Source organism: Salvelinus namaycush, unplaced genomic scaffold (assembly GCF_016432855.1).
Source record: "Salvelinus namaycush isolate Seneca unplaced genomic scaffold, SaNama_1.0 Scaffold77, whole genome shotgun sequence".
NCBI lineage: Eukaryota > Metazoa > Chordata > Actinopteri > Salmoniformes > Salmonidae > Salvelinus > Salvelinus namaycush.
The window spans coordinates 271,016-415,194 of NW_024061497.1; the positions used below are offsets into that span (position 1 = coordinate 271,016).

General features: G+C 42.1%; 1 protein-coding gene across 1 annotated transcript; it reads right to left on the reverse strand.

The window, feature by feature from the left end:
* Positions 1–51,466: 51,466 nt before the first annotated feature.
* On the reverse strand, positions 51,467–101,706 carry LOC120042763. The gene is made up of 9 exons (XM_038987565.1): positions 101,395–101,706; positions 100,531–100,797; positions 100,157–100,414; positions 58,346–58,591; positions 54,403–54,657; positions 53,410–53,748; positions 53,042–53,311; positions 52,754–52,837; positions 51,467–52,614 (listed from the first exon to the last, which is right to left on the reverse strand). The coding sequence occupies exons 3-9, from the start codon at positions 100,399–100,401 to the stop codon at positions 52,548–52,550; spliced, it is 1,506 nt and encodes a 501-aa protein (XP_038843493.1). The 5' UTR covers positions 100,402–100,414; positions 100,531–100,797; positions 101,395–101,706; the 3' UTR covers positions 51,467–52,547.
* Between the last annotated feature and the right edge of the window lie 42,473 nt (positions 101,707–144,179).

The following is a 144,179-nucleotide window of genomic DNA, read 5'->3' on the forward strand; positions in this document are numbered from 1 at the left end:
CATCCGAATAAACTGTCTTACTATATACCGATCCACCCTGTCCAGCGTCTTAACTTGGTCTCATTTCTCAAGTAACGAATCATCAACAATTCACAAGATGTTTATCTTTCATTTGCTGTATTGGACTTGTGATTTCATGAAATTATATTATATGATATCCCTGTGGCGCTAGGCTAGCCCATGCTAGTCAGCTTTTTTGGTGAGGAGGATCCCGGATCCGGGAGGGAGAAGCGGTAGAGGTTTTAACAAACTGGAGACTAACCACCAATGGAGACCATTTTTCTTGCACAAGGATTTAATGAAAACAAAACAAAAATGATAAATGTTGGTTGTGTATTTCTTGAACTGCTGTATTGTCCAATTGGAATTAATATTATACTAGTTTTATATAGTATACTATTATATTAAATGATATGAATATATTAACATTATATAATTAATATATTAATATTATACTAGTTTTATATAGTATACTATTATATTAAATTATATGAATATACTAACATTACATAATTAATATAATACATTACTGTGTTATATTAACATTATACTTTTTATTTAATGTTATAATATTATGCTAATATACTAATTTATACTAATTACTCATCCAGGTTGAGGATAGTGCATCTACAGTGGACAGATGTAGATTGATTATTTTAAGAGGCCGAAATCAGGGGAACTAGATATGTTTTTTAGTTTCCACCCCCAACAAATCTGGCAGTGGCTTCTGATTAAATGTAATTTTCACAGAACCGCTTGTTGCAATTTCGATGAGGCTCTCTTGTTCAGATATCGGTAAGTTGACTGGAGGCAGGGAATGAAAGAGAAAATGAACCAGTTGTTTGTGTCGTCCGTTTCGGGAAAGTACCTGTGTAATTGCGCACTCAGGTGCTTCGCTATATCACATTTGAAATCGTCAGTAAACTTGAGTTCATTTGCACACAAAAAATCATACAATGATGGAAAGACCTGTGTGTTGTCCTTGTTAATGCAGTCAGAGAAGAGCTCCAACTTCTTAATCATAGCCTCAATTTTGTCTCGAACATTGAATATAGTTGCCGAGAGCCCCTGTAATCCTAGATTCAGATCATTCAGGCGAGAAAAAACATCACCCAGATAGACCAGTCGTGTGAGAAACTCGTCATCATACAAGTGGTCAGACAAGTAAAAATGATGGTCAGTAAAGAAAACTTTAAGCTCGTCTCTCAATAAAAAAAAACGTGTCGATACTTTGCCTCTCGATTACCAGCGCACTTACAGTATGTATGTTGTAAAAGCATTACATGGTCGCTGCCCATATCATTTTATAATTGTCACACACTGATCTGTTTCACCTGTCCTTTTACTTGTCTCCACCCCCTCCAGGTGTCGCCCATCTTCCCCATTATCCCCTGGGTATTTATACCCGTGTTTTCTGTCTGTCTGTGCCAGTTCGTCTTGTTTGTTCAAGCCAACCAGCTCCTGGTTTTCCCCAGTCTCTCTTTTTCTCCTCCTCCTGGTTTTTGACTCTTGCCTGTCCTGACCCTGTACCCACCCGCCTGACCACTCTGCCTGACCCTGAGCCTGCCTGCCGTCCTGTACCGTTGCCCCACCTCTGGATTATCAATCAATCAAGTTTATTTTATATAGCCCTTCGTACATCAGCTAATATCTCGAAGTGCTGTACAGAGACCCAGCCTAAAACCCCAAACAGCTAGAATGCAGGTGTAGAAGCACGGTGGCTAGGAAAAACTCCCTAGAAAGGCCAAAACCTAGGAAGAAACCTAGAGAGGAACCAGGCTATGAGGGGTGGCCAGTCCTCTTCTGGCTGTGCCGGGTGGAGATTATAACAGAACATGGCCAAGATGTTCAAAAATGTTCATAAGTGACAAGCATGGTCAAATAATAATCATGAATAATTGTCAGTTGGCTTTTCATAGCCGATCATTAAGAGTTGAAAAACAACAGGTCTGGGACAGGTGGCGGTTCCATAACCGCAGGCAGAACAGCTGAAAACGGAACAGAAGCAAGGCCAGGCGGACTGGGGACAGCAAGGAGCCACCACGCCCGGCAGTCCCGACGTATGGTCCCAGGGCTCAGGTCCTCCGAGAGAAAGAAAGAGAGAAGGAGAAAATTAGAGAGAGCCAAGATTTTCAAAATGTTCATAAGTGACAAGCATGGTCAAATAATAATCATGAATAATTGTCAGTTGGCTTTTCATAGCCGATCATTAAGAGTTGAAAACAGCAGGTCTGGGACAGGTAGGGGTTCCGTAACCGCAGGCAGAACAGTTGAAACTGGAATAGCAGCAAGGCCAGGCGGACTGGGGTCAGCAGGGAGTCGTCATGCCCGGTAGTCCTGACGTATGGTCCTAGGGCTCAGGTTCTCAGAGAGAGAGAAAGAAAGAGAGAACGAGAGAATTAGAGAAAGCATACTTAAATTCACACAAGACACTGGATAAGACAGGAGAAGTACTCCAGGTATAACCAACTGACCCTAGCCCCCCGACACAAACTACTGCAGCATAAATACTGGAGGCTGAGACAGGAGCGGTCAGGAGACACTGTGGCCCCATCCGAAGATACCCCCGGACAGGGCCAAATAGGAAGGATATAACCCCACCCACTTTGCCAAAGCACAGCCCCCGCACCACTGGAGGGATATCTTCAACCACCAACTTATAATCCTGAGACAAGGCCGAGTATAGCCAACAAAGATCTCCACCACAGCACAAACCAAGGGGGGGCGCCAACCCAGACAGGAAGATCACGTCAGTAACTCAACCCACTCAAGTGACGCACCCCTCCCAGGGACGACATGAAAGAGCACCAGTAAGCCAGTGACTCAGCCCCTGTAATAGGGTTAGAGGCAGAGAATCCCAGTGGAGAGAGGGGAACCGGCCAGGCAGAGACAGCAAGGGCGGTTCGTTGCTCCAGAGCCTTTCCGTTCACCTTCACACTCCTGGGCCAGACTACACTCAATCATATGACCTACTGAAGGGATAAGTCTTCAGTAAAGACTTAAAGGTTGAGACCGAGTCTGCGTCTCTCACATGGGTAGGCAGACTGTTCCATAAAAATGGAGATCTATAGGAGAAAGCCCTGCCTCCCGCTGTTTGCTTAGAAATTCTAGGGACAATTAGGAGGCCTGCGTCTTGTGACCGTAGCGTACGTATTGGTATGTACGGCAGGACCAACTCGGAAAGATAGGTAGGAGCAAGCCCATGTAACGCTTTATAGGTTAACAGTAAAACCTTGAAATCAGCCCTTGCCTTAACAGGAAGCCAGTGTAGGGAAGCTAGCACTGGAGTAATATGATCAAATTTCTTGGTTCTAGTCAGGATTCTAGCAGCCGTATTTAGCACTAACTGAAGTTTATTTAGTGCTTTATCCGGGTAGCCGGAAAGTAGAGCATTGCAGTAGTCTAACCTAGAAGTAACAAATGCATGGATTAATTTTTCTGCATCATTTTTGGACAGAAATGTTCTGATTTTTGCAATGTTACGTAGATGGAAAAAAGCTGTCCTTGAAACAGTCTTGATATGTTCGTCAAAAGAGAGATCAGGGTCAAGAGTAACGCCGAGGTCCTTCACAGTTTTATTTGAGACGACTTTACAACCATCAAGATGAATTGTCAGATTTAACAGAAGATCTCTTTGTTTCTTGGGACCTAGAACAAGCATCTCTGTTTTGTCCGAGTTTAAAAGTAGAAAGTTTTCAGCCATCCACTTCCTTATGTCTGAAACACAGGCTTCTAGCGAGGGCAATTTTGGGGCTTCACCATGTTTCATTGAAATGTACAGCTGTGTGTCATCCGCATAGCAGTGAAAGTTAACATTATGTTTTCGAATAACATCCCCAAGAGGTAAAATATATAGTGAAAACAATAGTGGTCCTAAAACGGAACCTTGAGGAACACCGAAATGCACAGTTGATTTGTCAGAGGACAAACCATTCACAGAGACAAATTGATATCTTTCCGACAGGTAAGATCTAAACCAGGCCAGAACTGGTCCGTGTAGACCAATTTGGGTTTCCAGTCTCTCCAAAAGAATGTGGTGATCGATGGTGTCAAAGGCAGCACTAAGGTCTAGAAGCACGAGGACAGATGCAGAGCCTCGGTCTGACGCCATTAAAAGGTCATTTACCACCTTCACAAGTGCAGTCTCAGTGCTATGATGGGGTCTAAAACCAGACTGAAGCATTTCGTATACATTGTTTGTCTTCAGAAAGGCAGTGAGTTGCTGCGCAACAGCTTTTTCTAACATTTTTGAGAGGAATGGAAGATTCGATATAGGCCGATAGTTTTTTATATTTTCCGGGTCAAGGTTTGGCTTTTTCAAGAGAGGCTTTATCACGGCCACTTTTAGTGAGTTTGGTACACATCCGGTGGATAGAGAGCTGTTTATTATGTTCAACATAGGAGGGCCAAGCACAGGAAGCAGCTCTTTCAGCAGTTTAGTAGGAATAGGATCCAGTATGCAGCTTGAAGGTTTAGAGGCCATGATTATTTTCATCATTGTGTCAAGAGATATAGTACTAAAACACTTAAGTGTCTCTCCCGATCCCAGGCCCTGGCGGAGCTGTGCAGATCCAGGACAGCTAAGCCCTGGAGGAATACGCAGATTCAAAGAGGAGTCCGTAATTTGCTTTCTAATGGTCATGATCTTTTCCTCAAAGAAGTTCATGAATTTATTACTGCTGAAGTGAAAGCCATCCTCTCTTGGGGAATGCTGCTTTTTAGTTAGCTTTGCAACAGTATCAAAAAGAAATTTGGGATTGTTCTTATTTTCCTCGATTAAGTTGGAAAAGTAGGATGATCGAGCAGCAGTGAGGGCTCTTCGGTACTGCACGGTACTGTCTTTCCAAGCTAGTCGGAAGACTTCCAGTTTGGTGTGGCGCCATTTCCGTTCCAATTTCCTGGAAGCTTGCTTCAAAGCTCGGGTATTTTCTGTATACCAGGGAGCTAGTTTCTTATGACAAATGTTTTTCGTTTTTAGGGGTGCAACTGCATCTAGGGTATTGCGCAAGGTTAAATTGAGTTCCTCAGTTAAGTGGTTAACTGATTTTTGTCCTCCGACGTCCTTGGGTAGGCAGAAGGAGTCTGGAAGGGCATCAAGGAATTTTTGTGTTGTCTGAGAATTTATAGCACGACTTTTGATGCTCCTTGGTTGGGGTCTGAGCAGATTATTTGTTGCGATTGCAAACGTAATAAAATGGTGGTCCGATAGTCCAGGATTATGTGGGAAAACATTAAGATCTACAACATTTATTCCATGGGACAAAACTAGGTCCAGAGTATGACTGTGGCAGTGAGTAGGTCCAGAGACATGTTGGACAAAACCCACTGAGTCGATGATGGCTCCGAAAGACTTTTGGAGTGGGTCTGTGGACTTCTCCATATGAATATTAAAATCACCAAAAATTAGAATATGATCTGCTATGACTACAAGGTCTGATAGGAATTCAGGGAACTCAGAGAGGAACGCTGTATATGGCCCAGGAGGCCTGTAAACAGTAGCTATAAAAAGTGATTGAGTAGGCTGCATAGATTACATGACTAGAAGCTCAAAAGACGAAAACGTCATTTTTTTTTTTGTAAATTGAAATTTGCTATCATAAATGTTAGCAACACCTCCGCCTTTATCCACCCCCTGCCTGCCTTGACCTGTCGTTTGCCTGCCCCTGTTGTACAATAAACATTGTTACTTCAACACAGTCTGCACTTGGGTCTTACCTTGATTCCTGATATTAATGCAAAAAATACACAAGAGTTCAGGGGCCTTGCTTTAACAAAGTTAACTATTTTCACTCTAGAGTCCAAAACATCTTTCAATCTGTCAAGCATTCCTTTGGCAGCAAGAGCCTCTGAGTGGATGCTGCAGTGTACCCAAGTGTATTCGGGAGCAACTGCTTGCACACGCGTTACCACTCCACTATGTCTCCCTGTTCTGGCTTTTGCGCCATCAGTACAGATACCAACACATCTTGACCACCAAAGTCCATTTGATGTCACAAAGCTGTCCAGTACTTTTAAAATATCTTCTCCTGTTGTTCCCCCCCCCTCCTGTTGACCCCCCCCCCCCCCCTCCCCATGAACATAACAGACATATACCAGGAGCTGTGTCAGGCCCGCCATGTCTGTTGACTCATCCAGCTGTAATGCATAGAATTCACTGGCTTGTACGCGAAGCAGTAATCGTTTCAAGACATCTCCTGCCATGTCACTGATGCATCGTGAAACAGTGTTGTTTGATGAAGGCATTGTCTGTATATGTTTTTGGGCATTTTCCCCCAGCGTTGTCCCAGACATATCCGCGGTAGCAGGAAGAATTAAGTCCTCCACAATAGTATGGGGCTTGCCTGTCCTAGCCACTCGGTAGCTCACCACATAAGACGCTTCTAGCCCCTTCTTATTAATGGTATCTGATGCTTTATACCTGTCTTACTACTCGAAAGTCTGCGTAATTCTCGCTCAAAAAACTCCTGTGGCTTATTTTTTTAATTGGCATGTTTCGTTTCTAAATGTCTGCGCAACAAGGTTTCATCAAGTTGTGAGATAGACACTTCCTGTTGACACAGACAGAAGAGTTTAGACACTTCCTTCTGACACAGACAGAAGAGTTAGACACTATATAGAAAAAAACACGGTTGAAAATTTCGGAAAGAATATACGACTCTTGTTCGACCAAGATTTTATTTTACTTTTGCACATATAAACACACTGAGGAAAGGCATTACTCCCAATATACACTACCGTTCAAAAGTTTGGGGTCACTTAGAAATGTACTTGTTTTCCATGAAAACATACATGAAATGAGTTGCAAAATGAATAGGAAATATAGTCAAGATGTTGACAAGGTTATAAAAAATGATTTTCAACTGAAATAATAATTGTGTCCTTCAAACTTTGCTTTTGTCAAATAATCCTCCATTTGCAGCAATTACAGCCATGCAGACCTTTGGCATTCTAGCTGTCAATTTGTTGAGGTAACTGAAGAGATTTCACCCCATGATTCCTGAAGCACCTCCTACAAGTTGGATTGGCTTGAGGGTTACTTCTTACGTACCATACCGTCAAGCTGCTCCCACAACAGCTCAATAGGGTTGAGATCCGGTGACTGTGCTGGCCACTCCATTATAGACAGAATACCAGGTGACTTCTTCTTCCCTAAATAGTTATTGCATGGTTTGGAGCTGTGCTTTTGGTCATTGTTCTGTTGTAGGAGGAAATTGGCTCCAATTCAGCACCGTCCACAGGGTATGGCATGGCGTTGCAAAATGGATTGATAGCCTTCCTTTTTCAAGATCCCTTTAACCCTGTACAAATCTCCCCTTTACCACCACCAAAGCACCCCCAGACCATCACATCGCCTCCACCATGCTTGACAGATGGCATCAAGCACTCCTTCAGCTTCTTTTCATTTTTTCTGCATCTCATGAATGTTCTTCTTTATGATCCGAACACTTTTTTCCAATCTTCCTCTGTCCAGTGTCTGTGTTCTTTTGCCCATCTTAATATTTTCTTTTTATTGGCCAGTCTGAGATATGGCTTTTTCTTTGCAACTCTGCCTAGAAGGCCAGCATCCCGGAGTCGCCTCTTCACTGTTGACGTTGAGACTGGTGTTTTGCGGGTACTATTTAATGAAGCTGCCAGTTGAGGTCTTGTGAGGCGTCTGTTTCTCAAAGTAGACACTCTAATGTGCTTGTCCTCTTGCTAAGTTGTGCACCGGGGCCTCCCACTCCTCTTTCTATTCTGGTTAGAACCAGTTTGTGCTGTTCTGATAAGGGAGTAGTATACAGCGTTGTACAAGATCTTCAGTTTCTCGGCAATTTCTCATTTCTCATAACAAGAATAGACTGACGAGTGTCAGAAGAAAGTTCTTTGTTTCTAGAAAGTAACAGTTATTGTGATTGGATGTTAAGGCTACCTGTATTTTTTCTTTTTACCTTTATTTAACTAGGCAAGTCAGTTAGGAAAACAAATTCTTATTTACAATGAGAGCCTACCCCGGCCAAACTCGGACAACGCTGGGCCAATTGTGCGCCGCCCTATGGCGGATACAATCACTGCCGGATGTGATGCAGCCTGGATTCGAACCAGGGCCTGCAGTGTCGCCTCTTGCACTGAGATGCAGTGCCTTAGACAGCTGCGGCACTCGGGAGCCCAATTTGACATTGTGTTATTTTGCTGAACACTAGATGCTTTCATTTTATTTTGGCAGTGAAACGAGGATACTCAGACAAGAAAAAAACTGAACAGAACCCAAGGAGGTTCTACCGCTCTGATTCAACCATGGGACCAGCTCAAGAGTTGTAGCTACGTAGCAGCTTTGGCAGAAGGTAAGCGGTCAGAAGCAGATCATAAGAGAATGTCAGAAAAAGTCAACAATCTAGCCTGCTAGCTAACGTTAGCATATAAGATACAACTTATTCATACACAGCTGACATAGCTAGCTGGACAGGTTGAAGACAACCATCTACCCTAATAGCTAATGTTAGCATATAAGATACAACTTATTCATACATAGCTAGCTGATCAGGTTGAAGATGGGTTGAAGACAACCATCTAGCCTGCTAGCTAACTTTAGCATATAAGATACAACTTATTCATACATAGCTGACATCGCTAGCTGGACAGGTTGAAGACAACCATCTACCCTAATAGCTAATGTTAGCATATAAGATACATCTTATTCATACATAGCTGAATAGTTAGCTGATGAGATTGAAGATGGGAAGAGCCAGACAGAGTAATATTTCCATGTGGAACCATTAGAAAATAAGCAAATTAATTGGACCAAAGCCTTTGCTGAATTTTATAAGATAAGCATTGATTATAAAAAATAAAAAAATAGTAGCGCAAAGAGTTATGGGATATTATAATCCTCTTGTCTTAACCTGTACATTCTGAACCATGGGTACACTCAAAATGGCCGCCATTCCACCCATTATGACGTCATTGACTTGAATGGAGAAGATCTTCCATTCCTTCTTGTTTCTATGGTTACCCCTATATAGGATTCTGCGCATGCGCGCATTGGCGTCCTCGGTGGCTAAAATGCGGGGCCTCGAAAATTACTGACAACATTTTGTAGGCGGGTAGGCTACTTGTTTTCGAAAATCCTGTTATTGAATATCGATAATCCGTAACTCCTTGTCCATCGGTCAGGGTTCTATCATGTGTGGATATCTGTAGACCTATAGAAACAGTCTGAACCTAACTTTTCTCCAAACCGGCACCTTGGCTGTGGTAGACAGCGCACAAGACGCGCTTCCTCGTAGCCTAATACAGCCAAGTTATAGGTGCCGGTTTGGAGACAAGTTCGGTTCAGATGGTTTCTATAAAGTATTTTCTAAAGATATCCACACACAATCCGGTCCAACGGACAAGGGATTATAGACACATATGCCTTCAGTAACAGGGTTTCCGGGAAACAAGTAGGCTACCCCCCCCTAAAGAATGTCACCTGTTATTTTCCGGGCCCCGCATTGTAGCCACCAAGTCCGCCAATGCGCTGCGTCCTATATAGGGCTATACTGCGCACAGATGAGGTATTTCTAAATTCTATTCTTCAAGAATCGTTCAATGAAATGGCCACAGTTATATTGCAGATTGTTGCCTAACGTATCGTCTTTGTCTCTCCGCCTGAGTGGAGACGAGCAGGATTCATCCTAACGTCGATCAGCGGATGACAATACAAACTGAAATTATATTATTTAGGATATAAGGAAACAAATAAAACTAGTTTGTATACGTCCTATAGACAACTAAATCTACTAGACAGATTTATGGACTGCAGATCCTTTAACAATTCGTCAGACTCTCAATTTCTCAACCTCTTTTATGAAGTTTAGTCTAGACCAGCTAAAATGTAGCAACCTTCATTTAACCGGTTATTATGATAAATTGTTTCAAAACCCTTACCTCGTGTCTCTGAAATCTGTCTCTGCTGCAGTGGCCTTGTGTGTAGCTATACCTATTTTACTTTCACTTATATTTCCGTGTATAAAAACATTATTGGGGCGGTTCAGCAAGACGCAACGTTTTTGAATGTTCAGATAGAAATACACGACGTAGGACAAACATATCTCTGACATTTAGAATAAGAAATCACGCCCGCTCTATTCTTGTCATTTCTATCGGCATCATTCGACAGCGTTTGGCTCCTGAAAGTGGTTTGTTGTAGTAACCACCAGCAGGAACGATGTCTCATACTTTCCAGGGGTGTATTCAATCGTGCAGATCGTAGCAAAACGTTTTGCAACAAAAACGAGTGTTTCTCACTGGACAAGTTCAGGTTAGTCCCTCCCTGTTTCGGACGGTTTCTGTTCGTTTGGTTCCTAATGAATACACCTCAGAGCAACGTTCAAACGTTGTCGAATGTTACAGATATAATTACCTGATATAGACCCGAACTGAGTCACTATTCTAAATGTCAGAGAGGCATGTTTGTTCATAACATCTGAACGTTCCAAAACGTTGGGTCCTGTTCAGTGAACATTCCCCAGCTAGTTTAGTCCCGGGCAATGACTATCATTTCATTCATGCATTATGAATGAAGCCGGTCGATCGGTCTATTAAAAGCTACAGGAGTTATAATCTTAATGACGTGTAAACTATGATGAGGAACTTGTCTCTGGAGTTTCCAGGCTGCTTGCTGAATGAATGAACTACAGCAGTGAGCAGTCAGTGGTCTGTTGAAGTCTGAGTCTGATGCTTTAACTTAGAAGCTTCAGCAGTTTAACATCCAGTCTGTTCTAGAAGGACCCTTCATGTACTATTATAACACGTTCTAGTATATAAAGTCTGAATGATCAGTTTTAGCTGAATACAGTCTCTCTTTACTGCAGTTAGCCTGCCCTGCACTATCAGGTTATGACATGGTTATTACACTATCAGGCTATGACGTGGTTATTACACTATCAGGTTACGACATGGTTATTACACTATCAGGCTACGACATGGTTATTACACTACCAGGTTACGACATGGTTATTACACTATCAGGTTACGACATGGTTATTACACTATCAGGCTACGACATGGTTATTACACTATCAGGTTACGACATGGTTATTACACTACCAGGTTACGACATGGTTATTACACTATCAGGTTACGACATGGTTATTACACTATCAGGCTACGACATGGTTATTACACTACCAGGTTATGACATGGTTATTACACTATCAGGCTACGACATGGTTATTACACTATCAGGTTACGACATGGTTATTACACTATCAGGCTACGACATGGTTATTACACTATCAGGCTACGACATGGTTATTACACTATCAGGCTACGACATGGTTATTACACTACCAGGTTACGACATGGTTATTACACTATCAGGCTACGACATGGTTATTACACTATCAGGTTACGACATGGTTATTACACTACCAGGTTACGACATGGTTATTACACTATCAGGTTACGACATGGTTATTACACTATCAGGCTACGACATGGTTATTACACTACCAGGTTATGACATGGTTATTACACTATCAGGCTACGACATGGTTATTACACTATCAGGTTACGACATGGTTATTACACTATCAGGCTACGACATGGTTATTACACTATCAGGCTACGACATGGTTATTACACTATCAGGTTACGACATGGTTATTACACTACCAGGCTACGAAATGGTTATTACACTATCAGGTTATGACATGGTTATTACACTATCAGGCTACGACATGGTTATTACACTATCAGGCTACGACATGGTTATTACACTATCAGGTTATGACATGGTTATTACACTATCAGGTTACGACATGGTTATTACACTACCAGGCTACGAAATGGTTATTACACTATCAGGTTATGACATGGTTATTACACTATCAGGCTACGACATGGTTATTACACTATCAGGCTACGACATGGTTATTACACTATCAGGTTATGACATGGTTATTACACTATCAGGTTACGACATGGTTATTACACTATCACGTTACGACATGGTTATTACACTATCAGGTTACGACATGGTTATTACACTATCAGGCTAAGACATGGTTATTACACTATCAGGTTACGACATGGTTATTACACTATCAGGTTACGACATGGTTATTACACTATCAGGCTACGACATGGTTATTACACTATCAGGTTATGACATGGTTATTACACTATCAGGTTATGACATGGTTATTACACTATCAGGCTACGACATGGTTATTACACTATCAGGCTACGACATGGTTATTACACTATCAGGTTACGACATGGTTATTACACTATCAGGCTACGACATGGTTATTACACTATCAGGCTACGACATGGTTATTACACTACCAGGCTACGACATGGTTATTACACTATCAGGTTACGACATGGTTATTACACTATCAGGTTACGACATGGTTATTACACTATCAGGTTATGACATGGTTATTACACTATCAGGTTATGACATGGTTATTACACTATCAGGCTAAGACATGGTTATTACACTATCAGGCTACGACATGGTTATTACACTATCAGGCTACGACATGGTTATTACACTATCAGGTTACGACATGGTTATTACACTATCAGGCTACGACATGGTTATTACACTATCAGGCTACGACATGGTTATTACACTATCAGGTTACGACATGGTTATTACACTATCAGGTTACGACATGGTTATTACACTATCAGGCTACGACATGGTTATTACACTATCAGGCTAAGACATGGTTATTACACTATCAGGTTACGACATGGTTATTACACTATCAGGCTACGAAATGGTTATTACACTATAAGGCTACGACATGGTTATTACACTATCAGGTTACGACATGGTTATAACACTATCAGGTTACGACATGGTTATTACACTATCAGGCTACGACATGGTTATTACACGATCAGGTTACGACATGGTTATTACACTATCAGGTTACGACATGGTTATTACACTATCAGACTACGACATGGTTATTACACTATCAGGCTACGACATGGTTATTACACTATCAGGTTACGACATGGTTATTACACTATCAGACTACGACATGGTTATTACTTTGGAGACTAAGAAAGTATTTGGGTGAAATATAAGAGTTGTGTCATGATTAGAGGGTCAAATGCGTGTCTCACCTCCAATGGGTGAGAGTTGTCAGCTCTGTTTTGACAGGTGTCGGGCGTGTCTCACCTCCAATGGGTGAGACTTGTCAGCTCTGTTTTGACAGGTGTCGGGCGTGTCTCACCTCCAATGGGTGAGACTTGTCAGCTCTGTTTTGACAGGTGTCGGGCGTGTCTCACCTCCAATGGGTGAGACTTGTCAGCTCTGTTTTGACAGGTGTCGGGCGTGTCTCACCTCCAATGGGTGAGACTTGTCAGCTCTGTTTTGACAGGTGTCGGGCGTGTCTCACCTCCAATGGGTGAGACTTGTCAGCTCTGTTATGACAGGTGTCGGGCGTGTCTCACCTCCAATGGGTGAGACTTGTCAGCTCTGTTATGACAGGTGTCAGGCGTGTCTCACCGCCAATGGGTGAGACTTGTCAGCTCTGTTTTGACAGGTGTCGGGCGTGTCTCACCTCCAATGGGTGAGAGTGGTCAGCCCTGTAATGACAGGTGTCGGTAACTGCGCTCATGAGGGTTTTCTATTCTAAAAATCAGTTGCCATTCAACAGTTGTAAATACTGCGGATTGTAAGTCTACCGTTAAGTAGGTCTATTGTAGACCACATTATACACAACTATATGGGCCACTATACACTACTATATGGGCCATTATACACTACTATATGTGCCATTATACACTGCTATATGGGCCATTATACACTACTATATGGGCCATTATACACTACTATATGGGCCATTATACACTACTATATGTGCCATTATACACTGCTATATGGGCCATTATACACTACTATATGTGCCATTATACACTACTATATGTGCCATTATACACTGCTATATAGGCCATTATACACTACTATATGGGCCATTATACACTGCTATATGGGCCACTATACACTACTATATGGGCCATTATACACTACTATATGGGCCAGTATTGAGGAAAACTTGTAAATAGTATTCATTTATTGAGTTAATGTTGAATAATAGAAGAGAACATTTAGCATTTGTGAGTGTGTTTAACAGTAGGTTAGAGAAATATTGAATGCATAAAAGAACGTGTCGGTTAAGATGGAACATGTCTGTGTGGGTTTGAAGAAAACAAGTTGATCTATTTCCCAGCAGATTAGGCGAGACTGAGTTCCGAGAAGAGAAGTAAACCAGGTGCTTCGACACCACAGAGGTTTCCTGTATTGAGTTGTCAGCTGCAGACATGAAGAAGAATTATAGATGTACCCTGTTAGACAAAAGGAGCTATCAAAGTAGAACATTGTGACAGAGTTAGAGAAGAGGAGGGGCATTTATAAAATGTGTTGTAAAACCAAATGTGAGGTATAAAAAGCTATGTGCATTGAATGATTTTCAGAGCTCTCTGAATAAACGCTTACAAACCGTTCGCTGGGTTTAGTGTCTATGATGGGGTTAAACTATTCTTCTTAGATAGAAACTCAGAGCCTTACAACCTCTGATTATAGTTTAGACCTGACAACCAGCTAACCAAATACACTACTATATGGGCCCTTATACACTACTATATGGGCAGTTATACACTGCTACATGGGCCATTATACACTACTATATGGGCCATTATACACTACTATATGGGCCATTATACACTACTATATGGGCCATTATACACTACTATATGGGCCATTATACACTACTATATGGGCCATTATACACTACTATATGGGCCATTATACACTAGTAGATAGGCCATTATACACTACTATATGGGCCATTATACACTACTATATGGACCAGCCAACCAAATACACTAGACCACATTATACACTACTATATGGGCCATTATACACTACTATATGGACCAGCCAAACAAATACACTAGACCACATTATACACTACTATATGGGCCATTATACACTACTATATGGACCATTATACACTACTATATGGGACATTATACACTACTATATGGGCCATTATACACCACTATATGGGCCATTATACACTGCTATATGGGCCATTATACACTGCTATATGGACCAGCCAAACAAATACACTAGCCCACATTATACAATACTATATGGGCCATTATACACTACTATATGGGCCATTATACACTACTATATGGGCCATTATACACTGCTATATGGACCAGCCAAACAAATACACTAGCCCACATTATACAATACTATATGGGCCATTATACACTGCTATATGGACCAGCCAAACAAATAAACTAGCCCACATTATACAATACTACATGGGCCATTATACACTACTATATGGGCCATTATACACTACTATATGGGCCATTATACACTGCTATATGGACCAGCCAAACAAATACACTAGCCCACATTATACAATACTATATGGGCCATTATACACTACTATATGGGCCATGATACACTACTATATGGGCCATTATACACTGCTATATGTGCCATTATACACTGCTATATGGACCAGCCAAACAAATACACTAGCCCACATTATACACTACTATATGGCCATTATACACTACTATATGGGCCATTATTCACTACTATATGGGCCATTACACACTACTATATGGGCCATTATTCACTACTATATGTGCCATTATACACTGCTATATGGGCCATTATACACTGCTATATGGGCCATTATACACTACTATATGGGCCATTATACACTACTATATGGGCCATTATACACTACTATATGGGCCATTATACACTACTATATGGGCCATTATACACTACTATATGGGCCATTATACACTACTATATGGGCCATTATACACTACTATATGGGCCATTATACACTAGTAGATAGGCCATTATACACTGCTATATGGGCCATTATACACTACTATATGGACCAGCCAATTAAATACACTAGACAACATTATACACTACTATATGGGCCATTATACACTACTATATGGACCAGCCAATTAAATACACTAGACCACATTATACACTACTATATGGGCCATTATACACTACTATATGGGCCATTATACACTACTATATGGGCCATTATACACTACTATATGGGCCATTATACACCACTATATGGGCCATTATACACTGCTATATGGGACATTATACACTGCTATATGGACCAGCCAAACAAATACACTAGCCCACATTATACAATACTATATGGGCCATTATACACTACTATATGGGCCATTATACACTGCTATATGGACCAGCCAAACAAATACACTAGCCCACATTATACAATACTATATGGGCCATTATACACTACTATATGGGCCATGATACACTACTATATGGGCCATTATACACTGCTATATGTGCCATTATACACTGCTATATGGACCAGCCAAACAAATACACTAGCCCACATTATACAATACTATATGGGCCATTATACACTACTATATGGGCCATTATACACTACTATATGGGCCATTATACACTACTATATGGGCCATTATACACTACTATATGGGCCATTATACACTGCTATATGGGCCATTATACACTGCTATATGGGCCATTATACACTACTATATGGGCCATTATACACTACTATATGGGCCATTATACACTACTATATGGGCCATTATACACTACTATATGGGCCATTATACACTACTATATGGGCCATTATACACTACTATATGGGCCATTATACACTACTATATGGGCCATTATACACTAGTAGATAGGCCATTATACACTGCTATATGGGCCATTATACACTACTATATGGACCAGCCAATTAAATACACTAGACAACATTATACACTACTATATGGGCCATTATACACTACTATATGGACCAGCCAATTAAATACACTAGACCACATTATACACTACTATATGGGCCATTATACACTACTATATGGGCCATTATACACTACTATATGGGCCATTATACACTACTATATGGGCCATTATACACCACTATATGGGCCATTATACACTGCTATATGGGACATTATACACTGCTATATGGACCAGCCAAACAAATACACTAGCCCACATTATACAATACTATATGGGCCATTATACACTACTATATGGGCCATTATACACTACTATATGGGCCATTATACACTGCTATATGGACCAGCCAAACAAATACACTAGCCCACATTATACAATACTATATGGGCCATTATACACTGCTATATGGACCAGCCAAACAAATAAACTAGCCCACATTATACAATACTATATGGGCCATTATACACTACTATATGGGCCATTATACACTACTATATGGGCCATTATACACTGCTATATGGACCAGCCAAACAAATACACTAGCCCACATTATACACTACTATATGGGCCATTATACACTACTATATGGGCCATTATACACTACTATATGGGCCATTATACACTGCTATATGGGCCATTATACACTACTATATGGACCAGCCAAACAAATACACTAGACCGCATTATACACTACTATATGGGCCATTATACACTACTATATGGGCCATTATACACTACTATATGGGCCATTATACACTACTATATGGGCCATTATACACTACTATATGGGCCATTATACACTGCTATATGGGCCATTATACACTACTATATGGGCCATTATACACTACTATATGGGCCATTATACACTACTATATGGGCCATTATACACTGCTATATGGGCCATTATACACTACTATATGTGCCATTATACACTACTATATGTGCCATTATACACTGCTATATAGGCCATTATACACTACTATATGGGCCATTATACACAGCTATATGGGCCATTATACACTACTATATGGGCCATTATACACTACTATATGGGCCAGTGTTGAGGAAAACTTGTAAATAGTATTCATTTATTGAGTTAATGTTGAATAATAGAAGAGAACATTTAGCATTTGTGAGTGTGTTTAACAGTAGGTTAGAGAAATATTGAATGCATAAAAGAACGTGTCGGTTAAGATGGAACATGTCTGTGTGTTTTTGAAGAAAACAAGTTGATCTATTTCTCAGCAGATTAGGCGAGACTGAGTTCCGAGAAGAGAAGTAAGCCAGGTGCTTCGAAACCACAGAGGTTTCCTGTATTGAGTTGTCAGCTGCAGACATGAAGCAGAATTATAGATATACCCTGTTAGACAAAATGAGCTATCAAAGTAGAACATTGTGACAGAGTTAGAGAAGAGGGGCATTTATAAAATGTGTTGTAAAACCAAATGTGAGGTATAAAAAGCTATGTGCATTGAATGATTTTCAGAGCTCTCTGAATAAACGCTTACAAACCGTTCGCTGGGTTTAGTGTCTATGATGGGGTTAAACTATTCTTCTTAGATAGAAACTCAGAGCCTTACAACCTCTGATTATAGTTTAGACCTGACAGCCAGCTAACCAAATACACTACTATATGGGCCATTATACACTACTATATGGGCCATTATACACTACTATATGGGCCATTATACACTACTATATGGGCCATTATACACTACTATATGGGCCAGCCAACCAAATACACTAGACCGCATTATACACTACTATATGGGCCATTATACACTACCATATGGGTCATTATACACTACTAGATGGGCCATTATACACTACTATATGGGCCATTATACACTACTATATGGGCCATTATACACTGCTATATGGGCCATTATACACTACTATATGGGCCATTATACACTACTATTTGGGCCATTATACACTACTATATGGGTCATTATTCACTACTATATGGGCCATTATACACTACTATATGGGCCATTATACACTACTATATGGACCATTATACACTACTATATGGGCCATTATACACTGCTATATGGGCCATTATACACTACTATATGGGCCATTATACACTACTATATGGGCCATTATACACTACTATATGGGCCATTATACACTAGTACATGGGCCATTGTACACTACTATATGGGCCATTATACACTTTTATATGGGCCATTAAACACTACTATATGGGCAATTATACACTGCTATATGGGCCATTATACACTGCTATATGGGCCATTATACACTGCTATATGGGCCATTATACACCACTATATGGGCCATTATACACTGCTATATGGGCCATTATACACTGCTATATGGGCCATGTTACACTGCTATATGGGCCATTATACACTGCTATATGGGCCATTATACACTGCTTTATGGGCCATTATACACTACTATATGGGCCATTATACACTACTATATGGGCCATTATACACTACTATATGTGCCATTATACACTGCTATATGGGCCATTATACACTACTATATGGGCCATTATACACTACTATATGGGCCATTATACACTACTATATGTGCCATTATACACTTCTATATGGGCCATTATACACTACTATATGTGCCATTATACACTACTATATGTGCCATTATACACTGCTATATAGGCCATTATACACTACTATATGGGCCATTATACACTGCTATATGGGCCACTATACACTACTATATGGGCCATTATACACTACTATATGGGCCAGTGTTGAGGAAAACTTGTAAATAGTATTCATTTATTGAGTTAATGTTGAATAATAGAAGAGAACATTTAGCATTTGTGAGTGTGTTTAACAGTAGGTTAGAGAAATATTGAATGCATAAAAGAACGTGTAGGTTAAGATGGAACATGTCTGTGTGGGTTTGAAGAAAACAAGTTGATCTATTTCTCAGCAGATTAGGCGAGACTGAGTTCCGAGAAGAGAAGTAAGCCAGGTGCTTCGAAACCACAGAGGTTTCCTGTATTGAGTTGTCAGCTGCAGACACGAAGCAGAATTATAGATATACCCTGTTAGACAAAATGAGCTATCAAAGTAGAACATTGTGACAGAGTTAGAGAAGAGGGGCATTTATAAAATGTGTTGTAAAACCAAATGTGAGGTATAAAAAGCTATGTGCATTGAATGATTTTCAGAGCTCTCTGAATAAACGCTTACAAACCGTTCGCTGGGTTTAGTGTCTATGATGGGGTTAAACTATTCTTCTTAGATAGAAACTCAGAGCCTTACAACCTCTGATTATAGTTTAGACCTGACAGCCAGCTAACCAAATACACTACTATATGGGCCATTATACACTACTATATGGGCCATTATACACTACTATATGGGCCATTATACACTACTATATGGACCATTATACACTACTATATGGGCCAGCCAACCAAATACACTAGACCGCATTATACACTACTATATGGGCCATTATACACTACTATATGGGTCATTATACACTACTATATGGCCATTATACACTACTATATGGGCCATTATACACTACTATATGGGCCATTATACACTGCTATATGGGCCATTATACACTACTATATGGGCCATTATACACTACTATATGGGCCATTATACACTACTATATGGGCCATTATACACTACTATATGGGCCATTATACACTACTATATGGGCCATTATACACTACTATATGGACCATTATACACTACTATATGGGCCATTATACACTGCTATATGGGCCATTATACACTACTATATGGGCCATTATACACTACTATATGGGCCATTATACACTACTATATTGGTCATTATACACTAGTACATGGGCCATTATACACTACTATATGGGCCATTATACACTTTTATATGGGCCATTAAACACTACTATATGGGCCATTATACACTGCTATATGGGCCATTATACACTGCTATATGGGCCATTATACACCACTATATGGGCCATTATACACTGCTATATGGGCCATTATACACTGCTATATGGGCCATGTTACACTGCTATATGGGCCATTATACACTGCTATATGGGCCATTATACACTGCTATATGGGCCATTATACACTACTATATGGGCCATTATACACTACTATATGGGCCATTATACACTACTATATGGGCCATTATACACTGCTATATGGGCCATTATACACTACTATATGGGCCATTATACACTACTATATGGGCCATTATACACTACTATATGGGCTATTATACACTACTAGATGGGCCATTATACACTGCTATATGGGCCATTATACACTGCTATATGGGCCATTATACACTACTATATGGGCCATTATACACTGCTATATGGGCCATTATACACTGCTATATGGGCCATTATACACTACTATATGGGCCATTATACACTACTATATGGGCCATTATACACTACTATATGGGCCATTATACACTGCTATATGGGCCATTATACACTACTATATGGGCCATTATACACTGCTATATGGGCCATTATACACTACTATATGGGCCATTATACACTACTATATGGGCCAGTGTTGAGGAAAACTTGTAAATAGTATTCATTTATTGAGTTAATGTTGAATAATAGAAGAGAACATTTAGCATTTGTGAGTGTGTTTAACAGTAGGTTAGAGAAATATTGAATGCATAAAATAACGTGTAGGTTAAGATGGATCATGTCTGTGTGGGTTTGAAGAAAACAAGTTGATCTATTTCTCAGCAGATTAGGCGAGACTGAGTTCCGAGAAGAGAAGTAAGCCAGGTGCTTCGAAACCACAGAGGTTTCCTGTATTGAGTTGTCAGCTGCAGACATGAAGAAGAATTATAGATATACCCTGTTAGACAGAAGGAGCTATCAAAGTAGAACATTGTGACAGAGTTAGAGAAGAGGAGGGGCATTTATAAAATGGGTTGTATAACCACATGTGAGATATAAAAAGTTATGTGCATTGTATGATTTTCAGAGCTCTCTGAATAAACGCTTACAAACCGTTCGCTGGGTTTAGTGTCTATGATGGGGTTAAACTATTCTTCTTAGATAGAAACTCAGAGCCTTACAACCTCTGATTATGGTTTAGACCTGACAGCCAGCTAACCAAATACACTACTATCTAGGCCATTATACACTGCTATATGGGCCATTATACACTGCTATATGGGCCATTACACACTACTATATGGGCCATTATTCACTACTATATGGGCCATTACACACTACTATATGGGTCATTATACACTACTGTATGGGCCATTATACACTACTATATGGACCATTATACACTACTATATGGGCCATTACACACTGCTATATGGGCCATTATACACTACTATATGGGCCATTATACACTACTATATGGCTATTATACACTACTATATGGGCCATTATTCAATACTATATGGGCCATTATACACTACTATATGGGCCATTATACACTACTATATGGGCCATTATACACTACTATATGGGCCATTATACACTACTATATGGGCCATTATACACTACTATATGGGCCATTATACACTACTATATGGGCCATTATACACTACTATATGGGTCATTATACACTACTACATGGGCCATTATACACTACTATATGGGCCATTATACACTTTTATATGGGCCATTATACACTACTATATGGGCCATTATACACTGCTACATGGGCCATTATACACTGCTATATGGGCCATTATACACTACTATATGGGCCATTATACACTGCTATATGGGCCATTATACACTGCTATATGGGCCATTATACACTACTATATGGGCCATTATACACTGCTATATGGGCCATTATACACTGCTATATGGGCCATTATACAGTGCTATATTTGCCATTATACACTACTATATGGGCCATTATACACTGCTATATGGGCCATTATACACTGCTATATGGGCCATTATACACTGCTATATGGGCCATTATACACTACTATATGGGCCATTATACACTACTATATGGGCCATTATACACTACTACATGGGCAATTTTACACTGCTATATGGGCCATTATACACTACTATATGGGCCATTATACACTACTATATGGGTCATTATACACTACTACATGGGCCATTATACACTACTATATGGGCCATTATACACTTTTATATGGGCCATTATACACTACTATATGGGCCATTATACACTGCTATATGGGCCATTATACACTACTATATGGGCCATTATACACTACTATATGGGCCATTATACACTGCTATATGGGCCATTATACACTGCTATATGGGCCATTATACACTACTATATGGGCCATTATACACTGCTATATGGGCCATTATACATTGCTATATGGGCCATTATACACTGCTATATGGGCCATTATACACTACTATATGGGCCATTATACACTGCTATATGGGCCATTATACACTGCTATATGGGCCATTATACACTGCTATATGGGCCATTATACACTACTATATGGGCCATTATACACTACTATATGGGCCATTATACACTACTACATGGGCAATTTTACACTGCTATATGGGCCATTATACACTACTATATGGGCCATTTTACACTGCTATATGGGCCATTTTACACTACTATATGGGCCATTTTACACTGCTATATGGGCCATTATACACTACTACATGGACAATTTTACACTACTATATGGGCCATTTTACACTGCTATATGGGCCATTATACACTGCTATATGGGCCATGTTACACTACTATATGGGCCATTATACACTGCTATATGGGCCATTATACATTGCTATATGGGCCATTATACACTGCTATATGGGCCATTATACACTACTATATGGGCCATTATACACTGCTATATGGGCCATTATACACTGCTATATGGGCCATTATACACTGCTATATGGGCCATTATACACTACTATATGGGCCATTATACACTACTATATGGGCCATTATACACTACTATATGGGCCATTATACACTACTATATGGGCCATTATACACTACTATATGGGCAATTTTACACTGCTATATGGGCCATTATACACTACTATATGGGCCATTTTACACTGCTATATGGGCCATTTTACACTACTATATGGGCCATTTTACACTACTATATGGGATATTATACACTACTATATGGGATATTATACACTACTATATTGGCCATTATACACTGCTATATGGGCCATTATACACTACTATATGGGCCATTATACACTACTATATGGACCAGCCAACAGAATACACTAGACCACATTATACACTACTATATGGGCCATTATACACTGCTATATGGGCCATTATACACTACTATATGGACCAGCCAAACAAATACACTAGACCGCATTATACACTACTATATGGGCCATTATACACTACTATATGGGCCAGCCAACCAAATACACTAGACCGCATTATACACTACTAGGGTGTATTCAACACCGTAGCAAAACATTGGACAAGTTTAGCTGAGTGCCTCCCTGTTTCGGTGTTGTAAATTCATAATAAATTCACATGATTTTTATGTTTAATGACTAAATTATTTTTACGTTCAAATTAATGTCAAGGCAATAACTAACAGTATTCCACCCTGTCACTGTTTAATGGAGTGAAATGTATTTGAATCATAAGACTAGAATTCTTGCATGATTGTGCATAGGAAAACAGGAAGTGTTAACAGACAACTTGTGACAGACAACTTGTGACTATTGTGAAACTGATAACAGGAAGGAGGTCTCCCCACCCAGGGAGGGGAGAAACTGTTAGGCTTGCAGTAGATTATGTAACATGTTGCAGGATATGATAAGCAATGGATGTGTAGGAGAAGACTTGTAAATAGTATTGATAGGGTTAGGAGAAGAGGAGGGGCATTGATGACCAAATGTGAGGTATATTACCAAATGTGCATTGTATGATTTTCAGAACGTTCTCTGAATAAACTTTTTACCTATTGCAGACTGGGACTTTGTCGAATTCTTCATTAACCAGGGATTTACAACCCCTGGGAATTATTCAAAGCTTAAGTGAGAGTTGAGTTCACAACATTGGGATAAAGAATTCTCGTGACAACTTGGTCCTTCGAGCCGGATCTCAATACCTGCCTCTGTCGTCCCAAGGAACTGCTGAAAACCGTGCACAGGCGGATCCAGGATCCGTAAGACAAAGACCTGACCTCTGAATTTAGGGTTTATTTCAGGCCAGTGGTGAACTGGTACACGACAGAGGTGGTGACGAGATCCAACCTACATTGAATTCTCAGCTGCAAGAATAAGGTCAGTAGTCTTTATTCATGGATTTTGGGGGTAGGATCTAAACTTGCATTAGACGTATACATTGTTATAAATCTTATGTAGGTAAGGTGATAATCACTAAAGTCCAGGAGGATTCATATTCAGTATACCTTTTTTTTATATATAGAGAAAGTTCAAAAGTAACAAAGTATCTAGATAAATATAAAACGGGGGGCTGAGTATTGAACGAAATTGGGTCTGCAATGACTCAAGGTAGTTGAGGCCATTACCAAAAGAAACTACCCCGTATCGAAATAGTCTGGGACTATTAGAGGAATATGGGAAGTAGTCTGGGACTATTCAAAATATATGGGAAATAGTCTGGGACTATTAGGGGTATATGGGAAGTAGTCTGGGAAAAGTAAAAATATATGGGAAGTAGTCTGGGACTATTAAAAAAATATATGAGAATAAGAGCACACACATAGATTGTAAGATTTAATTATAAAAACAGTAAAAGCACACACATAGATTGTGAGAATAAGTATAATAACAAGGAAAGTAATTTAATAAGATGGGTGGTAAATCCTCAAAGGAGGTCCCGGAATTAACCCGGGGATGAGAGGTATATGGAATGTATGGAACGTGTATAAAAACATTATTGGGGGCGGTTCAGCAAGACGCAACGTTTTTGAACAGATATAAAAAACACTATGTAGGACAAACATGCCTCGGATATTTAGAAGAAGGAATCACATCTATTCATGACATTTCTATCGGCAACATTCGACAGCGTTTGGCTCCTGAAAGTGGTTTGTTGTCGTAACCACCAGCAGGAACGCTGTCTCATACTTTCCATGGGTATATTCAATCGTGCAGATCGTAGCAAAACGTTTTGCAACAAAAACGAGTGTTTCTCACTGGACAAGTTCAGGTTAGTCCCTCCCTGTTTCGGACGGTTTGTGTTCGTTTGGATCCTAATGAATACACCTCAGGGCAACGTTCATTCGCCAAACGCTGTCGAATGTTACAGATAGAATTACCAGATAAAGAGCCGAACTGAATAACTATTCTAAATGTCAGAGAGGTATGTTTGTTCATAACAAAAACGTTGGTTCCTGCTCAGAGAACATGCCCCAGTCAGTTTAGTCCAGGGCAATGACTATCATTTCATTCATGCATTATGAATGAAGCCGGTCGGTCGGTCTATTAAAAGCTACAGGAGTTATAATCTTAATGACGTGTAAACTATGATGCAGAACTTCTCTCTGGAGTTTCCAGGCTGCTTGCTGAATGAATGAACTACAGCAGTGAGCAGTCAGTGGTCTGTTGCAGTCTGAATCTGATGCTATAAGCTTCAACAGTTTAACATCCAGTCTGTTCTAGAAGGACACTTCATGCACTATTATAACATGTTCTAGTTTATAAAGTCTGAATGATCAGTATTAGCTGAATACAGTCTAAATATTAAAGTGTCTTTGAACGGGGTTTGGTAGCAAGTGCCAGGATCACCGGTTTGTGTCAAGAACTGCAACGCTGCTGGGTTTTGCAAGAACTGCAACGCTGCCGGCGTCCTATACAGAGCTATACTGTGCACAGATGATGTCTTTATGAATTATATCATTCAAGAATAGTTCATAGCTACCATGTAGTCTGATAGCTACCTTATAGTCTTATAGTCCTAGTTACCATATAGTCCTAGCTACCATATAGTAGTATAGTCCTAGTTACCATATAGTCTCATACCTACCATATAGTCTTATAGTCCTAGCTACGATGTAGTCTTATAGTCCTAGCTACCCTGTAGTCGTATAGTCCTAGCTACCATATAGTCTGATAGTCCTAGCTACCATATAGTCTGATAGTCCTAGCTACCATGTAGTCTTATAGTCCTAGCTACCATATAGTCTTATGGTCCTAGCTACCGTATAGTCTTATAGTCCTAGCTACCATATAGTCTTATAGTCCTAGCTACCATATAGTCTGATAGTCCATAGTCTTATAGTCCTAGCTACCATATAGTCTTATAGTCCTAGCTACCATATAGTCTTATAGTCATAGCTACCATATAGTCTTATAGTCCTAGCTACCATATAGTCTTATAGTCCTAGCTACCATATAGTCTTATAGTCCTAGCTACCATATAGTATTATAGTCCTAGCTACCATATAGTCTTATAGTCCTAGCTACCATATAGTCTTATAGTCCTAGCTACCATATAGTCTTATAGTCCTAGCTACCATATAGTCTTATAGTCCTAGCTACCATATAGTCTTATTGTCATAGCTACCATATAGTCTTATAGTCCTAGCTACCATATAGTCTTATAGTCCTAGCTACCATATAGTCTTATAGTCCTAGCTACCATATAGTCTTATAGTCCTCTCTACCATATAGTCTTATAGTCCTAGCTACCATATAGTCTTATAGTCCTAGCTACCATATAGTCTTATAGTCCTAGCTACCATATAGTATTATAGTCCTAGTTACCATATAGTCTTATAGTCCTAGTTACCATATAGTATTATAGTCCTAGTTACCATATAGTCTCATACCTACCATATAGTCTTATAGTCCTAGCTACCATGTAGTCTTATAGTCCTAGCTACCATATAGTCTTATAGTCCTAGCTACCATATAGTCTTATAGTCATAGCTACCATATAGTCTTATAGTCCTAGCTACCATATAGTCTTATAGTCCTAGCTACCATATAGTCTTATAGTCCTAGCTACCATATAGTATTATAGTCCTAGCTACCATATAGTCTTATAGTCCTAGCTACCATATAGTCTTATAGTCCTAGCTACCATATAGTCTTATAGTCCTAGCTACCATATAGTCTTATAGTCCTAGCTACCATATAGTCTTATAGTCCTAGCTACCATATAGTCTTATAGTCCTAGCTACCATATAGTATTATAGTCATAGCTACCATATAGTCTTATAGTCCTAGCTACCATATAGTCTTATAGTCCTAGCTAACATATAGTCTTATAGTCCTAGCTAACATATAGTCTTATAGTCCTAGCTACCATCTAGTCTTATAGTCCTAGCTACCATATAGTCATATAGTCCTAGCTACCATATAGTCTTATAGTCCTAGCTACCATATAGTCTTATAGTCCTAGCTACCATATAGTCTTATAGTCCTAGCTACCATATAGTCTTATAGTCCTAGCTACCATATAGTCTTATAGTCCTAGCTACCATATAGTCTGTCTTATAGTCCTAGCTACCATATAGTCTTATAGTCCTCTCTACCATCTAGTCTTATAGTCCTAGCTACCATATAGTCATATAGTCCTAGCTGCCATATAGTCTTATAGTCCTAGCTACCATATAGTCTTATAGTCCTAGCTACCATATAGTCTTATAGTCCTAGCTACCATATAGTCTTATAGTCCTAGCTACCATATAGTCTTATAGTCCTAGCTACCATATAGTCTTATAGTCCTAGCTACCATATAGTCTTATAGTCCTAGCTACCATATGGTCTTATAGTCCTAGTTACCATATAGTCTTATAGTCCTAGTTACCATACAGTCTTCTAGTCCTAGTTACCATATAGTCTTATAGTCCTAGCTACCATATAGTCTTATAGTCCTAGCTACCATATAGTCTTATAGTCCTAGCTACCATATAGTCTTATAGTCCTAGCTACCATATAGTCTTATAGTCCTAGCCACCATATAGTCTTATAGTCCTAGCTACCATATAGTCATATAGTCCTTGCTACCATATAGTCTTATAGTCCTAGCCACCATATAGTCTTATAGTCCTTGCTACCATATAGTCTTATAGTCCTCTCTACCATGTAGTCTTATAGTCCTAGCTACCATATAGTCTTATAGTCCTAGCTACCATATAGTCTTATAGTCCTCTCTACCATATAGTCTTATAGTCCTTGCTACCATATAGTCTTATAGTCCTAGCTACCATATAGTCTTATAGTCCTAGCTACCATATAGTCTTATAGTCCTAGCTACCATATAGTCTTATAGTCCTAGCTACCATATAGTCATATAGTCCTAGCCACCATAGCCACAGGAAGAAAGGGTGCTGAGGGTGCTGCAGCGATACGCCATCCCATCTCGTTTGTACCTAGTGAGACTTTCATTTGTTTTTCAACAGGATAATGACCCAACACACTTCCAGCCTGTGTAAGGGCTATTTTTCCAAGAAGGAGAGTGATGGAGTGCTGCATCAGTCGACAAAACCCCCCGACCTCAACCCAATTGAGATGGTTTGGGATAAGTTTGACCGCAGAGTGAAGGAAAAGCAGCCAACAAGTGATCAGCATATGTGGGAACTCCTTCAAGACTTTTGGAAAAGCATTCCAGGTGAAGCTGGTTTGGAGAATGTCAAGAGTGTGCAAAGCTGTATTCAAGGCAAAGGGTGACTATTTCAAGAATCTAAAACTTTTGACCAGTATTGTGCATTTGTAAATATGAAATTTGGCCAAAAGAATAATGAAATTAATTGCATAAAATTGTTTCAACTTGTTTCTATCCTAAGTAAAGAATCTAAGGAGCACATCTCTCCATTATAGTGTAAGATCTTCATAAATGTGTTCCATTATAAAACTACTGATGTCTTGCCACAGATTCCTCACATGAACACAATCCCCAAAAAGATGCAACACTGTTTCTGGGTGGTCATTACAAAAGGTACAATTTGAAATTATGATGTTTTTTTACTTCTTCATATCGTGCTTGGCAGGATAATATTTATGAATAATTGAAGAAGAAACGTCCTTAATTGTGTTAATAAGTAGGTATGTGTGAGGCAACATCCAAACTTTTTCCCAACAGATATTATCAATAAAACCATTCCAATGTATGTAAGGAACAGATACAACATTGAAACAAGGTTCCTATTCCTCTAATGTTGTTGAATGGCCTAAAGGAAAACGAATCTTTCCGACTGATGAGTCAACAGGGTTAATCGTAGGTATGTTCTGAGGATCAGGGCTTGACATGTTCCTGGATAATAAAACAACCCCTCTGGGGGAATGGCATATAAAACTATTACACAATCTGTAGGTGTTACAGGGATCTTGTAACGTGATAAGAATTCCTTATAATGGAGTAAAATACCCTTCCATTCATTCAATCTTCTATTCATTCTTATTTCTATGTTTACCACTATAGTAGGACGCTGCGCATGCGCGCATTGGCGTCCTTGGTGGCTACAATGTGAAGCCTGGAAAATAACTGGCAGAATTATGTAGGCGGGTAGGCTACCTGTTTTTCCTAAAATCCTGTTACTGAATATCGATAATCCGTAACTCCTTGTCCGTCGGTCAGGATTCTATCATGTGTGGATATCTGTAGACCTATAGAAACAGTCTGAACCGAACGTTTCTCCAAACCGGCACCTCGGCTGTGGTAGACAGCGCGCAAGACGCGCTTCCTCGTAGCCTAATATAGGTGCCGGTTTGGAGAAAAGTTCGGTTCAGACGGTTTCTATACAGTATTTTCTAAAGATATCCACACACAATCCGGTCCGACGGACAAGGGATTAATTAAAGACACATATGCCTTCCGTAACAAGTAGTCTACCCCCCTAAAGAATTTCACCTGTTATTTTCCGTGCGCCGCATTGTAGCCACTTACTGTAGGACGCCCATGCGCAGCGTCCAATATAGGGCTGTACTGGGCACAGATGAGGTCTTCATAAATTATATTCTTCAAGAATCGTAAAATGAAATTGCCATTGAACAGTTATATTGCAGATTGTTGCCTACCTTATCGTTTAATCGTCTTTCTCTCTCCGCAGCCTGAGTGGAGAATAGCAGGGTTCATCCTCATGTTATGTGGATCACTGGATGATAGTAATACAACCTGAAAGGATATTAGGACACAAATCAAACTAGACTGTAAATGTGTTGTCATTTCCTATGGACAACTAAATCTACTAGTTGTCTGCTGCTACAGTGACCTTGTGTGTCGATATACCTATTTTACTTTCACTTATACTTCCGTGTATAAAAGTATTATTGGGGCGGTTCAGCAAGATGCAACGTTTTTGAACAGATATAAAATACACTTTGTAGGACAAACACGTCTCAGACATTTATTATAAGAAATCACGTTAGCTCTATTATTGTCATTTTAATGGCAACATTCGACTATTTTTGGCTACTGAAAATAGTTTTGTTGTAGTAGTCACCAGCAGGAACGCTGTCTCATACTTTCCAGGGGTGTATTCAATCGTGAAGATCGTAGCAAAACGTTTTGCAACAACAACGAGCGTTTCTCATTGGATAAGCTCAGGTTAGTCCCTCCCTGTTTCTGACGGTTTGTTTCCGTTTGGTTCCTGATGAATACACCTCATGGCAACGTTCAGTCACCAAACGTTGTCGAATGTTTCAGAATACCACATATAGAGCTGATTCATGCATTATGAATGAAGCCGGTCGGTCGGTCTATTAAAAGCTACAGGAGTTATAATCTTAATGACGTGTAAACTATGATGCAGAACTTGTCTCTGGAGTTTCCAGGCTGCTTGCTGAATGAATGTACTACAGCAGTGAGCAGTCAGTGGTCTGTTGCAGTCTGAGTCTGATGCTTTAACTTAGAAGCTTCAGCAGTTTAACATCCAGTATGTTCTAGAAGGACACTTCATGCACTATTATAACATGTTCTAGTATATAAAGTCTGAATGATCAGTTTTAGCTGAATACAGTCTAAATATTAAAGTGTCTTTGAACGGGGTTTGGTAGTAAGTGCCAGGATCACCGGTTTGTGTCAAGAACTGCAACGCTGCTGGGTTTTGCAAGAACTGCAACGCTGCCGGCGTCCTATACAGAGCTATACTGCGCACAGATGAGGTCTTTATGAATTATATCATTCAAGAATCGTTCATAGCTACCATGTAGTCTGATAGCTACCATATAGTATTATAGTCCTAGTTACCATATAGTCTTATAGTCCTAGCTACCATATAGTCTTATAGTCCTAGTTACCATATAGTCTTATAGTCCTAGTTACCATATAGTATTATAGTCCTAGTTACCTTATAGTATTATAGTCCTAGTAACCATATAGTCTTATTGTCATAGCTACCCTGTAGTCTTATAGTCCTAGCTACCATATAGTCTTATTGTCATAGCTACCCTGTAGTCTTATAGTCTTATAGTCCTAGCTACCATATAGTCTTATTGTCATAGCTACCCTGTAGTCTTATAGTCTTATAGTCCTAGCTACCATATTGTCTTATAGTCCTCTCTACCATATAGTCTTATTGTCATAGCTACCCTGCAGTCTTATAGTCCTAGCTACCATATAGTCTTATTGTCATAGCTACCCTGTAGTCTTATTGTCATAGCTACCCTGTAGTCTCATAGTCCTAGCTACCCTGTAGTCTTATAGTCCTAGCTACCATAGAGTCTTATTGTGATAGCTACCATATAGTCTTATAGTCCTAGCTAGCATATAGTCCTAGCTACCATATAGTCTTATAGTCCTAGCTACCATATAGTCTTATAGTCCTAGCTACCATATAGTCTTATAGTCCTAGCTACCATATAGTCTTATTGTCATAGCTACCATATAGTCTTATAGTCCTAGCTACCATATAGTCTTATAGTCCTAGCTACCATATAGTCTTATAGTCCTAGTTACCATATAGTCTTATAGTCCTAGCTACCATATAGTCTTATAGTCCTAGCTACCATATAGTCTTATTGTCATAGCTACCATATAGTCTTATTGTCCTAGCTACCATGTAGTCGTATAGTCCTAGCTACCATATAGTCTGATAGTCATAGCTACCATATAGTCTTATAGTCCTAGCTACCATATAGTCTTATAGTCCTCTCTACCATATAGTCTTATAGTCCTCTCTACCATATAGTATTATAGTCCTAGCTACCATATAGTCTTATAGTCCTAGCTACCATATAGTCTTATAGTCCTAGCTACCATATAGTCTTATAGTCCTCTCTACCATATAGTCTTATAGTCCTAGCTACCATATAGTCTTATAGTCCTAGCTACCCTGTAGTCTTATAGTCCTAGCTACCATATAGTCTTATTGTCATAGCTACCCTGTAGTCTTATAGTCCTAGCTACCATATAGTCTTATTGTCATAGCTACCCTGTAGTCTTATAGTCCTAGCTACCATATAGTCTTATAGTCCTAGCTACCATATAGTCTTATAGTCCTAGCTACCAAATAGTCTTATAGTCCTAGTTACCATATAGTCTTATAGTCATAGCTAACATATAGTCTTATAGTCATAGCTAACCTGTAGTCTTATAGTCCTAGCTACCATATAGTCTTATTGTCATAGCTACCATATAGTCTTATAGTCCTAGTTACCATATAGTCTTATAGTCCTAGCTACCCTGTAGTCTTATAGTCCTAGCTACCATCCATATAGTCTTATAGTCCTACCATATAGTCTTATAGTCCTAGCTACCATATAGTCTTATAGTCCTAGCTACCATATAGTCTTATTGTCATAGCTACCATATAGTCTTATAGTCCTAGCTACCATATAGTCTTATAGTCCTAGCTACCATATAGTCTTATTGTCATAGCTACCATATAGTCTTATAGTCATAGCTAACCTGTAGTCTTATAGTCCTAGCTACCATATAGTCTTATTGTCATAGCTACCATGTAGTCTTATAGTCCTAGCTACCATATAGTCTTATTGTCATAGCTACCCTGTAGTCTTCTAGTCCTAGCTACCATATAGTCTTATTGTCATAGCTACCCTGTAGTCTTATAGTCCTAGCTACCATATAGTCTTATTGTCATAGCTACCCTGTAGTCTTCTAGTCCTAGCTACCATATAGTCTTATTGTCATAGCTACCCTGTAGTCTTATAGTCCTAGCTACCATATAGTATTATTGTCATAGCTACCCTGTAGTCTTCTAGTCCTAGCTACCATATAGTCTTATTGTCATAGCTACCCTGTAGTCTTATAGTCCTAGCTACCATATAGTCTTATAGTCCTAGCTACCATATAGTCTTATAGTCCTCTCTACCATATAGTCTTATAGTCCTAGCTACCATATAGTCTTATAGTCCTAGCTACCATATAGTCTTATAGTCCTAGCTACCATATAGTCTTATAGTCCTCTCTACCATATAGTCTTATTGTCATAGCTACCCTGTAGTCTTATAGTCCTAGCTACCATATAGTCTTATAGTCCTCTCTACCATATAGTCTTATAGTCCTAGCTACCATATAGTCTTATAGTCCTAGCTACCATATAGTCTTATAGTCCTAGCTACCATATAGTCTTATAGTCCTAGCTACCATATAGTCTTATAGTCCTAGTTACCATATAGTCTTATAGTCCTAGTTACCATATAGTCTTATAGTCATAGCTACCATGTAGTCTGATAGCTACCATATAGTCTTATAGTCCTAGCTACCATATAGTCTTATAGTCCTAGCTACCATATAGTCTTATAGTCCTAGCTACCATATAGTCTTATAGTCCTAGCCACCATAGCCACAGGAAGAAAGGGTGCTGAGGGTGCTGCAGCGATACGCCATCCCATCTCGTTTGTACCTAGTGAGACTTTCATTTGTTTTTCAACAGGACAATGACCCAACACACTTCCAGCCTTTGTAAGGGCTATTTTTCCAAGAAGGAGAGTGATGGAGTGCTGCATCAGATGACCTGGCCTACAAAACCCCCCGACCTCAACCCAATTGAGATGGTTTGGGATAAGTTTGACCGCAGAGTGAAGAAAAAGCAGCCAACAAGTGATCAGCATATGTGGGAACTCCTTCAAGACTTTTGGAAAAGCATTCCAGGTGAAGCTGGTTTGGAGAATGTCAAGAGTGTGCAAAGCTGTATTCAAGGCAAATGGTGACTATTTCAAGAATCTAAAACTTTTGACCAGTAGTGTGCATTTGTAAATATGAAATTTGGCCAAAAGAACAATGAAATGAATTGCATAAAATTGTTTCAACTTGTTTCTATCCTAAGTAAAGAATCTAAGGAGCACATCTCTCCATTATAGTGTAAGATCTTCATAAATGTGTTCCATTATAAACCTACTGATGTCTTGCATCAGATTCCTCACATGAACACAATCCCCAAAAAGATGCAACACTGTTTCTGGGTGGTCATTACAAAAGGTACAACTTGAAATGATGGTGTTTTTTTCACTTCTTCATATAGTGGTTGGTAGGATAATATTTATGAATAATTGAAGAAGAAACGTCCTTAATTGTGTTAATAGTAGGTATGTGTGAGGCAACATCCAAACTTTTTCCCAACAGATATTATCAATAAAACCATTCCAATGTATGTAAGGAATAGATACAACATTGAAACAAGGTTCCTATTGCTCTAATGTTGTTGAATGGCCATCTAAAACTAGTACACAATCTTGAGGTGTTACAGGGATCTTGTAACGTGATAAGAATTCCTTATAATGGAGTAAAATACCCTTCCATTCATTCAATCTTCTATTCATTCTTATTTCTATGTTTACCACTATATTAGGACGCTGCGCATGCGCGCATTGGCGTCCTTGGTGGCTACAATGTGAAGCCTGGAAAATAACTGGCAGAATTATGTAGGCGGGTAGGCTACTTGTTTCCTAAAATCCTGTTACTGAAAATCGATAATCCGTAACTCCTTGTCCGTTGGTCCGGATTCAATCATATGTGGATATCTGTAGACCTATAGAAACCGTCTGAACCGAACTTTTCTCCAAACCGGCACCGTGGCTGTGGTAGACAGCGCGCAAGACGCGCTTCCTCGTAGCCTAATACAGCCGGTTAGCTATAGGTGCCGGTTTGGAGAAAAGTTCGGTTCAGACGGTTTCTAGAAAGTATTTTCTAAACACATATGCTTTCAGTAACAGGGTTTTCGGAAACAAGTAGGCTACCCCCCCTAAAGAATTCACATGTTATTTTCCAGGGTCCAATATAGGGCTATACTGGGCACAGATGAGGTCTTTATAAATTATATTCTTCAAGAATCGTAAAATGAAATAGCCATTGAACAGTTATATTGCAGATTGTTGCCTACTTTATCGTTTAATCGTCTTTCTCTCTCCGCAGCCTGAGTGGAGAATAGCAGGATTCATCCTCATGTTATGTGGATCACTGGATGATAGTAATACAACCTGAAGGGATATTAGGAAACAAATCAAACTAGACTGTAAATGTGTTGGCATCTCCTATCGACAACTAAATCTACTAGTTGTCTGCTGCTACAGTGACCTTGTGTGTCGCTATACCCATTTTACTTTCACTTATACTTCCGTGTATAAAAGTATTATTGGGGCGGTTCAGCAAGACGCAACGTTTTTGAACAGATATAAAATACACAATGTAGGACAAACACGTCTCGGACATTTATAATAAGAAATCACGTTAGGTCTATTATTGTCATTTTAATGGCAACATTCGACTATTTTTTGCTACTGAAAATAGTTGTGTTGTAGTCGTCACCAGCAGGAACGCTGTCTCATACTTTCCAGGGGTGCATTCAATAGTGCAGATCGTAGCAAAACGTTGTGCAACAAAAACAAGCGTTTCTCACTGGACAATCTCAGGTTAGTCCCTCCCTATTTCTGACGGGTTGTTTCCGTTTGGTTCCCGATGAATACACCTCAGGGCAACGTTCAGTCACCAAACGTGTCGAATGTTTCAGAATACCACATATAGAGCCGACCTGATTCATGCATTATGAATGAAGCCGGTCGGTCGGTCTATTAAAAGCTATAGAAGGTATAATGACGTGTAAACTATGATGCGGAACTTGTCTCTGGAGTTTCCAGGCTGCTTGCTGAATGAATGAACTACAGCAGTGAGCAGTCAGTGGTCTGTTGCAGTCTGAGTCTGATGCTTTAACTTAGAAGCTTCAGCAGTTTAACATCCAGTCTGTTCTAGAAGGACCCTTCATGTACTATTATAACACGTTCTAGTTTATAAAGTCTGAATGATCAGTTTTAGCTGAATACAGTCTAAATATTAAAGTGTCTTTGAACGGGGCTTGGTAGTAAGTGCCAGGATCACCGGTTTGTGTCAAGAACTGCAACGCAGTCTAGTATGAATACAGTCTCTCTTTATTGCAGTTAGCCTGCCGAACACTATCAGGTTATGACATGGTTATTACACTATTAGGCTACGACATGGTTATTACACTATCAGGTTACGACATGGTTATTACACTATCAGGCTACGACATGGTTATTACACTATCAGGTTACGACATGGTTATTACACTATCAGTCTACGACATGGTTATTACACTATCAGGTTACGACATGGTTATTACACTATCAGGTTACGACATGGTTATTACACTATCAGGTTACGACATGGTTATTACACTATCAGGTTACGACATGGTTATTACACTACCAGGCTACGACATGGTTATTACACTATCAGGTTACGACATGGTTATTACACTATCAGGTTACGACATGGTTATTACACTATCAGGTTACGACATGGTTATTACACTACCAGGCTACGACATGGTTATTACACTATCAGGTTACGACATGGTTATTACACTATCAGGTTACGACATGGTTATTACACTATCAGGTTACGACATGGTTATTACACTATCAGGCTACGACATGGTTATTACACTATCAGGTTACGACATGGTTATTACACTACCAGGCTACGACATGGTTATTACACTATCAGGTTACGACATGGTTATTACTTTGGAGACTAACAAAGTATTTTGCGTGAGATATAAGAGATGTGCCATGTCATGATTAGAGGGTCAAAAGCTCTGTTATGACAGGTGTCGGGCGTGTCTCACCGCCAATGGGTGAGAGTTGGCAGCTCCGTGAGGACAGGTGTCGGCAACTGCGCTCATGAGGGTTTTCTATTCTAAAAATCAGTTGCCATTCAACAGTTGTAAATACTGCAGATTGTAGGTCTACCGTTCATAGTTGGTCGTCCTCTCTCCCTCTCCCGCCTCAGCTGACAGCGGAGACTCGCAAGTTTCATTCCGATGTGGACCAGTGTGGCGTGAGCAGCAATAGCGGAATCGGCAGTTCGCCTTCAAAATAAAAGTCCCCATAATTTAACTGATGCAAAACGAAAAAATGCCACAATTGGACAATATAATGCTAAACAATGTTGGAATGTTGCTGTATAAATTCTAAGACAGTAATATTTGTGTAATTTCTATATAAATGTTTGTGTTGGTGTCACTGATTAGGCTGATACCCCATTTCCGTTTCCAATCCATGGGTTAGGCTGTACATATAAGAATTCCGCCAATGCAATTCTGGAGCAGGGATGAGTTGGGGAACCCTGGTGTGGGCTGTATAAAGGCTATATTCTCTAGAGAAACCCTGGCGTGGGCTGTATAAAGGCTACATTCTCTAGAGAAACCCTGGTGTGGGCTGTATAAAGGCTACATTCTCTAGAGAAACCCTGGTGTGGGCTGTATATAGGCTACATTCTCTAGAGAAACCCTGGTGTGGGCTGTATAAAGGCTACATTCTCTAGAGAAACCCTGGTGTGGGCTGTATATAGGCTACATTCTCTAGAGAAACCCTGGTGTGGGCTGTATAAAGGCTACATTCTCTAGAGAAACCCTGGTGTGGGCTGTATATAGGCTACATTCTCTAGAGAAACCCTGGTGTGGGCTGTATAAAGGCTACATTCTCTAGAGAAACCCTGGTGTGGGCTGTATATAGGCTACATTCTCTAGAGAAACCCTGGTGTGGGCTGTATATAGGCTACATTCTCTAGAGAAACCCTGGTGTGGGCTGTATATAGGCTACATTCTCTGGAGAAACCCTGGTGAGGGCTGTATAAAGGCTACATTCTCTAGAGAAACCCTGGTGTGGGCTGTATATAGGCTACATTCTCTAGAGAAACCCTGGCGTGGGCTGTATATAGGCTGCATTCTCTAGAGAAACCCTGGTGTGGGCTGTATATAGGCTACATTCTCTAGAGGAACCCTGTTGTGGGCTGTATATAGGCTACATTCTCTAGAGAAACCCTGTTGTGGGCTGTATATAGGCTACATTCTCTGGAGAAACCGTGGTGTGGGCTGTATAAAGGCTACATTCTCTAGAGAAACCCTGGTGTGGGCTGTATATAGGCTACATTCTCTGGAGAAACCCTGGTGTGGGCTGTATAAAGGCTACATTCTCTAGAGAAACCCTGGTGTGGGCTGTATAAAGGCTACATTCTCTAGAGAAACCCTGGTGTGGGGTGTATAAAGGCTACATTCTCTAGAGAAACCCTGGTGTGGGCTGTATATAGGCTACATTCTCTAGAGAAACCCTGGTGTGGGCTGTATAAAGGCTACATTCTCTAGAGAAACCCTGGTGTGGGCTGTATAAAGGCTACATTCTCTAGAGAAACCCTGGTGTAGGATGTATAAAGGCTACATTCTCTAGAGAAACCCTGGTGTGGGCTGTATAAAGGCTACATTCTCTAGAGAAACCCTGGTGTGGGCTGTATATAGGCTACATTCTCTAGAGAAACCCTGGTGTGGGCTGTATATAGGCTACATTCTCTACAGAAACCCTGGTGTGGGCTGTATAAAGGCTACATTCTCTAGAGAAACCCTGGTGTGGGCTGTATAAAGGCTACATTCTCTAGAGAAACCCTGGTGTGGGCTGTATAAAGGCTACATTCTCTAGAGAAACCCTGGTGTGGGCTGTATATAGGCTACATTCTCTAGAGAAACCCTGGTGTGGGCTGTATAAAGGCTACATTCTCTAGAGAAACCCTGGTGTGGGCTGTATAAAGGCTACATTCTCTAGAGAAACCCTGGTGTGGGCTGTATATAGGCTACATTCTCTAGAGAAACCCTGGTGTGGGCTGTATATAGGCTACATTCTCTAGAGAAACCCTGGTGTGGGCTGTATATAGGCTACATTCTCTGGAGAAACCCTGGTGTGGGCTGTATAAAGGCTACATTCTCTAGAGAAACCCTGGTGTGGGCTGTATATAGGCTACATTCTCTAGAGAAACCCTGGCGTGGGCTGTATATAGGCTACATTCTCTAGAGAAACCCTGGTGTGGGCTGTATATAGGCTACATTCTCTAGAGAAACCCTGTTGTGGGCTGTATATAGGCTACATTCTCTAGAGAAACCCTGTTGTGGGCTGTATATAGGCTACATTCTCTGGAGAAACCCTGGTGTGGGCTGTATAAAGGCTACATTCTCTAGAGAAACCCTGGTGTGGGCTGTATATAGGCTACATTCTCTGGAGAAACCCTGGTGTGGGCTGTATAAAGGCTACATTCTCTAGAGAAACCCTGGTGTGGGCTGTATAAAGGCTACATTCTCTAGAGAAACCCTGGTGTGGGCTGTATAAAGGCTACATTCTCTAGAGAAACCCTGGTGTGGGCTGTATATAGGCTACATTCTCTAGAGAAACCCTGGTGTGGGCTGTATAAAGGCTACATTCTCTAGAGAAACCCAGGTGTGGGCTGTATAAAGGCTACATTCTCTAGAGAAACCCAGGTGTAGAATGTATAAAGGCTACATTCTCTAGAGAAACCCTGGTGTGGGCTGTATAAAGGCTACATTCTCTAGAGAAACCCTGGTGTGGGCTGTATATAGGCTACATTCTCTAGAGAAACCCTGGTGTGGGCTGTATATAGGCTACATTCTCTACAGAAACCCTGGTGTGGGCTGTATAAAGGCTACATTCTCTAGAGAAACCCTGGTGTGGGCTGTATAAAGGCTACATTCTCTAGAGAAACCCTGGTGTGGGCTGTATAAAGGCTACATTCTCTAGAGAAACCCTGGTGTGGGCTGTATATAGGCTACATTCTCTAGAGAAACCCTGGTGTGGGCTGTATATAGGCTACATTCTCTAGAGAAACCCTGGTGTGGGCTGTATAAAGGCTACATTCTCTAGAGAAACCCTGGTGTGGGCTGTATAAAGGCTACATTCTCTAGAGAAACCCTGGTGTGGGCTGTATATAGGCTACATTCTCTAGAGAAACTCTGGTGTGGGCTGTATAAAGGCTACATTCTCTAGAGAAACCCTGGTGTGGGCTGTATAAAGGCTACATTCTCTAGAGAAACCCTGGTGTGGGCTGTATATAGGCTACATTCTCTAGAGAAACCCTGGTGTTGGCTGTATAAAGGCTACATTCTCTAGAGAAACCCTGGTGTGGGCTGTATAAAGGCTACATTCTCTAGAGAAACCCTGGTGTAGGCTGTATAAAGGCTACATTCTCTAGAGAAACCCTGGTGTGGGCTGTATAAAGGCTACATTCTCTAGAGAAACCCTGGTGTGGGCTGTATAAAGGCTACATTCTCTAGAGAAACCCTGGTGTGGGCTGTATAAAGGCTACATTCTCTAGAGAAACCCTGGTGTGGGCTGTATATAGGCTACATTCTCTAGAGAAACCCTGGTGTGGGCTGTATATAGGCTACATTCTCTAGAGAAACCCTGGTGTGGGCTGTATAAAGGCTACATTCTCTAGAGAAACCCTGGTGTGGGCTGTATAAAGGCTACATTCTCTAGAGAAACCCTGGTGTGGGCTGTATATAGGCTACATTCTCTAGAGAAACTCTGGTGTGGGCTGTATAAAGGCTACATTCTCTAGAGAAACCCTGGTGTGGGCTGTATAAAGGCTACATTCTCTAGAGAAACCCTGGTGTGGGCTGTATATAGGCTACATTCTCTAGAGAAACCCTGGTGTTGGCTGTATAAAGGCTACATTCTCTAGAGAAACCCTGGTGTGGGCTGTATATAGGCTACATTCTCTAGAAAAACCCTGGTGTGGGCTGTATAAAGGCTACATTCTCTTGAGAAACCCTGGTGAGGGCTGTATATAGGCTACATTCTCTAGACAAACCCTGGTGTGGGCTGTATAAAGGCTACATTCTCTAGAGAAACCCTGGTGTGGGCTGTATAAAAGCTACATTCTCTAGAGAAACCCTGGTGTGGGCTGTATATAGGCTACATTCTCTAGAGAAACCCTGGTGTGGGCTGTATAAAGGCTACATTCTCTAGAGAAACCCTGGTGTGGGCTGTAAAAAGGCTACATTCTCTAGAGAAACCCTGGTGTGGGCTGTAAAAAGGCTACATTCTCTAGAGAAACCCTGGTGTGGGCTGTATATAGGCTACATTCTCTAGAGAAACCCTGGTGTCGGCTGTATAAAGGCTACATTCTCTAGAGAAACCCTGGTGTGGGCTGTATATAGGCTACATTCTCTAGAGAAACCCTGGTGTGGGCTGTATAAAGGCTACATTCTCTAGAGAAACCCTGGTGTGGGCTGTATAAAGGCTACATTCTCTAGAGAAACCCTGGTGTGGGCTGTATATAGGCTACATTCTCTAGAGAAACCCTGGTGTTGGCTGTATAAAGGCTACATTCTCTAGAGAAACCCTGGTGTGGGCTGTATATAGGCTACATTCTCTAGAAAAACCCTGGTGTGGGCTGTATAAAGGCTACATTCTCTTGAGAAACCCTGGTGAGGGCTGTATATAGGCTACATTCTCTAGACAAACCCTGGTGTGGGCTGTATAAAGGCTACATTCTCTAGAGAAACCCTGGTGTGGGCTGTATAAAAGCTACATTCTCTAGAGAAACCCTGGTGTGGGCTGTATATAGGCTACATTCTCTAGAGAAACCCTGGTGTGGGCTGTATAAAGGCTACATTCTCTAGAGAAACCCTGGTGTGGGCTGTAAAAAGGCTACATTCTCTAGAGAAACCCTGGTGTGGGCTGTAAAAAGGCTACATTCTCTAGAGAAACCCTGGTGTGGGCTGTATATAGGCTACATTCTCTAGAGAAACCCTGGTGTCGGCTGTATAAAGGCTACATTCTCTAGAGAAACCCTGGTGTGGGCTGTATATAGGCTACATTCTCTAGAGAAACCCTGGTGTGGGCTGTATAAAGGCTACATTCTCTAGAGAAACCCTGGTGTGGGCTGTATAAAGGCTACATTCTCTACAGAAACCCTGGTGTGGGCTGTATAAAGGCTACATTCTCTAGAGAAACCCTGGTGTGGGCTGTATAAAGGCTACTGTCACGATCGTGTGGAGGATTGACGGACCAAAACGCAGCATTTGGAAAATAAGCCATCTTCTTTTATTTAAGAAGAAGGCAAACGAAACAAACACACTTACGAAATAAACAAAACAAGAAAACAATCGTGAAGCTAATAAACGTCGTGCACATACACAGGCTACAAACGTTCTGACATAGACAACTACTCACAACAAATGAAAGCCTATGGCTACCCTAAATAAGGCTCCCAATCAGAGACAACCGAAATCAGCTGTCTCTAATTGGGAACTCATTCAGGTAACCATAGACTCTCCTAGATAACTAAACATACATAGACAACGCTAGACATCTGAACTCAACACAAACCCATATACTACACCCAATAACCCCTTTACCATAGAAACACCCAAAACCAACAAAACACAAACATTCCCCATGTCACACCCTGACCTAACTAAAATAATAAAGAAAACAAAGAATACTAAGGCCAGGGCGTGACAGCTACATTCTCTAGAGAAACCCTGGTGTGGGCTGTATAAAGGCTACATTCTCTAGAGAAACCCTGGTGTAGGCTGTATAAAGGCTACATTCTCTAGAGAAACCCTGGTGTGGGCTGTATATAGGCTACATTCTCTGGAGAAACCCTGGTGTGGGCTGTATAAAGGCTACATTCTCTAGAGAAACCCTGGTGTGGGCTGTATAAAGGCTACATTCTCTAGAGAAACCCTGGTGTGGGGTGTATAAAGGCTACATTCTCTAGAGAAACCCTGGTGTGGGCTGTATATAGGCTACATTCTCTAGAGAAACCCTGGTGTGGGCTGTATAAAGGCTACATTCTCTAGAGAAACCCTGGTGTGGGCTGTATAAAGGCTACATTCTCTAGAGAAACCCTGGTGTAGGATGTATAAAGGCTACATTCTCTAGAGAAACCCTGGTGTGGGCTGTATAAAGGCTACATTCTCTAGAGAAACCCTGGTGTGGGCTGTATATAGGCTACATTCTCTAGAGAAACCCTGGTGTGGGCTGTATATAGGCTACATTCTCTACAGAAACCCTGGTGTGGGCTGTATAAAGGCTACATTCTCTAGAGAAACCCTGGTGTGGGCTGTATAAAGGCTACATTCTCTAGAGAAACCCTGGTGTGGGCTGTATAAAGGCTACATTCTCTAGAGAAACCCTGGTGTGGGCTGTATATAGGCTACATTCTCTAGAGAAACCCTGGTGTGGGCTGTATAAAGGCTACATTCTCTAGAGAAACCCTGGTGTGGGCTGAATAAAGGCTACATTCTCTAGAGAAACCCTGGTGTAGGCTGTATATAGGCTACATTCTCTAGAGAAACCCTGGTGTGGGCTGTATATAGGCTACATTCTCTAGAGAAACCCTGGTGTGGGCTGTATATAGGCTACATTCTCTGGAGAAACCCTGGTGAGGGCTGTATAAAGGCTACATTCTCTAGAGAAACCCTGGTGTGGGCTGTATATAGGCTACATTCTCTAGAGAAACCCTGGCGTGGGCTGTATATAGGCTACATTCTCTAGAGAAACCCTGGTGTGGGCTGTATATAGGCTACATTCTCTAGAGAAACCCTGTTGTGGGCTGTATATAGGCTACATTCTCTAGAGAAACCCTGTTGTGGGCTGTATATAGGCTACATTCTCTGGAGAAACCCTGGTGTGGGCTGTATAAAGGCTACATTCTCTAGAGAAACCCTGGTGTGGGCTGTATATAGGCTACATTCTCTGGAGAAACCCTGGTGTGGGCTGTATAAAGGCTACATTCTCTAGAGAAACCCTGGTGTGGGCTGTATAAAGGCTACATTCTCTAGAGAAACCCTGGTGTGGGGTGTATAAAGGCTACATTCTCTAGAGAAACCCTGGTGTGGGCTGTATATAGGCTACATTCTCTAGAGAAACCCTGGTGTGGGCTGTATAAAGGCTACATTCTCTAGAGAAACCCTGGTGTGGGCTGTATAAAGGCTACATTCTCTAGAGAAACCCTGGTGTAGGATGTATAAAGGCTACATTCTCTAGAGAAACCCTGGTGTGGGCTGTATAAAGGCTACATTCTCTAGAGAAACCCTGGTGTGGGCTGTATATAGGCTACATTCTCTAGAGAAACCCTGGTGTGGGCTGTATATAGGCTACATTCTCTACAGAAACCCTGGTGTGGGCTGTATAAAGGCTACATTCTCTAGAGAAACCCTGGTGTGGGCTGTATAAAGGCTACATTCTCTAGAGAAACCCTGGTGTGGGCTGTATAAAGGCTACATTCTCTAGAGAAACCCTGGTGTGGGCTGTATAAAGGCTACATTCTCTAGAGAAACCCTGGTGTGGGCTGTATAAAGGCTACATTCTCTAGAGAAACCCTGGTGTGGGCTGTATATAGGCTACATTCTCTAGAGAAACCCTGGTGTGGGCTGTATATAGGCTACATTCTCTAGAGAAACCCTGGTGTGGGCTGTATAAAGGCTACATTCTCTAGAGAAACCCTGGTGTGGGCTGTATAAAGGCTACATTCTCTAGAGAAACCCTGGTGTGGGCTGTATATAGGCTACATTCTCTAGAGAAACTCTGGTGTGGGCTGTATAAAGGCTACATTCTCTAGAGAAACCCTGGTGTGGGCTGTATAAAGGCTACATTCTCTAGAGAAACCCTGGTGTGGGCTGTATATAGGCTACATTCTCTAGAGAAACCCTGGTGTTGGCTGTATAAAGGCTACATTCTTTAGAGAAACCCTGGTGTGGGCTGTATAAAGGCTACATTCTCTAGAGAAACCCTGGTGTAGGCTGTATAAAGGCTACATTCTCTAGAGAAACCCTGGTGTGGGCTGTATATAGGCTACATTCTCTAGAGAAACCCTGGTGTGGGCTGTATAAAGGCTACATTCTCTAGAGAAACCCTGGTGTGGGCTGTATAAAGGCTACATTCTCTAGAGAAACCCTGGTGTGGGCTGTATATAGGCTACATTCTCTAGAGAAACCCTGGTGTGGGTTGTATAAAGGCTACATTCTCTAGAGAAACCCTGGTGTGGGCTGTATAAAGGCTACATTCTTTAGAGAAACCCTGGTGTGGGCTGTATAAAGGCTATATTCTCTAGAGAAACCCTGGTGTGGGCTGTATATAGGCTACATTCTCTAGAAAAACCCTGGTGTGGGCTGTATAAAGGCTACATTCTCTTGAGAAACCCTGGTGAGGGCTGTATATAGGCTACATTCTCTAGACAAACCCTGGTGTGGGCTGTATAAAGGCTACATTCTCTAGAGAAACCCTGGTGTGGGCTGTATAAAAGCTACATTCTCTAGAGAAACCCTGGTGTGGGCTGTATATAGGCTACATTCTCTAGAGAAACCCTGGTGTGGGCTGTATAAAGGCTACATTCTCTAGAGAAACCCTGGTGTGGGCTGTAAAAAGGCTACATTCTCTAGAGAAACCCTGGTGTGGGCTGTAAAAAGGCTACATTCTCTAGAGAAACCCTGGTGTGGGCTGTATATAGGCTACATTCTCTAGAGAAACCCTTGGTGTCGGCTGTATAAAGGCTACATTCTCTAGAGAAACCCTGGTGTGGGCTGTATATAGGCTACATTCTCTGGAGAAACCCTGGTGTGGGCTGTATAAAGGCTACATTCTCTAGAGAAACCCTGGTGTGGGCTGTATAAAGGCTACATTCTCTATAGAAACCCTGGTGTGGGGTGTATAAAGGCTACATTCTCTAGAGAAACCCTGGTGTGGGCTGTATATAGGCTACATTCTCTAGAGAAACCCTGGTGTGGGCTGTATAAAGGCTACATTCTCTAGAGAAACCCTGGTGTGGGCTGTATAAAGGCTACATTCTCTAGAGAAACCCTGGTGTAGGATGTATAAAGGCTACATTCTCTAGAGAAACCCTGGTGTGGGCTGTATAAAGGCTACATTCTCTAGAGAAACCCTGGTGTGGGCTGTATATAGGCTACATTCTCTAGAGAAACCCTGGTGTGGGCTGTATATAGGCTACATTCTCTACAGAAACCCTGGTGTGGGCTGTATAAAGGCTACATTCTCTAGAGAAACCCTGGTGTGGGCTGTATAAAGGCTACATTCTCTAGAGAAACCCTGGTGTGGGCTGTATAAAGGCTACATTCTCTAGAGAAACCCTGGTGTGGGCTGTATATAGGCTACATTCTCTAGAGAAACCCTGGTGTGGGCTGTATAAAGGCTACATTCTCTAGAGAAACCCTGGTGTGGGCTGTATAAAGGCTACATTCTCTAGAGAAACCCTGGTGTGGGCTGTATATAGGCTACATTCTCTAGAGAAACCCTGGTGTGGGCTGTATATAGGCTACATTCTCTAGAGAAACCCTGGTGTGGGCTGTATATAGGCTACATTCTCTGGAGAAACCCTGGTGAGGGCTGTATAAAGGCTACATTCTCTAGAGAAACCCTGGTGTGGGCTGTATATAGGCTACATTCTCTAGAGAAACCCTGGCGTGGGCTGTATATAGGCTACATTCTCTAGAGAAACCCTGGTGTGGGCTGTATATAGGCTACATTCTCTAGAGAAACCCTGTTGTGGGCTGTATATAGGCTACATTCTCTAGAGAAACCCTGTTGTGGGCTGTATATAGGCTACATTCTCTGGAGAAACACTGGTGTGGGCTGTATAAAGGCTACATTCTCTAGAGAAACCCTGGTGTGGGCTGTATATAGGCTACATTCTCTGGAGAAACCCTGGTGTGGGCTGTATAAAGGCTACATTCTCTAGAGAAACCCTGGTGTGGGCTGTATAAATGCTACATTCTCTAGAGAAACCCTGGTGTGGGGTGTATAAAGGCTACATTCTCTAGAGAAACCCTGGTGTGGGCTGTATATAGGCTACATTCTCTAGAGAAACCCTGGTGTGGGCTGTATAAAGGCTACATTCTCTAGAGAAACCCTGGTGTGGGCTGTATAAAGGCTACATTCTCTAGAGAAACCCTGGTGTAGGATGTATAAAGGCTACATTCTCTAGAGAAACCCTGGTGTGGGCTGTATAAAGGCTACATTCTCTAGAGAAACCCTGGTGTGGGCTGTATATAGGCTACATTCTCTAGAGAAACCCTGGTGTGGGCTGTATATAGGCTACATTCTCTACAGAAACCCTGGTGTGGGCTGTATAAAGGCTACATTCTCTAGAGAAACCCTGGTGTGGGCTGTATAAAGGCTACATTCTCTAGAGAAACCCTGGTGTGGGCTGTATAAAGGCTACATTCTCTAGAGAAACCCTGGTGTGGGCTGTATATAGGCTACATTCTCTAGAGAAACCCTGGTGTGGGCTGTATATAGGCTACATTCTCTAGAGAAACCCTGGTGTGGGCTGTATAAAGGCTACATTCTCTAGAGAAACCCTGGTGTGGGCTGTATAAAGGCTACATTCTCTAGAGAAACCCTGGTGTGGGCTGTATATAGGCTACATTCTCTAGAGAAACTCTGGTGTGGGCTGTATAAAGGCTACATTCTCTAGAGAAACCCTGGTGTGGGCTGTATAAAGGCTACATTCTCTAGAGAAACCCTGGTGTGGGCTGTATATAGGCTACATTCTCTAGAGAAACCCTGGTGTTGGCTGTATAAAGGCTACATTCTCTAGAGAAACCCTGGTGTGGGCTGTATAAAGGCTACATTCTCTAGAGAAACCCTGGTGTAGGCTGTATAAAGGCTACATTCTCTAGAGAAACCCTGGTGTGGGCTGTATATAGGCTACATTCTCTAGAGAAACCCTGGTGTGGGCTGTATAAAGGCTACATTCTCTAGAGAAACCCTGGTGTGGGCTGTATAAAGGCTACATTCTCTAGAGAAACCCTGGTGTGGGCTGTATATAGGCTACATTCTCTAGAGAAACCCTGGTGTGGGTTGTATAAAGGCTACATTCTCTAGAGAAACCCTGGTGTGGGCTGTATAAAGGCTACATTCTCTAGAGAAACCCTGGTGTGGGCTGTATAAAGGCTATATTCTCTAGAGAAACCCTGGTGTGGGCTGTATATAGGCTACATTCTCTAGAAAAACCCTGGTGTGGGCTGTATAAAGGCTACATTCTCTTGAGAAACCCTGGTGAGGGCTGTATATAGGCTACATTCTCTAGACAAACCCTGGTGTGGGCTGTATAAAGGCTACATTCTCTAGAGAAACCCTGGTGTGGGCTGTATAAAAGCTACATTCTCTAGAGAAACCCTGGTGTGGGCTGTATATAGGCTACATTCTCTAGAGAAACCCTGGTGTGGGCTGTATAAAGGCTACATTCTCTAGAGAAACCCTGGTGTGGGCTGTAAAAAGGCTACATTCTCTAGAGAAACCCTGGTGTGGGCTGTAAAAAGGCTACATTCTCTAGAGAAACCCTGGTGTGGGCTGTATATAGGCTACATTCTCTAGAGAAACCCTGGTGTCGGCTGTATAAAGGCTACATTCTCTAGAGAAACCCTGGTGTGGGCTGTATATAGGCTACATTCTCTAGAGAAACCCTGGTGTGGGCTGTATAAAGGCTACATTCTCTAGAGAAACCCTGGTGTGGGCTGTATAAAGGCTACATTCTCTACAGAAACCCTGGTGTGGGCTGTATAAAGGCTACATTCTCTAGAGAAACCCTGGTGTGGGCTGTATAAAGGCTACTGTCACGATCGTGTGGAGGATTGACGGACCAAAACGCAGCATTTGGAAAATAAGCCATCTTCTTTTATTTAAGAAGAAGGCAAACGAAACAAACACACTTACGAAATAAACAAAACAAGAAAACGATCGTGAAGCTAATAAACGTCGTGCACATACACAGGCTACAAACGTTCTGACATAGACAACTACTCACAACAAATGAAAGCCTATGGCTACCCTAAATAAGGCTCCCAATCAGAGACAACCGAAATCAGCTGTCTCTAATTGGGAACTCATTCAGGTAACCATAGACTCTCCTAGATAACTAAACATACATAGACAACGCTAGACATCTGAACTCAACACAAACCCATATACTACACCCAATAACCCCTTTACCATAGAAACACCCAAAACCAACAAAACACAAACATTCCCCATGTCACACCCTGACCTAACTAAAATAATAAAGAAAACAAAGAATACTAAGGCCAGGGCGTGACAGCTACATTCTCTAGAGAAACCCTGGTGTGGGCTGTATAAAGGCTACATTCTCTAGAGAAACCCTGGTGTAGGCTGTATAAAGGCTACATTCTCTAGAGAAACCCTGGTGTGGGCTGTATATAGGCTACATTCTCTAGAGAAACCCTGGTGTGGGCTGTATAAAGGCTACATTCTCTAGAGAAACCCTGGTGTGGGCTGTATAAAGGCTACATTCTCTAGAGAAACCCTGGTGTGGGCTGTATAAAGGCTACATTCTCTAGAGAAACCCTGGTGTAGGCTATATATTACCTCAACTATCCTGTACCCCTGCACACTGACTCCGTACCGGTGCCTCCTGTATATAGCCTCGATGTTGTTATTGTGTTACTAATTTAACTGGCATTTATCGGTAAAGACAACAAGTTAGAACTTCTAAGTTTCCAATAAATGGAACGTTCCAAAAGGAGATTCCGTCGACGTCATTGACCTAATATGGTGCTTCCTGGTAAATGGGCGGGTCCGGCTTTCCCGAGATCGGCCTGTCAGAGGGAGATGTCTTCAACTAACAACTTTTACATCGTCATGAAAAGAAACACACTTGGGGTGGGATCGCTTTCATACCAGCAATAACTTGAAAGTGATGTTTTACTAGTAATGATTTCAACCTACAGAGAAAACACAGTAACAAACATCCATCATGTGTCTCATGGTTCATTTATTAAAACACAAACACTAAATATTCATAAATGATTTACACGGTCAAAAAAAGTAAACATTTGGGAGGTTTTTCTGTTTTGATATCAGAGAAGAAAGACTTAAAACGTTTTGTTTTATTTGGATAGAGACAAGGACCAACACATCAACACATTAAACAGTCTTCAGATGCACTATAGTGTTTCCAGCCTAAACTCATTTACAACACCTGTCCCTAGATGGTTGTTATGGAAACAAAGGGAATGAAATATATCATCAACTGATAATCACATCACACTTTATTAGTCACATGAACACAACAGGTGTAGAACATACAGTGAAATGCTGAATACAACAGGTGTAGAACTTACAGTGAAATGCTGAACACAACAGGTGTAGAACATACAGTGAAATCCTGAACACAACAGGTGTGAAACTTAGTGAAATGCTGAACACAACAGGTGTAGAACTTAGTGAAATGCTGAACACAACAGGTGTAGTAGACCTCACAGTGAAATGCTGAATACAACAGGTGTAGTAGACCTCACAGTGAAATGCTGAATACAACAGGTGTAGAACCATACAGTGAAATGCTGAATACAACAGGTGTAGGACTTACAGTGAAATGCTGAATACAACAGGTGTAGAACTTACAAGCACTTAACCAACAATGCAGTTTTAAGAAAACACCCCAATAAAAGTAAGAGATAAGAAAACAAATGATTAAAGAGCAGCAGTAAATAACAATAGAGAGGCAAAATACAGGGGTTACCGGTACAGAGTAAATGTGTGCTTAGTTGAGGTAATTGAGATAATAAGTACATGAGTTAGAGTTATTAAAGTTACAATCACTGCATTATCACTACATTACCGTTACATTATCGGGACATTATCATTTTATTATTATCACATTATCGTTGTATTGACGGTACATTATCACAACGTTACCGGCACATTATCATCTCATTATCATTGCCGTTGCGTTATCGGTACATTATCGGTGCATTATCATAACATTATCATTGCATCGGTGTTACATTATCGGTACATTATCGTTACATTAATACAATTATATGCACAAAACAAATGTCATAGGCTACAGTTAGATCAAATGGAATACATATTTACCTCTAATATTTACAACAAATGGAGGTACAAGGATCTTAAAGAGATGCTCCGGTACTTTAGCGAATAAGAACATGTTTTTTTATTTTTAATCTCACACTTTGGGCTGGATGTTTCAATATGTAGCTAATTCATACATAATCACTGTCTTACATCAAAAAGACACAAAAATCCCAAGTTGGAAAGCAACTTTTGTTGAAGCTGTGCCGCGCAATTTTCCCTCCATTTCCCTCCACATGGGCAATTAGAGTTCTATCTAATGAGCTTCAGCCCCTCGTATTTGAGTGACAGCTAGCAAGAAGCCAGCCCAGGGTTATCCAATGAGGTTGCAGGGCGGGCCACAGCAGAGAGAGAGAGCAATGACGTGGTGCACATATGTGATGTACAACATTTTCGGGGACCACTTTTGTCTTGTGAGTGTTACTATCAGCACTACTGGCTATAAAGTACACAAAAAGTAGCAGAGAATCTCTTTAATGAGTCTGTTGACTATAGTTTATAAATGATCGGACTGTTCCAGCTGGAACAACCAGTTTGTTGTGTGTCTTTTGTATTAAAATGTTCCATCAGTTTATGTTCCACATTATAGTGTTATTATACAACATTATCTTGTCTGTCAGGAAGGGTCTTCTGTCCTGAATTCAGCCTTCTCTTCCTGGACTAAGACCTGATGTTGTTTCACCAGATGTCAAACCTCTTGTCTGTCAAGAAGGGTCTTCTGTCCTGGATTCTGTTGTTGAAGAGTCTATAGAACATGATTATTATTAATCATTATTACATCATTAGACAACACATCTCCATCCTCCAACAGTTGCCCCCAGCAACAGACACACCCATATGATCTCACACACACATGCTCTGCTCACCGTCACACACACCCTTACCGTACGGTGTGTATTGAAGTGTTAGTAGAGACCAGTTGGAGTATTCTGTCAGTCAGAGCATCGGTGATGTCATTGTGGCTCAGGCTACAACAGAGAGAGAGAGAGAGAGACATTTGTAATCTAGTCTCACACACACACACACACACACACACACACACACACACACACACACACACACACACACACACACACACACACACACACACACACACACACACACACACACACACACACACACACACACACACACACACACACACACATACACACACAGGGAAAGCCACTCACTCCAGGACTTGTACTTTATGCAGGTGTGTGATCAGGGGCTGTAGGTGGTGGTCTGTGAGTTGACAGTGGCTGAGGTCCAGTTCTGACAGACCCTCTGAGTGTTCCAGAACCAGGGCCAGAGATCCACAGGCCTTCTGGTCCAGCCTGGTCTCACTGAGGTCCAGCTCCCCATCCAGGGCTCTCCACAGGGACTCTGTGTGCCTCAGCAGCCCCTCTTCAATCCCCTCACACACAAGGTCCAGCAGCTGAAGTAGCAGAGCTTTGCTGGGGCTGAGAGGACAAGAAGCAGAGACAACATCATGACACAGAGTAGGTTTAACTCCTACTGATAAACTAGTTGGTCAAATGTTTGTCTTTGTATGTCTAACCTCAGCTTGACGATATGCAGGATGGGAAGCAGCTCCCTCAGTGCTCTGTCCTCCACCTCACAGTCTCTTAGGATGAGCTGGACCTGGTTCTGGACCAGCTGGGTGCTGTGTTGGTTCTGCTTCAGAACAGAGTTGATGGCCCTGCAGTGGTCAGTGGTCAGACACAGAGCCTTCTCCTGGTCCTGAGCTGACAGGTCCACAGAGGAGGAGCAGGAGAAGTCCAGCCTGTAGTGCAGAGACCTGAGCAGCCATACTGCTATTGGTGGTGATGGTGCCCCCTCCTGGACCTGAGAGGCAGCACAGCACTGGAGGAAACTCAACAGTAACTTCCTGTCAACACTACAGAGAGAGAGATAGAGGGAGACAGAGAGACAGAGCGACAGAGAGCGAGAGACAGAGAGTGAGCGACAGAGACAGAGACAGAGAGAGAGAGACAGAGAGAGAGGGAGACAGAGAGAGAGACAGAGAGACAGAGAGAGAAAGATAGAGAGAGACAGAGAGAGAGAGAGAGAGACAGAGAGACAGAGAGAGAGCGACAGAGAGCGAGAGACAGAGAGCGAGAGACAGAGAGTGAGCGACAGAGACAGAGAGAGAGAGAGACAGAGAGAGAGAGAGACAGAGAGACAGCGAGACAGAGAGAGAGAGACAGAGAGACAGACAGAGAGTGAGCGACAGAGACAGAGAGAGAGAGAGACCGAGAGAGAGAGAGACAGAGAGAGAGAGAGACAGAGGGAGACAGAGAGACAGAGAGAGAGACAGAGAGAGAGACAGAGAGAGACTTATTTACACACCATCACACATTAAAACACTGATTAACACACTACAACTCTGTTTATCAGGTCAACTCCCAGGCGTTCCCCTTCAATTCCACCCCTAGCTGAGGTTAAGGTTAGTACATTACACCAAGGTTAGGGTTAGAGGTTAAATCAGTCAGGAAGTGGAAAGCCTCATAGTTATATCCATTCTAGCAGGGTCAAAGAGTGCCAACTAAACCTGAGTTGGGAGACTCTGTCCAGAAGAGGCAGGATGCTCTCTATCTCCCCCGGTGGTATGGAGGTCCACAGCAGGTTGACTTTGACTTGGTGGCTGTGCTGCAGGGTAAAACACAGAGCAGTACAGTCCACTCTGTCCAGCTCTCTGCTGTTCAGGTTGATCCAATGGTCTGAAGACCTCAACAAACTGGACACACAGTCACTGGCTCTGTCATAGATCTGTCTGATGGTGGACTTTACAAAGCTGGAACTGGACCTGAGCAAACATGGAGAATGGATTGTTGTGGTTATGTCAAGGTTTTATAAAGATATGAATAATTAAAGTCTATAAATTTTGAATAAATATCTCCCACCTCTTGAATAAAACCTAATGATAATACAGAGGAAAACTCAGAACAACATGTCACTGGATAGAAAGTTATTTTCTTCTTTCTAGAAAGTCTGATCAGAGAAAGAACTTCATCCGGCGCCGAAACGAGATGGCCGCCTCGCTTCGCGTTCCTTGGAAAATATGCAGTATTTTGTTTTTTTATGTGTTATTTCTTACATCGGTACCCCAGGTAATCTTAGGTTTCATTACATACAGTCGGGAGGAACTACTGAATATACGATTAACGTCAACTCATCATCGTTCCTACCAGGAATATGACTTTCCCGAAACGGATCCAGTGTTTTGCCTTCCACCCAATACAATGGATCTGATCCCAGCCGGCGACCCTGTGCGACGCCGTAAAAGGGGCAAACGAGGCGGTCTCCTGGCCAGGCTTCGGAGACGGGCACATCGCGCTCCACTCCCTAGCATACTACTCGCCAATGTCCAGTCTCTTGACAATAAGGTTGATGAAATCCGAGCACGGGTAGCATTCCAGAGAGACATCAGGGATTGCAACGTGCTCTGTTTCACGGAAACATGGCTAACTCAAGAGACGCTAACGGAGTCGGTGCAGCCAGCTGGTTTCTTCATGCATCGCGCCGACAGAAACAAACATCTTTCTGGTAAGAAGAGGGGCGGGGGGGTATGCCTTATGATTAACGAGACGTGGTGTGATCATCATAACAACACACAGGAACTCAAGTCATTCTGTTCACCTGATCTAGAACTCCTCACAATAAAATGTCGACCGCATTATCTACCAAGGGAATTCTCTTCAATCATAATCACAGCCGTATATATTCCCCCCCAAGCAGACACATCGATGGCCCTGAACGAACTTTATCTGACTCTTTGTAAACTGGAAACCACACACCCTGAGGCTGCATTCATCGTAGCTGGGGATTTTAACAAGGCTAATCTAAAAACAAAACTCCCTAAATTCTATCAGCATATCGATTGTGCTACCAGGGCTGGAAAAACCCTAGATCATTGTTATACTAATTTCCGCGACGCATATAAGGCCCTCCCCCGCCCCCCTTTCGGAAAAGCTGACCACGACTCCATTTTGTTGATTCCAGCCTACAAACAGAAACTAAAACAACAAGCTCCCGCGCTCAGGTCTGTTCAACGCTGGTCCGACCAATCTGATTCCACGCTTCAAGACTGCTTAGATCACGCGGATTGGAATATGTTCCGCATTGCGTCCAACAACAATATTGACGAATATGCTGATTCGGTGAGCGAGTTCATTAGGAAGTGCATTGACGATGTCGTACCCACAGCAACGATTAAAACATTCCCAAACCAGAAACCGTGGATTGACGGCAGCATTCGCGTGAAACTGAAAGCGCGAACCACTGCTTTTAACCAGGGCAAGGTGACCGGAAGCATGACCGAATACAAACAGTGTAGCTATTCTCTCCGCAAGGCAATCAAACAGGCTAAGTCCCAGTACAGAGACAAAATCGAGTCGCAATTCAACAGCTCAGACACAAGAGGTATGTGGCAGGGTCTACAGTCAATCACGGATTACAAAAAGAAAACCAGCCCCGTCGCGGACCAGGATGTCTTGCTCCCAGACAGGCTAAACAACTTTTTTGCCCGCTTTGAGGACAATACAGTGCCACTGACACGGCCCCCTACCAAAACCTGCGGGCTCTCCTTCACTGCAGCCGAGGTGAGTAAAACATTTAAACGTGTTAACCCTCGCAAGGCTGCAGGCCCAGACGGCATTCCCAGCCGCGTCCTCAGAGCAAGCGCAGACCAGCTGGCTGGTGTGTTTACGGACATATTCAATCAATCCTTATCCCAGTCTGCTGTTCCCACATGCTTCAAGAGGGCCACCATTGTTCCTGTTCCCAAGAAAGCTAAGGTAACTGAGCTAAACGACTACCGCCCCGTAGCACTCACTTCCGTCATCATGAAGTGCTTTGAGAGACTAGTCAAGGACCATATCACCTCCACCCTACCGGACACCCTAGACCCACTCCAATTTGCTTACCGACCCAATAGGTCCACAGACGACGCAATCGCAACCACACTGCACACTGCCCTAAACCATCTGGACAAGAGGAATACCCATGTGAGAATGCTGTTCATCGAGTACAGCTCAGCATTTAACACCATAGTACCCTCCAAACTCGTCATCAAGCTCGAGACCCTGGGTCTCGACCCCGCCCTGTGCAACTGGGTCCTGGACTTCCTGACGGGCCGCCCCCAGGTGGTGAGGGTAGGTAACAACATCTCCACCCCGCTGATCCTCAACACTGGGGCCCCACAAGGGTGCGTTCTGAGCCCTCTCCTGTACTCCCTGTTCACCCACGACTGCGTGGCCATGCACGCCTCCAACTCAATCATCAAGTTTGCGGATGACACTACAGTGGTAGGCTTGATTACCAACAACGACGAGACGGCCTACAGGGAGGAGGTGAGGGCCCTCGGAGTGTGGTGTCAGGAAAATAACCTCACACTCAACGTCAACAAAACAAAGGAGATGATTGTGGACTTCAGGAAACAGCAGAGGGAGCACCCCCCTATCCACATCGACGGGTCAGTAGTGGAGAAGGTGGAAAGTTTTAAGTTCCTCGGTGTACACATCACGGACAAACTGAATTGGTCCACCCACACAGACAGCGTCGTGAGCCTCAGGAGGCTGAAGAAATTCCGCTTGTCACCAAAAGCACTCACAAACTTCTACAGATGCACAATCGAGAGCATCCTGTCGGGCTGTATCACCGCCTGGTACGGCAACTGCTCCGCCCACAACCGTAAGGCTCTCCAGAGGGTAGTGAGGTCTGCAGAACGCATCACCGGGGGCAAACTACCTGCCCTCCAGGACACCTACACCACCCGATGTCACAGGAAGGCCATAAAGATCATCAAGGACAACAACCACCCAAGCCACTGCCTGTTCACCCCGCTATCATCCAGAAGGCGAGGTCAGTACAGGTGCATCAAAGCAGGGACCGAGAGACTGAAAAACAGCTTCTATCTCAAGGCCATCAGACTGTTAAACAGCCACCACTAACATTTAGCGGCCGCTGCCAACATACTGACTCAACTCCAGCCACTTCAAAAATGGGAATTGATGGAAATTATGTAAAAATGTACCACTAGCCACTTTAAACAATGCCACTTAATATAATGTTTACATACCCTACATTACCCATCTCATATGTATATACTGTACTCTATATCATCTACTGCATCTTGCCATCTTTATGTAATACATGTACCACTAGCCACTTTAAACTATGCCACTTTATGTTTACATACCCTACAGTACTCATCTCATATGTATATACCGTACTCTATACCATCTACTGCATCTTGCCTATGCCGTTCTGTACCACCACTCATTCATATATCTTTATGTACATATTCTTTATCCCTTTACACTTGTGTGTGTATAAGGTAGTAGTTGTGGAATTGTTAGGTTAGATTACTTGTTGGTTATTACTGCATTGTCGGAACTAGAAGCACAAGCATTTCGCTACACTCGCATTAACATCTGCTAACCATGTGTATGTGACTAATAAAATTTGATTTGATTTGATTTGATTTGAACCACCTCTTGAGAGTAATCCTTCCCAGAAAGGGGAGAAGATCTGAGATGTTCTTCTCTAGAAGCCTGTTCTTCCTGAGGTCCACAGTGATGTTGTGGGTTGAATGCTGCAGCAGAGAGAGAAGCACTTCCCAGTCCAGCCTGCAGGAGGTCAGGTCTCCACCAACCTTCTCCAGGAACCACTGAGTCAAGTCCTTGTCCTGAGCTTCATACACAACTACAGTCAGCTGCTGCAGAGTGTCTGAGTTCAGTCTAGGAGGTTGGAACATACAGGCAGTCAGAAATATGAAGAAAAACACATGAATGAAGTTACTATTTCTACTTTTAAAAAACATCAGCTCCAGACTGACCTGAGAGAGAGAGATCCCTGGTGACACAGCAGTGTGATGAGAGAGTGACCCTGGATGCATAAGTCAGTCAGGTCCAGACACTGAACCCTCCAGAGTCTCAGCAGGGACGCCACACTACTCAGAGCCCTGGATAACACTCTCTCTGGTGCCTGGCTGCTCTTTAGGACCAAGGAGAGTTCTGGGACAGTCAGTGGAGTAGCACCTCTCTCTGTCCTCATAACCAGTCTGGACAGTTTCACTGCCATACCCACATTCAGCCTTTAATGAAAAGACAAAACTCAAGTCACTTTTTGAATCTGTACCCCAGCACTTTGAAATTATTAAATGACTATGAGGTTAAAGTGAAACGTGAATAATGATGAGTGAGAAAGTTAGAGGCACCAATATCATGCATGCTAACCTCTCACCATTACAATAACATGGAGGGGTTAGCATTTTATATCATATCCCCAAGACATGCTAACCTCTCATCACTAACAGGGAGATGTTAGTCTCGTGTCTTTGTAATGCCGGATTAAGTGTTATGACATGCTATTCTATAAAATACTTTCTCCGTAATTAATATTACCTGATTGAACTAATCATGTAAATATAATTAACTAGAGGAGGGGCACCACGAAATAATATTTATAGAGCTGTTATCTTCCGAATAAACTCTTAAGGACCTAGTAATATTTTACATCCATAGCAGTCAATATTAATCGTCATCTCATTCAGTCTCATCTGAAAGTTGTAAATCCTTGGTTATCTGCAAGAATCCTGGCTAACAAGTTGAATCAGCAATACAAAATTGGGTTTAACTATTTATTTACTAAATACCTAACTAAATCACACAGAATTACATATACACAGAAGGAATCATACCTTGATTACAAATTACGTCATGAAGGAAAACGTCCATAGCGGCCAGAACAGATATGACAGCTTGTTACATAAAATAAAAGGGGCTGGGTTTGAGTGAAAGAGCGGGAAGACTCAGTAACAAAGGAAGGAGCTGTGCTATCGTAAATACAATATATTATGCATTCTAAATTACCGGCCATTTGGAAAAGGAAAATGCAATAAATATTTACTCTGAGCTGCGCTTCGGTAGGTTGGTGGTAGATGGAAGACCGTGTTGCCCAACTGGGTCCTTTGTCCTTTGAAGAATGTCTGTTGCTCACTGGATACGTTGTAGTAACGTCGTTGTGTAGTAGACGGTTTACTCTGACTGTCCTTCCTAACCTGCGTTTGTAGCAGCTGTTGCTAACTCAAAGGCTAGGAGGTATCACTTCTGTAGTGAATAAGATTTCAAAGTTCATACCAGTCGCAACCAAAGCTCATGCTGAGGTTGGTTTAGTTCTGTAGTTATTACCTGAACCATTCTGACATGTGATCGTCACCCTAATATCCTCGGAACAGAAGGTAAAATTTTCGTCAATGGCTTATATAGTGGAGGGAGAGGGGTGTGTCTGAAAAGTTTATTACCTATGTCTCTTCACAGGGGCGGGCCACTGGTTGAGCAGAGGCCTAACCTTATGAAAACCCAAATCTCTCATTTGGAAGCTAAAATTACATTTAATCTCTTCACAAATAATTTAATATTCAAACATTTGAATTAAACAACAATTCCATGTGAATCCGATACCTCTGATGTTTAGACTTTCCACAGTAGAGTTTATGTCATTCTATCATTGATGAGAATGTGCCAGAGGGCAACCGAACTGACATAATATACCTTAAGTACCACCGCATGTTCAATTGGTCGGATTACAAGAATATAGTTCAATCCCCCCCCTAACGTCTGATGTTCCAAGAATCTCTATGTTAACCAAAGGGGCTTTCTAATGTCACATCAGTAGAGTAGGGAGAGGAACGGGGGGGAAGGAGGTATTTATGACTGTCATAAACATACCCCCAGGCCAACGTCATGACATTAGCATTTAATATCCCAAGACATGCTAACCAATCACCTTAGCATTTGCATTTCTTTGGAGGTTATGATACTTATGTCTCTGTAGTTTTCTCACTCATCATTCTTCAGGATTATCTGTAACCATGGTAGCGTCCACATTAATGTAGAAGTGTTCAGAAACATAATCTATTCTTATTTACAATAGAAGTGACTCCAAAATGACAATACATTATTTACCATTCATTTCTATTGGGCACAAAATAATCTGAAGCACAACCAAAACAAACAGCAAATGTATCCAACAAGTTTGTAGAATCACAAGCTTGATGTAGTCATTGTGTTCTAGGAAGATGGGACCAAATACTCAACGTTTGATTACTTTAATACACATATCCAAATACTTTTAGTTCACTAAAATGGGTGGACTATGTACTAAACAGTTCACCTGACAGTCACACCCTGATCTGTTTCGCCTCCGAGGCATCCCAGGAAAGTTCCAGACGGCTCCGTTACCGAGTTCCCCCGAGTGTCTCCAAAATCTGCCGATTCATCTCTTCTTCCCGAGCCGATGCAACTAGGCAGGGCTGTCTCTAGCCGAACGGCGAAACATACATACGAAGAGTCAGAGACTCTCACAACCCTTTTCATGCTGTGGGGGAACCAGTCGAAATCTCTCCAGGTACTCATCGACTCTGGGGCTGTTGAGAGTTTCATGGACGCTAAACTGGTGTCTGAACTGAACATCCCCACTCAGCCCCTCTCCATTCCCATGGACGTTGGAGCGCTGGATGGGCGCTCTATAGGCCGGGTCACTCATAATACTACTCTCATAAACCTACGGGTGTCAGGGAACCACAGCGAGACGATCCAATTCCTGCTAATTAAGTCTCCTCAGGGTCCCGTGGTATTGGGAATATTTTGGCTCCATCGACACAATCCCCTCATTGACTGGTCTGCTGGTGCCATCATGAGCTGGAGCCCATTCTGCCACGCAAATTGCCTGAAGTCAGTGCTCCCTGCACCGGGATGTCTTCCTGGGGCCACGAAAGTTGCCCCGGACCTCTCCGCATTTCCCGTGGAGTACCAGCACTTCCGGGGGGTGTTCATTATGACCAGGCCACTTTGCTTCTGCGGCACCGACCCCATGACTGTGGGATTGACCTTCTCCTAGGCACCACTCCGACCCGGGGATGACTGTACTCACTGTAGGGTCGAGAGACCAAGGCTATGGAGACCTATATTGAGGACTCCCTAGCTGCCGGGTTCATCCGTCCTTCTGCCTCCCCACCGGCGCAGGGTTCTTCTTTGTGGAAGGACAAAACCCTGCTCCCGTGCATCGACTACCAGGGTCTCAACGACATCATGGCGAAAAACCGCTACCCGTTACCACTCATCTACTCGGCCTTCGAGCCGCTCCAGGGGGCCATCGTGTTCTCCAAGATGGATCTACGGAAGGGCTACCACCTGGTGCAGATACGGGAAGAGTACGAGTGGAAGACTGCCTTCAACACGGCCAGTGGTGTGATTCCAGGCTGTGTTCCAGGCCCTGGTTAATGATGTTCTCCGTGAAATGTTGAACTGGTTCGTCTTTGTCCACCTCAACAACATCCTCGTCTTCTGGTGGCTTGGCCCCAGCCTACGTCCGTAGCTGCAACATTTTCTGGGATTCACCAACTTCTATCGCCGCTTATTCCGGTTTTAGGGCACCCTGACTTCCCCCCTGTCTGCATCCAAGGTTCCGTTCACATGGTTCCCAGCTGCGGACCGGGCGTTCAGGGACCTCAAACACCATTTCACCACAGCTCCCATCTTGGTTCATCCTGACCCGTCCCGCCAGTTTGTGGTGGTGGCCGATGCTTCGGATGTCGGAGTGGGGGTGGTCCTTTTCCCAGCATTTGGCCCTGGACCTCAAGTTACATTCCTGCACCTTCTTCTCCCATCACCTCAATGCCACGGAGATGAATTACGATGTGGGGAATCGTGAGCTTCTCTCAGTGAAGATGGTATTGGAGGAGGCACTGGCTGGAGGGGGTGGAACATTCGTTCATTGTGTGGACAGACCCCGCGGCTACTCCCCCGGAAGTTGAAACCATCCTTCCCACGTCTTGCATGGCGACGGCATTCAGTTGGGAATAGGGAAGCAGGTCCGGGAGGCGCAGCATTCCCAGCCGAACACCGGAGGGCCCCAGATAATCGGATGTTTGTTCTGACGCTGTCTGCTCCTCGGTCCTGGAGTGGGCCCACTCCTCCAGGCTTGCCTGCCACCCGGGCTCCCACCGGACACTGGCCTTTGTGCGACAATGCTTTTGGTGGCCTACAATGGTTCCTGACGTCTCCGCGTTCGTCGCCACCTGCACGATTTGTGCGCAGAACAAGCTCATCGGCAAGCTCCAGCTGGTCTCCTCCAACCTATGCTTGTCCCTCACTGTCCCTGGTCTCACATATCCCTGGACTTTCTCACGGGTCTTTCCCTGGAAACCCCACCATCCTGATTTTCCAAAGCCGCCCACTTCATTCCTCTCCGCCAAAGAGATGGCCCAGCTCATGATACAGCACGTCTTCAGACGGAGGGTATGGCTGTTCACCCGAGATCTGCTCCTCCGGGTGAAGTCCCCCTGGTTTCCCCCTGGTTTATCGGTCCTTTCCCCATCTCCAAGATCATTATCCACTATGCTGTTCGTCTTCTTTTGCCCGTACCCTCCGTATACATCCCACTTTTCATGTTTCTAGGATCAAACCCATGTCTCACAGCCCTTTGTCTCCTGCTTCCAACGCCGGAAAACCAGGTAGTGCCTATAGAGGGGGGGGGGGGGGGGTACTGTCACACCCTGATCTGTTTCACATGTCTTTATGATTGTCTCCATGCCCTTCCAAGTGTCGCCCATCTTCCCCATTATCCCCAGTGTATTTATACCTATGTTCTCTGTTCGTCTGTTGCCAGTTAGTTTTGTTTGTCAATTCTACCAGCGGTTTGCCCCTTTTCTCCTGTCTTTTCTAAAGTTCCTATTTTCTAGATTTCTCGGTTTGACCTGCCTGCCCTGAACTGCCATTCGGTACCTTGTCACACCATCCTGGATTATTGACCTCTGCCTGCGCCGACCCTGAGACTGCCTGCCGTTCTGTACATTTCGGACTCTGAAATGGATTACTGACCTCTGCCTGGCCTTGACCTGCCTTCTTGCTTTTGAAATAAACTTCTGTTACTTCGACACTGTCTGCATCTTGGTCTTCTCCTGAAACGTGATTCCATAATATACATGACATTTGGTTCTCTAGAGTAGCTATTCTGAGTATAAACTTTCAGGTTTCATGTTAGAAGATTTCTGAAAGATAAAATTCACAAGATATCTAAAAGACAAATGTTTAGCATCACAAAATGTTCACAAATTCTTTGTGACATTTGGTAATGCAACATTTGTTATGTCAGGAAATCGGCAGATAAATGTTACCAGATTAAACCAACACTAAGCTTTATGTCAAATGTTTCTAAAAGACAGTAATCACTTGCGTCATATTATCACTAACCACCACACATATTCAGACTCACCTCAGCTGTGAGATGTAGGACAGACACTGAAAGAAACTCCTCACTTCACTCTCTTCATCTGACCAGCCCTTCAGCTCTACTGGTTTCTTCTCTGGTTGGAGTTTCAGCACTTCTAGGAGGAGGGAGGCCTTTCTCTCTGAGAGGTCTATGGACCAGACTGCAGGACTGGCTGACTGGTAAACTGGCTGTAATGCTGGAAGGACACTCCTGCCTGTATGAGTCTCATAGTCCTTCACATGTGAGTACATATCCAGCAGGAAATCACATTTCTGATTGTGATATACTTGAGACAGTGACAGCACTTTCTCTACAGTTGTTTGTATGGTTCCTCTCTCATGGAGAGCTGCTTGAAGACACAGATTCAGTAGGAATGTCTTCTCTCTCTTTCTCATCTCTACATTATCCATCAGTGGAAGAAATCTGAAAAAACAGTTTAAAACACAGATTATACACAGGTGAGTGATGAGGACTGATATGAGTAACAGGGTTGGGGAACTGAAAATGAATAGCACCATATGACTTCATCTTTTAAAACAATACAACTATGAATTGGAATTTTGTCAAATTTCAATTCCTACTCAATTAAAGTTTCTACAGCATCTTCATATGTGAATGAATTCAAAAGATAAAAACAGTGTAAAACATAAATACTATCTACACCAGTTCAATGACATATGGACTTGTTTGAAAAACTCACTCACCCCAGCTGTGAGATGTAGGGCAGACACTGAAGGAAACTCCTCACTTCACTCTCTTCATCTGACCAGTACTTCAGCTCTACAGATTTCTTCTCTGGTTGAAGTTTCAGCACTTCTAGGAGGAGGGAGGCCTTTCTCTCTGAGAGGTCTATGGACCAGACTGCAGGACTGGCTGACTGGTAAACTGGCTGTAATGTGGGAAGGACACTCCTGCCTGTTTGAGTCTCATAGTCCTTCACATGTGAGTACAAATCCAGCAGGAAATCACATTTCTGATTGTGATATACTTTAGACAGTGACAACACTTTCTCTACAGTTGTTTGTATGGTTCCTCTTTCATGGAGAGCTGCTTGAAGACACAGATTCAGTAGGAATGTCTTCTCTCTCTTTCTCATCTCTATATTATCCATCAGTTGAAGAAATCTGAACAAACAGTTTAAAACACAGATGATACACAGGTGAGTGATGAGGACTGATATGAGTAACAGGGTTGGGGAACTGAAAATGAATACCACCATATGACTCCATCTTTAAAAACAATACAACTATTAATAGGAATTTTGTCAAATTTCAATTCCTACTGATTTAAAGTTTCTACAGCATCTTCATATGTGCATGAATTCAAAAGATAAAAACAGTGTAAAACATAAATACTATCTACACCAGTTCAATGACATATGGACTTGTTTGAAAAACTCACTCACCCCAGCTGTGAGATGTAGGGCAGACACTGAAGGAAACTCCTCACTTCAATCTCTTCATCTGACCAGCCCTTCAGCTCTACTGGTTTCTTCTCTGGTTGGAGTTTCAGCACTTCTAGGAGGAGGGAGGCCTTTCTCTCTGAGAGGTCTATGGACCAGACTGCCGGACTGGCTGACTGGTAAACTGGCTGTAATGCTGGAAAGACACTCCTGCCTGTTTGAGTCTCATAGTCCTTCACATGCGAGTACAGATCCAGCAGGAAATCACATTTCTGATTGTGATATACTTGAGACAGTGACAACACTTTCTCTACAGTTGTTTGTATGGTTCCTCTCTCATGGAGAGCTGCTTGAAGACACAGATTCAGTAGGAATGTCTTCTCTCTCTTTCTCCTCTCTTTATTATCCATCAGTGGAAGAAATCTGCACAAACAGTTTAAAACACAGATGATACACAGGTGAGTGATGAGGACTGATATGAGTAACAGAGTTGGGGTACTGAAAACGAATAGCACCATATGACTCGATACCTTTGACACCATCGATCACCACATTCTTTTGGAGAGATTGGAAACCCAATTGGTCTACACGGACAAGTTCTGGCCTGGTTTAGATCTTATCTGTCGGAAAGATATCAGTTTGTCTCTGTGAATGGGTTGTCCTCTGACAAATCAACTGTACATTTCGGTGGTCCTCAAGTTCCGTTTTTCGACCACTATTGTTTTCACTATATATTTTACCTCTTGGGGATGTCATTCGAAAACATAATGTTAACTTTCACTGCTATGCGGATGACACACAGCTGTGCATTTCAATGAAACATGGTGAAGCCCCAAAATTGCCCTCGCTAGAAGCCTGTGTTTCAGACATAAGGAAGTGGATGGCTGCAAACTTTCTACTTTTAAACTCGGACAAAACAGAGATGCTTGTTCTAGGTCCCAAAAAACAAAGAGATCTTCTGTTGAATCTGACAATTAATATTGATGGTTGTAAAGTCGTCTCAAATAAAACTGTGAAGGACCTCGGCGTTACTCTGGACCCTGATCTCTCTTTTGACGAACATATCAAGACTTTTTCAAGGACAGCTTTTTTCCATCTACGTAACATTGCAAAAATCAGAAACTTTCAGTCCAAAAATGATGCAGAAAAATTCATCCATACTGTCATGACGTTAGCCTGGGGGTAGGTTTATGACAGTCATAATTACCTCTTTCCCCCCTCCCCCGTTCCTCTTCCCTACTGATGTGACATAAGAAAACCCCTTGGTTAACATAGAGATTCTGGGAACATCAGAAGTTGGGGGGAAATGAACTATATTCTGGTAAACCGACCAACTGAACATTTGCGGTGGTACTTAAGGTATATTATGTCAGTTCGGTTGCCCTCTGACACATTCTCACCAATGATAGAATGACATAAACTCTACTGTGGAAAGTCTAAACACCAGAGGTATCGGATTCACATGGAATTGTTGTTTAATTCAAATGTTTGAATATGAAATTATTTGTGAAGAGATGAAATGTAATTTTAGCTTCCAAATGAGAGATTTGGGTTTTCATAATTTTGGGCTTCTGCTCAACCAGGGGCCCGCCCCTGTGAAGAGACATGGGTTATAAACTTTTCAGCCACACCCCTCTCCCTCCACTATATGAAGCCATTGACAAAAATATAACTTCCTGTTCCGGGTACATTAGGATGACGATCCGATGTCAGAATGGTTCAGATAATAACTATAGAACTAAGCCAACATCAGCATGAACTTTGGTTGTGAATGGTATGAACTTTGAACTCGTATTCACTACAGAAGTGATACCTCCTAGCCGTTGAGTTAGCAACAGCTGCTACAAACGCAGGTTAGGAAGGACAGTCAGAGTATCCCGTCTACTACACAACGACGTTACTACGACAGTGACCACCAGAGACATTCTTCAAAGGACAGAGGACTCGGTTTGGCAACCCGGTCTTCCATCTACCACCAACCTACTGAAGCGCAGCTCAGAGTAAATATTTATTGCATTTTCCTTTTCCAAATGGGCGGTAATTTAGAATGCATAATATACTGTATTTACGATAGCACAGCTCCTTCTTTTGTTACTGAGTCTTCCCGCTCTTTCACTCAAACCCAGCCCCTTTTATTTTATGTAACAAGCTGTCATATCTGTTCTGGCCGCTATGGACGTTTTCCTTTATGACGTAATTTGTAATCAAGGTATGATTCATTCTGTGTATATGTAATTCTGTGTGAATTAGTTAGGTATTTAGTAAATAAATGAAATAAATTCCCGCTCTTTCACTAAAACCCCGCCCCTTCCCTTTGTGTAACAAGCTGTCATATCTGTTCCGCCCGCTAGGGACGTTTTCCTTTATGACGGCAAGTTGTAATCAAGTTATGATTTAATTGTGTATGTGTGATTCTGTGTGATTAGTTAGGTATTTAGTAAATAAATAGTTAAACCCAATTTTGTATTGCTGATTCAACTTGTTAGCCAGGATTCTTGCAGATAACCAAGGATTTACAACTTTCAGATGAGACTGAATAAGATGACGATTAATGTTGACTGCTATGGATGTAAAATATTACTAAATCTTTAAGAGTTTATTCGGAAGATAACAACTCTATAAAATATTCTTTCGTGGTGTCCCTCTCTAGTTAATTACATTTACATGATTAGTTCAATCAGGTAATATTAATTACGGAGAAATTATTTTATAGAATAGTATGTCATAGCAATTAATCTGGCATAGCCAAAGACACGACAATGCTTTTGTTACTTCTAGTATAGACTACTGCAATGCTCTACTTTCCGGCTACATAGATAAATCATTAAATAAACTTCAGTTAGTGCTAAATACGGCTGCTAGAATCCTGACTAGAACCAAAAAATTTGATCATATTACTCCAGTGCTAGCCTCCCTACACTGGCTTCCTGTTAAATTGAAAGACTAATCCATTCTAAATAATAGCGGGGCGATTTCGATGGAATGCGTTGTCAATGGTCCGCTGGAACAACGTATTGGGAATGGAGTCGTATTTAAAATACTGAATCATAGGAGAGACAGTTACCTAAATCTAATGAATTCTAAATAATAACGAAGTGACAATTATGATAGAGTTGTGCCTATCGAAATGTTATTATTCTTATGGATTGACTGACTAACGTTGTAAATTTATCGAAGTACATGGTACTTTTAAAATTTGGAGTAGAGAAAGTTGGAAAGCTTGCGATAGACTTAAAGCGGAGCTCGGTTTGAGTAGGGGGTAAATTGCAGGAGGCAGGTTGGGTTGTTGCTAACTAACGTTGTGATATCATTGAGTACTAACGTGAAACTGTGTCATAAAGTAGAATACACCATAACGGTACTCAAATGGATTTGACAGTTGTTCGGGTACAGCCGCTGATTTTATGTTAAAGGGACGTGCATCACAGTTGTGTGTGTCTAATGGCAGGGTACTCCTATCAAGCATTTTAGGGAGACTGTTTGAAGAGAGACTGAATGGGTTTTAGATATAACCATTAAGGAAATTTAAAACTAATAATTTGAGGGAGTACTATATATTTATTATAATTATTAGGTTTTGTTTGTAGTAAACGTTTGGGTTTGAGGGGATTTCCATGTTTCCCAGCGACAAGATATCTTAAAGGGATACACTCACATATGGAATATTAGAAGTTTTGTTTTCTGAGTTTTCACTAAATACGTGAATTTTTTAGTTATTTAGTTATTTTTTAATCTGATACCAGATTCGATTGACACTACCCATGTGAGAGACGTTGACTCGGTCTCAACTTTTAAGTCTTTACTAAAGACTCATCTCTTCAGTGGGTCATATGATTAAGTGTAGTCTGGCCCAGGAGTGTGAAGGTGAATGGAAAGGCTCTAGAGCAACGAACCGCCCTTGCTGTCTCTGCCTGGCCGGTTCCCCTCTCTCCACTGGGATTCTCTGCCTCTAACCCTATTACAGGGGCTGAGTCACTGGCTTACTGGTGCTCTTTCATGCCGTCCCTAGGAGGGGTGCGTCACTTGAGTGGGTTGAGTCACTGACGTGATCTTCCTGTCTGGGTCGGCGCCCCCCCTTGGGTTGTGCCGTGGCGGAGATCTTTGTGGGCTATACTCGGCCTTGTCTCAGGATAGTAAGTTGGTGGTTGAAGATACCCCTCTAGTGGTGTGGGGGCTGTGCTATGGCAAAGTGGGTGGGGTTATATGCTTCCTGTTTGGCCCTGTCCGTGGGTATCATCGGATGGGACCAAAGTGTCTCCTGACCCCTCCTGTCTCAGCCTCCAGTATTTATGCTGCAGTAGTTTATGTGTCGGGGGGCTAGGGTCTAGTTTGTTATATCTGGAGTACTTCTCCTGTCTTATCCGGTGTCCTGTGTGAATTTAAGTATGCTCTCTCTAATTCTCTCTTTATCTCTTTCTTTCTCTCTCTCGGAGGACCTGAGCCCTAGGACCATGCCTCAGGACTACCTGGCATGATGACTCCTTGCTGTCCCCAGTTCACTTAGCCGTGCTGCTGCTCCAGTTTCAACTGTTCTGCCTGCGGCTATGGAACCCTGACATGTTCACCGGACGTGCTACCTGTCCCAGACCTGCTGTTTTCAACTCTCTAGAAACAGCAGGAGCGGTAGAGATACTCTTAATGATCGGCTATGAAAAGCCAACTGACATTTACTCCTGAGGTGCTGACTTGCAGCACCCTCGACAACTACTGTGATTTTTATTATTTGACCATGCTGGTCATTTATGAACATTTGAACATCTTGGCCATGTTCTGTTATAATCTCCACCAGGCACAGCCAGAAGAGGACTGGCCACCCCTCATAGGCTGGTTCCTCTCTAGGTTCCTTCCTAGGTTTTGGCCTTTCTAGGGAGTTTTTCCTAGCCACCGTGCTTCTATACCTGCATTGCTTGCTGTTTGGGGGTTTAGGCTGGGTTTCTGTACAGCACTTTGAGATATCAGCTGATGTTAGAAGGGCTATATAAATACATTTGATTTGATTTGACTCCATCTTTAAAAACAATACAACTATGAATTGGAATTGTGTTCAATTTCAATTCCTACTGAATTACAGTTTCTACAGAATCTTCATATGTGCATGTATTAAAAAGACAAAGACAGCGTAAAACAAATACTATCTACACCAGTTAAATGACATATGGACTCTTGTTGGATAAACTCACTCACCTCAGCTGTGAGATGTAGGACAGACACTGAAGGAAACTCCTCACTTCACTCTCTTCATCTGACCAGCCCCACAGCTCTACTGGTTTCTTCTCTGGTTGGAGTTTCAGCACTTCTAGGAGGAGGGAGGCCTTTTTATCTGAGAGGTCTAAGGACCAGACTGCAGGACTGGCTGACTTGTAAACTAGCTGTAATGCTGGAAGGACACTCCTGCCTTGAGTCTCATAGTCCTTCACATGTGAGTACAGATCCAGCAGGAAACCACATTTCTGATAGTGATATACTTCAGACAATGACAACACTTTCTCTACAGTTGTTTGTATGGTTCCTCTCTCATGAAGAGCTATTTGAAGACACAGATTCAGTAGGAATGTCCTCTCTCTCCTTGTCCTCTCTTTAGGGCATCTTCTCTGATCCTGTGGTGGAGTAAAACTGCAAGAACAATTTAACAACAAATAGATGAATATGTGAGAGATATGATATGTATTTCTGAAGGTCACATTATGGTGGATAAAATACAATGACTATCTTTCTAAAATCATTATCCACTTAAATTGTTCCTTAAAATCCTGACCACAAAGTAAGATTGCATCTTTTTAAACAGTATGTGTATAAATCGTTTATTAAGTTATTGCAGGAAGCTACAAACTTCCTCTCTAAAGAGAAATACAGGGACAGACAACTACAACCTCTGAACTGTACTGATCCAACTCACCTCAGCTGTGAGATGTAGGGCAGACACTGAAGGAAACTCCTCACTTCACTCTCTTCATCTGACCAGCCCTTCAGCTCTACTGGTTTCTTCTCTGGTTGGAGTTTCAGCACTTCTAGGAGGAGGGAGGCCTTTCTCTCTGAGAGGTCTATGGACCAGACTGCAGGAGCTGGCTGGTAAAGTGGCTTCAATGATGGAAGGACACTCCTGGCTGTTTGATTCCTATTGTACTTCACATGAGAGTACAGATCCAGCAGGATGTCGTATCTCTCAGTTTGATACACAGAGAACAATGACAGCAGTGTGTTCACAGTTCTCTGGACTGTATATCTGTGATCTAGTGCTCCTTGTAGACACAAATTTAGTAGGACTGCTTTCTCTTCTGTCTCCAGTTTTTCAGGGGATCCTCTCTGATGTTGTAGAGGGGTAAACCTGTGACCCATAAAACAGTGTCTATGTTCAGATAGAAGCAGGGAGAATGTGACTGCTGCCTCTTTAATAGAATGATCACTGTTGTCATGTCTATCTTGTGTTGTTGTAATGTCTTGTTTAAAAAAAATACTAATATTCTAGAACGCAGACTTTACTGTTGTTAAAAAAAACTTTACTAATTATATAGTAAGTACTGTAGTATTCTATAGTAAAGTGTTATTATTTGTTCATATTGGCACTCACCTGAGCTTGTTGATATTTGGTAGACACTTTAAAATGGTTTTGCTGAGAGCTTCACTGAGAACAGTTCTCTGATCCCTGAGACTTTCACTGAGAACAGTTCTCTGATCCCCGAGAGCTTCACTGAGAACAGTTCTCTGATCCCTGAGACCTTCACTGAGAACAGTTCTCTGATCCCTGAGACCTTCACTGAGAACAGTTCTCTGATCCCTGAGAGCTTCACTGAGAACAGTTCTCTGATCCCTGAGACCTTCACTGAGAACAGTTCTCTGATCCCAGTGTAGACAGAGATGAACCTTCTCTAGACTCTGCTTCATCACTTCTGCTGCTCTCTCAAACACTCGTCTTTCACCCTGGACTGGAAGGTGCAATTCATTTCCACAGAGACCAAGTAAAGTGGTGAAGTCCATCTCTGCCTCACTTCTCAGCAAAGTTGTCCAGAGTTGACACAACATTGAGGGGTCAGATGAATCATCAGAGGATGGTCTTTAAACGAGAACAGGTTATAAATTATATTATACTGATTATTTCAAAGTAGCATGACACAGAAGTGTTTATAACTCAGTATCTGAAGGGAAGAGAATATAAGAGATATTTTTTTAAAGATGGGTTGCTTCATCCCAATATCTCTTTCTTTTACTTGTTAATTGGCAATAAACTGGTGAATTAGACAACACAAATATTACCCAAGATGTCTGACGTTCTTCAGAGAGCCCAGTATCAGCCTTACTCCTTGGTCTGACACAGTGCAGCCATTCAGGTCCAAGCCAACCTTTCTCTCTGCAGACTGACTGGTCACATAAGAGACTGCACAGCACTGGTGAGGATCAAGATGTTCTCCACTCAGGTCTAGATGATAGTCCAGTTTGTACAGGAGAAGCTGACAGACCTCAGTAGACTGATATTCATACAAGCACTGACACAAAAACAGAAGATCTTTATCAGACTCAGGAGCACCACCTTCTGCATGATCTTGGTTTGTTTGAGATGGAAGAAATGTGTTCACCATTTCCTTGAAGAACCAATCTGACGTCTTCTTGATCTGTTGAGCAGGAACAAGACTGTTTACCAATCTAATATTCCTCTCATTCAGAAGCCCACACAGGAAAGGAATCAAGTGTTTTGTGTGTTTCCATTCTTCAGTCTGGCACTTCTCTAGAACCTCTCTGATTTTGTCTGGATTCTGTAAGAGCCAAAGGGCACCAAAGAACTCCTGCATTGTGTAGTGGAGAAATGCAGAGTAAGTGTCTGACGCTGTGGGTGCAAACTTAACCATGAATGCCCCCAAGAACGCAAAATGGACACTGCTTTCTTCACAACTCAGTGTTGTCAAGTTCATGTTTTTCTCATTTGTTGCATCAAAAGCAATTTCTGCCAAAGACAATATTTTCTCTCTGTTTTTTATGAGACACTTGTCATGATCTTTCATTCGTTTGGCACTGTGTTTTTGGATGCAGTGACGGAGGATGTTGATGTACATCTTAGTTGTAGAACATGGCTGCTTAGAATCCGCTAGGGTAGAATAATAACTGCAAGCAACCACCATCAGTGCATAGATTGGGACATGGCAGAGACTGAACAACTCTAGGTTGTTTAACACACTGCTCAAGTAGTCAGGCTCAGCACTCAGCATCTGTGTTAAGTAAGCCCTGATGGATTCATCACTGAACCCTTTCACCTCCACTCTGAACCAGTCTGTGGGCCAGTCTGTCAGGAAGTCTTCAGATTGATCTGGTCTGCATGTGATCACAATCTTTGCATCCGGGAGGAGGTTCTCCACAAGGTCCTTTACTACCAACAGAGAGGAGAGGTCTGTGATTGCATCAAATATGATGACAACGTTTTCAGAGTTCTTCTTAATATCCTGTAACACTTCTTCTTTGCTTTCTTTTGGCTCACTGTACATGTTAAAGAGAAGGTCCTCCAGGCTCATGGGTTCTCTGTGTGAAATGTCTCTCATGTCAAAATAAAACATGTAATCTAGTTCCCTGTGATCTTTCTCTGCCCAGAGGTTCAACATTTGATGGGCGACTGTTGTTTTTCCAATTCCAGGTTTTCCAACCAGGAGGATTTTTTTCTCATGTGTTTTAAGCAGCTCAGTCGGGGATGTTTCCTGTTTGGCCATGGGGATGAAGCTCTTTAGCTTTTTAGGGCGAACTTTCTTGCATCTTTTGCTTTTCACTTTAATTTTAGAGTCAAATGAATCCACATATGTATCTAACACAAGAGGGGTGTAAGAGAAAGTCCTCTCATTTCTTAATCTCTCTGGTAGGAGACCACATTTTTGTTTCCATGCACCCTCTGTGATCCTCCGTGCTTCTGTAATCCTCCGTGCTTTACATTTCAGCTGTTTCTGATATCCGTGACAGGGTTTTGAACCTAAATAAGGGTATTAAGGGAAGAGAGAGTAAATGCACTGTGCCAACAAAAAAAAGCCAATATAAAGGACGATAGATAATCAGGATAGAATACTACAAGGATACACTGGTAGATCTTCATAGATCGAAGGTGATCTTTTGGGGATAAATGGTCATCAAAAACAAGAAGGACCGAGGGGCAGTAAAAACAAAGTTAAAATGGCTTTATTATGATGGGCATGTTCAATAGAACAATATCTATAAAGACTCTGACACGTTTCAGCATAGCCCTCATCAAGGAGGACAATAACACAAATCTCTATTGAACATGCCATCATTATAAAGGTTTATTTACTTCATGAAAAGTGCATTGGTCGTCCTTGTTTTTGATGAACAATCTAAAAGGGTACATTAACTCCCTTCAATGTGCACTTCAAATAGCTTCCCCAGCAGCATGGAACTAAAGGAATAGTGCCAAAAGTACAAAACCTGTTCACAGAGTGCATATATTTGAAAGACACATTTTAACAGGTCTGTTATTTTCAACCCAGCCAATTGTATACTATATAGTGTATAGTAATAGGATACTATATGATCACTTACCAACAAAGTAGTCTGTCATCTCTGTGTCTTCCTTGAAGGGGAAGTAGCTGATCCATTGCTGTAAGTCAGCGTCGCCTAAGGTCCTCTTCCTTGTGATGTCGAGAATCGTCAGTAACTCGTAGCATGCAGCCTCTCCTTTGTCTGAGACCCAGTCCAGAATTCTTCTGGTTTGGTCAAAAAAGTCAACTTCAGCCTGAATTTTACTGACTTCCTCCTCGTGAAGAACCTTGCGCTGGAACAGGTTTTCCACAATGAGGGGCAGATTCTGAAGCCTTCCAATGAGAAGTAGCCTTCCATTTGTAATGTACTCTAAAGCAGATTGTCTTGTGGAAGCCATGTCTCAGGTTGTTTCTGCAGCATCACTGGTATGTTTCAACACGTAGGATCTCTGGAAGAAGACAGTACATAGTCAGTCAATAGTAGAACAGTCAAATAATGATTAGGATATTATGAAGCAGGATATTAGGAAACAGATGATATTATTTCCCATAGGCACATAACCAACCTAATCTACTAGACAGCTTTATATACTAATTTACTGTAGGTCTATAGCCAACCAAATCTACTAGACAGCATTATGGGGCGGCAGGGTAGCCTAGTGGTTAGAGCGTTGTGCTCGTAACTGAAACGTTACAAGTTTGAATCCCCAAGCTGACAAGGTACAACTCTGTTGTCCTAACCCTGAACAAGGCACGAAACCCACTGTTCCTAAGCAGTCATTGAAAATGAGAAATTGTTCTTATAGTACGAGCTACCATTTAGTCTTATAGTCCTAGCTAACATATAGTCTTATAGTCCTAGCTACCATATAGTATTATAGTCCTAGCTACCATATAGTCTTATAGTCAAAGTTATCATATAGTATTATAGTCCTAGCTACCATATAGTCTTATTGTCCTAGCTACCATATAGTCTTATAGTCCTAGTTACCATATAGTCTTATAGTCCTCGCTACCATATAGTCTTATAGTCCTAGCTACCATGTAGTCTGATAGTCCTAGCTACCATATAGTCTTATAGTCCTAGTTATCATATAGTCTTATAGTCCTCTCTACCATATAGTCTTATAGTCCTAGCTACCATGTAGTCTGATAGTCCTAGCTACCATGTAGTCTGATAGTCCTAGCTACCATATAGTCTTATAGTCCTAGTTATCATATAGTCTTATAGTCCTCTCTACCATATAGTCTTATAGTCCTCTCTACCATATAGTCTTATAGTCCTAGCTACCATATAGTCTTATAGTCCTAGCTACCATATAGTCTTATAGTCCTCTCTACCATATAGTCTTATAGTCCTAGCTACCATATAGTCTTATAGTCCTAGCTACCATATAGTCTTATAGTCCTAGCTACCATATAGTCTTATAGTCCTAGCTACCATATAGTCTTATAGTCATAGCTACCATATAGTATTATAGTCCTAGCTACCATATAGTCTTATAGTCCTAGTTACCATATAGTCTTATAGTCCTAGCTACCATATAGTCTTATTGTCCTAGCTACCATATAGTCTTATAGTCCTAGCTACCATATAGTCTTATAGTCCTAGCTACCATATAGTCTTATAGTCCTAGTTATCATATAGTATTATAGTCCTAGTTACCATATAGTATTATAGTCCTAGCTACCATATAGTCTTATTGTCCTAGCTACCATATAGTCTTATAGTCCTAGTTACCATATAGTCTTATAGTCCTCGCTACCATATAGTCTTATAGTCCTAGCTACCATGTAGTCTGATAGTCCTAGCTACCATATAGTCTTATAGTCCTAGTTACCATATAGTCTGATAGTCCTAGCTACCATATAGTCTTATTGTCATAGCTACCATATAGTCTGATAGTCCTAGCTACCATATAGTCTTATAGTCCTAGTTATCATATAGTATTATAGTCCTAGTTACCATATAGTATTATAGTCCTAGCTACCATATAGTCTTATTGTCCTAGCTACCATATAGTCTTATAGTCCTAGCTACCATATAGTCTTATAGTCCTAGTTACCATATAGTCTGATAGTCCTAGCTACCATATAGTCTTATTGTCATAGCTACCATATAGTCTTATAGTCCTAGCTACCATATAGTATTATAGTCCTAGTTACCATATAGTATTATAGTCCTAGCTACCATATAGTCTTATTGTCCTAGCTACCATATAGTCTTATAGTCCTAGCTACCATATAGTCTTATAGTCCTAGCTACCATATAGTATTATAGGCCTAGCTACCATATAGTCTTATAGTCCTAGTTATCATATAGTATTATAGTCCTAGTTACCATATAGTATTATAGTCCTAGCTACCATGTAGTCTTATTGTCCTAGCTACCATATAGTCTTATAGTCCTAGTTACCATATAGTCTTATAGTCCTCGCTACCATGTAGTCTGATAGTCCTAGCTACCATATAGTCTTATAGTCCTAGTTACCATATAGTCTGATAGTCCTAGCTACCATATAGTCTTATTGTCATAGCTACCATATAGTCTTATAGTCCTCTCTACCATATAGTCTTATAGTCCTAGCTACCATACAGTCTTATAGTCCTAGCTACCATACAGTCTTATTGTCATAGCTACCATATAGTCTGATAGTCCTAGCTACCATATAGTCTTATAGTCCTAGCTACCATATAGTCTTATAGTCCTAGCTACCCTGTAGTCTTATAGTCCTAGCTACCATATAGTCTTATAGTCCTAGCTACCATATAGTCTTATAGTCCTAGCTACCATATAGTCTTATAGTCCTAGCTACCATATAGTCTTATTGTCATAGCTACCATATAGGCTTATAGTCCTAGCTAACATATAGTCTTATTGTCATAGCTACCATATAGTCTTATAGTCCTAGCTACCATATAGTCTTATTGTCATAGCTACCATATAGTCTTATAGTCCTAGCTACCATACAGTATTATAGTCCGGTTAGAGCGTTGTTCTAGTAACCGAAAGGTTGCAAATTCAAATCAGAGTGAAGGAAAAGCAATCAACAAGTGCTCAGCATATGTGGGAACTCCTTCAAGACTTTTGGAAAAGCATTCCAGGTGAAGCTGGTTGAGAGAATGCCAAGAGTGTGCAAAGCTGTCATCAAGGCAAAGGGTGGCTATTTGAATAATCTCAAATATAAAATATATTTAGACTTGTTTAACACTTTTTTCACTTCTTCATATAGTGGTTGGCAGGGTAATATTTCTGAATAATTGAAGAAGAAACGTCCTTAGTTGTGATAATAAGCAGGTATGTGTGTGGCAACATCCAAACTTTTTTTTTTATGTAAGGAATAGATATAACATTGAAACAAGGTTCCTATATCTCTATTGTTGTTGAATGGACTAAAAGAAAAACGAATCTTTCCTACTGATGAGTCAACAGGGTTAATCGTAGGTATGATCTGAGGATCAGGTCTTGACATGTTCCTGGATAATAAAACAACCCCTCTGAGGGAATGGCATCTAATACCCTTCCATTCATTCAATCTTCTATTCATTCTTATTTCTATGTTTACCACTATAATAGGACGCTGCGCATGCGCGCATTGGCGTCCTTGGAGGCTACAATGTGAAGCCTGGAAAATAACTGGCAAAATGGTGTAGTCGGGTAGGCTACTTGTTTCCTAAAATCCTGTTACTGAATATCGATAATCCGTAACTCCTTGTCCGTCGGTCCGGATTCTATCATATGTGGATATCTGTAGACCTATAGAAACCGTCTGAACCGAACTTTTCTCCAAACCGGCACCTTGGCTGTGGTAGACAGCGCGCAAGACGCGCTTCCTCGTAGCCTAATACAGCCAAGTTATAGGTGCCGGTTTGGAGAAAAGTTCGGTTCAGATGGTTTCTATAAAGTATTTTCTAAAGATATCCACACACAATCCGGTCCGACGGACAAGGGATTATAGACACATATGCCTTCAGTAACAAGGTTTTTGGAAACAACTAGGCTACCCCCCTATAGAATTTCACCTGTTATTTTCCGTGCGCCGCTTTGTAGCCACTTACTGTAGGACGCCCATGCGCAGCGTCCAATATAGGGCTGTACTGGGCACAGATGAGGTCTTCATAAATTATATTCTTCAAGAATCGTAAAATGAAATTGCCATTGAACAGTTATATTTCAGATTGTTGCCTACCTTATTGTTGTATCGTCTTTCTCTCTCCGCCTCGTTTAATCGTCTTTCTCTCTCCGCCTCGTTTAATCGTCTTTCTCTCTCCGCAGCCTGAGTGGAGAATAGCAGGGTTCATCCTCATGTTATGTGGATCACTGGATGATAGTAATACAACCTGAAAGGATATTAGGAAACAAATCAAACTAGACTGTAAATGTGTTGGCATCTCCTATAGACAACTACATCTACTAGTTGCCTGCTGCTACAGTGACCTTGTGTGTCGATATACCTATTTTACTTTCACTTATACTTCCGTGTATAAAAGTATTATTGGGGCGGTTCAGCAAGACGCAACGTTTTTGAACAAATATAAAATACACTATGTAGGACAAACATGCCTCAGACATTTAGATTAAGAAATCACGTTAGCTCTATTCTTGCCATTTTTAATGTCAACATTCGACAATTTTTGGCTACTGAAAATGGTTTTGTTGTAGTCGTCACCAGCAGGTAAGCCGTCTCATACTTTTCAGGGGTGTATTCAATAGTGCAGATCGTAGCAAAATGTTTTGCAACAAGAAGGAGCGTTTCTTTCTTGACAAGTTCAGGTTAGTCCCTCCCTGTTTCTGACGGTTTGTTTCCGTTTGGTTCCTAATGAATACACCTCAGGGCAACGTTCTGTTGCCAAACGTTGTCGATAGAATTAGCAGATATAGAGCCGACCTGATTTACTATTCTTAATGTCAGAGAGGCATGTTTGTTCATAACATCTGAACGTTCCAAAACGTTGGGTCCTGTTCAGTGAACATGCCCCAGTTAGTTTATTCCCGGGCAATGACTACCATTTCATTCATGCATGATGAATAAAGTCGGTCGGTCGGTCTATTAAAAGCTATAGGAGTTATAATCTTAATGACGTGTTAACTATGATGCAGAACTTGTCTCTGGAGTTTCCAGGCTGCTTGCTGAATGAATGTACTACAGCAGTGAGCAGTCAGTGGTCTGTTGCAGTCTGAGTCGGATGCTTTAACTTAGAAGCTTCAGCAGTTTAACATCCAGTCTGTTCTAGAAGGACCCTGCTTGCTGAATGAATGAACTACAGCAGTGAACAGTCAGTGGTCTGTTGCAGTCTGAGTCTGATGCTTTAACTTAGAAGCTTCAGCAGTTTAACATCCAGTCTGTTCTAGAAGGACCCTTCATGCACTATTATAACACGTTCTAGTATATAAAGTCTGAATGATCAGTTTTAGCTGAATACAGTCTAAATATTAAAGTGTCTTTGAACGGGGTTTGGTAGTAAGTGCCAGGATCACCGGTTTGTGTCAAGAACTGCAACGCTGCTGGGTTTTGCAAGAACTGCAACGCTGCCGGCGTCCTATACAGAGCTATACTGTGCACAGATGATGTCTTTATGAAATATATCATTCAAGAATCGTTCATAGCTACCATGTAGTATGATAGCTACCATATAGTATTATAGTCCTAGTTACCATATAGTCTTATAGTCCTAGTTACCATATAGTATTATAGTCCTAGTTACCATATAGTCTCATACCTACCATATAGTCTTATAGTCCTAGCTACAATATAGTCTGATAGTCCTAGCTACCATATAGTCTCATAGCTACCATATAGTCTTATAGTCCTAGCTACAATATAGTCTGATAGTCCTAGCTACCATATAGTCTTATTGTCATAGCTACCATATAGTCTTATTGTCATAGCTACCATATAGTCTTATTGTCATAGCTACCATATAGTCTTATAGTCCTAGCTACCATATAGTCATATAGTCCTAGCTACCATATAGTCTTATTGTCATAGCTACCATATAGTCTTATTGTCATAGCTACCATATAGTCTTATAGTCCTAGCTACCATATAGTCTTATTGTCATAGCTACCTTATAGTCTCATACCTACCATATAGTCTTATAGTCCTAGCTACGATGTAGTCTTATAGTCCTAGCTACCCTGTAGTCGTATAGTCCTAGCTACCATATAGTCTGATAGTCCTAGTTACCATATAGTCTTATAGTCCTAGTTACCATATAGTCTTATAGTCCTAGCCACCATATAGTCTTATAGTCCTAGCCACCATAGCCACAGGAAGAAAGGGTGGTGAGGGTGCTGCAGCGATACGCTATCCCATCTGGTTTGTGCCTAGTGAGACTTTCATTTGTTTTTCAACAGGACAATGACCCAACACACTTCCAGCCTGTGTAAGGGCTATTTTTCCAAGAAGGAGAGTGATGGAGTGCTGCATCAGATGACCTGGCCTACAAAACCCCCCGACCTCAACCCAATTGAGATGGTTTGGGATAAGTTTGACCGCAGAGTGAAGGAAAAGCAGCCAACAAGTGATCAGCATATGTGGGAACTCCTTCAAGACTTTTGGAAAAGCATTCCAGGTGAAGCTGGTTTGGAGAATGTCAAGAGTGTGCAAAGCTGTATTCAAGGCAAAGGGTGACTATTTCAAGAATCTAAAACTTTTGACCAGTAGTGTGCATTTGTAAATATGAAATTTGGCCAAAAGAATAATGAAATGAATTGCATAAAATTGTTTCAACCTGTTTCTATCCTAAGTAAAGAATCTAAGGAGCACATCTCTCCATTATAGTGTAAGATCTTCTTAAATGTGTTCCATTATAAACCTACTGATGTCTTGCCACAGATTCCTCACATGAACACAATCCCCAAAAAGATGCAACACTGTTTCTGGGTGGTCATCACAAAAGGTACAACTTGAAATGATGGTGTTTTTTTCACTTCTTCATATAGTGGTTGGTAGGATAATATTTATGAATAATTGAAGAAGAAACGTCCTTAATTGTGTTAATAGTAGGTATGTGTGAGGCAACATACAAACTTTTTCCCAACAGATATTATCAATAAAACCATTCCAATGTATGTAAGGAATAGATACAACATTGAAACAAGGTTCCTATTCCTCTAATGTTGTTGAATGGACCAACATGACATAAGGAATAGATTGAGGGAATGGCATCTAAAACTAGTACACAATCTGTAGGTGTTACAGGGATCTTGTAACGTGATAAGAATTCCTTATAATGGAGTAAAATACCCTTCCATTCATTCAATCTTCTATTCATTCTTATTTCTATGGTTACCACTATATTAGGACGCTGCGCGTGCGCGCTTTGGCGTCCTTGGTGGCTACAATGTGAAGCCTGGAAAATAACTGGCAAAATTGTGTAGGCGGGTAGGCTACTTGTTTCCTAAAATCCTGTTATTGAATATCGATAATCCGTAACTCCTTGTCCGTTGGTCAGGGTTCTATCATATGTGGATATCTGTAGACCCATAGAAACAGTCTGAACCGAACGTTTCTCCAAACCGGCACCGTGGCTGTGATAGACAGCGCACAAGACGCGCTTCCTCGTAGCCTAATACAGCCAAGTTATAGGTGCCGGTTTGGAGAAAAGTTCGGTTCAGACGGTTTCTATACAGTATTTTCTAAAGATATCCACACACAATCCGGTCCAACGGACAAGGGATTATAGATACATATGCCTTCCGTAACAGGGTTTCCGGGAAACAAGTAGTCTACCCCCCCTAAAGAATTTCACCTGTTATTTTCCGTGCACCGCATTGTAGCCACCTACTGTAGGACGCCCATGCGCAGCGTCCAATATAGGGCTTTACTGGGCACAGGTGAGGTTTTTATAAATTATATTCTTCAAGAATCGTAAAATGAAATAGCCATTGAACAGTTATATTTCCGATTGTTGCCTACCTTATCGTTTAATCGTCTTTCTCTCTCCGCAGCCTGAGTGGAGAATAGCAGGGTTCATCCTCATGTTATGTGGATCACTGGATGATAGTAATACAACCTGAAAGAATATTAGGAGACAAATCAAACTAGACTGTAAATGTGTTGTCATCTCCTATCGACAACTACATCTACTAGTTGTCTGCTGCTACAGTGACCTTGTGTGTCGCTATACCTATTTTACTTTCACTTATACTTCCGTGTATAAAAGTATTATTGGGGCGGTTTAGTAAGACGCAACGTTTTTGAACAGATATAAAATACACAATGTAGGACAAACATGCCTCAGACATTTAGAATAAGAAATCACATCTATTCATGACATTTAGAATAAGGAATCACGTCTATTCATGACATTTAGAATAAGGAATTACGTCTATTCATGACATTTAGAATAAGGAATCACGTCTATTCATGACATTTAGAATAAGGAATCACGTCTATTCATGACATTTAGAATAAGGAATCACGTCTATTCATGACATTTAGAATAAGGAATCACGTCTATTCATGACATTTAGAATAAGGAATCACGTCTATTCATGACATTTAGAATAAGGAATCACGTCTATTCATGACATTTAGAATAAGGAATCACGTCTATTCATGACATTTAGAATAAGGAATCACGTCTATCCATGACATTTAGAATAAGGAATCACATCTATTCATGACATTTAGAATAAGGAATCACGTCTATTCATGACATTTAGAATAAGGAATCACGTCTATTCATGACATTTAGAATAAGGAATCACGTCTATTCATGACATTTAGAATAAGGAATCACGTCTATTCATGACATTTAGAATAAGGAATCACGTCTATCCATGACATTTAGAATAAGGAATCACATCTATTCATGACATTTAGAATAAGGAATCACGTCTATTCATGACATTTAGAATAAGGAATCACGTCTATTCATGACATTTAGAATAAGGAATCACGTCTATTCATGACATTTAGAATAAGGAATCACGTCTATTCATGACATTTAGAATAAGGAATCACGTCTATTCATGACATTTAGAATAAGGAATCACATCTATTCATGACATTTAGAATAAGGAATCACGTCTATTCATGACATTTAGAATAAGGAATCACGTCTATTCATGACATTTAGAATAAGGAATCACTTCTATTCATGACATTTAGAATAAGGAATCACGTCTATTCATGACATTTAGAATAAGGAATCACGTCTATTCATGACATTTAGAATAAGGAATCACATCTATTCATGACATTTATAATAAGGAATCACGTTAGCTCTATTCTTGCCATTTTTAATGGCAACATTCGACAAGTTTTGGCTACTGAAAATGGTTTTGTTGTAGTCGTCACCAGCAGGTAAGCTGTCTCATACTTTCCAGGGGTGTATTCAATAGTGCAGATCGTAGCAAAATGTTTTGCAACAAGAACGAGCGTTTCTTTCTTGACAAGTTCAGGTTAGTCCCTCCCTGTTTCTGACGGTTTGTTTCCGTTTGGTTCCTAATGAGGGCAACATTCTGTTGCCAAAAGTTGTCGATAGAATTAGCAGATATAGAGCCGACCTGATTTACTATTCTTAATGTCAGAGAGGCATGTTTGTTCATAACATCTGAACGTTCCAAAACGTTGGGTCCTGCTCAGAGAACATGCCCCAGTCAGTTTAGTCCCGGGCAATGACTATCATTACATTCATGCATTATGAATGAAGCCGGTCGGTCGGTCTATTAAAAGCTACAGGAGTTATAATCTTAATGACGTGTAAACTATGATGCGGAACTTGTCTCTGGAGTTTCCAGGCTGCTTGCTGAATGAATGAACTACAGCAGTGAGCAGTCAGTGGTCTGTTGCAGTCTGAGTCTGATGCTTTAACTTAGAAGCTTCAGCAGTTTAACATCCAGTCTGTTCTAGAAGGACCCTTCATGCACTATTATAACACGTTCTAGTATATAAAGTCTGAATGATCAGTTTTAGCTGAATACAGTCTAAATATTAAAGTGTCTTTGAACGGGGTTTGGTAGTAAGTGCCAGTAGCACCGGTTTGTGTCAAGAACTGCAACGCTGCTGGGTTTTGCAAGAACTGCAACGCTGCCGGCGTCCTATACAGAGCTATACTGTGCACAGATGATGTCTTTATGAATTATATCATTCAAGAATCGTTCATAGCTACCATGTAGTCTGATAGCTACCATATAGTATTATAGTCCTAGTTATCATCTAGTCTTATAGTCCTAGTTACCATATAGTATTATAGTCCTAGTTACCATGTAGTCTTATAGTCCTAGCTACCCTGTAGTCTTATAGTCCTAGCTACCCTGTAGTCTTATAGTCCTAGCTACCATATAGTATTATTGTCATAGCTACCCTGTAGTCTTATTGTCCTAGCTACCATATAGTCTTATAGTCCTAGCTACCATATAGTCTTATAGTCCTCTCTACCATATAGTCTTATTGTCATAGCTACCCTGTAGTCTTATAGTCCTAGCTACCCTGTAGTCTTATAGTCCTAGCCACCATATAGTCTTATAGTCCTAGCTACCCTGTAGTCTTATAGTCCTAGCTACCATATAGTCTTATAGTCCTAACTACCATATAGTCTTATAGTCATAGCTACCATATAGTCTTATAGTCCTCTCTACCATATAGTCTTATAGTCCTAGCTACCATATAGTCTTATAGTCCTAGCTACCATATAGTCTTACTGTCATAGCTACCATATAGTCTTATAGTCCTCTCTACCATATAGTCTTATAGTTCTAGCTACCATATAGTCTTACTGTCATAGCTACCATATAGTCTTATTGTCATAGCTACCATATAGTCTTATAGTCCTAGCTACCATATAGTCTAATAGTCCTAGCTACCATATAGTCTTATAGTCCTAGCTACCACATAGTCTTATAGTCCTCTCTACCATATAGTCTTATAGTCCTAGCTACCATATAGTCTTACTGTCATAGCTACCATATAGTCTTATTGTCATAGCTACCATATAGTCTTATAGTCCTAGCTACCATATAGTCTTATAGTCCTAGCTACCATATAGTCTTATAGTCCTAGCTACCATATAGTCTTATAGTCCTAGCTACCATATAGTCTTATAGTCCTAGCTACCATATAGTCTTATAGTCCTAGCTACCATATAGTCTTATAGTCCTAGCTACCATATAGTCTTATAGTCCTAGCCACCATATAGTCTTATAGTCCTAGCCACCATATAGTCTTATAGTCCTAGCTACCATATAGTATTATAGTCCTAGCTACCATATAGTCTTATAGTCCTAGCTACCATATAGTCTGATAGTCCTAGCTACCATATAGTCTGATAGTCCTAGCTACCATATAGTCTGATAGTCCTAGCTACCATATAGTCTGATAGTCCTAGCTACCATATAGTCTGATAGTCCTAGCTACCATATAGTCTGATAGTCCTAGCTACCATATAGTCTGATAGTCCTAGCTACCATATAGTCTGATAGTCATAGCCACCAGAGCCACAGGAAGAAAGGGTGGTGAGGGTGCTGCAGCGATACGCCATCCCATCTGGTTGGTGCCTAGTGAGACTTTCAGTTGTTTTTCAACAGGACAATGACCCAACACACTTCCAGCCTGTCTAAGGGCTATTTTTCCAAGAAGGAGAGTGATGGAGTGCTGCATCAGATGACCTGGGCTCCAAAACCCCCCGACCTCAACCCAATTGAGATGGTTTGGGATGGGTTTGACCGCAGAGTGAAGGAAAAGCAGCCAACAAGTGATCAGCATATGTGGGAACTCCTTCAAGACTTTTGGAAAAGCATTCCAGGTGAAGCTGGTTTGGAGAATGTCAAGAGTGTGCAAAGCTGTATTCAAGGCAAAGGGTGACTATTTCAAGAATCTAAAACTTTTGACCAGTAGTGTGCATTTGTAAATATGAAATTTGGCCAAAAGAATAATGAAATTAATTGCATAAAATTGTTTCAACTTGTTTCTATCCTAAGTAAAGAATCTAAGGAGCACATCTCTCCATTATAGTGTAAGATCTTCATAAATGTGTTCCATTATAAACCTACTGGTATCTTGTATCAGATTCCTCACATGAACACAATCCCCAAAAAGATGCAACACTGTTTCTGGGTGGTCATTACAAAAGGTACAATTTGAAATTATGATGTTTTTTTACTTATTCATATCGTGGTTGGTAGGATAATATTTATGAATAATTGAAGAAGAAACGTCCTTAATTGTGTTAATAGTAGGTATGTGTGTGGTAACATCCAGACTTTTTCCCAACAGATATTATCAATAAATCCATTCCAATGTATGTAAGGAATAGATACAACATTGAAACAAGGTTCCTATTCCTCTAATGTTGTTGAATGGACCAACATGACATAAGGAATAGATATAACATTGAAACAAGGCTCCTATTCCTCTAATGTTGTTGAATGGACCAACATGACATAAGGAATAGATACAACATCCTGTTGAAACAAGGTTCCTATTGCTCTATTGTTGTTGAATGGACCAACATGACATAAGGAATAGATATAACATTGAAACAAGGCTCCTATTGCTCTAATGTTGTTGAATGGACCAACATGACATAAGGAATAGATATAACATTGAAACAAGGCTCATATTGCTCTAATGTTGTTGAATGGACCAACATGACATAAGGAATAGATACAACATTGAAACAAGGTTCCTATATCTCTATTGTTGTTGAATGGACCAACATGACATAAGGAATAGATACAACATCCTGTTGAAACAAGGTTCCTATTGCTCTAATGTTGTTGAATGGACCAACATGACATAAGGAATAGATACAACATCCTGTTGAAACAAGGTTCCTATTGCTCTATTGTTGTTGAATGGACCAACATGACATAAGGAATAGATACAACATCCTGTTGAAACAAGGTTCCTATTGCTCTAATGTTGTTGAATGGACCAACATGACATAAGAAATAGATACAACATCCTGTTGAAACAAGGCTCATATTGCTCTAATGTTGATGAATGGACCAACATGACATAAGAAATAGATACAACATCCTGTTGAAACAAGGCTCATATTGCTCTAATGTTGATGAATGGACCAACATGACATAAGAAATAGATACAACATCCTGTTGAAACAAGGCTCATATTGCTCTAATGTTGTTGAATGGACCAACATGACATAAGGAATAGATACAACATCCTGTTGAAACAAGGCTCATATTGCTCTATTGTTGTTGAATGGACCAACATGACATAAGGAATAGATACAACATTGAAACAAGGTTCCTATATCTCTATTGTTGTTGAATGGACCAACATGACATAAGAAATAGATACAACATTGAAACAAGGTTCCTATATCTCTATTGTTGTTGAATGGACCAACATGACATAAGAAATAGATACAACATCCTGTTGAAACAAGGTTCCTATTGCTCTAATGTTGTTGAATGGCCTTAAGGAATAGATTGAGGGAATGGCATCTAAAACTAGTACACAATCTTTAGCTGTTACAGGGATCTTGTAACGTGATAAGTATTCCTTATAATGGAGTAAAATACCCTTCCATTCATTCAATCTTCTTTATAATGGAGTAAAATACCCTTCCATTCATTCAATCTTCTATTCATTCTTATTTCTATGTTTACCACTCTATTAGGACGCTGCGCGTGCGCGCATTGGCGTCCTTGGTGGCTACAATGTGAAGCCTGGAAAATAACTGGCAACATTTTGTAGGGGGGTAGGCTACTTGTTTCCTAAAATCCTGTTACTGAATATCGATAATCCGTAACTCCTTGTCCGTCGGTCAGGATTCTATCATGTGTGGATATCTGTAGACCTATAGAAACCGTCTGAACCGAACGTTTCTCCAAACCGGCACCTTGGCTGTGGTAGACAGCGAGCAAGTCGCGCTTCCTCGTAGCCTAATACAGCCAAGTTATAGGTGCCGGTTTGGAGAAAAGTTCGGTTCAGACGGTTTCTATAAAGTATTTTCTAAAGATATCCACACACAATCCGGTCCAACGGACAAGGGATTATAGACACATATTCCTTCAGTAACAGGGTTTTCGGAAACAAGTAGGCTACCCCCCCTAAAGAATTCACCTGTTATTTTCCGGGCTTCGCATTGTAGCCACCTACTGTAGGACGCCCATGCGCAGCGTCCAATATAGAGCTATACTGGGCACAGATGAGGTCTTTATAAATTATATTCTTCAAGAATCGTAAAATGAAATGGCCATTGAACAGTTAAATTGCAGATTGTTGCCTACCTTATCGTTTAATCGTCTTTCTCTCTCCGCAGCCTGAGTGGAGAAAAGTAGGGTTCATCCTCATGTTATGTGGATCACTGGATGATAGTAATACAACCTGAAAGGATATTAGGAAACAAATCAAACTAGACTGTAAATGTGTCGTCATTTCCTATCGACAACTAAATCTACTAGTTGTCTGCTGCTACAGTGACCTTGTGTGTCGATATACCTATTTTACTTTCACTTATACTTCCGTGTATAAAAGTATTATTGGGGCGGTTCAGCAAGACGCAACGTTTTTGAACAGATATAAAATACACTATGTAGGACAAACATGCCTCGGACATTTAGAATAAGAAATCACGTTAGCTCTATTATTGTCATTTTAATGGCAACATTCGACTATTTTTGGCTACTGAAAATAGTTTTGTTGTAGTAGTCACCAGCAGGAACGCTGTCTCATACTTTCCATGGGTGTATTCAAGCGTGCAGATCGTAGCAAAACGTTTTGCAACAAAAACGAGTGTTTCTCACTGGACAAGTTCAGGTTAGTCCCTCCCTGTTTCAGACAGTTTCTGTTCGTTTGGTTCCTAATGAATACACCTCAGGGAAAGGTTCTGTCGCCAAACGTTGTCGAATGTTACAGATAGAATTAGCAGATATAGAGCCGACCTGAATCACTATTCTTAATGTCAGAGAGGCATGTTTGTTCATAACATCTGAACGTTCCAAAACGTTGGGTCCTGCTCAGAGAACATGCCCCAGTCGGTTTAGTCCAGGGCAATGACTATCATTTCATTCATGCATTATGAATGAAGCCGGTCGGTCGGTCTATTAAAACCTGTTATGGCTGCAAGGGAAAGTATTTAGCCAGAAAAAAGGTGCCCATTTCAAACGGCCTCGTACTCAATTCTTGCTCGTACAATATGCATATTATTATTACTATTGGATAGAAAACAATCTCTAGTTTCTAAAACCGTTTGAATTATTTCTCTGAGTGAAACAGAAGTCATTTGGCAGCACTTTCCCTGACCAGGAAGTAGAATGTCAGAAATCTATGCTCTGTTCAACGTTCTGCCTATACATGGTCATGATACGTAGGAGCCTACGTACACTTCATACGCCTTCCTCTGGGTGTCAAGAGGATGTGAGAGAAGAAATTTTGTGTTTATCTTGTTCTGAGGTGGAATAAAAGCTATTTCTTTGACGTGACCGTCCACTTCCGGTAATCTGAAGCACGCGACTTGGAAGTGAGATTGCCTTCTGTTTTGCTGCCGTTATGGACGACAACTATCTCCGGCTCGGATTTTATTTGATACATGTGACCATATCATCGTAATGTATGTTTTTTCAATATAGTTTAATCAGATTATTTGAAATTTTTCGGGAGTTTTGCCGTGTTCCGTTCTCTGACTTTGTTTACGTTGGAGAGATCCGTGCCACTCGGCTAGTGCCCATGCTAAATGAAGAGGGAAAGTTGCCATTCTGAATCCAAACAACGACTCATCTGGACAAAGGACACCTTGATCAACATTCTGATGAAAGATCAGCAAAAGTAAGACCCAATTTATGATGTTATTTCATATATCTGTCGTGCATGTGAACTGGTCGTGGGCGCCCAAGTGTTTCTGGCTATTGTGGCTATGCTAATATAGCGCTACATTTTGTTTTCGCTGTAAAATATTTAATAAATCGGAAATATTGTCTGGAATCACAAGATGCCTGTCTTTCAATTGCTGCACACTATGTATTTTTCAGAAATGTTTTATGATGAGTAATTAGCTATTTGACGTTGGTGTCTGTAAATGTTATGGCTGCTTTCGGTGCAATTTCTGATTGTAGCTGAAATGTAATTTATGATTTATTTATGATTTATACCTGAAATATGCAAATTTTTCTAAAAAAACATATGCTATACAATAAATATGTTATCAGACTGTCATCTTATGAAGTTGTTTCTTGGTTAGTGGCTATATATATCTTTATTAGTCGAATTTGTGATAGCTACTGATGGAGTAAAAAACTGGTGGAGCAAAAAAAGTGGTGTCTTTTGCTAACGTGGTTAGCTAATAGATTTACATATTTTGTCTTCCCTGTAAAACATTTTAAAAATCGGACATGTTGGCTTGATTCACAAGATGTGTACCTTTCATATGCTGTATTGGACTTGTTAATGTGTGAAAGTTAAATATTTAAAAAAAAAAAGATTTTGAATTTCGCGCCCTGCACTTGAGCTGGCTGTTGTCATAAGTGTACCGACATCGGGCTTGCAGCCCAAAGAAGTTTTAAAAGCTACAGGAGTTATAATCTTAATGACGTGTTAACTATGATGCAGAACTTCTCTCTGGAGTTTCCAGGCTGCTTGCTGAATGAATGAACTACAGCAGTGAGCAGTCAGTGGTCTGTTGCAGTCTGAGTCTGATGCTTTAACTTAGAAGCTTCAGCAGTTTAACATCCAGTCTGTTCTAGAAGGACCCTGCTTGCTGAATGAATGAACTACAGCAGTGAGCAGTCAGTGGTCTGTTGCAGTCTGAGTCTGATGCTTTAACTTAGAAGCTTCAGCAGTTTAACATCCAGTCTGTTCTAGAAGGACCCTGCTTGCTGAATGAATGAACTACAGCAGTGAGCAGTCAGTGGTCTGTTACAGTCTGAGTCTGATGCTTTAACTTAGAAGCTTCAGCAGTTTAACATCCAGTCTGTTCTAGAAGGAACCTTCATGCACTATTATAACACGTTCTAGTATATAAAGTCTGAATGATCAGTTTTAGCTGAATACAGTCTCTCTTTACTGCAGTTAGCCTGCCCTACACTATCAGGTTACGACATGGTTATTACACGATCAGGTTACGACATGGTTATTACACTATCAGGTTACGACATGGTTATTACACTATCAGGTTACGACATGGTTATTACACTATCAGGCTACGACATGGTTATTACACTATCAGGTTACGACATGGTTATTACACTATCAGGTTACGACATGGTTATTACACTATCAGGTTACGACATGGTTATTACACTATCAGGTTACGACATGGTTATTACACTACCAGGTTACGACATGGTTATTACACTATCAGGTTAAGACATGGTTATTACACTATCAGGTTACGACATGGTTATTACACTATCAGGTTACGACATGGTTATTACACTATCAGGTTACGACATGGTTATTACACTACCAGGTTACGACATGGTTATTACACTATCAGGTTACGATATTACTTTGGAGACTATCATGATTAGAGGGTCAAAGTGTCTCACCTCCAGTGGGTGAGAGTTGGCACCTCTGTTATGACAGGTGTCGGGCGTGTCTCACCTCCAGTGGGGGAGAGTTGGCACCTCTGTTATGACAGGTGTCGGGCGTGTCTCACCTCCAGTGGGTGAGAGTTGGCACCTCTGTTATGACAGGTGTAGGGCGTGTCTCACCTCCAGTGGGGGAGAGTTGGCACCTCTGTTATGACAGGTGTCGGGCGTGTCTCACCTCCAGTGGGGGAGAGTTGTCACCTCTGTTATGACAGGTGTCGGGCGTGTCTCACCTCCAGTGGGTGAGAGTTGTCACCTCTGTTATGACAGGTGTTGGGCGTGTATCACCTCCAGTGGGTGAGAGTTGTCACCTCTGTTATGACAGGTGTCGGGCGTGTCTCACCTCCAGTGGGTGAGAGTTGTCACCTCTGTTATGACAGGTGTCAGGCGTGTCTCACCTCCAGTGGGGGAGAGTTGTCACCTCTGTTATGACAGGTGTCGGGCGTGTCTCACCTCCAGTGGGTGAGAGTTGGCACCTCTGTTATGACAGGTGTCGGGCGTGTCTCACCTCCAGTGGGGGAGAGTTGGCACCTCTGTTATGACAGGTGTTGGGCGTGTCTCACCTCCAGTGGGGGAGAGTTGTCAGCTCTGTTATGACAGGTGTTGGGCGTGTCTCACCTCCAGTGGGGGAGAGTTGGCACCTCTGTTATGACAGGTGTCGGGCGTGTCTCACCTCCAGTGGGGGAGAGTTGGCACCTCTGTTATGACAGGTGTCAGGCGTGTCTCACCTCCAGTGGGGGAGAGTTGGCACCTCTGTTATGACAGGTGTCGGGCGTGTCTCACCTCCAGTGGGGGAGAGTTGGCACCTCTGTTATGACAGGTGTCGGGCGTGTCTCACCTCCAGTGGGGGAGAGTTGTCAGCTCTGTTATGACAGGTGTTGGGCGTGTCTCACCTCCAGTGGGGGAGAGTTTGCACCTCTGTTATGACAGGTGTTGGGCGTGTCTCACCTCCAGTGGGGGAGAGTTGTCAGCTCTGTTATGACAGGTGTTGGGCGTGTCTCACCTCCAGTGGGGGAGAGTTGGCAGCTCTGTTATGACAGGTGTCGGGCGTGTCTCACCTCCAGTGGGGGAGAGTTGGCACCTCTGTTATGACAGGTGTTGGGCGTGTCTCACCTCCAGTGGGTGCGAGTTGGCAGCTCTGTTATGACAGGTGTTGGGCGTGTCTCACCTCCAGTGGGGGAGAGTTGGCACCTCTGTTATGACAGGTGTCGGGCGTGTCTCACCTCCAGTGGGTGAGAGTTGTCACCTCTGTTATGACAGGTGTCGGGCGTGTCTCACCTCCAGTGGGTGAGAGTTGTCACCTCTGTTATGACAGGTGTCAGGCGTGTCTCACCTCCAGTGGGGGAGAGTTGTCAGCTCTGTTATGACAGGTGTTGGGCGTGTCTCACCTCCAGTGGGTGAGAGTTGTCACCTCTGTTATGACAGGTGTTGGGCGTGTCTCACCTCCAGTGGGTGAGAGTTGTCACCTCTGTTATGACAGGTGTTGGGCGTGTCTCACCTCCAGTGGGGGAGAGTTGGCACCTCTGTTATGACAGGTGTCAGGCGTGTCTCACCTCCAGTGGGGGAGAGTTGGCACCTCTGTTATGACAGGTGTCGGGCGTGTCTCACCTCCAGTGGGGGAGAGTTGGCACCTCTGTTATGACAGGTGTCGGGCGTGTCTCACCTCCAGTGGGGGAGAGTTGTCAGCTCTGTTATGACAGGTGTTGGGCGTGTCTCACCTCCAGTGGGGGAGAGTTGTCAGCTCTGTTATGACAGGTGTCGGGCGTGTCTCACCTCCAGTGGGGGAGAGTTGGCAGCTCTGTTATGACAGGTGTCGGGCGTGTCTCACCTCCAGTGGGGGAGAGTTGGCACCTCTGTTATGACAGGTGTTGGGCGTGTCTCACCTCCAGTGGGGGAGAGTTGGCACCTCTGTTATGACAGGTGTTGGGCGTGTCTCACCTCCAGTGGGGGAGAGTTGGCACCTCTGTTATGACAGGTGTTGGGCGTGTCTCACCTCCAGTGGGGGAGAGTTGGCACCTCTGTTATGACAGGTGTCGGGCGTGTCTCACCTCCAGTGGGGGAGAGTTGGCACCTCTGTTATGACAGGTGTCGGGCGTGTCTCACCTCCAGTGGGTGAGAGTTGGCACCTCTGTTATGACAGGTGTCGGGCGTGTCTCACCTCCAGTGGGGGAGAGTTGGCACCTCTGTTATGACAGGTGTCGGGCGTGTCTCACCTCCAGTGGGGGAGAGTTGGCACCTTTGTTATGACAGAGTCAATGTGGAGGCTATATACAGGGGGTATCGGTACAGAGTCAATGTGGAGGCTATATACAGGGGGTACCGGTACAGAGTCAATGAGCGGTTAGTTGAGGTAATTGAGGTTTTCAATCTCACACTTTGGGCTGGATGTTTCAATATGTAGCATACTCACTGTCTTACATCAAAAAGCCACAAAAATCCCAAGTTTGAAAGTGGCTTTTCTTGAAGCTGTGCCGCGCCATTTTCCCTCCATTTCCCTCCACATGGGCAATTAGAGTTCTATCTAATGAGCTTCAGCCCCTCGTATTTGAGTGACAGCTAGCAAGAAGCCAGCCCAGGGTTATCCAATGAGGTTGCAGGGCGGGCCACAGAGAGAGAGAGCAATCACGTGGTGCACATATGTGATGTACAACATTTTCGGGGACCACTTTTGGCTTGTGAGTGTTACTATCAGCACTACAGGCTATAAAGTACACAACAAGTAGCAGAGAATCTCTTTAATGAGTCTGTTGATACACAGCAGATTAAACATGATTGGACTGTTCCAGCTGTAACAACCGGTTCTGTTGATAACACAGCAGATTAAACATGATCGGACTGTTCCAGCTGTAACAACCCGGTTCTGTTGATAACACAGCAGATTAAACATGATTGGACTGTTCCAGCTGTAACAACCGGTTCTGTTGATAACACAGCAGATTAAACATGATCGGACTGTTCCAGCTGTAACAACCCGGTTCTGTTGATAACACAGCAGATTAAACATGATTGGACTGTTCCAGCTGTAACAACCGGTTCTGTTGATAACACAGCAGATTAAACATGATCGGACTGTTCCAGCTGTAACAACCCGGTTCTGTTGATAACACAGCAGATTAAACATGATTGGACTGTTCCAGCTGTAACAACCGGTTCTGTTGATAACACAGCAGATTAAACATGATCGGACTGTTCCAGCTGTAACAACCCGGTTCTGTTGATAACACAGCAGATTAAACATGATTGGACTGTTCCAGCTGTAACAACCGGTTCTGTTGATAACACAGCAGATTAAACATGATTGGACTGTTCCAGCTGTAACAACCGGTTCTGTTGATAACACAGCAGATTAAACATGATCGGACTGTTCCAGCTGTAACAACCGGTTCTGTTGATAACACAGCAGATTAAACATGATCGGACTGTTCCAGATGGAACAACCGGTTCTGTTGATACACAGCAGATTAAACATGATCGGACTGTTCCAGCTGTAACAACCGGTTCTGTTGATAACACAGCAGATTAAACATGATCGGACTGTTCCAGCTGTAACAACCGGTTCTGTTGATAACACAGCAGATTAAACATGATTGGACTGTTCCAGCTGTAACAACCGGTTCTGTTGATAACACAGCAGATTAAACATGATTGGACTGTTCCAGCTGTAACAACCGGTTCTGTTGATAACACAGCAGATTAAACATGATCGGACTGTTCCAGCTGTAACAACCGGTTCTGTTGATAACACAGCAGATTAAACATGATCGGACTGTTCCAGCTGTAACAACCCGGTTCTGTTGATAACACAGCAGATTAAACATGATCGGACTGTTCCAGCTGTAACAACCCGGTTCTGTTGATAACACAGCAGATTAAACATGATTGGACTGTTCCAGCTGTAACAACCGGTTCTGTTGATAACACAGCAGATTAAACATGATTGGACTGTTCCAGCTGTAACAACCAGTTCTGTTGATAACACAGCAGATTAAACATGATTGGACTGTTCCAGCTGTAACAACCGGTTCTGTTGATAACACAGCAGATTAAACATGATTGGACTGTTCCAGCTGTAACAACCGGTTCTGTTAATAACACAGCAGATTAAACATGATTGGACTGTTCCAGCTGTAACAACCGGTTCTGTTGATAACACAGCAGATTAAACATGATCGGACTGTTCCAGCTGTAACAACCGGTTCTGTTGATAACACAGCAGATTAAACATGATTGGACTGTTCCAGCTATAACAACCAGTTCTGTTGATAACACAGCAGATTACCAGTCTTTTTTGTGTCTTTTGTATTAAAATGTTCCATCAGTTTATGTCCTGGATTCAGCCTTCTCTTCCTGGACTAAGACCTGATGTTGTTTCACCAGATGTCAAACCTCTTGTCTGTCAGGAAGGGTCTTCTGTTCTGGATTCAGCCTTCTCTTCCTGGACTAAGACCTGATGTTGTTTCACCAGATGTCAAACCTCTTGTCTGTCAGGAAGGGTCTTCTGTTCTGGATTCAGCCTTCTCTTCCTGGACTAAGACCTGATGTTGTTTCACCAGATCTCAAACTTCTTGTCTGTCAGGAAGGGTCTTCTGTCCTGGATTCTGTTGTTGAAGAGTCTATAGAACATGATAATTATTCATCATTATTACAACATTAGACAACACATCTCCATCCTCCAACAGTTGCCCCCAGCAACAGACACACCCATATGATCTCACACACACATGCTCTGCTCACTGTCACACACACCCTTACCGTACGGTGTGTATTGAAGTGTTGGTAGAAACCAGTTGGAGTATTTTGTCAGTCAGAGCATCAGTGATGTCATTGTGACTAAGGCTACGAGAGAGAGAGAGAGAGAGCGAGAGCGAGAGCGAGAGCGAGAGCGAGAGCGAGAGCGAGAGCGAGAGAGAGAGAGAGAGAGAGATCAGACATTTATCATGTAGTGACATACACACAGTCTTGTACACATAACCTTGTGGGGACATACAATTTAAACCCTAAACCGTACCTTAAATAAAAACCTAACCCTAACCCTAGATCCTAACCCTAAACCTAACCCTAGACCCTAACAATAATCCTAACCCTAAATCTAACCCTAGATCCTAACCCTAACCCTAGATCCTAACCCTACACCTAACAATAGATCCTAATCCTAAAACTAACACTAATTCTAACCTTAACCCTAAACTCTCTTGAAATAGCATTTGACCTTGTGGGGACCAACAAAATGTTCCCAGTTGGTCAAATATTTGTTTGTTTACAATTCTCTTCTGGTCCCCAAAAGTATAGTTAAACACGTCACACACACATTTAAACACACACACACACACACACACACACACACACACACACACACACACACACACACACACACACACACACACACACACACACACACACACACACACACACACACACACACACACACACACACACACACACAGAGAAAGCCACTCACTCCAGGACTTGTACTTTATGCAGGTGTGTGATCAGGGGCTGTAGGTGGTGGTCTGTGAGTTGACAGTGGCTGAGATCCAGTTCTGACAGACCCTCTGAGTGTTCCAGAACCAGGGCCAGAGATCCACAGTCCTTCTGGTCCAGCCTGGTCTCACTGAGGTCCAGCTCCCCATCCAGGGCTCTGCACAGGGACTCCGCGTGCCTCAGCAGCCCCTCTTCAATCCCCTCACACACAAGGTCCAGCAGCTGAAGTAGCAGAGCTTTGCTGAGGCTGAGAGGACAAGAAGCAGAGACAACATTATGACACAGAGTAGGTTTAACTCCTACTGATAAACTAGTTGGTCAAACGTTTTGTCTTTGTGTGTCTAACCTCAGCTTGACGATATGCAGGATGGGAAGCAGCTCCCTCAGTGCTCTGTCCTCCACCTCACAGTCTCTTAGGATGAGTTGGACCTGGTTCTGGACCAGCTGGGTGCTGTGTTGGTTCTGCTTCAGAACAGAGTTGATGGCCCTGCAGTGGTCAGTGGTCAGACACAGAGCCTTCTCCTGGTCCTGATCTGACAGGTCCACAGAGGAGGAGCAGGAGAAGTCCAGCCTGTAGTGCAGAGACCTGAGCAGCCATACTGCTGTTGGTGGTGATGGTGCCCCCTCCTGGACCTGAGAGGCAGCACAGCACTGGAGGAAACTCAGTAGTAACTTCCTGTCAACACTAGAGAGAGACAGAGACAGAGAGAGAGAGAGAGAGAGAGATACAGAGAGAGAGACAGAGAGAGAGAGACAGAGAGAGAGACAGAGAGAGAGAGACAGAGAGTGAGCGACAGAGACAGAGAGAGAGACAGAGAGAGACAGAGAGTGAGCGACAGAGACAGAGACAGAGAGAGACAGAGAGAGAGAGCGAGAGACAGAGAGAGAGAGCGAGAGACAGAGAGTGAGCGACAGAGACAGAGAGACAGAGAGAGAGAGACAGAGAGAGAGCGACAGAGACAGAGAGAGAGAGCGAGCGAGAGACAGAGAGACAGAGGGAGACTTATTTACACACCATCACACATTAAAACACTGATAAACACCCTACAACTCTGTTTATCAGGTCAACTCCCAGGCGTTCCCCTTCAATTCCACCCCTAGCTGAGGTTAAGGTTAGTACGTTACACTAAGGTTAGGGTTAGAGGTTAAATCAGTCAGGAAGTGGAAAGCCTCATAGTTATATCCATTCTAGCAGGGTCAAAGAGTGCCAACTAAACCTGAGTTGGGAGACTCTGTCCAGAAGAGGCAGGATGCTCTCTATCTCCCCCGGTGGTACGGAGGTCCACAGCAGGTTGACTTTGACTTGGTGGCTGTGCTGCAGGGTAAAACACAGAGCAGAACAGTCCACTCTGTCCAGCTCTCTGCTGTTCAGGTTGATCCAATGGTCTGAAGACCTCAACAAACTGGACACACAGTCACTGTCTCTACTGTCATAGATGTGTCTGATGGAGGACTTTACAAAGCTGGAACTGGACCTGAACAAACATGGAGAATGGATTGTTGTGGTTATGTCAAGGTTTTATAAAGGATAACTCACATAGTAACAACTGTCTGGATAGGACATGAATAATTAAAGTCTATAAATATTGAATAAAGATCTCCCACCTCTTGAATAAAACCCTAATGATAATACAGAGGATAACTCACAGAGCAACAACTGGCTGGATAGGACATGAATAATTAAAGTCTATAAATATTGAATAAAGATCTCCCACCTCTTGAATAAAACCCTAATGATATTACAGAGGAAAACTCAGAACAACATGTCACTGGATACAAATAGTTATTTTATTATTTCTAGAAAGTCTGAATAGAGAAAGAAGTTCTCCCACCTCTTGAGAGTAACCCTTCCCAGAAAGGGGAGAAGATCTGAGATGTTCTTCTCTAGAAGCCGGTTCTTCCTGAGGTCCACAGTGATGTTGTGGGTTGAATGCTGCAGCAGAGAGAGAAGCACTTCCCAGTCCAGCCTGCAGGAGGTCAGGTCTCCACCAACCTTCTCCAGGAACAACTGAGTCAAGTCCTTGTCCTGAGCTTCATACACAACTACAGTCAGGTGCTGCAGAGTGTCTGAGTTCAGTCTAGGAGGTTGGAACATACAGGCAGTCAGAAATATGAAGAAAAACACATGAATGACGTTACTATTTCTACTTTTAAAAAACATCAGCTTCAGACTGACCTGAGAGAGAGAGGTCCCTGGTGACACAGCAGTGTGATGAGAGAGTGACCCTGGATCCAGAAATCAGTCAGGTCCAGACACTGAACCCTCCAGAGTCTCAGCAGGGACGCCACACTACTCAGAGCTCTGGATAACACTCTCTCTGGTAGATGGCTGCTCTTTAGGACCAGGGAGAGTTCTGGGACAGTCAGTGGAGTAGCACCTCTCCCTGTCCTCCTAACCAGTCTGGACAGTTTCACTGCCATACCCACACTCAGCCTGGAATGAAAATACTAACCTCAAGTCACTTGAAACAGAGAAACCTTGTCAGATAAATGCTCAGTAGGAAAACCAACTATTCAATAGACCTGTAAAAGCTGTCTTACTGAACATACCTGAGCTTGTGGAGCTTTGACTCATGTCTCAAAAGAAGTGCAGCTCCTTTGAGAGAGATCTTGCTGGGGGTGAGAGTGAGGTCCACTCTGGAGGCACAGAGACCCAGGACTCTCCCCACAGACCTGCAGATTTTCCTGGGTAACTCTCCTCCCAGTGACAGGGTGGAGCCCAAGGCCTGGAGGAGAGAGGCCAACTGCTGGTCCTCCTCTCTGGACCTCACAGGGATGGATTCACACACAGTCTGGAAGAACCTGTCATCATCACAGCTGAAACAGCAAAACATGGGGAACATCAAATCAGACATTTAGGAGACAGTGACGTCAAGAAGTATTGGGACAGGGACACATGGTTTGTTGTTTTGGCTCTGTACCCCAGCACTTTCTAAACGGTGAAAATGCCCTGACATTAAAGCTGACAGTCTGACCTTTAACCTCAGTCATTGTATCATGTCAAAGTGTACAGAGACAAAATAACAAATGTGTCACTGTCCCAATACTTTGACCTCACTGTACATGAATAGCTGCCTGTCATATGGAAACATAATACCATGTCACAGAGAAAGTTCCATAACATACAAGACATTTGGTTTATAGATTAGAGATTCTGAATATAAACGTTCAGATTCTTCAAGATAAAATCCACAAGATTTCTAAAAGACAAATGTCACATAATTAAGATAAATTAACAAAATGTGACAAAAATCCATAATATCGGTGTTACGAACACAACAGCAACATTTGTTTAGCTTTGAAAGATATATGAATAAAAAAATAAAATGTATGACATTTAGTAACATTTGAAATCTTAGTATAAATGTTACTAGCATCACATGATCACAAACCACCACACATGTTCAGACTCACCGCAGCTGTGAGATGTAGGACAGACACTGAAGGAAACTCCTCACTTCACTCTCTTCATCTGACCAGTCCTTCAGCTCTACTGGTTTCTTCTCTGGTTGGAGTTTCAGCACTTCTAGGAGGAGGGAGGCCTTTCTCTCTGAGAGGTCTATGGACCAGACTGCAGGAGCTGACTGGTAAACTGGCTGTAATGCTGGAAGGACACTCCTGCCTGTTTGAGTCTCATAGTCCTTCACATGTGAGTACAGATCCAGCAGGAAATTACATTGATATTCCTTATTATTGTCACCATCATCATCATCATCATCACAGAACGGGAAGGTGCTGTAAGTACATATTGATGATACCAGCTTCAGTGTCTTCTCTCCTGTCTGCTCATCCCACTCTGCTGCTTGAGACAGGAGATCCACCAGGAACTTGATCTGCTTTGAGGGATCAGACCTCCATGGATAGAAACTGCAACAAGGACAGTAACAGCTGATTCAGACATGGATGAACACATGAAACCAGTCATAGTTAAAGATATATGAAGTAGTTATACATTTACATAATGTGATTTGGTTATATGTTAAAGTGTTTAGTTTTAGAGACATTCACATGATTAATCTGTGACATTTAGTAATGCAACATTAGTTAAAACCTGTTGAGGATAGAGGGTGCTATTTTCACTTTGGGGGAAAATCGTGCCCAATTTAAACGGCCTCGTACTCTATTCTTGCTCATACAATATGCATATTATTATTACTGTTGGATAGAAAACACTCTCAAGTTTCTAAAACCGTTTGAATTATATCTGTGAGTAAAACAGAACTCATTTTGCAGCAAACTTCCTGTCAGAAAGTGAAAAATCTGAAATCGAGGCTCTGTTCCAGGGCCTCCCTATCAATTTGCTTGAAATTTATGACTATACATGCACTTCATATGCCTTCCACTAGATGTCAATAGGCTGTGATAGGTGAAATGGAGTGTATAGCTATATCTATGGTCAAAAGAGAGGTCTTGGAATGACAGGACCCCAATTTCCTTTGTTCAGGAAGACGCGGGAAGGACAACAGCTTTGGCTTCTGAAAAGCTTTCCTTATAGACGGCTAATATCTCCGGCTTTGATTTTATTTGATAAATGTGATAATATCATCGTAAAGTATGTTTTTTCAATATAGTTTTATCAGATTATGGACATTTTTTCGGGAGTTTTGGCGTGTTCCGTTCTCTGCGTTTGGTGACGATGGACAGCTTCGCGCCACTTGGCAAGTTTTGGTTGCTAATTCGAGAGGGAAAAAGGACATTCTAAAACCAAACAACGATTGTTCTGGACAAAGGACCCCTTTTGCAAGATTCTGATGGAAGCTCAACAAAAGTAGGACCCATTTATGATGTTATTTCATATTTCTGTCGAAAATGTTTACTATTAGTTTCCGCCCAGATTTTGGGCGCTCTCTCGCTATAACGTAAGCTGCATGTCGTACTAAAGTTATTTTTAGAATTCTAACACAGCGATTGCATTAAGAACTAGTGTATCTATCATTTGCTGTACAACAAGTATTTTTTAGTAACGTTTATGATTAGTTATTTGGTCAGAATAGGTGAGTGTCAGAAATATATCCAGAGATTCTGGAAAATAGTTGCTACATTTTCACAATGTATAACCACGGATTTCAGCTCTAAATTTGCACATTTTCAAACAAACCATATATGTATTGTGTAATATGATGTTATAGGACTGTCATCTGATGAAGTTTATGAAGGTTAGTGAAATAATTAATATCTTTTGCTGGTTTTGTCGCTATCGCTACTGTTGCCTTGAATCAATGCTGTTGTGTGGTTGGCTATTGTAGTAAGCTAATATAATGCTATATTGTGTTTTCGCTGTAAAACACTTAAAAAATCGGATATATTGGCTGGATTCACAAGATGTTTGTCTTTCATTTGCTGTACACCATCGATTTTTCAGAAATGTTTTATGATGAGTATTTAGGTATTTCACGTTGGTCTCTATAATTACTCTGGCTGCTTCGGTGCTATTTCTGATGGTAGCTGTGATGGTAGCTGCAATGTAAAACTATGATTTATACCTCAAATATGCACATTTTTCGAACAAAACATAGATTTATTGTATAACATGATATAAGACTGTCATCTGATGAAGTTGTTTCTTGGTTAGTTTGGTTGGTTCTTGGTTAGTTTGGTTGGTTTTGTGCAAGCTACCTGTGCTGTGAAAGAAATGTCTGTGCTTTTTTGTATGTGGTGGTGAGCTAACATAAATATACGTGGTGTTTTCGCTGTAAAACATTTTAAAAATCGGACATGTTGACTGGATTCACAAGATGTTTATCTTTCATTTGCTGTATTGGACTTGTTAATGTGTGAAAGTTAAATATTTCTCAAAAATATTTTTTGAATTTCGCGCTCTGCCTTTTCAGTGGAATGTGGGAGGAGTTCCGCTAGCGGAACCCCGGGGCTAGACAGGTTATGTCAGGAAATGGGCTGATAAATGTTCCCAGATTCACCAACATGTGTAGTTTTATACGGAGCCTTCACCGTGTGCTGCCACTTTGCATCAGCAGTCAGAAAGGAGACTCTCTGGGGGGCAGGTTGATAGTGGTGATGCTAAACAACTCTGGTTACTTTTCCCTCTTCCCTCTCTTTCCCTTACCACTCTCTCTTTCTCTCTTCCCTTTCTCATCCTCTTTTCCCCATCTCATCCTCTTTTCCCCATCTCATCCTCTTTTCCCCATCTCATCCTCTTTTCCCCATCTCATCCTCTTTTCCCCATCTCATCCTCTCTCTCTCTCTCTCTCTCTCTCTCTCTCTCTCTCTCTCTCTCTCTCTCTCTCTCTCTCTCTCTCTCTCTCTCTCTCTCTCTCTCTCTCTCTCTCTCTCTCTCTTTCTCTTCCCTCTGTCTCTCTTCCCTCTGTCTCTCTGTCCTCTCTCTCTCTGTCCTCTCTCTCTCTGTCCCTGTCTCTCTCGTCCCTCTCTCTCTCTCTCGTCCCTCTCTCTCTCGTCCCTCTCTCTCCCCCATCTCTCTTCCCTTTCTCCCCTCTCTCTCTCTCTTCCCTCTCTCTCTCTCTCTTCCCTCTCTCTCTCCAGTGCTTTATACTGCAGCAGACTTTATTATTGTTTTCAATGCTCTTCCCTTTGAGGTTCAGCATCGGTGGACTATTATTGTCCTGCCAGACGTATTTGGGTTGACATTTTAGTTAAAGAAAGGTTGCTTGCCAGTTTATTGCGTCTTGTTATTTGAACTGTATTGATGTGGTACTAATGACATGTGGCCCAGAAGATTGTAGACATTTTAACCTGTTTGGGCTGCAGGGGCAGTATTGAGTAGCCGGATAAAAGGTGCCCATTTCAAACGGCCTCGTACTCAATTCTTGCTCGTACAATATGCATATTATTATTACTATTGGATAGAAAACACTCTCTAGTTTCTAAAACCGTTTGAATTATATCTGCAAGTAAAACAGAACTCATTTTGCAGCAAACTTCCTGACAGGAAGTGGAAAATCTGAAATCGATGCTCTGTTCTAGGGCCTGCCTATAAATGTCCTTGATATTTATTAGAATACATGCACTTCATACGTCTTCCACTAGATGTCGACAGGCAGTAAGAGAAGAAATGGAGTGTATAACTTGATCTGGAGTCGAATAAAAGCTCTCGGCATGACGTGTCACCAGTTTCCTGTTTTCTGGAGAGCGCGTGAAAGGACCTGGTTTTGCCTTCTGATAAGCTGTCGTTATAGACGACTAATATCTCCGGCTTTGATTTTATTTGATACATGTGACAATATCATCGTAAAGTATGTTTTTTCAATATAGTTTTATTAGATTATTTTTAAAAATTCGGGACGTTAGGCGTGTTGCGTTGTGTGCCTTTGTTCAGGAAGGACAGCTTTGCGCCACTTTGCTAGCTTTCCGTGCTAATTGACTGGAGAAGAGGACATTCTAAATCCAAACAACGATTGTTCTGGACAAAGGACCCCTTGTACAACATTCTGATGAAAGATCATCAAAAGTAGGACCCATTTTATGATGTTATTTCATATATCTGTCGTACATGTGAACTAGTAGTTTGCGGCCAGGTTTTGGGCACGCTCTCGCCATAACGTAAACTGCATATCGTAATGAAGTTATTTTTAGAATTCTAACACGGCGATTGCATTAAGAACTAGTGTATCTATCATTTACTATACAACATGTATTTTTTAGTTATGTTTATGAATAGTTATTTGGTCAGAATATGTGAGTGTCAGAAAAATATCCGGACGTTGTGGGAAAAAGATGCTACGTTAGCACAATGTATAACCACTGATTTCAGCACTAAATATGCACATTTTCGAACAAAACATAAGTGTATGTATAACCTGATGTTATAGGACTGTCATCTGATGAAGCTTATCAAGGTTAGTCAAAAATTATATATCTTTTGCTGGTTTATTCGCTATCGCTAACGTGCCTATTGCTATCGCTAACGTGCCTTGATGAATGAATGCGGTAGTGTGGTAGGCTATTGTAGTAAGCTAATATAATGCTATATTGTGTTTTCGCTGTAAAACACTTAAAAAATCGGAAATATTGGCTGGATTCACAAGATGTTTGTCTTTAACCTGTCTGACTCCAGCGTTCCGCCAGCGGAACTCCTCCCACATTCCACTGAAAAGGCAGAGCGCGAAATGTTTCAGAAATGTTTTATGATGAATATTTAGGTATTTGACGTTGGTGTCTGTAATTACTCTGGCTGCTTCGGTCCTATTTGTGACGGTAGCTGTGATGGTAGCTGCAATGTAAAACTGATTTATACCTCAAATATGCACATTTTTCGAACAAAACATAGATTTATTGTATAACATGTTATAAGACTGTCATCTGATGAAGTTGTTTCTTGGTTAGTTTGGTTGGTTCTTGGTTAGTTAGGTTGGCTTTGTGCATGCTACCTGTGCTGTGAAAAATGTCTGTCCTTTTTTGTATTTGGTGGTGAGCTAACATAAATATACGTGGTGTTTTCGCTAAAAAACATTTTAAAGATCGGACATGTTGGCTGGATTTACAAGATGTTTATCTTTCATATGCTGTATTGGACTTGTTAATGTGTGAAAGTTAAATATTTCAAAAAAATATATTTTGAATTTCGCGCCCTGCACTTGAAGTGGCTGTTGTCATATTGTGCCCGGCTTCGGGCTTGCAGCCAGAAGAAGTTAAGGCCTTTGTTTGTCTATGACCCCCACCATTCATACCCTCTGCACTCCTCCACTGGGAGGTAATACAAATTACTGCAAATCCTCTAATGTTGATGACTGGGTTCTTTCTTGTAAATTGTTTCTATGAAGTTGTCGTTAAATTGCTCTGACATCATTATTGTATGAGGTATTATTGGTGGGGTTACCCCTGTGCTGTGATGGGTGTTTTATATGGTGGGTCTTATCTTTTCTCTCCACTGGCTATCTGTCTAACAGGCTACACTCTAGACAGTCTCTTCTGCTGATGTGTGTGTGTCTGGTAGTGGGTCTCTCTCTATCCTACTCTTTTCCTTTCTGCAGGGTTAATACCTGCCTGGCGCCCCAACAAAATCTTTACCTTTACCCCTCTCTAACAATACCGCTACAAGATTTACCAACACTTGAAGTTTTATATGTCAAATGTTTCTACAAGATAATAACCACTAGCATCACATGATCACTAACCACCACACATGTTCAGACTCACCTCAGCTGTGAGATGTAGGACAGACACTGAAGGAAACTCCTCACTTCACTCTCTTCATCTGACCAGCCCTTCAGCTCTACTCGTTTCTTCTCTGGTTGGAGTTTCAGCACTTCTAGGAGGAGGGGGGCCTTTCTCTCTGAGAGGTCTATGGACCAGACTGCAGGAGCTGACTGGTAAACTGTCTGTAATGTTGGAAGGACACTCCTGCCTATTTGAGTCTCATAGTCCTTCACATGTGAGTACAGATCCAGCAGGAAATCACATTGATATTCCTTATGCTCGTCATCATCATAATACTCGGCGCGGACGGGGAAAGTTCTGTAAGTACACATTGATGATACCAGCTTCAGTGTCTTCTCTCCTGTCTGCTCCTCCCACTCTGCTGCTTGAGACAGGAGATCCACCAGGAACTTGATCTGCTTTGAGGGATCAGACCTCCATGGATAGAAACTGCAACAAGGACAGTAACAGCTGATTCAGACATGGATGAACACATGAAACCAGTCATAGTTAAAGATATATGAAGTAGTTATACAATTAAAAAATATATATTTGACCTTCATTTAACTAGAACAAATTCTTACTTTCAATGACGGCCTAGGAACAGTGGGTTAACACTCTAACCACTAGGCTTTCTGCCACCCCTAATAATGTGCTTTGGTTATTGTCAAAGTATTACACTTTAGAGACATTATGTGTGACATTTAGTAATGTAACATTAGTTATGTCAGGAAATGGGCTGAAAAATGTTCCCAGATTCACCAACATGTGTAGTTTTATACGGAGCCTTCACCGTGTGCTGCCACTTTGCATCAGCAGTCAGAAAGGAGACTCTCTGGGGGGCAGTTTGATAGTGGTGATGCTAAACAACTCTGGTTTATTTTCTCTCTCCCCTCTCTCTTCCCTCTCTGTTCCCTCTCTCTCTTCCCTCTCTCTTCCCTCTCTATTCCCTCTCTCATCCCTCTCTTTTCCCTCTCTAGTCCCTCTCTCATCCCTCTCTAATCCCTCTCTATTCCCTCTCTATTCCCTCTCTCGTCCCTCTCTCTCATCCCTCTCTATTCCCTCTCTTATCCTTCTCTCTCATCCCTCTCTCTTCCCTCTCTCATCCCTCTCTATTCCCTCTCTATTCCCTCTCTCATCCCTCTCTATTCCCTCTCTATTCCCTCTCTCTCTTCCCTCTCTCTCATCCCTCTCTATTCCCTCTCTCATCCCTCTCTCTCATCCATCTCTCTCTTCCCTCTCTCTCTTCCCTCTCTATTCCCTCTCTATTCCCTCTCTCTCTTCCCTCTCTCATCCCTCTCTCTTCCCTCTCTATTCCCTCTCTCTCATCCCTCTCTCATCCATCTCTCTCTTCCCTCTCTCTTCCCTCTCTCTTCCCTCTCTCTCTTTCCTCTCTCTCTTCCCTCTCTCTTCCCTCTCTCTCTTCCCTCTCTCTCTTCCCCCTCTCTATTCCCTCTCTCTTCCATCTCTCTATTCCCTATCTCTATTCCCTATCTCTATTCCCACTTTCTCTTCCATCTCTCTTCCATCTCTTCCCTATCTCTATTCCCTCTCTCTTCCCTCTCTCTCCCCTCTCTCTTCCCTCTCTCTTCCCTCTCTCTTCCCTCTCTCTTCCCTCTCTCTTCCCTCTCTCTCTTCCCTCTCTCTTCCCTCTCTTCCCTCTCTCTTCTCTCTCTATTCCCTCTCTATTACCTCTCTCTTCTCTCTATATTCCCTCTCTCTCTTCCCTCTCTCTCTTCCCTCTCTCTTCCCTCTCTCTTCCCTCTCTATTCCCTCTCTATTCCCTCTCTCTTCCCTCTCTCTTCCCTCTCTCTTCCCCCTCCCTCTTCCCTCTCTCTCTTCCCTCTCGCTCTTCTCTCTCTATCCCCTCTCTCTTCCCTCTCTCTATTCCCTCTCTTGTCCCTCTATTCCCTCTCTCTTCCCTCTCTCTTTCCTCTCTCTCCCTCTCTCTCTTCCCTCTCTCTCCCCTCTCTCTTTCCCCACTCTCTTCCCTCTCTCATCCCTCTCTCTCTTCCCTCTCTCTCCCCTTTCTCCCTCTCTCTTCCCTCTCTCTTCCCTCTCTCATCCCACTCTCTCTTCCCTCTCTCTTACCTCTCTCTCCCCTCTATACTCCCTCTCTCTTCCTTCTCTCTCTTCCCTCTCTCTTCCCTCTCTCTCGTCCCTCTCTCATCCCTCTCTCTCTCCCCTTTCTCCCTCTCTCTTCCCTCTCTCTTTTCCCTCTCTCTTCCCTCTCTCCCTCTCTCTTTCCTCTCTCTCTCCCCTCTCTCTTCCCTCTCTCTCTTTCCTCTCTCTCTTCCCTCTCTCTTCCCTCTCTCACCCCTCTCTCACCCCTCACTCTCTTCCCTCTCTCTCCCCTCTCTCCCTCTCTACTCCCTCTCTCTTCCCTCTCTCTATTCCCTCTCTCTTCCCTTTCTCCCTCTCTCTTCCCTAGTTTTATACGGAGCCTTCACCGTGTGCTGCCACTTTGCATCAGCAGTCAGAAAGGAGACTCTCTGGGGGGTAGTTTGATAGTGGTGATGCTGAACAACTCTGGTTTATTTTCACTCTTCTCTCTCTCTCTTCCCTCTCTCTCTTCCCTCTTGCTCGCGCTCTTCCCTCTCTCTCTTGCTCTCTCTCTCTTGCTCTCTCTCTCGCTCTCTCTTCCCTCTCTCGCTCTCTCTCCCCTCTCTAGCTCTCTTTCTCTTCCCTCTCTCTTTCTCTCCCCTCTCTCGCTCTCTCTCCCCTCTCTCGCTTTCTTTCTCTTCCCTCTCTCGCTCTCTTTCTCTCCCCTCTCTCGCTCTCTTTCTCTTCCCTCTCTCGCTCCCTTTCCTCTCTCTCTTCACTCTCTCTCTTATCGCTCTCTTCCCTCTCGCTCTCTTCCCCCTTCTCCCCCTCCCTCTCTCTCTCTCTCTCTCGTCTCTCCTCTCTTCTCCTCTCTCTCTTCCCTCTCTCGCTCTCTTTCTCTTCCCTCTCTCTCTCTCTCTCTCTCCCTCTCTCCAGTGCTTTACACTGCAGCAGACTTTATTATTGTTTTCAATGCTCTTCCCTTTGAGGTTCAGCGTGGCTGGACTATTATTGTCCTGCCAGACGTATTTGGGTTGACATTTTAGTTAAAGGGAGGTTGCTTGCCAGTTTATTGTGTCTTGTTATTTGAACTGTATTGATGTGGTACTAATGACATGTGGCTTAGACGATTGTGGACATTTTAAGGCCTTTGTTTGTCTATGACCCCCCACCATTCATACCCTCTGCACTCCTCCACTGGGAGGTAATACAAATTACTGCAAATCCTCTAATGTTGATGACTGGGTTCTTTCTTGTAAATTGTTTCTATAAAGTTGCCGTTAAATTGCTCTGCCATCATTATTGTATGAGGTATTATTGGTGTGGTTACCCCTGTGCTGTGATGGGTGTTATATATGGTGAGTCTTATCTTTTCTCTCCACTGGCTATCTGGCTAACAGGCTACACTCTAGACAGTCTCTTCTGCTGATGTGTGTGTGTGTGGTAGTGGGTCTCTCTCTATCCTACTCTTTTCCTTTCTGCAGAGTTAACCTGTTGAGGACAGAGGGCGCTGTTTTCACTTTGGGGGAAAATCGTGCCCAATTTAAACGGCCTCGTACTCAATTCCTGCTCGTACAATATGCATATTATTATTACTATTGGATAGAAAACACTCTCTAGATTCTAAAACCGTTTGAATTATATCTGTGAGTAAAACAGAACTCCTTTTGCAGCAAACTTCCTGACAGGAAGTGGAAAATCTGAAATCGATGCTCTCTTCTAGGGGCTGCCTATTAAAGTCCTTGATATTTAAAAGTTTAGATGCACTTCATACATCTTCCACTAGATGTCGACAAGGAGTGAGAGAAGAAATTGAGTGTGTAACTTGATCTGGACTCGAATAATAGCTCTTGGCATGACGTGTCACCAGTTTCCTGTTTTCTGGAGAGCGCGAGGAGGGACCTGGATTTGCCTTCTGATAAGCTGTCGTTATGGACGACTAATATCTCCGGCTTTGATTTTATTTGATACATATGACAATATCATCGTAAAGTATGTTTTTTCAATATAGTTTAATCAGATTATTGAAATTTTTTCGGGAGTTTTGCCGTGTTCCGTTCTCTTCCGTTTGTTGACATGGAGAGATGCGTGCCACTTGGCAAGTGTGCTTGCTAAATCGAGAGGGAAAAAGGCCGTTCTAAATCCAAACAACGATTGTTCCCGACAAAGGACCCCTTGTACAACATTCTGATGAAAGATCAGCAAAAGTAGGACCCATTTTGGGCACGCTCTCGCCATAAAATAAACTGCATATCGTAATAAAGTTATTTTTAGAATTCTAACACGGCGATTGCATTAAGAACTAGTGTATCTATCATTTCCTATACAACATGTATTTTTTTGTTATGTTTATGAATAGTTATTTGGTCAGAATATGTGTGTCATAAAAAGTGTCAGAAAAATATCCGGACGTTGTGGGAAAAAGATGCTACGTTAGCACAATGTATAACCACTGATTTCAAGTCTAAATATGCACATTTTCGAACAAAACATAAGTGTATGTATAACCTGATGTTATAGTACTGTCATCTGATGAAGCTTATCAAGGTTAGTCAAAAATTATATATCTTGCTGGTTTATTCGCTATCGCTAACGTGCCTATTGCTATAGCTAACGTGCCTTGATGAATGAATGCGGTAGTGTGGTAGGCTATTGTAGTAAGCTAATATAATGCTATATTGTGTTTTCGCTGTAAAACACTTAAAAAATCGGAAATATTGGCTGGATTCACAAGATGTTTGTCTTTAATTTGCTGTACACCATCGATTTTTCAGAAATGTTTTATGATGAGTATTTAGGTATTTGACGTTGGTGTCTGTAATTACTCTGGCAGCTTCGGTCCTATTTCTGACGGTAGCTGTGATTGTAGCTGCAATGTAAAACTGATTTATACCTCAAATATGCACATTTTTCGAACAAAACATAGATTTATTGTATAACATGTTATAAGACTGTCATCTGATGAAGTTGTTTCTTGGTTAGTTTGGTTGGTTCTTGGTTAGTTAGGTTGGCTTTGTGCATGCTACCTGTGCTGTGAAAAATGTCTGTCCTTTTTTGTATTTGGTGGTGAGCTAACATAAATATACGTGGTGTTTTCGCTGTAAAACATTTTAAAAATCGGACATGTTGACTGGATTCACAAGATGTGTATCTTTCATTTGCTGTATTGGCCTTGTTAATGTGTGAAAGTTAAATATTTCTAAAAAATATATTTTTAATTTCGCGCTCTGCCTTTTCAGTGGAGTGTGGGAAGAGTACCGCTACAAGATTTACCAACACTTGAAGTTTTATACGTCAAATGTCTCTACAAGATAATAACCACTAGCATCACATGATCACTAACCACCACACATGTTCAGACTCACCTCAGCTGTGAGATGTAGGGCAGACACTGAAGGAAACTCCTCACTTCACTCTCTTCATCTGACCAGCCCTTCAGCTCTACTGGTTTCTTCTCTGGTTGGAGTTTCAGCACTTCTAGGAGGAGGGAGGCCTTTCTCTCTGAGAGGTATATGGACCAGACTGCAGGAGCTGACTGGTAAACTGGCTGTAATGCTGGAAGGACACTCCTGCCTGTTTGAGTCTCATAGTCCTCCACATGCGAGCACAGATCCAGCAGGAAATCACTCTGTTCAGAATTGCCTCCATTTGGAAAAGGAAAGCCTCTGTAAGTACACACTGATGATACCAGCTTCAGTGTCTTCTCTCCTGTCTGCTCCTCCCACTCTGCTGCTTGAGACAGGAGATCCACCAGGAACTTGATCAGCTTTGAGGGATCAGACCTCTGTGGATAGAACCTGCAACAAGGACAGTAACAGCTGATTCAGACATGGATGAACACATGAAACCAGTCATAGTTAAAGATACACAGGGATGCAAACTAGTCACCTTTCGGCGAAATTCGCCGTTTTGAATCCAAAATACGTATTTCGTGTAGATCTCATGAGAATAGTTCGGTGGGGGAGGGGTTTGGATCACTACTGGCTGTAAGCGAACGAGTGATGTACGTTTGGAGCAATACTGTCTGTATCCAAGGCTCAGCCAATCGTTCCCATAACAACAGAACGCAGCACAATACTGTCTGTATCCAAGGCTCAGCCAATCGTTCCCATAACAACAGAACGCAGCACAATACTGTCTGTATCCAAGGCTCAGCCAATCGTTCCCATAACAACAGAACGCAGCACAATACTGTCTGTATCCAAGGCTCAGTCAATCGTTCCCATAACAACAGAACGCAGCACAATACTGTCTGTATCCAAGGCTCAGCCAATCGTTCCCATAACAACAGAACGCAGCACAATACTGTCTGTATCCAAGGCTCAGCCAATCGTTCCCATAACAACAGAACGCAGCACAATACTGTCTGTATCCAAGGCTCAGCCAGTCGTTCCCATAACAACAGAACGCAGCACAATACTGTCTGTATCCAAGGCTCAGCCAATCGTTCCCATAACAACAGAACGCAGCACAATACTGTCTGTATCCAAGGCTCAGTCAATCGTTCCCATAACAACAGAACGCAGCACAATACTGTCTGTATCCAAGGCTCAGCCAATCGTTCCCATAACAACAGAACGCAGCACAATACTGTCTGTATCCAAGGCTCAGTCAATCGTTCCCATAACAACAGAACGCAGCACAATACTGTCTGTATCCAAGGCTCAACCAATCGTTCCCATAACAACAGAACGCAGCACAATACTGTCTGTATCCAAGGCTCAGCCAATCGTTCCCATAACAACAGAACGCAGCACAATACTGTCTGTATCCAAGGCTCAGCCAATCGTTCCCATAACAACAGAACGCAGCACAATACTGGCTGTATCCAAGGCTCAGCCAATCGTTCCCATAACAACAGAACGCAGCACAATACTGTCTGTATCCAAGGCTCAGCCAATCGTTCCCATAACAACAGAACGCAGCACGAAACTGAAGAGAGAAGAGACAACCAATGCGCTAGTCACAGCATCAGCGCGCGCTCTGGAAAGAGCGGGAGAGTGGAAAGGCAGTTGGGCGGTTAATTTACAGCAGCGCGTCGCCCTGAACGGTAACAGAGAGGTAGGTGATAAGCCTGACCACAGAGACCGGGGTGAGGAGAGTACCTGTAACCGAAAAACAACTGGCATTTGCCACAGAGACCGGGGTGAGGAGAGTACCTGTAACCGAAAAACAACTGGCATTTGGAAAGTTTGAGGTGAGAGAGAAAGTGTGATGGAAAAAGTAACATTATTGTTAGCTTTGCTAAGTATATTGCTATAGTAGCTGGCTCAAATTTCTCTGTTAGCCAATGTGGGGTTTTATAAGGTTTGACATGCTTAACTAACTATAAACTAGTAGGGCTTTTTATGCATTAAAGTTTGAATATTATGACTCTTGTGAACCTGACTTTTACATTGTTCTCAGGCTTACCAGTGCTCAAGGCCTAACCCTAAAGTATGTGTTTTGTATGCAACAGTGTATCTGAGTGTAAGAGATGAACAATAAAGTGTGAAATGTGTGTGTGTTAAGAAGGGCGCTGTACTGTGTGACCGAAACTGTGCTAATCTTAGAGAGGCACAGGAGGGGTGTAGAGGGAGGGGGGTGAATCAGGAGACTGCTGACTGTGGTGTACAATAGACAATAACAGATAAACTATACACACGAAGAACATCTGTGAGGTTCTGAGATATGCACTATAACCCAATACTATAACACATGTGATTGAATATTAGCAACTGTTGGCCTGGGAGCCTGGGTGTCTGTGTGTGTGTGCTGGAAGTAACAGTTAGCCTCAGATAAGTGTGCTGGGAAGCTGTGGTTAGCCTTGAGCGAGAACAGTGGGCTTTGTATACAGGTGCAAATAGCTCAGACAATGTTGCAGAGCTGTCTGACCTCAGTCTCTGGGGTGAGGGAGCGTAATCTACCCAGCAACAGCGCCGGGACACCAAAATGCGCTAAGGGGCTAGGACTAGCTTAAGCGCCAACACCAGCGATAGGCCAGTAAGTTTAAACCATGCTGTGCCTCTACTCTAACAGGCCTGTTCAGAAACAGGAACTAACTCTGTTGAAGTATAAAAGGGAAAGGGAGTGGGGTGTGGGCTGTTGTTCTCTGTCTTATCCTGCGTGATGACACAGTGAACCCGTATATACGGAAATTGCATTTGCCATTTATTAACTCTTGAAATAAACAATTATTTTAAACAAGTTCAGGTGTGCTATTGTTCCTATCTCAGTTGAACCTTCGCAGCCTTAACACCAACTTAACTGATCAGATAATTGAGTTTATTGTTTGAAAATTAGCTGGCTAACAAAGTCAGATAGCTAGCTAGCTAACGTTACAACGTCAGATGAGCTAACGTCAGTAACCTAACCAATCCGTTATAGTATTAACTGGTATTCGACTCCTTGCCGTTCCTCAAGTTATAGCGCGTTAAGTTAGTTGCTTACTGGACCCTGGGAATCTGTGTGAAATGTTAACTAGTTAACAAACTAACTATCTGTGAACTAATGTTTTCCTTCTACAGTATGTGGTTAATTTTCAGAATGAGAGAATTAGGTGAAAATAAGGCGTTGCTTGTTAAACAAGTGGATTCAGGGATCAAGTGTAGCTGGAGCTGGATGCCAGTATAGAGGTGAAAGGAACACCACACACTTTCCCTCTTTCAATACAGTGGATTAAAAGAGGTATATGCCAGATGTGTTCTCTGCCTGAAAGAGATCAATTATGCCAACAAAGGGTATCCTGCTCTGCTGGCACATTGTAGAACAGGTAGAAAGTGTACAATGTAATAATATGCAGTATAGCTTTTGTAGTGTTGAACATGACAGTTACACTTGTGAGTGAGGGGGGATTATTACATTTTTTACTCGGTGAACATTATTTTTGCAGACATGTAGCCTTGTGCACCTGATCGATGTCTACTATAGTGGCCACGATAATAGAGCAACAATAGAATGCCTGTTTGTTTCATTATATTCTACTTTAAGATGTTTTTTTCCCACAAGTGCAATATATATGTGTGTGTGGTAACATGCGTTATATTATAAAGGCTGTCATGGTAAGAAGGCTGTCATGGTAACAAGCATTATTTTATAAAGGCTGTCATGGTAACAAGCGTTCTATTATAAACGCTGTCATGGCAACAAGCGTTCTATTATAAAGGCTGTCATGGCAACAAGCGTTCTATTATAAAGGCTGTCATGGTAAGAAGGCTGTCATGGTAACAAGCATTATTTCATAAAGGCTGTCATGGTAACAAGCGTTCTATTATAAACGCTGTCATGGCAACAAGCGTTCTATTATAAAGGCTGTCATGGTAAGAAGGATGTCATGGTAACAAGCAGTCTATTATAAAGGCTGTCATGGTAACACGTGTTCTATTATAAAGGCTGTCAAGGTAACAAGCGTTCTATTATAAATGCTGCCATGGTAACAAGCGTTCTATTATAAAGGCTGTCATGGTAACAAGCATTCTATTATAAAGGCTGTCATGGTAACAAGCATTATATTATAAAGGCTGTCATGGCAACAAGCGTTCTATTATAAAGGCTGTCATGGTAACAAGCGTTCTATTATAAAGGCTGTCATGGTAACAAGCGTTCTATTATAAAGGCTGTCATGGTAACAAGCATTCTATTATAAAGGCTGCCATGGTAACAAGCGTTCTATTATAAAGGCTGTTATGGTAACAAGCATTCTATTATAAAGGCTGTCATGGTAACTGCAAAATTAGTGGATAGTTTTTTTCTCAAGACTTGAGTGTAATTTGCAGTAAAGTCTAGGCAACAAATAACATTGGATTGCTTTCTTTACATTTTTTAGCTGTGAGTTTGGTTGAACCACTTTATATTTGACACACAGAGACTGATCATGTAGATCATGTTCTGTGTTACTTAATTAGTTAAAACCTGCATTTCCCCCTAGCAGGGATTTATTACATGTTTCAGTGCAACAAAAAGTGTCACCTTTTTGGGCCTCACCAGTTTACATCCCTGTACACCTGTACACCGTTAGGTCCATAAGCATTTGGACACTGACAGAATGTGCAGAATTCTGTCTCTGCCACAAAGGATCGGAAAGGAAGCAATCTAGTGTAGACTTTCATCTTTAATTTGAGGGTTTTGTCAAAATTATTGTATGAACCGTGTAGGAATTACAACCATTTTCATACCTACCTATTTTTATACATAGGCCCCGCAATTTTAGGGGATCAAAAGTAATTGGACAAACTAACATAATCCTAAATTCAATTGTGAGTTTTAACAGTTGGTTAAACTTGAAGGGAGCTTAGGTGGGAGAGAAGTGGAGTTTGGTGGTTAAAACTGTGGAGAAGAGGTTCGTTTCCACTATCTCAGCAACCAGACTTATTCAAGTGGGCAAAGTAAAGCAAGGAAATCATGTATTATGAATAGATGGGAAACTAAATTCACAGTAAAAGCATTCAAATGTATTGTCATGTTTTTAAGAACAAAAATAGGTGACAGGTTTGTGAATCCTGAGCAGAAGGACTTTTAAAGTCTGTAACCAATAGACATCACCAGATGCTGGGTTTCATCCCTGGTGATGCTCTGCCAGGACTTTACTGCAGCTGTCTTCAGTTCCTGCTTGTTCTTTTTTATTTATTTCACCTTTATTTAACCAGGTAGGCTAGTTGAGAACAAGTTCTCATTTGCAACTGCGACCTGGCCAAGATAAAGCATAGCAGTGTGAATAGACAACAACACAGAGTTACACATGGAGTAAACAATAAACAAGTCAATAACATAGTAGGGGGAAAAAAAGGGGGGAAAAAAAGAGAATCTATATACAATGTGTGCAAAAGGCATGAGGAGGTAGGCAATAAATAGGCCATAGGAGCGAATAATTACAATTTAGCAGATTAACACTGGGGTGATAAATCATCAGGTGATCATGTGCAAATAGAGATACTTGTGTGCAAAAGAGCAGAAAAGTAAATAAATAAAAACAGTATGGGGATGAGGTAGGTAAATTGGGTGGGCTGTTTACAGATGGACTATGTACAGCTGCAGCGATCGGTTAGCTGCTCAGATAGCAGATGTTTAAAGTTGTTGAGGGAGATAAGTCTCCAACTTCAGAGATTTTTGCAATTCGTTCCAGTCGCAGGCAGCAGAGAACTGGAAGGAAAGGCAGCCAAATGAGGTTTTGGCTTTAGGGATGATCAGTGAGATACACCTGCTGGAGCACGTACTACGGGTGGGTGTTGCCATCGTGACCAGTGAACTGAGATAAGGCGGCGCTTTACCTAGCATAGCCTTGTCGATGACCTGGAGCCAGTGGGTCTGACGACGAACATGCAGCGAGGGCCAGCCGACTAGAGCATACAGGTCGCAGTGGTGGGTGGTATAAGGTGCTTTAGTAACAAAACGGATGGCACTGTGATAAACTGCATCCAGTTTGCTGAGTAGAGTATTGGAAGCTATTTTGTAGATGACATCGCCGAAGTCGAGGATCGGTAGGATAGTCAGTTTTACTAGGGTAAGTTTGGCAGCGTGAGTGAAGGAGGCTTTGTTGCGAAATAGAAAGCTGACTCTCGATTTGATTTTGGATTGGAGATGTTTGATATGAGTCTGGAAGGAGAGTTTGCAGTCTAGCCAGACACCTAGGTACTTATAGATGTCCACATATTCTAGGTCGGAACCATCCAGGGTGGTGATGCTAGTCGGGCGTGCGGGTGCAGGCAGCGACCGGTTGAAAAGCATGCATTTGGTTTTACTAGCGTTTAAGAGCAGTTGGAGGCCACGGAAGGAGTGTTGTATGGCATTGAAGCTCGTTTGGAGGTTAGATAGCACAGTGTCCAAGGAAGGGCCAGAAGTATACAGAATGGTGTCGTCTGCGTAGAGGTGGATCAGGGAATCGCCCGCAGCAAGAGCAACATCATTGATATATACAGAGAAAAGAGTCGGCCCGAGAATTGAACCCTGTGGTACCCCCATAGAGACTGCCAGAGGACCGGACAACATGCCCTCCGATTTGACACACTGAACTCTGTCTGCGAAGTAGTTGGTGAACCAGGCAAGGCAGTCATTAGAAAAACCGAGGCTACTGAGTCTGCCGATAAGAATATGGTGATTGACAGAGTCGAAAGCATTGGCCAGGTCGATGAAGACGGCTGCACAGTACTGTCTTTTATCGATGGCGGTTATGATATCGTTTAGCACCTTAAGCGTGGCTGAGGGGCACCCGTGACCGGCTCGTAAACCGGATTGCACAGCAGAGAAGGTACGGTGGGATTCGAGATGGTCAGTGATCTGTTTGTTGACTTGGCTTTCGAAGACCTTAGATAGGCAGGGCAGGATGGATATAGGTCTGTAACAGTTTGGGTCCAGGGTGTCTCCCCCTTTGAAGAGGGGGATGACCGCGGCAGCTTTCCAATCCTTGGGGATCTCAGATGATACGAAGGAGAGGTTGAACAGGCTGGTAATAGGGGGTGCGACAATGGCGGCGGACAGTTTCAGAAATAGAGGGTCCAGATTGTCAAGCCCAGCTGATTTATATGGGTCCAGGTTTTGCAGCTCTTTCAGAACATCTGCTATCTGGATTTGGGTAAAGGAGAAGCTGGGGAGGCTTGGGCGAGTAGCAGCGGGGGGGGGGGGGGGGGCGGAGCTGTTGGCCAGGGTTGGAGTAGCCAGGAGGAAGGCATGGCCAGGAGTTGAGAAATGCTTGTTGAAGTCTTCGATTATCACGGATTTATCGGTGGTGACCGTGTTACCTAGCCTCAGTGCAGTGGGCAGCTGGGAGGAGGTGCTCTTGTTCTCCATGGACTTTACAGTGTCCCAGAACTTTTTGGAGTTAGAGCTACAGGATGCAAATTTCTGCTTGAAAAAGCTGGCCTTTGCTTTCCTGACTGACTGCGTGTATTGGTTCCTGACTTCCCTGAACAGTTGCATATCGCGGGGACTATTCGATGGTATTGCAGTTCGCCACAGGATGTTTTTGTGCTGGTCGAGGGCAGTCAGGTCTGGAGTGAACCAAGGGCTATATCTGTTCTTAGTTCTGCATTTTTTGAACAGAGCATGCTTGTCTAAGATGGTGAGGAAGTTACTTTTAAAGAATGACCAGGCATCCTCAACTGACGGGATGAGGTCAATATCCTTCCAGGATACAAGGGCCAGGTCGATTAGAAAGGCCTGCTCGCAGAAGTGTTTTAGGGAGCGTTTGACAGTGATGAGGGGTGGTCGTTTGACCGCGGACCCGTAGCGGATACAGGCAATGAGGCAGTGATCGCTGAGATCCTGATTGAAGACAGCAGAGGTGTATTTGGAGGGCAAGTTGCTCAGGATAATGTCTATTAGGGTGCCCATGTTTACGGATTTAGGGTTGTACCTGGTGGGTTCCTTGATGATTTGTGTGAGATTGAGGGCACCCTAACTTGGTGCGTTTTGCCATCAGTTTTGCCTTCAGCAAGTGAAATGGATGCTCAATTGGATTCAGGTCAGGTGAATAACTTGGCCATTGCAGAACATTCCACTTCTTTGCCTTAAAAAAGTATTGGGTTGCTTTGGCAGTATGCTTCGGGTCATTGTCTGCACTGTGAAGTGCCGTCCAATGAGTTTTGAAGCATTTGGCTGAATCTGAGCAGATAACATAGCCCAATAAATACCAGTTCCATTGGTAGCCATACACTACCTCCACCATGCTTCACAGATGAGGTGCTTCGGATCATGAGCAGCAGCTCCTTCCTTTCTCCATACTCTTCTCTTCCCATCATTCTGGTACAAGTTGATCTTTGTCTCATCTGTCCATAGGATGTTGTTCCAGAACTGTCCAGAACTGTTTTTTTGGCAAACTCTAATCTGTTATTCCTGTTTTTGAGGCTTACCAATGGTTTACATCTTGTGGTAAACCCTCTGTATTTACTCTGGTGAAGTCTTCTCTTGATTGTTGACTTTGACACAGATACACCTACCTCCTGGAGGGTGTTCTTCATCTGGCCAACTGTTGTGAAAAAGGTTTTTCTTCACCAGGGAAATAATTATTCTGTCATCCACCACAGTTGTTTTCCGTGGTCTTCCGGGCCTTTTGGTGTTCCTGATGTTCCTGAGCTCACCGGTGTGTTATTTATTTTTAAGAATGTACCAAATAATTGATTTGGCCACACCTAATGTTTTTGTTATCTCTCTGATTTACTGGTTGGTTTTGATTTTTCAGCCTAATGATGGCTTGCTTCACTGGCAGTGACAGCTCTCTGGACTTCATATTGAGGGTTAACAGCAACACAAATGCAAATGCCACACTTGAAATCAACTCCAGACCTTTTATCCGCTTCCTTGTAAATAAACTAATGAGGGAATAACACACACCTGCCCTGGAACAGCTGAGCAGCCAATTGTCCAATTACTTTTGGTCCCTTTTGGTTCCTCAACTCCAATATGGTAGACAGCTAAAATAATACTAACTTGGTCAACGTCTAAATATTTATGGACCTGACTGTATGAAGCAGTTATACATTTACATTATCTGCTTTTGTTTTGTATAAGTCTTTAACCTCAAACACTTTCACAATATCTGGGTAACATTTGGTATGTCAACATCTGTTATGTCAGAAAATCTGAATATAAATGTTACCAGGTTTCTACAAGTGTCACACCCTGGCCTTAGTTATCTTTGTTTTCTTTATTATTTTAGTTAGGTCAGGGTGTGACATGGGGGATGTATGTGTTTTGTATTGTCTAGGGTTTTTTATATGTTTACGGGGCAGTGTTCAGTCTAGGTGTATGTATGTCTATGGTTGCCTAGATTGGTTCTCAATTAGAGACAGCTGTCTATCGTTGTCTCTGATTGGGAACCATATTTAGGCAGCCATATTCATTAGGTAGTTCGTGGGTGATTGTCTATGTGAGGTGTTTAGTGTCAGCACTATTTGTTATATAGCTTCACGTTCGTTTGTTGTTTTGCATAGTTTGTCAAGTGTTCTTCGTCTTCGTTTCTTAAATATGTATTCATTTCACGCTGTGCCTTGGTCCTCTCTTAAATGTTACGACGAACGTGACGAAGACAGTAATCACTAGCATCACATAATCACTAACCACCACACATGTTCAGACTCACCTCAGCTGTGAGATGTAGGGCAGACACTGAAGGAAACTCCTCACTTCACTCTCTTCATCTGACCAGCCCTTCAGCTTTACTGGTTTCTTCTCTGGTTGGAGTTTCAGCACTTCTAGGAGGAGGTAGGCCTTTCTCTCTGAGAGGTCTATGGACCAGACTGCAGGAGCTGACTGGTAAACTGGCTGTAATGCTGGAAGGAAACTCCTGCCTGTTTGAGTCTCATAGTCCTTCACATGTGAGTACAGATCCAGCAGGAAATCACTCTGTTTAGAAATGTATCCATTGGGAAAAGGAAATGATCTGTAAGTCCCCACTGATGATACCAGCTTCAGTGTCTTCTCTCCTGTCTGCTCCTCCCACTCTGCTGCTTGAGACAGGAGATCCACCAGGAACTTGATCTGCTTTGAGGGATCAGACCTCGATGGACAGAAACTGCAACAAGGACAGTAACAGCTGATTCAGACATGGATGAACACATGAAACCAGTCATAGTTAAAGATATATGAAGTAGTTATACATTTACATAATGTGCTTTGGTTATATGTTAAAGTATTTAATTATATAGACATTCACATTATTTATCTGTGACATTTAGTAATGCAACATTAGTTATGTCAGGAAATCTAATTTATTTTCCCTCATCCCTCTCTTTCTCTTCCCTATCGCTCTTTCACTTTTCTCTTCTCTCTCTCTTCCCCCTCTCTCTCGTCCCTCTCTCTCTCTCGTCCCTCTCTCTCTCTCGTCCCTCTCTCTCTCTCGTCCCTCTCTCTCTCTCGTCCCTCTCTCTCTCGTCCCTCTCCCTCTCTCTCGTCCCTCTCTCTCTCTCTTCCCTCTCTCTCATCCCCCTCTCTCTCTCCAGTGCTTTACAATGCAGCAGACTTTATTATTGGTTTCAATGCTCTTCCCTTTGAGGTTCGGCATCGCTGGACTATTATTGTCCTGCCAGACGTATTTGTGTTGACATTTTAGTTAAAGGGAGGTTTCTTGCCAGTTTATTGTGTCTTGTTATTTGAACTGTATTGATGTGGTACTAATGACATGTGGCCCAGAAGATTTTGGACATTTTAAGGCCTTTGTTTGTCTATGACCCCCCACCATTCATACCCTCTGCACTCCTCCACTGGGAGGTAATACAGAATACTGCAAATAATCTCATGTTGATGACTGGGTTCTTTCTTGTAAATAGTTTCTATGAAGTTGCCGTTAAATTGCTCTGCCATCATTATTGTATGAGGTATTATTGGTGGGGTTACCCCTGTGCTGTGATGGGTGTTTTATATGGTGTGTCTTATCTTTTCTCTCCACTGGCTATCTGGCTAACAGGCTACACTCTAGACAGTCTCTTCTGCTGATGTGTGTGTCTGGTAGTGGGTCTCTCTCTATCCTACTCTTTTCCTTTCTGCAGGGTTAATACCTGCCTGGCGCCCCAACAAAATCTTTACCTTTACCCCTCTCTAACAATACCGCTACAAGATTTACCAACACTTGAAGTTTTATATGTCAAATGTTTCTACAAGATAATAACCACTAGTATCACATGATCACTAACCACCACACATGTCCAGACTCACCTCAGCTGTGAGATGTAGGACAGACACTGAAGGAAACTCCTCACTTCACTCTCTTCATCTGACCAGCCCTTCAGCTCTACTGGTTTCTTCTCTGGTTGGAGTTTCAGCACTTCTAGGAGGAGGGAGGCCTTTCTCTCTGAGAGGTCTATGGACCAGACTGCAGGACTGGCTGACTGGTAAACTGGCTGTAATGCTGGAAGGACACTCCTGCCTGTTTGAGTCTCATAGTCCTTCACATGTGAGTACAGATCCAGCAGGAAATCACATTTCTGGTTGTGATATACTTTAGACAGTGACAACACTTTCTCTACAGTTGTTTGTATGGTTCCTCTCTCATGGAGAGCTGCTTGAAGACACAGATTCAGTAGGAATGTCTTCTCTCTCTTTCTCCTCTCTTCAGGGGATCTTCTCTGATCATGTGGAGGAGTAAAACTGCAAGAACAGTTTAACAACAAATAGATGAATATGTGAGAGATATGATATGCATTTCTGATGGTCACATTATGGTGGGTAAAATACAATGACTATCTTTCTAAACTCATCATCCACTTCAATTGTTCCTTAAAATCATGACTACAAAGACTGCATATTTTCCAAACAGTATGTGTATGTTTAGTTTATTAAGTTACTGCAGAAATCTACAAGCATCCTCTCTAAAGGGAAATACAGGGACAGACAACTACAATCCCTGAAATGTACTGATCCAACTCACCTCAGCTGTGAGATGTAGGGCAGACACTGAAGGAAACTCCTCACTTCACTCTCTTCATCTGACCAGCCCTTCAGCTCTACTGGTTTCTTCTCTGGTTGGAGTTTCAGCACTTCTAGGAGGAGGGAGGCCTTTCTCTCTGAGAGGTCTATGGACCAGACTGCAGGACTGGCTGACTGGTAAACTGGCTGTAATGCTGGAAGGACACTCCTGCCTGTTTGAGTCTCATAGTCCTTCACATGTGAGTACAGATCCAGCAGGAAATCACTCTGTTTAGAATTGTCTCCATTGAGAAAAGGAAAGGTGCTGTAAGTACACACTGATGATACCAGCTTCAGTGTCTTCTCTCCTGTCTGCTCCTCCCACTCTGCTGCTTGAGACAGGAGATCCACCAGGAACTTGATCTGCTTTGAGGGATCAGACCTCCATGGATAGAAACTGCAACAAGGACAGTAACAGCTGATTCAGACATGGATGAACAGATGAAACCAGTCATAGTTAAAGATATATGAAGTAGTTATACATTTACATAATGTGCTTTGGTTATATGTTAAAGTGTTTAGATAATTTTAGAGACATTCACATGATTTATCTGTGACATTTAGTAATGCAACATTAGTTATGTCAGGAAATGGGCTGATAAATGTTCCCAGATTCACCAACATGTGTAGTTTTATACGGAGCCTTCACCGTGTGCTGCCACTTTGCATCAGCAGTCAGAAAGGAGACTCTCTGGGGGGCAGTTTGATAGTGGTGATGCTAAACAACTCTGGTTACTTTTCCCTCTTCCCACTCTCCCCTCCCTCTTCCTTCCTTCCTTCCCTCTCCCTTCCTTCCCTTGTTTGTCCCTCTCTTTCTTCATCTCTTCCTCTTCCCTCTCTCTCTATTCCATCTCTCTCTCTCTCTAATCCTCTTCCCTCTCTCTCGTCCTCTTCCCTCTCTCTCGTCCTCTTCCCTCTCTCTCTCGTCCTCTTGCCTCTCTCTCTCTCGTCATCTTCCCTCTATCTCTCTCGTCCTCTCCTCTCTATCTCTTCCCACTCTCTCTCTTTCACTTTCCTCGGTCTCTTTCTCTTTAACCTCTCTTTCTGCTCCCTCTCCTCTCTTCTCTCTCTTTCTCTTTCCTCTCTCTCTTTCTCTTCCATATCTCTCATCTCTTCCCTCTCTCTCTCTTCCCTCTCTCTCTCTCTCTCCCCTCTCTCTCTCTTTTCCCTCTCTCTTCCCCCTCTCTCTCGTCCTCTTTACTCTCTCTTTCCTCTCTCTCTTTCACTTCCCTATCTCTCCTCTCTTTTCCCCCTCTCTCTCTTCCATCTCTCTCGTCCTCTTCCCTCTCTCCTCTCTCCCCTCTCTCTCCCCCCCTCTCTCTCTCTTCCCTCTCTCTCTCTCCCCTCTCTCTCTCTTTTCCCTCTCTCTTCCCTCTCTCTCTCGTCCTATTTACTCTCTCTTTCCTCTCTCTCTTTCACTTCCCTATTGCTCCTATCTCTTCCCAATCTCTCCTCTCTTTTCCCCCTCTCTCTCTTCCCTCTCTCTCGTCCTCTTCCCTCTCTCTCTCCCCTCTCTCTCTCTTCCCTCTCTCTCTCTCTCTTCCCTCTCTCTTTTTTCCCCCCCTCTCTCTTCCCTCTCTTCCCTCCCCTTCCTTCCCTCTTCCATTGTTCGTCCCTCTCTTTCTTCATCTCTTTCTCTTCCCTCCGTAGATAAAACCTATTTTTCTCCTACTGATTTGCTTTGCAGTTTCTGTTATTGAAGAATAACATCAATTGCGAACACCATTACAATAACAGTGAGGAGTTAGCATTTTATATCATACCCCCAAGACATGCTAACCTCTCACCATTACAATAACAGAGAGGGGTTAGCATTTTATATCATACCCCCAAGACATGCTAACCTCTCACCATTACAATAACAGGGAGGACTTAGCATTTTATATCATACCACCATGACATGCTAACCTCTCACCATTACAATAACAGGGAGAGGTTAGCATTTTATATCATACCCCCAAGACATGCTAACCTCTCACCATTACAATAACAGAGAGGGGTTAGCATTTTATATCATACCCCCAAGACATGCTAACCTCTCACCATTACAATAACAGGGAGGACTTAGCATTTTATATCATAACCCCAAGAAATGCTAACCTCTCACCATTACAATAACAGGGAGAGGTTAGCATTTTATATCATACCACCAAGACATGCTAACCTCTCAGCATTACAATAACAGGGAGAGGTTAGCATTTTATATCATAACCCCAAGACATGCTAACCTCTCACCATTACAATAACAGGGAGGACTTAGCATTTTATATCATACCACCAAGACATGCTAACCTCTCACCATTACAATAACAGGGAGAGGTTAGCATTTTATATCATACCACCAAGACATGCTAACCTCTCACCATTACAATAACAGGGAGAGGTTAGCATTTTATATCCCAAGACATGCTAACCAATCACCTGTCACAGATCCCCCCGGTACAGCTGCTCATTCCTTTCACCAGCTTCGGAGGTCAACGACCCTGGCTTTCTAGGTGTCACAGACCTGGACTCATTACCACCAACCCCAGACTATCAGGTCTCATTACCACCAACCCCAGACTGTCTCATCTCATTACCACCAACCCCAGACTGTCTCATCTCATTACCACCAACCTCAGACTGTCTGGACTCATTACCACCAACCCCAGACTGTCTCAACTCATTACCACCAACCCCAGACTGTCTGGTCTCATTACCACCAACCCCAGACTGTCTGGTCTCATTACCAGCAACCCCGGACTGTCTCAACTCATTACCAGCAACCCCAGACTGTCTGGTATCATTACCACCGACCTCAGACTGTCTGGTCTCATTACCACCAACCCCAGACTGTCTCATCTCATTACCAGCAACCCCAGACTGTCTGGTCTCATTACCACCGACCTCAGACTGTCTGGTCTCATTACCACCAACCCCAGACTGTCTGGTCTCATTACCACCAACCCCAGACTGTCTCATCTCATTACCACCAACCCCGGACTGTCTCATCTCATTACCACCATCCCCAGACTGTCAGGTCTCATTACCACCAACCCCAGACTGTCTGGTCTCATTACCACCAACCCCGGACTGTCTCATCTCATTACCACCAACCCCAGACTGTCTGGTCTCATTACCACCAACCCCAGACTGTCTGGTCTCATTATCACCAACCCCAGACTGTCAGGTCTCATTACCACCAACCCCAGACTGTCTGGTCTCATTATCACCAACCCCAGACTGTCAGGTCTCATTACCACCAACCCCAGACTGTCTCATCTCATTACCACCAACCCCAGACTGTCTGGACTCATTCCCACCAACCCCAGACTGTGTCATCTCATTACCACCAACCCCAGACTGTCTCATCTCATTACCACCAACCCCAGACTGTCTCATCTCATTACCACCAACCCCAGACTGTCTCATCTCATTACCACCAACCCCAGACTGTCTCATCTCATTACCACCAACCCCAGACTGTCTGGTCTCATTACCACCAACCTCAGACTGTCTCATCTCATTACCACCAACCCCAGACTGTCTGGTCTCATTACCACCAACCCCAGACTGTCTCATCTCATTACCACCAACCCCAGACTGTCTCATCTCATTACCACCAACCCCAGACTGTCTCATCTCATTACCACCAACCCCAGACTGTCTGGTCTCATTACCACCAACCTCAGACTGTCTCATCTCATTACCACCAACCCCAGACTGTCTGGTCTCATTACCACCAACCCCAGACTGTCTGGTCTCATTACCAGCAACCCCGGACTGTCTCAACTCATTACCAGCAACCCCAGACTGTCTGGTCTCATTACCACCGACCTCAGACTGTCAGGTCTCATTACCACCGACCTCAGACTGTCAGGTCTCATTACCACCAACCCCAGACTGTCTGGTCTCATTACCACCAACCCCAGACTGTCTGGTCTCATTACCACCAACCCCGGACTGTCTGGTCTCATTACCACCAACCCCAGACTGCCTCATCTCATTACCACCAACCCCAGACTGTCTGGTCTCATTACCACCAACCCCAGACTGCCTGGTCTCATTACCACCAACCCCAGACTGTCTGGTCTCATTACCACCAACCCCAGACTGTCTGGTCTCATTACGCACACCTGGTTCCCATTCCCCCTGAATAGTATGTGAATATATGTGCCCTCTGTTCCCCATTGTCCTTGTGGAATATTGTCTCATGTCCGTTGGTCTTGGAACTACCTGTTTATGGGCTTTCGTGCTCTGTGTTTTTGGACCAGTATTACGGGTCTCATCCTGTGTATATTGTAGAGGTTTTACACATCACTCTTTTGTTTGGGTTACATCCCTGTGTGTTTTATATGCATGTTTGTTTTGGGCGTTGCCCCCATCGTTTTCATGACATCCTGTATAGCGGGTGGAGAAATATATATTTTTTTAAATAACGTATTGCTGCGCCTGTCTCCTAATCCTTATCCAGCGTGACATCACCATTACAATAAAGGGGGCGTTAGCATTTCCTTGGTATTTATGTCTCTGTAATGTTCTCACTCATCATTATTCAGGATTCATTCGGGATTATCCGAGATCGTGGTCCACATTAGTGTAGAAGTGTTCAGAAACATGTTATATTCTTATTTACTATAAAAGTGACTCCAAAATGACACAATACATTATTTACCATTCATTTCTATTGGGCACAAAATAATCTGAAACAACCAAAACAAACAGCAAAATGCATCCAACTAGTTTGTAGAGTCACAAGCTTGATGTAATCATTGCGTGCTGTGAATATGGGACCAAATATTAAACTTTAGACCACTTTAATACACATAATCGAATTTATAAAAATACTTTTGGTTCCCTAAAATGGGGGGTACAAAAAGTGCTGTAATTTCTAAACGGTTCAGCCAATACGGATGAAAATACCCTCAAAAAAATGTTGACAGTATGCAATTTAACCTCAGTAGAAAAAACTCATAGTCATTGTATCATTTAAAATCCAAAGTGCTGGAGTACAGGGCCAAAACAACTGGGCCAAAACTTCTTCCTCACCGTACATGAATACCTGCCTGTTATATGGACATATAACACCATGTCACAGAGAAAGATCCATAATATACATGACATTTGGTTTAGTAGATTAGATATTCTAAGAATAAACTTTCAGGTTCCGTGTTACAAAATGTCTCAAAGATCAAATAAACAAGATTTATAAAATACATTATTATATTATAATTATGAAACATCATTTAGATCAATTCACATATCTGGGTAACATTGGTTATTCCAGGAAATGTTTATATTAATCAGGTTTCATGTCAAATGTTTCTACAAGACAATAATCAGTATGTCAAATGTTTCTACAAGATAATAACCACTAGCATCACATAATCACTAATCACCACACATGTTCAGACTCACCTCAGCTGTGAGATGTAGGGCAGACACTGAAGGAAACTCCTCACTTCACTCTCTTCATCTGACCAGCCCTTCAGCTCTACTGGTTTCTTCTCTGGTTGGAGTTTCAGCACTTCTAGGAGGAGGGAGGCCTTTCTCTCTGAGAGGTCTATGAACCAGACTGCAGGAGCTGACTGGTAAACTGGCTGTAATGCTGGAAGGACACTCCTGCCTGTTTGAGTCTCATAGTCCTTCACATGTGAGTACAGATCCAGAAGGAAATCATCTTTCCGGTTGTGATATACTTCAGACAGTGACAACACTTTCTCTACAGTTGTTTGTATGGTTCCTCTCTCATGGAGAACTGCTTGAAGACACAGATTCAGTAGGAATGTCTTCTCTCTCGTTCTCCTCTCTTCAGAGGATCTTCTCTGATCCTGTGGAGGAGTAAAACTGCAAGAACAGTTTAACAACAAATAGATGAATATGTGAGAGATAAGATATGCATTTCTGATGGTCACATTATGGTGGGTAAAATACAATGACCATCTTTCTAAACTCATCATCCACTTCAATTGTTCCTTGAAATCCTAACCACAAAGTAAGACTGCATCTTTTTAAACAGTATGTGTATGTTTAGTTTATTAAGTTACTGCAGAAAGCTACAAGCTTCCTCTCTAAAGGGAAATACAGGGACAGACAACGACAATCCCTGAAATGTACTGATCCAACTCACCTCAGCTGTGAGATGTAGGGCAGACACTGAAGGAAACTCCTCACTTCACTCTCTTCATCTGACCAGCCCTTCAGCTCTACTGGTTTCTTCTCTGGTTGGAGTTTCAGCACTTCTAGGAGGAGGGAGGCCTTTCTCTCTGAGAGGTCTATGGACCAGACTGCAGGACTGGCTGACTGGTAAACTGGCTGTAATGCTGGAAGGACACTCCTGCCTGTTTGAGTCTCATAGTCCTTCACATGTGAGCACAGATCCAGCAGGAAATCACATTTCTGATAGAAATATACTTCAGACAGTGACAACACTTTCTCTACAGTTGTTTGTATGGTACCTCTCTCATGGAGAGCTGCATGAAGACACAGATTCAGTAGGAATGTCTTCTCTCTCTTTCTCCTCTCTTCAGGGGATCTTCTCTGATCCTGTGGTGGAGTAAAACTGCAAGAACAGTTTAACAACGAATAGATGAATATGTGAGAGATATGATATGCATTTCTGATGGTCACATTATGGTGGGTAAAATACAATGACTATCTTTCTAAACTCATCATCCACTTCAATTGTTCCTTATAATCCTGACCACTAAGTAAGATTCCATCTTTTTAAACACTAAGTGTCTGTTTAGTATATTAATTTACTGCAGAAAGCTACAAACTTCCTCTCTAAAGGGAAATACAGTGTCATGATGTTGGCCTGGGGGTAGGTTTATGACAGTCATAAATACCTCTTCCCCCCTTTCCTCTCCCTACTCTACTGATGTGACGTTAGAAAACCCCTTTTGGTTAACTTAGAGATTCTGGGAACATCAGAAGTTGGGGGGAAATGAACTATATTCTGGTAATCCGACCAAGTGAACATATGCGGTGGTACTTAAGGTATATTATGTCAGTTCGGTTGGCATCTGGCACATTCTCATCAATGATAGAATGACAAACTCTACAGTGGAAAGTCTGCACATCAGAGGTATCGGATTCACATGGAATTGTTGTTTAATTCAAATGTTTGAATATGAAATTATTTGTGAAGAGATGAAATGTAACTTTAGCTTCCAAATGAGAGATTTGGGTTTTCATAAGTTTAGTGCTCTGCTCAACCAGTGGCCCGTCCCTGTGAAGAGACATGGGTTATAAACTTTTCAGACACACTCTCTCCCTCCACTATATAAGCCATTGACGAAAATGTAACCTTCTGTTCCGGGTACATTAGGATGACGGTCCGATGTCAGAATGTTCCAGGTAATAACTACAGAACGAAGCCAACATCAGCATGAGCTTTGGTTGCGAATGGTATGAACTTTGAACTTTTATTCACTACCGAAGTGATACGTCCTAGCCGTTGGGTTAGCAGCTGCAAACATAAATTAGGATAGGACAGACAGAGTATCCCGTCTACCACACAACTATCCAATTGACCACCAGAGACATTCTTCAAAGGACAAAGGACCCGGTTGGGAAACACGGCCTTCCATCTACCACCAGCTCAGAGTAAATATTTATTGCATTTTCCTTTTCCAAATGGGCGGTAATTTAGAATGCATAAGATATTGAATTTACGATAGCACAGCTTCGCCTCTGTTCCAGCTTCCCGCTCTTTCACTCAAACCCAGTCCTTTTTCTTTTGTGTAACAAGCTGTCATATCTGTTCCGCCCGCTAGGGACATTTTCCTTTATGACGTAATTTGTAATCAAGGTATGATTCTTTCCGTGTATACAGTGGGGCAAAAAAGTATTTAGTCAGCCACCAATTGTGCAAGTTCTCCCACTTAGAAAGATGAGAGAGGCCTGTAATTTTCATCATAGGTACACTTCAACTATGACAGACAAAATTAGAAAAAAATCCAGAAAATCACATTGTAGGATTTTTAATGAATTTATTTACAAATTATGGTGGAAAATAAGTATTTGGTCAATAACAAAAGTTTATCTCAATACTTTGTTATATACCCTTTGTTGGCAATGACAGAGGTCAAACGTTTTATGTAAGTCTTCACGAGGTTTTCACACACTGTTGCTGGTATTTTGGCCCATTCCTCCATGCAGATCTCATCTAGAGCAGTGATGTTTTGGGGCTGTTGCTGGGCAACACGGACTTTCAACTCCAAAGATTTTCTATGGGGTTGAGATCTGGAGACTGGCTAGGCCACTCCAGGACCTTGAAATGCTTCTTACGGAGCCACTCCTTCGTTGCCCGGGCGGTTTGTTTGGGATCATTGTCATGCTGAAAGACCCAGCCACGTTTCATCTTCAATGCCCTTGCTGATGGAAGGAGGTTTTCACTCAAAATCTCACGATACATGGCCCCACTTCCACATTTCGTGGCTGACTAAATACTTTTTTGCCCCACTGTATGTAATTCTGTTGGATTAGTTAGGTATTTGGTAAATAAATAATTAAACCCAATTTTGTATTGCTGATTCAACTTGTTAGCCAGGGTTTGTGAAGATAACCAAGAATTTACAACTTTCAGATGAGACTGAAATAAGGTGACGATTAATATTGACTGCTATTGATGTAAAATATTACTCGGTCTTTAAGAGTTTATTCAGAAGATAACAGCTCTATAAATATTATTTCGTAGTGCCCCTCCTCTCTAGTTAATTACATTTACATGATTAGTTCAATCAGGTAATATTAATTACGAAGAAAGTATTTTATAGAATAGCATGTCATAACACTTAATCCGGCATAGCAAAGACACGACAACAGGGACAGACAACTACAATCTCTGAACTGTACTGATCCAACTCACCTCAGCTGTGAGATGTAGGGCAGACACTGAAGGAAACTCCTCACTTCACTCTCTTCATCTGACCAGCTCTTCAGCTCTACTGGTTTCTTCTCTGGTTGGAGTTTCAGCACTTCTAGGAGGAGGGAGGCCTTTCTCTCTGAGAGGTCTATGGACCAGACTGCAGGAGCTGGCTGGTAAAGCGGGTTCAATGATGGAAGGACACTCCTGGCTGTTTGATTCCTATTGTACTTCACATGAGAGTACAGATCCAGCAGGATGTCATATCTCTCAGTTTGATACACAGAGAACAGTGACAGCAGTGTGTTCACAGTTCTCTGGACTGTATCTCTGTGATCTAGTGCTGCTTGTAGACACAAATCTAGTAGGACTGCTTTCTCTTCTGTCTCCAGTCTTTCAGGGGATCCTCTCTGATGCTGTAGAGGGATAAACCTGTGACCCATAAAACACAAGAATGTCTATGTTCAGATAGAAGCAGGGAGAATGTGACTGCTGCCTCTTTTACAGACTGAATACTGTTGTCATGTGTGTCCATCTTGTTGTGTTGCTGTAATGTCTTGTTTGTCCGTCTTAGCCTTTTGATAGGTTGTCATTGGAAATAAGAACAATACGTTCTCAATTGACTTAAATAAATTAATAGTCACAAAGACATTGAGTAAATATACATTGGCTGTGGAAACACTCACCTGAGCTTGTTGATATTTGTTAGACACTTTAAAATGGTTTTGCTGAGAGCTTCACTGAGAACAGTTCTCTGATCCCAGTGTAGACAGAGACGAACCCTCTCTAGACTCTGTTTCATCACTTCTTCTGCTCTCTCAAACACTCGTCTTTCACCCTGGACTGGAAGGTGCAACTCATTTCCACAGAGACCAAGTAAGCTGGTGAAGTCCATCTCTGCCTCACTTCTCAGCAAAGTTGTCCAGAGTTGACACAGCATTGAGGGGTCAGATGAATCACCAGAGGATGGTCTTTAAATAATGGATTATAAATTAGATTATACTAATTATTTAAAAGTAGCATGACACAGAAGTGTTTATAACTCAGCATCTGAAGGGAAGAGAATATAAGATATATTTTTTTAAAGATGGGTTGTTTCATCCCCATTTCTCTTTCTTTGGCTGATTAATTGGAAATAAACTGGTGAATTAGAGAACACAAATATTACCCAAGATGTCTGACGTTCTTCAGAGAGCCCAGTATCAGCCTTACTCCTTGGTCTGACACAGTGCAGCTGTCCAGGTCCAAGCCAACATTTCTCTCTGCAGACTGACTGGTCACATAAGAAACTGCACAGCACTGGTGAGGATCAAGATGTTCTCCACTCAGGTCTAGATGATAGTCCAGTTTGTCCAGGAGAAGCTGACAGGCATCAGTAGACTGATATTCATATAAGCACTGACACAAAAACAGAAGATCTATCTCAAACTCAGGAGCACCACCTTCTGCATGATCTTGGTTTGTTTGAGATGGAAGAAATGTGTTCACCACTTCCTTGAAGAACCATTCTGACGTCTTCTTGATCTGTTGATCTGGAACTAGACCGTTTACCAATCTAATATTCCTCTCATTCAGAAGCCCACACAGGAAAGGAATCAAGTGTTTTGTGTGTTTCCATTCTTCAGTCTGGCACTTCTGTAGAACCTCTCTGATTTTGTCTGGATTCTGTAAGAGCCAAAGGGCACCAAAGAACTCCTGCATTGTGTAGTGGAGAAATGCAGAGTAAGTGTCTGACGCTGTGGGTGCAACCTTAACCATAAGTGCCCCCAAGAACGCAAAATGGACACTGCTTTCTTCACAACTCAGTGTTGTCAAGTTCATGTTTTTTTCATTTGTCGCATCAAAAGCAATTTCTGCCAAAGACAATATTTTCTCTTTGTTTTCTTTGAGACACTTGTCGGTATCCTTACATCGTTTGGCACTGTGTTTTTGGATGCAGTGACGGAGGATGTTGCTGTACATTTCAGTTATAGTACATGTCTGTTTAGGAGCCTCTGAGGTAGGGAAATAAATGCAGGCAACCACCATCAGTGCGTACATTGGGACATGGCACAGACTGAACAACTCTAAGTTGTTTAACACACTGCTCAAGTAGTCAGGCTCAGCACTCAGCATCTGTGTTAAGTAAGCCCTGATGGATTCATCACTGAACCCTTTGACCTCCACTCTGAACCAGTCTGTGGGCCAGTCTGTCAGGAAGTCTTCAGATTGATCTGGTCTGCATGTGGTCACAATCTTTGCATCAGGGAGGAGTTTCTCCACAAGGTTCTTTACTACCGATAGATAGGAGAGGTCTGTGATTCCATCAAATATGATGACAACGTTTTCAGAGTTCTTCTTAATATCCTGTAACACTTCTTCTTTGCTTTCTTTTGGCTCACTGTACATGTTAAAGAGAAGGTCCTCCAGGTTCATTGGTTTTCTATGTGAAATGTCTCTCACATCAAAATAAAACATGTAATCTAGTTCTCTGTGATCTTTCTCTGCCCAGAGGTTCAACATTTGATGGGCGACTGTTGTTTTTCCAATTCCAGGTTTTCCAACCAGGAGGATTTTTTTCTCATGTGTTTTTAGCAGCTCAGCCGGGGATGTTTCCTGTTTGGCCATGGGGATGAAGCTCTTTAGCTTTTTACGGCGAACTTTCTTGCATCTTTTATTCTTCATTTTAATTTTAGAGTCAGATGAATGCACATGTGTATCTAACACAAGAGGGGTGTAAGAGAAAGTCCCCTCATTTCTAAATCTCTCTGGTAGGAGACTACAGTTTTGTTTCCATGCACCCTCTGTGATCCTCCGTGCTTCACATTTCAGCTGTGTCTGATATCTGTGACAGGGTTTTGAACCTAAATAAGGGTATTAAGGGAAGAGAGAGTAAATGCACTGTGCCAACAAATCAAAGCCAATCTAAAGGATTAGAGAAAATCAGGATAGAAAGCTACAAGGATACACTGGTAGATCTTCATAGATTGAAGGTGATCTTTTGGGGATAAATGGTCATCAAAAACAAGAAGGACCGAGGGGCACTAAAAATAAAGTTAAAATGCCTTTATTATGATGGGCATGTTCAACAGAACAATATCTATAAAGACTCTGACACGTTTCAGCATAGCCCTCATCAAGGAGGACAATAACACAATCTCTATTGAACATGCCATCATAATAAAGGTTTTTTACTTCATGAAAAGGACATTGTTCATCAAAAACAAGGACGACCAATCTAAAAAGGTACATTAACCCCCTTCAATGTGCTCTTCAAATAGCTTCCCCAGCACCATGGAACCAAATGAATAGTGCCAAAAGTACAAACCCTGTTCACTGAGTCTAAATTAACCAGACCTAAAATAATATTTGAAAGACAAATTTCAACATGTCTGCTATTTTCAGCCCAGCCAATTGTATACTACAGTTGAAGTCAGAAGTTTACATACACTTAGGTTGGAGTCATTAAAACTCGTTTTTCAACCACTCCACAAATTTCTTGTTAACAAACTATATTTTTGGCAAGTCGGTTAGGACATCTACTTTGTGCATGACACAAGTCATGTTTCCTAAAATTGTTTACAGACAGATTATTTCACTTATAATTAATTGTATCACAATTCCAGTGGGTCAGACGTTTACATACACTAAGTTGACTGTGCCTTTAAACAGCTTGGACATTTTCAGAATATGATGACATGGCTTTAGAAGCTTCTGATAGGCTAATTGACATCATTTGAGTCAATTGGAGGTGTACCTGTGAATGTATTTCAAGGCCTACCTTCAAACTCATTGCTTGATATCATGGGAAAATCAAAAGAAATCAGCCAAGACCTCAGAAAAGAAATTGTAGACCTCCACAAGTCTGCTTCATCCTTGGGAGCAATTTCCAAACGTCTGAAGGTACCACGTTCATCTGTACAAACAACAGTACGCAAGTATAAACACAATGGGACCACGCAGCCGTCATACCGCTCAGGAAGGAGACGCATTCTGTCTCCTAGAGATTAACAAACTTTGTCGCGGAAAAGTGCAAATCAATCCCAGAACAACAGCAAAGGACCTTGTGAAGATGCTGGAGGAAACAGGTACAAAAGTATCTATATCCACAGTAAAATGAGTCCTATATCGACGTAACCTGAAAGGCCGCTCAGCAAGGAAGAAGCCACTGCTCCAAAAACCGCCATAAAAAGCCAGACTACGGTTTGCAACTGCATATGGGGATAAAGATCAAACTTTTTGGAGAAATGTCCTCTGGTCTGATTAAACAAAAATAGAACTGTTTGACCATAATGACCATCGTTATGTTTGGAGGAAAAATAGGGAGGCTTGCAAGCCGAAGACACCATCCCAACCGTGAAGCACGGGGGTGGCAGCGTCATGTTATGGGGGTGCTTTGCTGCAGGAGGGACTGGTGCACATCACAAAATATATGGCTACCTGAGGAAGGACAATTATGTGGATATATTGAAGCAACATCTCAAGGCATCAGTCAGGAAGTTAAAGCTTGGTCGCAAAATGTCTTCCAAATTGACAATGACCCCAAGAATACTTCCAAAGTTGTGGTAATATGGCTTAAGGGCAACAAAGTCAAGGTATTGGAGTGGCCATCACAAAGCCCTGACCTCAATCCTATAGAACATTTGTGGGCAGAACTGAAAACCTCTGTGTGAGCAAGGAGGCCTATAAACCTGACTCAGTTACACCAGCTCTGTCAGGAGGAATGGGCCATAATTCATCCAACTTATTGTGGGAAGATTGTGGAAGGCTACCCGAAACGTTTGACCCAAGTTAAACAATTTAAAGGCAATGCTACCAAATACTAATTCAGTGTATGTAAACTTCTGACCCACTGGGAATGTGATGAAAGAAATAAAAGCTGAAATAAATCATTCTCTCTACTATTATTCTGACATTTCACATTCTTAAAATAAAGTGGTGATCCTAACTGACCTAAGACAGGGAATTTTTACTAGGATTAAATGTCAGGAATTGTGAAAAACTCAGTTTAAATGTATTTGGCTAAGGTGTAAGTAAACATCCGACTTCAACTGTATATAGTGTATACTAATAGGATACTATACAATCACTTACCAACAAGGTAGTCTGTCATCTCTGGGTCTTCCTCGAAGGGGAAGCAGCTGATCCATTGCTGTAAGTCAGCGTCGCCTAAGGTCCTCTTCCTTGTGATGTCGAGAATCATCAGTAACTCGTAGCATGCAGCCTCTCCTTTGGCTGAGACCCAGTCCAGTATTTTTCTGGTTTGGTCAAAACGGTCAACTTCAGCCTGAATTTTACTGACTTCCTCCTCGTGAAGAACCTTGCGCTGGAACAGGTTTTCCACAATGAGGGGCAGATTCTGGAGCCTTCCAACGAGACGTAACCTTCCATTTGTAATGTACTCTAAAGCAGATTGTCTTGTAGAAGCCATGTCTCAGGTTATTTCTGCAGCATCACTGGTATGTTTCAACAAGTAGGATCTCTGGAAGAAGACAGTACATAGTCAGTCAACAGTAGAACAGTCAAGTAATGATTAGGTTTATTTATTAAATGAAACGTTTTATCCCATGTAAATGAACATACACCAACTACATGTGACTGTATCTATGACAATGGAGTAAAACAAGAATACATTTGGGGTTCTGATGGGGTCAGATCAAAGATGGATGACAGTTGAACTGATTCAGTTAAGTTAACTGCACTATGGTTACCTGAACGTTGTTGGACATGATCTCTTCCATGCATATCAGTAACAGTACCTCTCCTTGAGTAGGATATTAAAATACTACTCATATCACACATATGATATACAGGGGGGAGAACAAGTATTTGAAACACTGACGATTTTGCAGGTTTTCCTACTTACAAAGCATGTAGAGGTCTGTACTTTTTATCATAGGTACTCTTCAACTGTGAGAGACGGAATCTAAAACAAAAATCCAGAAAATCACATTGTATGATTTTTAAGTAATTAATTAGCATTTTATTGCATGTGCTGTGCAGCCTTGATCTCCCTGGTGTGATGGCTTTCAGGTGACACACCACCCTCTCTAGAGTTGACTTGCAGCGCAGCCACCCATGGAACATCCTATTTTTTCTGCTTCCTCACTTGTCGTCTGAGGACTTCACACCTTTCCGGCCGCAGTTTGATACCGTGCTTCCTCATCCGGCTTCTTCTTCTCTGGTCTTCCACATCACTGAACGTCTTGGAATAACAGAGAACATCGTCCAGATATGCCCTCTAGAACTCCTTCCATACACCTCTGGAAAGCGGATGGGGCGTTGGTCAATCCAAATGGGATACGGATCCACTCATATAGCCCCCAGGGGGTGCTGAATGCGGTGGCTTGGCTTTCATCCACGAATCCTTGATGGTAAGCACTGCCTTAGGTGAGTTTCAAGAACCATGTGTATCCTCCAGCAGGTCTGATATCCGTGGAAACAGATGACGGTCAGGGATGGTCTCGCGATTCAGCTCTCTACATAACCGCAGGCTGCTGTCCTTCTTGCGCACTCAGACCACCGGGGATGAATATGGAGATGTGGATTTCTTGATCCATCATTGTTCCTCCCTCCGGCCAGGCTCTGATTCTACATTTCACCTCAGCTATTTGACCTATAGGAATGGTAAGTCCTTCCTTTCCCACTTTTACCAAACAGCTCAGTGACATTTCTTCATGGGCCACCACTTTAATGGCAGAGACCATGGTTTCAACAGCTTTTTTATTTTACATGAATCACCTCCCTCAGCAGTGCACTGAGATTAACACCATCAGTCTGTTCACTGTTTTCTCTGATGAGTTCCTCTGTGACAGTGGTTACCATTCCATGTGTCTCTCTGTGAGGTCATAATGGCCTGATTAGATAGATCAGTGGTTCCAAAACGTGTTATTAATCCTGTACCCCTTCAAACATTCAACCTCCAGCTGTACCCCCTCTAGCACCAGGGTCAGCGCACTCTCAAACTGTGTTTTTTTGCCATCATTGTAAGCCTGCCACACACACACTATACGATACATTTACTAAAACATAAGAATTCATGTTTTTGTCACAACCTGGCTCGTGGGAAGTGACAAAGAGCTCTTATTGGACCAGGGCACAAATAATAATATAATAATAATCAATAATTTTGCTCTTTATTTAACCAACTTACATATAAAAAAAAATAATTGTGAAATGAGAAGGGTGTGCTTGAAAGGATGCAAATAACTCTACAATGTTGGGTTGTATTGGAGAGTCTTAAATTATTTTCCACACACAGTCTGTGCCTGTATTTAGTTTTCATGCTAGTGAGGGCCAATAATCCACTCTCACATAGGTACGTGGTTGCAAAGGGCATCAGTGTCTTAACAGCGCAATTTGCCAAGGCAGGATACTCTGAGCCAATGACGGACTGGCCATCTGGAGCACCGGGTGTTCCCAGTGGGCCGCTTGACAATTGGGGCCGATGCAACGCAAAATATATAAATAACCCCAGCCCCCACATAAATAAAAATAACCAAGTGCTCTATGTCTGACTGGCCCAGGCGAGTGGGCTGCCGACCCACTGCCACAGTGGTTGGGTATTACATCTGTCAGCCTCTCTCTCCCAGCCAATTACTTTGGGTCTAGTCCATTCTAACTTTACCTGGCCCCGCCCCTTTCCCATCTCTGTTAAGTGGTGACATTTGGATAAATAGTGAAGTGGAGCAGAGGAGAGAGAAGAGGTTGAAGTCCCTTGAGGCTGATGCAGCCAAATGTTTTAAAATAACAAATCATTCATTTGGCGCCGTTACCAGTCAATCATCTCAGCATAGTGAGCCTGAAGGCACTGGCAGCAGAGAGAAGAGAGAGCAGAGAGAACAGCGATACCAGTTCAACTGTTAGTCAAGGGTTTTGCAGCTGAAGCGGTAAGACAGAAGACAATAGGGATAAGATAAGCAATGTTTGGGTCTGGCTATTTAGTTATATCGGGTGCCTTTTGTTGAAACAAGCGCTCATCAATGTCACTTTTCGTGAACCGACCAATCACAGCCTGGATGGGTCGGGACATTAAAAAAAGGTTGACGTGATACAGCAACTTTAGAAACGTTGAACTCATCATTCTGCATGAATGGTTCTGATTACTGACAAGTTAGTACTTAGCATTACCTTCTTCTTAATAGGGGGGCGCTGTTTTCACTTTGGAAAAAATCGTGCCCAAATTAAACGGCCTCGTACTCTGTTCTAGATCATACAAAATGCATATTATTATTACTATTGGATAGAAAACACTCCAAAGTTTCTAAAACTGTTTGAATTATATCTGTGAGTAAAGCAGAACTCATTTGGCAGCAAACTTCCATACAGGAAGTGAAAAATCTGAAAACGAGGCTCTGTGTCAGGGCCTGCCTATTCAACTGGCTTTTATTGATGGATCTGTATGCACTTCATACGCCTTCCACTAGATGTCAACAGGCAGTAGAAGGTTGAATGGGGTGTCTAGCTTGATGTGAGGCCGAATAAGAGCTTTTGGAGTGGCAGGTCCGGTATTTTGTCAGTTTTCGACGGCGCGCAGGGGAACCTCACATTGTCTTCTGAAAAGCGTTCGGTATACACGGTGAATTGCTCCGGCTCTGAATTTATTTGATACATATGATAATAACATCATAAAGATGGATTTTCAACCGAGTTTGACCAGTTTAGTCGACGTTTATTGGGAATTTTGGAATTTTTCGTTCAATGCGCCAAGAGATGAAGGACACGTGAGCTCGACATGGCTAGCCAAAGTTGCTAATTCGACAGAAGAAATGGACATTCTAAAACCAAACAACGATTTATTCTGGAACTAGGACTCCTTGCACAACATTCTGATGGAAGATCAGCAAAAGTAGGAGAATATTTATGATGTTATTTCGTATTTTTGTGGTAAATGTTGGCTCTAACAAGGCGGAGAATATGTGAGCGCTGTCTCACAATACGGCATTATGTTGTACTAAAGTTATTTTTAAAAATCTAACACAGCGGTTGCATTAAGAACCAGTGTATCTTTAATTTGCTGTACAACAAGTATTTTTTAGTAAAGTTTATGATGAGTTCTTTGGTTAGATTAGGTGAGTGTCCAAAATATCTCCGGACATTCTGGTGAATTGTTGCTACGTATTCACAATGTATAACCACGATTTGCAGTTCTAAATATGCACATTTTCGAATGTATTGTATAACATGATGTTATAAGACTGTCATCTGATGAAGTTGTCCAAAGGTTAGTGATTAATTTTATATCTTTTGCTGGTTTTTGCGAAAGCTATGTTCGCGGTGAATAAATGTTTTTGTGTGTTTAGCTATTGTGGTAAGCTAATATAATTCTATATTGTGTTTTCGCTGTAAAACACTTTAAAAAAATCGGAAATATTGGCTGGATTCACAAGATGTTTATCTTTCTGTACACAGTGTATTTTTCATAAATGTTTTATGATGAGTATTTATGTATTTCACGTTGCTCTCTGTAATTATTCTGGCTGCTTTGGTGCTATTTGTGATGGTGGCTGCAATGTAAAACTATGGTTTATACCTCAAATAAGCGACATTTTCGTACAAAACATAAATGTATTGTATAACATGATGTTATAAGACTGTCATCTGATGAAGTTGTTCAAGGTTAGTGATTAATTTTATCTCTATTTCTGGGTTTTGTGAAAGCTACCTATGCGGTGGAAACATGGTGAAAACATGCCGTTGTGTGTTTGGCTATTGTGGTTAGCTAATATAAATACATATTGTGTTTTCGCTGTAAAACATTTTAAAAATCGGAAATGATGGCTGGATTCTGTAATAAATGATATTTTTGATTTATAACAATACACAGTTAAAACTTGTTATAACTACTTCTTTCATAAGCATGGTCTGTTGTTCAACACACCCCATTTCTAAAGCACAAAATTGCTGAGGCACGAACAGGATACCCAGTGTTATAAAACTGCAGACCGCACAAAAACAGTTATGGAGCAATAAAACTAAACTGCCAGAATAGGGTAATTGCTCAACATTCCTCCAGGCAGGGAACCCCTGGCCCTAAGACAACAACTGCTGGTTACTGTCTCCTCTTATCTCATGACTGCAGAAACACAGGAATGCCACTGCACGAACGCACACACATACACACCCACACCCCTCTGTCGGGGCTGGGTTCCAAGGACAAAGAACACTACTAAGAACCAATGGAACATTGATATCAGCCTGAAGGGGACCGCCCTCCACTCACAGCGACCAGTCAGGAGTACGAACTGCCAGAATCTACCTACGTCATTTAATGTATAAAATGTAAATGCACTCCATGTTTCGGGACTCCGTTCGGCTAGTTCCTTCTGAGCTAAATGAATGAGTCCGTGCACGTTTTGCTCAGATATCTTTACATCCGAATAAACTGTCTTACTATATACCGATCCACCCTGTCCAGCGTCTTAACTTGGTCTCATTTCTCAAGTAACGAATCATCAACAAAACTTGGTAGCAGAGGATGGGTTATCAACCTTTGAATTCGGTCTATAGAGAGTTGATGTGAGAAAAGAGAAGTTTGAGACAGATTCCAGAAGGACGGGTGACCTGGTCGCAGGAGCAGTCGGGAATTCAACTCATCCCAGGAAACTGATCTAAGAGCTCGACCAATAAAGGTAAGCAGAGCCTGTTAAATCAAAAATCTGCATATTGTATTATAGAATATAACTAAATTTAAGATCAGTGACTGGGCGTGAGTATGAATTTCTGTTAACCTCTTTGGGCTCAAGGGGCAGTATTGAGTAGCCAGAGAAAAAGGTGCCCATTTCAAAAAGGCCTCCTACTCAATTCTTGCTCGTACAATATGCATATTATTATTATTATTGGATAG

Excerpts from the sequence above, each read along its gene's own strand:
- LOC120042763 (XM_038987565.1), bottom strand. The coding sequence starts at position 100,401 with ATGGCAGTGAAACTGTCCAGACTGGTTAGGAGGACAGGGAGAGGTGCT. Across the intron at positions 53,749-54,402 it reads GACAGAGTCTCCCAACTCAG|TGTTGACAGGAAGTTACTGT; the intron begins GTTTAGTTGGCA and ends CTCTCTCTGTAG. Across the intron at positions 53,312-53,409 it reads CTGCATATCGTCAAGCTGAG|CCCCAGCAAAGCTCTGCTAC; the intron begins GTTAGACATACA and ends TTGTCCTCTCAG.